Below are 141,541 nucleotides of genomic sequence, written 5' to 3'. Positions count from 1 at the left end.
GCCAAGTACGACTGTTTGACAAATATATATGGATCTACTATTATTTGTGAAACTCAAGTTTGTGAAACTCAAGATTGTAGTGTAACTTGAGTTTTACAAACTCGAGTTCCATAGAAAATTTTTGATGTAACTCAAGTTCCATAAAAAATAGCACGGCAAATTTGAAGGCTATTTTTTCAAAAAACTCGAGTTTTTAGAACTCGAGTTACATGGCAAACTTGAGTTTCAAAAAGATAGTAAATTGCTAAATATTTCACAAATAGTGATAAATTAGTAAATATTTTGTCAAACAGTAGTATATGGTGATTTTGGCCAAAGAGCCTTTTTTATTTTAGTCTACTACCAGAGCCCTTTGGCATCGCATAATCTCTAAGTTCAATCATTGTAGTTGATGTACAATGGATGTCTTGTCGTGGCTCTCTTTTTTTTCTATTACCTTATTCGTCACTTTATCTTTCACTGTAATGTGGTTTTTCGGTTCTCAATTTGTTTCCTAATTTTGGCATCACAAACAAAGATGTTGTCGAGTGTTTTGGGCCTTTTGGCCTTCGGAAAAGGCAAGGTGCTTGGCCTTTAGAGGAGGCAACTTGTGGATAAGAAAATGAAAAAATAAAAAAAAAAACTTGTGATTTTAGCTTTGAAGATATGTATGGTTGTAATTACTTTTTAAATATGGTAAGATGATTGTGATTTGGGTGTGCACTAATTGCTTTAGATTTACACTATTGGAGATATGTTAATTGCTCAATTCTTCCTTTTTTTAATAAAAATGAAGAGATTTTAAAAAATCTTAAAAGTATTGAATGTGAATATTTCCATTGTTGTCCAATGTCAACCTAAATAAGAAAAATATATTCTATATATTCACTCTAAATTCTTTGATCAAACCAAAACGGTATCCATTACAACTTTGCCAACGTTGATCCCAGCCAATAACTCAACACTTATGCAAGGAACTTATGAATATTTTCCGAATTAAAGCATGCACCACACACACACACATTATTTATAGAAGAACGCTCCATGCCTTATAATTTGACCTCAATGTACAAATGATACTAAGGATCCTCTATACAAAACACCCACATGGGATGTGCCTTAGTCAAATACAAACACCAAGGCCTACAAAGTAAATACAATCACATTTAACACACAATTTTCTCATACATAACACTGTGGTATCCAATGCCTATGAGTCTATAACTAACTATGTTAAGCATCATATGCAAGGACCTACCAAGATTTTGGAATCAGCACACACCTTGATGATGCACAAAAATTGTTAGTAAACTGATTGTTCGGTAGGGTGCCAGCCAAAGACCCTTTTAAGGTTAAGTCAAAGAATGAAAAATCCCTAAGAACTTTATAGTGAGAGAGGTAGGGATTTTCTGTGTACCTTAGAGAAGAGGAGGTTTAGTGTTTATATAGTGGCATATAGCTTGACAAAGATCCCATCAATGTAGGAGCTTTCCTTGTAGAGAAGATCTTAGGTTTAAGGTCCTAAGATCTTAGGGTTTATCATCTCATATAGGGAAGATATGAATGTATAATTAGGTCCTTGGACATGCATGCAAGTTATTTCCATGTAAAGGCTCATGAGTGAGGGACAAGCAAAAACTGGTGGGACCCACCATGCTCATCCGTCGACATGGTCATCCATCCATCGACATGGATACTTGGTCCCTGGTATGTGATGCAAGGGTCTCATAGGTTCCAACGTTTCTCAGTCGGAATACTTAGTCCTCCATCGGACAATTATTACGTAAGAGCCAACCATTGGTTTAACCAGATGACGCTCGACAAACAGCTTAGGAGGCAAATGGCTGCTGGCCGAAAAGTCGTGGGTGAAGTTTCGACCATCTCAATGGATGAGGAAGCTCTTGTTGACAACCCATTTTGCAATCCACATTTAACCTCACATGGAGGGTAAAAGGGTTTCATCTTAGAAATATGCATCTTAATTCTAGTCATTAGATCCTTAATCTTATTTCACCAAAATGATCTTGTTGTTATAACGATCAAATAGACTAGTCATAACCCCTAATCAGACCATTAGATTGAAAGTTATCATCAAATCAAGTTTTAATGGCCAAGATGCACTATCACAAATTGAGTCCAACTATATACAATTATGAACAATTGATTCCAATTGGTTATGATTATAATTAATTTGAGATTAATGACGTGTCATAATTTGATTGGCTAGGACTACATTTTATGGTACGGTTGCACACACTTAATTAATTAGATAGTCAAACATTAATTATTCAATAAGTAATTTATGCAATTTTTTTTAATTATGGTAAATTTGGAACTAATTAAGTCTGAAATGGAAGTGATTGGAGCCTATTAATGTTAATTGGAAACTAATTTGGGACCTATTAATATTAATTGTGCTGAAATTATTTTCTATCAAATGACTTATTCTCACCATTTCGTTAATATCTCTTAAAATATTTTGAATCTGTGAATGAGGTTAATTTTTCCAGAAACTAGACACCTGGGGCTTCAATTTGAGCATAAGAACAAGACAATTACGATCAAAATTAAGTAAGATATGATTTTTTGAAGTTGGCTCTACAGGCTGTTATAGTAGATACAAGAAACCCAAATTTTGCTTACTCCTCACTCCCACTAATATCTATATTTAATGTACTAGATTTTCCCAAAGGCTAAAATAAGGTTTAGATTCATGTTTTTTTGTTAACCCTCATTAAATGACCTTCCATTCATATTTTCTCCATCACTACTTTATAAACCCCCATTTCCTCCGTTCCAAGACACACAAAAATCTCCTCTCTTCTCCTCTCTTAAGTTTTAGTGAAATAGAGTAGTCTTGTCATATCTTGAGACTTAAGGTATTGAGTGAGACTCACTCTCCCTCTCCTAACTCTTCTTTTCATCCACCCTTAGGACCTCTACCAAGAGTCTTCTCCTTCACCGTATGGATCTTGCATGAAAGTTTAATCATTTTCCTTAACTTGTTTTTTTGTGTTGTCATAATGAGAATTTAAGATTAAAGCATGATAGCAATTATTTAAATTTCCTTGAATGTGTTTGAATGTTCTTAAATGTTCTTATGTGTTATTCACATGTTCTTGGATGTTTATCACATGTTCATGCATAACACTAGTTTTGATCTTAAATCCACATCAAAAATATGAAAAAAATGTTTGTTTCATAATTCTTTCGAATTCTTGAATCTAGGATATTACCATCCACACACATTCACTAGAATTTATTTTTCAATCCAAGTGCAATACTTAATAAATTGAATTAGGGTTTATCACATGCACACACATTAAATTCAACATGCAAATTGATTGACATATTAGATGACGTGACCTGAATATTAACCACCATAGTCTAGAAGACTAGTTTCACCAAGCAAGGTAGGTGCCTAACACCTTTCCATCTTGTAACATAGCCTCCTAGCTTAGATCAAGGGTTGATAGGATCAATGTTTATCTTTGTAATTTTTAATTTCTAGATTATAACTAGGAAATAAAGTCATGTACTTTATCTTAGATTGTATTTAGGACCAAAACCATGTAATTTCCTGTGATCAATGTAAATTCAATTACAAATCAATAAAATGATGAATTTTTCAATTATGATTTTTTTTTAATTCCAACAATTAAATAAGCGGTGACTCCATTGTAAAATCCTTAATCTAAAGAGGAAAATATAATTAGTCAAACCTCTATTTTGAGAGGTAATAACACGACTCCACCCATTCACGTGGATTTGGCCCAACACCATAAAAAAGGGGTCGAGGGTGCGATCTTTCACAGCTCTGTTTTCTTACTAGACGAAAATGCCCTCATCACACCTTATTAAGGATTACCAGCAAGTTACAACAAGCACAAGAAAACTCTTTAAATGAGCCCAAAATATGACTAATAATAAAAACAAAAGGTTAAAAGATGTGTTTTCCTAATTGACAGCGAAACACAAAGCTAAGAGATAACTTTTTCACAACTTTGTGTTTGGTTAGTTTATGAGGCAACCCTCTTGATATGAAAGGCTCAGGCTCCCAAGAACGACCGGTCCGGTTTTTTTTTTTTTTTTGGTATTCTTTCCTGAGATAAATATTGTTATTATTTCTCTGGTGTGAAAACAAAAAAGTTTGTGACATTGCAATAGGGATTGTTCAAAAGCCAACAACAAGTGAGGAAGTCACACAGGCTAAGGTTGTTGGCGGTAGTCTGGAGAAAAAAAAAAAAAAAAAAAACGATACACCACCATAATATAACTCCCCATGATCTTCCTTGATGCACTGGTAGTTGAATAGTTTGTTTTTATCTTTCTCTTTTGCCCAGTGTGAAATCCTGCTCCAAGCTGAGGTTAGCTTCAAAGTTTGGCATTCGTGAGGGAGTGTGGTTCTAGGCATTTTACTTTACGACTCATGTCGAGGCACCTATGGCAGGATCCGTCGTCTTGGCAGGAATTCCTTTAAAATTGAGAACCTACGGGTTTTTAAGATTTTCAATACCTTGGAGGATTTCCTTTCATGTTTGGACTTACATTGCAATTGTTTTTACTATCAATAAATATGTTTATATCTTATATTTAAAACAATTAAAAAATAACTAGTTATGCATCATTTTGTTTAATATTTACATTCATATTTGGGCGATATTAATGTTAAACTTATCACAAATGTTGATCTATGTACTTAGTTTTATCATTTTTGCATTATTCTAGAGAAACTTCTACGACTTTTTTTTTTTGAGTAACAACACTAAGCTATTTTATTAAGCTAATGTAAAATCAGAAACAAAAAACTCATAAATATTCGGAGGAACATGCTTCATCTAGACTAACAATGGTAAGAAAACTCTCACTCTTTTGGCTAAGGCATGAGCTACACAATTGCCCTGCCACCTAGTATGAGAGAAAGAAAAAGTTATAAGCGAACTCGCAATGACAAAAATTCAAGTTCTACAACTTGAATTTTAAGAAGATCATCTATAATAAAGACAAAAATGAATCTCTACAACTAATGAATGCATAAAATAGTGACACGTGTCTTTTTAACAATACAAATCACAATGACATGCGTCATTTTTTAGAATGATGTAAACTTATAACTCCATGTGGCAAACAACAATTTGTACAAATTATACATATTTAACACATTTTCAAATTGTTAATTTATATTCATTTAATTATAGAATAAATATTTCTAAATAAATGAGTGTCTAAATATGTGATTAAATGCATTACAGCCCAGAAAGAAGCCCAAACGTCTCAAAAAAAATTTCCCTCTCTTATAACCAATATAATTATATCTAAATATATATTTTTTTTTGCTTTAAAGCATATTTTTACATATAATTGTCAAATTTTAAACATAAAACCCTTAAAAATGAGAAATATATCATTTTTTCTGTTGTTACTTCATGTTTTGAACTAAGAAAATATAAAATAAAACAATTAATTTCAATTCCATAATTAAGTGTATCACGATTAGGAAAGAAGCAAAAGTTTATTTTATTTTACTTTTTTTCTTCACTTTTTATTGCTGTTACTTGCTTTTGAAATTATACACATACACATATATATAAAACAAGAAAATATATATGGCATATTCCTTTTTGAATATTTTTTAAAATTTATTTGGACCCACAATTAAATGTATCACACTTAGTAAATCCGGATTTTATTTCTTCACTTTTTTGTCACAATGGTATCAATATGATCTATAGGGATGAAGGGCCCAGATAAGGAGATTGGGTTGTGGGCTGCGCTTAAGGACAGACAAGTACAAACGAAGGCAAATAGATATTGGGCTGAGGAAGAAGTCAGGTCATGATGAGCAGGTGACGTTATCCGAGGAGCAATACCACCTCGGCCAACTGTGTAGAGCCTAAAGTCCAACCACCCATCAGGTACTGTGCAACAGGCAATTGTGCTTGGAAGGATAAGCATTAAAAAGAGATGAGACAACAGAGAATTGAGAAATATCTGAGAAGAAAGCTGCTACCACCGCATTGAATGCTCTGCATCTAACCCCCTGGCTGCATTAATGTGGAAGTGATGCCTGAACAATAACTTTCAACCTTACAGCTACCCACAAAGACTTCAAGAAGGTGCTGATGGGATAAGTATCAAGAAGATTAGCAATTTGACCTACACGTGGAGGGTTGAGATGAAAGAAGGTAAGGGAATATAAAAGGGAAGAACTCCATTACAGGAGAGGGGCATGAGAAAAACCAAAGAAAATGTCACTGTGTAACAAAGAACTATAATTTTTGTATAAATCTAAGAGAAATATTTAAGAACATACCTTCCTCAAACTTGACCGAGGAGAACTTTTCTTGTTCAAATTGTTTGTCTTGTTCATTCCAATAACTAGCCTATTGTGATCAGCATCATCTTAACTCATTGAACGTTCAGTATCAAGTCCACTCTCTAACAAATTCATTGTTTTGGGCTATTTGGGTCATTGTCCAAACCATTTGGGTTGTGGAGCAAAATGCGCCCTTGCATGATCTATTATTATTATATCACATCATTATTTTTACGTTACAAACATATTTATTTTATTTTCCTAAAAGTGTATGCTTCTTTCCCCCCAACTTTTCACCCTCCTCACCCATTCTTTATAGGTGAATACGTTTTCTTTCCCCATTCCTCTCCATATTTTCATATTTAAATATGCTCTCTATTTTCGCTTCAAAATTGCATTATATTTTTTTTTCTACACCACCAAAGGTACAATTCTCTCTCATTTTCAATTTCTTTCTAATCTCATTTTTAATGTCTTTTTTTCATAGATTGCTTTCTTCATATATAGATTTTACGATTTAGTGGCCATTGATTAATTTATGTTATTGTTTAAGAATGATTGATATTGTAAGGACGCGTTTGGATCTTGGGCCCAAGGTATGATTGGATCCAAGCCCAATAAGTCCAATACAGTGAATTTATAGAGAATGAGTTGGAAAACTAGGTTCTAATGAATAGAGCAACAATTAGAATGGGGTTTAAAGGATAATCAAACAGAAATGAGTTGGATTTCTGTAAGTAAACTGGTCCTCTGCACAATCCGAGGAGGTATGTTCTAGTATATATTGATTGGAAATAGTTACAAATATGGTTCAAGTTGCTACAGTGCTTTCTCCTCCAAATTTTCGATCCTTTCTCCATTGAGGGTTTCTTACATTATATAGTTCCCTTTTGATGATCTTGACCCTACACTTGTTGATCATTTAAACCACTACTTGAGTGCTTGTCTCATCGGACACTCCCTCAGGCCTTCTGTGAGTTGAGGTAGCCAAGGCAGCATTGTTTCAGGGGTCTTCTCCACATTAATGCAGCCAGAAAGTTAGCTGCAAAGCATTCAATGCGGTAGTAGCAGCTTTCCCTTAGATATTTCTAAGTTCCTATCCCTTTTATACGTTCGTGATGAACGCCCCTATCACTGAAACTCCCTGGAAGTTCACCTTAAACATTATGATATACATTTGACCTATGCTTGGCTTATTTGAGGAGACAATCCTCCTTGGACCACCTTTCCCAACCTTTCCACTTGCACGTTACTTATGGGACTCTGAACTTAATACCCTCACTATTGCTTATTCGTCCTTGGACCAATCAACGTCCTTGGCCAAAGCCCAAGGCCCAATATACAATCTTGGGCCCTTATCTCTACAAATATTATTTTGAGATCAATGCCAATGTTCTCTAATTTTGATGTTTAGATTGGTGTACTCTAGACTAATTTATAGTAGGTTTAAATGCGTAAAATTTTGATTAGTGGGTGATTTTAATTTTGTTATTCCATTTTTACATGTTCAAGTGCAACCTCCCAAATAATGAATAAATATTATTTTATATGTTTGTGTTTAGAATCACAATATGATTTAAGATATATGTTGTTTCATTTTTTTGGTTTTTCACATTTTATCTTTCTATTTGATTTATAATTTTTCTTAGCACTTTATTTACTCTGATATTTGTTCTAAATAATAATCAACATACAATAGTCATATTGTTATTGTAATATTTTAAAGTTTCTAAGGTGAAGCTCTTGGTATAATCAATAGCATTCAAAGATTGTTAATGACAATTTCTTGTAATGGAAACTATAATTTACGACCACCTACACATTTTAGATTGACTTCAAAGTTATAATTGGGTTGTTGATTTTTTTTCTCTTTTTTATTATTATTTATTTTATGAAATATGTTTGATAAACCAAAACATATCATTGAGTTCTTTTTTTTCAAATCAAATTCTACCAAAAATATTTTTAAAGTGTTATTTTATTTAAAGCAAATATATATGCAACAATATATCAAATGAAGGTTATAAGCATATATATATATATATATATATACACACACCAAGATTTATGAGTAATTATAAGTATTATTTAAATAGTACAGACGTTTATGAAAATTTCTAGGATTTTTTGGTTAATTTACCTATATAATCGGTCTCAAAAAATTTTATAGGTGTCCAAAATGGCATTGTTATTAGTATTACTAGTCGCTAACCCGTGCGATGCACGGGAAAACTATTAGAAAATAATAAAGCATGCATATATTAAAAGACAATTTAAGTTCATGTGTGCTTGCAAGGGATACATACCTAAATAGTTCTTGCGGTAGAAATAAAAGTCTTATTTTTGAGATAAATAACTGATGTAAACAAACTAACCTTACATAAAACAAATTAAAAAAACAAAACAAAAAACAAAAAACTGATGTCACGGGAAATTCAGCCACATAGTAGTAATATATAAATCTCTTAAAACCTAAACCTAAATGTAAGGACTAAATATTTATGCGCCTTCTCTTGCTTTCCTGATGTATTTGGTTAAAAACATAAAACTGATGTCACGGGAAATTTAGCCACATAGTAGTAATATATAAATCTCTTAAAACCTAAACCTAAACCTAAACCTAAACATAAGGACTAAATATATAAACTAACTAACCTTACAAAAGCTGAACTTTATAAGCTAAAATCTATATGAGTCGTAGATCTTGAATGCTATACCGTGCGTTTAGGGCTTCCTACATCTGGAGAGAGAGAGAGTTTGCAAAAACCAAAGAAAATCTCTCTATAGCTTAAGAAACACAATATAATAAAATCAAAGAGATAAAATTTTCAGAGGACAAAATATTATAGATAATTTAAAAGAATTTTGGTTTAATTCTTGAACACCGTAACTCGATAAAATTCATACTAATAATAATATTTTATGATAGCGCAGTTAGAATTTTGGTTTAATTCTTGAACACTGAATTGGAAATTGATTATATGAGTATTCAATGATGAACAAAGTACTATGTATTAATTAATATATAAACAAAACTAACCTTACAAAAGCTGAACTTTATAAGCTAAAATCTATACCGTGCATAGTAGATCTTGAATGCTTTAGGGCTTCCTACATCTGGAGAGAGAGAGAGTTTGCAGAAACCGTGACTTTATATTTCTTAACTTGAGAGAGGGGTAAGGTTACTAGGGTTTTGAGAAGTTATAATTTTTATTTTTTAAATATTGTGCTGACGTGGAAAATTATGGTGCCAGCAAAGGCTTCGGTTTTATATATATATATAGATTATTATTATTACTACACACTTTCTCTTTAGCTTTTTTTGTTCATATTTAACTTTATCTCTCTTCTTGATTTTTTTTTTCATTTCAATTAATTGGAAAAATAGATTTTAATCATGGAAAAAAAAGGTTTTGGATTTAAAAAAATATTGTTGTGGATATCGATGAGGTTAGGGAGTTTTATAACTAAAATGGTTCACCCATTTGCTAATCATAAGTATTAGATTTAAATAATGTGCATATATATATATATATATTTGTTTGATGATTTATATATAAATTGCATAAAACTAAAATTGTTCGTGTGTTTAAAAGTGTTCACAAACTATTTGGGTAAATAACTATAGAAAATGAGCTTTTAATTGAAGGTAGACTCAATAAGGCTTTGTTTGGGAGTTCATAAGAGAATGAAATGAAGTGATCATAAAGGAATGAAATATATTTAAGTTAGGGAAATGAATGCAAAAGAAATTAATGAAATAGAATTAAGTAACCTTATTTGGATGTTTTAAAATAAAAAAATGAAAAACCTTATTTAAGAGTAGCATAGAGGGAAATTAATAAAATTATTTTATGACAATATTACTATTAGACTTCTATTTTAAAATAAATGACTAAATATATAGGGATATTTTGGAAGTTTTAGTAAAAAATTCATTAAATTTTATTTCATTCCCTCCAATTCCTCCAAATTTCAGGGAGAATGAGAATTTGAGGTTTTGAGAAAATACAGAGGAATGAGTATTCCCTATTACCCATTTCATTCCCTCTCACTTAAACTCTTAAATAATAGAATGAACTTTTCATTCCCTCTATTAAAACTCTCAAATAAGGGAATTTAAGAATAATCTAAATTATTATTTTCATTCCATTCATTACCCTCCTCCCAAACAAGCTATAAAGAAGGAGAACGTTAACTTACACTTTGTTTGTTTCTAAGTAAAATATTTTTAGGAAAATATTTTCATCATTTTACTATGCTTGTTTTGTAGTAAAATATTGGTCAACTATAAAACATTTTCTGTCTACTGAAAAACTAAAGGAAACCTATGGCCCAAAGAGGTAAAATGTTTTCCCAAAAAAAAAAAAAAACTGTAAAACATTTTACAAAATCTGAAGCGCAGCCGTTTCCCCATTCTTTCTCGTCTCTCTCTCTCAAACAACAAACATTGGTGATAATAGCTTAAAAGTGCAACATTATCTTAGTTTTGGTAAGCATTATCACATTTATTTTTGTTTCATTCACACACTTACACGTAAATATGAGAGTTTGCAAGTTTTCTCTAAAATATACTCATTACTTACTTTTCTATAATAGGAGATTAAAACTAATGTGCTAAGCATGCAGACATGAAGCCAAGAGAAGGTGAAGATCAATTGAGAAGTGGCTTTTGGAGAATTTAATAAGTTGAAGATGTGTGGAAACATAAAAGGAAAAAGAGAAATTTATTTAAGCCAAAGATGGAAAAAAATCTTGACATGAAAATATACTAACCAGTTTTGATACTTTAGCCATATGTTTTTACTCCGATGTTGGATTAAATTGATTCTTACAGCTACGGAAACAGAACTTGTAGATCTAAAACTTTGTAGTTTAAAAAAACTTCAAAATCTACTGTTTTCAAGGCCAAAACCAACTTGAAAAAGTTGACCTATTGTTGAAAAACGGGAATTGACATTTTTTTTTTTTCCTTTTTGGGGAGCATGTGTTTTAGGGTTTTGATTCTTTTGAATGTTATACATATCAAAAGGTGACAAGTGCAGCCATGTTTTTGGCAATTGAAAAAAAAAAACCTTATTTTTCATCAATTTTTGAGTGTTTTTATTTTTTATGGAAGCTTAAGAACCTAAGTTAGGGTTAGGGGTAAATTCCCAATGTTGTAAGTTGTCCACTTATCAATCCAAGCATGTTTTTCATGTTTTAATTATTAAAATAAATTGTTCACTTTTTATAATTGTTTTGTTAGATTGATGTTTAATTGCTAATTCTTTCATAAGTCTATTCTTAAATTTTCTTATTGTTAGAATAAGGTTTTATAATCTCTTTAGCAAAATGTGGTAATCTTGTTAGGTATTACTTTTGCCATAGTATTGCCTTTATTATTATTATTTTTTTTTTTGAGAAAGTCATAGTATTGCCTTTAGGGTATGCAATGTTCTTGAGTTTTTTAGCAAAATTATTATCTTCAAGACTAAATTGTTAGAAGAATTGATGAATATAATCAATCAAAGAGAGTTTTATTCATAAAACTTATTTCTAAATCTTCCAATCGAATAGTTTATGTTTTTACTTACCCGATTGTGTTCTAAATTGAATTAGTAGTGGATACTTAACAATATTGGTGGGCAAACCCTAACGCTCTAATGATTTTAATCATTGAATTTTACCAAACTTTCTTTATCCTAGTTTTAATCATATATATTGTTTATATATTATTGGTGCTTTTGACGCGTTCTTATCTTCCTTTTCTAGGTGGAATGATAGCCTTAGCTTCACTACAAATTCTGCTACAAAATTGGACGACATTAGTTAGTCATTGGTTGGCATCGTTGTTGTAAGGTTGAATTTAATTAACCATCTTGTTGGCTTTATTCCGTGCCAAATTTGCTTGTATTTCAGCAATTAGTAACCCTGTATTTAGGTGGGTTTGTTGTAAGGGTAGTGAGTGAGATAGAGTGTTTGAATGCTCAAGAGTGTGCAAGAAAACAGAGTCTCGTGGATGGATCTCGCGGGTGACTCGCGGCTGCAAGCCGCCAGAAGTAGCATACATGCCAAGCATGCCAGAAGTTAAAGCATTATGCTAGCTGGAGCACTACAGGACAAAATAGGACAACTGGCCGTTCTGTTATCGCGCGGTTGGATCTCGCGACTCAGTCAAGTCACGAGCCACCCCTGTTTTGAAAAACCTGACGTTTCACATTCTTTTCTCACCCCAGTGTAAATACCCCTTATACCCACAAAAGAAAGAGAGCTTCCAGAGAGAATTTTGAGAGAGAAACCCTAGAGTAAAACAAGATTGATTCAACTACAATCTTTACATAAGAGTCTCTTCAAATTCCTCAACTCTATTCCTCTCCATTGTTAAACTCTTGAGAGGCATTTTACCAAAACATTTTCTCACCATATCCATTACTGTGAGAAGGCTGTTTGGTGTTCTGGGAAGCAGTTAGGAAGGAACCAATTTACATTGGTTGATGCTATGATCAAGTAGCGGAATCCGAGAAGCTAGAAAAGAAATAGGTTCGATGCAACCTCGTTGGAGTAAGAAGCTTGGAGGGCTTAGGTGTACTGGGTAGATTAGGCCTGGAGGGTTTATTGCTGTCCATGTATCCCAACTACATTTTCTAGTGGATTGTTTACCGTTTGGAGGGTGGCGGAGAGGTTTTACGTCGAGGGCTTCAGTTTCCTCTTCGATAACACATCGCGTGTTGTCCTTGTGTTTGCATCTTCCTTCCCTTTTATCTTTACCTTTTATTATCTACTGTGGGTTGTGATTTTAAATTGGCTTAGATTGTTTACCAATTCTGTTTTATAGTTTTTGTTCATTTTCCGCACACTTGTTGTTTGACATAAAGTTTGAATTGGTTAATTTGTAAATTGGGAGTCTAAACGTTTAAGGGTGTTTTTACACTTTTTGAACTTTTAGTTGTCACCACTGGCGCCATCATTACTTGTTGCTTCACCAATTTGCCCTCGATCTTGCCACCATCGTTGCTTCGATCTTTGTCGATCTTGACAATCTCATTGCATGCTTTACTGCTCCAATCTTGCTAATCTCGTGAGTTGAAAGCTTCCTCTTTTCACGATTTCATTTTTTTTTTTTTTAAATCGTTATTTGAGTTTATGGGTGGTGGCTCATGGCAGCATTGGTTTTAGTGGTGTTGTGGGGGTGTTGATAGTTCAATGAGCTTAACTGTGGTGTTGGATTTGCTGGGATGGTGGAGTTTTTTGCCCTTTTTTTTTAATTGCTGATCTTAGTTTTTTTAGCCAATTTAAGTTTGGGTTTGACTCATGGTTGTGTTTTGGATTAAAATTTGAGAATTTTAGTTTAGGTTGTTTCTAACTAAAGGATTTTTTTTTTTTTTTAATTTTTAATTTTACAACAAACCAAACACATGAAAATGATTTTCACAGCATTTTCATGTATGCCACCAAACATGATAAAATATTTACAGTGAATACATTTTACTGAAAATATTTTAAGTGTAAAATATTGTACATTCGAAAACATTTTTTTATTTTGAAATAAATTGAGCGATAGTCATTATCGAATTTTGCTTAAATGTAAACTTCTATTAAGCAAAGAAATTTTTCCCTTTGATATTACCATATTTCTTATGAAATTTATGTAAAGAAAAAAACACTATAGCTATTTAAAGACCAATATTTACACATTTACAAATAACAAAATCCGTGCGGAGCTCAGGCAAACCACTAGTCTAAGTAATTGTGGAAACATTTGGATTATGTGAAAAGAAATTGAGTCTTATTACAAGATTGTTTGTTGATTTTATATATATAAAAAATTATAATTAGTGGACTACATGGGTAATTTTCTTTTCCAAAAGCACTTGTCGCCTGCTTCATAACATGAGTCACCTATTTCATAACGTGAGTACTCCAAAAGCATAAAACACAAAAGTCATTATTCCTTTGCTCTTTGTTTGATACCTCACCCTTACACACCTCATACTCTCATGGCTAGCCACTCTCACACTCATTTTCTATATTGTACACTTATTCTCTTGCTCATTCTCTTACTTTTTCACTATTTCTCAATAACAAAACACACAAACTATAGATTTGAAGAGGTAAGATACAAAAATTTGAATGTGATGCTAAGTAATTGAACAAAGCAATTATGGACAAGGAAAGAATGGCTGAGAACTGATGGAGATCTAACCATGTGATTGGTGGCTCTACTTTTCTCAGATCCAGTATGAATTGTCAATGAAAATCATAATTGAAAGGTTGGAGTTTGTGAGGTTGCTACATACCTAACTGCCAAGGTGATTTGTTGAGCACTAAGTTTGGAGTTTAGTTTAACATTTTAGGAGTTAGGCGAGGCAAGTACCCATGAAGCACGTAACATTGTTCCATAATATGCCTTTCATAACTCACAATTATTGTAGTTAGGTGATTCTTTCTTGCAAGTAGGAGGCTTCATGCTTTGTTGAGAAATGTGTCATATGGTTGCCAACACTAGTAAAATATGGCCATGTATGCAAGCATATGTTTCTCCAATATCATAAAAAAACTTCATCGTGCACAATGCTCCATAAAAACAAGCAGGAATAGGTTGTAGAGCATAGAGTTTTGTCCCATAAGCCCTTAAGTTTAGTGAAGTATTTAGCAAAGAACATTGTATCTTGAATATAATATGGATATTTTTCTCTAGTTATAACATACACGGACGGTTTACTTGTGAGAAGTCCTTCGTGAAATACATCCAATTCTTGTAAGCCAAATCGCACTAGATGATAATATAGAGTGGTTGAGAAATAAGCACCACCTCTAGATGATCATAATTTTAGAGAAAGAAATGGTGACTTTCATCAAAGCTTATTTTGTCACCCATGGGAAAGAACTGGCTTGAGAAATATAGAAATTAACTAAAATTGTATTGATTCAGTTTACAAAGATATATAATCAATTAAAAAGTGGTATGAACCAGTCCAAAATCAACTGAAGTGGCCAAGAAATTGAGAAAATCGATCTAAAACGGTGAAAATACCAAACAATTGGTAATGAATCAATTGAATGTAGATAACCAATTTCACAACCATAGGAAAAATCTAAATTTTGAGTGAAATGACCCAAAGGGGAAAATTTGGTTATTTATACATCCGATGGTGAAATTGTCATTTTATATTTGTCCCATGATAAAAATTCACATCATAATGATTCATTACGAACTTCAATGTCAAATTGGTCATCTTCAAGGTGAAATTTGAGATCTTGCAAGTTATGTGAATTAATCATTGTTATTAATTAAAAAGTAATTCCAAAGTGAGCATAAATGCATTGAGTAAAAATTAATTGATTTTTATTGGTCCTTGAGAGGAGTAATGATGTTAATTAAGATCTTCATTTTTATTGATTGAATTGAAAGGTTATCATGGTCATGCATGAATTAGAAGACCCTACAAGAAATTGTGGAATTTATAATTATCAAAATTAATTTCTACGCTAATTTATTCGATCTCTAGTAGAGCTTTCTATCCCTGTCCCAATACAGGTTTCCACGTTCCCTACTGTGCTGCTAGCACCATAGGGCTTTCATCTCCTACAATCCCTTTGGTTGTCCCAATGGATTCTTTAGAAAGTTTATGGCAGAACCTATACCTTTCAGATTTGGTTGTCCCTTTCAGATTCCGTTTTCTCTTGACTGTAAAGTTCATTACAAAACAAGTGGTTAACATCGATTCGGTTGCACGAACTTTTAAGCCTCTTTAGAGAACACATAAGAGCATCACAGCAGCTGTGGCATAATTTATGCTATTTTATCACACTAAAGACCTATTTTATTATCTTACCACATCATTTTACAACATCACATTTATTAGATGTTTTATCATTCAATTCTATACATTAAAATAATATATTATCTCTTCCCTATCATCACAATCATCAACAACAACCCACACCCGCAGATCAACCACCACAGCTCACAACCACCAGCCACCCACACAGAACAAAAACCAACCACCAATATCAACCACTGCTACCACCTAAAAAAAAAAAACTCAAATAAACACTACACAACCACAAATCTCACACCCACAACCCAATCTCACTCCTACAACCCACAACCCAATCTGAGACCATCCCAAATCTCACACCCACAACCCGATCAACCTACCACCATCAACCAAAATCAGCCAACCAACAACAATCAAAACAAACTGATCTTAAATTAAAGAAGAAAAAAATCTCACCAAATGTGAAGAGAAAAGAGGGAATCGGTGAGAGAGAAGAGAAAAGAATAAAGTGAAGAGAGAGGAGAGAGAAAAGAGAATAAAAAATTATTAACCCATATACCATTCTTCATCCGTACCGTTGCAAATTTGCAACAGTACTGTTCACATGTGGCAAATTTTATGAGATTTGGCACATTTGATAAAAGGGGTTTTTGGTGTTTGGTGTGCTAAATGTGCCAAATATTTGGCATTTGGCACATTTAGCATATCTGATGGTGATGCTCTAATGATTTCAAGATTAAGGAAATGGGTGATAACACACTCTTCTTTGATTTTGAGGATGAATATGATCTCCAACGGGTTGTAGAACATGAGCCGTGGACCTACGACAAACATCTGGTCATCTTTGAAAGGGTTCAAAAGAATGTCCCTATTTCGGATCTTCACTTTCAGTTTACATCTTTTTGGATTCAGATACATGATCTACCGATCCATTGCTTAACACCAGCAGTTAGGGAATCTTTTGGAAGATCGCTAGGGAAACTCCTCCATATGAATGATTCTGAGGAGGAAGGTGGTAAGGGCAACTACCTTCGAGTCAGGGTGCGAATTGATGTTACAAAACCTCTTAGCTGAGTACGAAAATTTTGGTCAGAGGGAGAGGTCATTAGATGGGCGGCGCTTAGGTATGAACGTCTCCCTAACTTCTATTATTAGTGTGGTCATGTGTCTCATGACAATCGGGATTGCAAGCGGTGGTTACAAAGCAAAGGTACTTTGACAAAATTTGACCAAAATTATGGGGAATGGCTAAAGGCAAAGGTGGATGTCAACTCGCAACCACGTATACCGACGCCTCCCATAAAGGAACATGATGACCCCAAGACTCAATAGTTGGGAACATTAGCAACAAAGGACAACGGCACTGCCCATTCAGACCCAGCAACCCACGACGACCCAACTCTGGCCAAACAACAATAGCCAAAATCGATCGATGAAAATGTTACTCATCATTTATTACACTCGGATTTTTAGGAACCCGTAGCGGTTATTGACAATAAATCTGACACTAACTCCAACATCAATCCAGGTACATTTACTACCCCCAAGAATGTATCGGCCATTTATGATTTTGAAAGTGGCATAGCGCAGGACTCGGGTGTAACTAATCCTGTGATTAAAGTGGAACCCACACACCAAACAGAACCCAAACCTCACCATGGCCCATCAGCTAAGCTACCCACACTCCCGAAGCCCACACACAATACCCCTACTCCCAAACACACAAAACCAAATGGCCCAAAATCTACTTAGATTCGCCTCGTCAGGGAAACAAAAACCCAACCAGGTGAGATTATTATGCATGATCTTGAATCATGAAGAGAACCCATTTACCCCAAAAACCTTCGTGCACCTAAGAGACAAACTCTCCAAAATTATGCTGAAAACTCTCCGAAATTATGCTAAACTTCAATCCCCAATGGCAGCGGCTGCTCAACAACCTCGCTGAGCCCAATGAATTACATAAGTTGGAACTGTCGAGACTTAGGGCAGCCACGGTCAGTTCCTGACTCACTGAATTGGTGAGAAAGCACTCCCCATCCATCCTTTTTCTCATGGAAACCAGAGCCAAAGAACCCTTCATCAAAAACCTTAGAAATAAATTACATCTTGAAAATGTATTCATTGTCCCAAGGATTAACTCTGGTGGTGATCTTGCTTTGTTTTGGAAAAATGGAGTTGATCTTCATGTGTTGGATTCCTCCCAACTTATATTGATGTTGTAGTGAACCTAGGAGTGGATGACGCCTGACAGTTTATGGGTTTTTATAGAAACCTGGTGACGGCCAACCGGGAACATTCCTAGGCACTACTAAAACACTTATGCCTCAAAATGGACTTACCGTGGCTTTGCGTGAAAGATTTTAATGAGATAGTGAGGTTTGAAGAAAAAATGGGTGGGGCAAATCGAAGAAAGTGACAAATGGTGGATTTTAGAGGTGTATTGGATTTTTGTGGCTTCCATGATTTGGGTTTTGTTGGTCCACCATTCACTTGGTGTAACAACCAATTTGATGGAGAAATTACTTGGATCCGGCTAGACAGAGGGGTGGCAACGCCATCTTGGTCCCAATTGTTTCCAACAATTTGGGTCCATCATTTACCTGGATCATTATCGGATCATTGCCCCCTTTGAATTAGCTCGGACAATGAAAATGTCAAATTTTATAAACAAAATTGCCCTTTTGGCTTTGAATCGGTATGGTTGAAGGATGAGTGCTATGAAGGTGTTATAAAAAATACATGGGAGAGTATTGCTTTTGGTAGTCCAATGGATTAATTAACTCGCAAAGTTGATGCCTGTAGAACTCTCTTACAAACTTGGAACCGAGTTTCCTTTGGTAACATTCGCAGCTTGCTAAGCCAAAAAAGAAAACTTTTGGCACATGCTGAAGCATGGTCCATGGCTAGGGGTAACCATGAATTGGTTAAAATTTTAAAAGGTGAGGTGTATGAATTTATGGTGAAAGAAGACATCTTATGGCAGCAACGTTCACATGTTGAATGGCTTAAATCAGGGGATTTTAACACGAGCTACTTCCATAGCCGTGCAACTCAACGCAATAGAAGAAACTTTATTTCCAAACTTGTTTTGGATGATGGTTCGTCAGTTGAAGGGGACCAGAAAAATGGGGAAGCTGTTGTTAATTACTTTAGAAACATTTTCACCTCTACTGCTTCATCAAATTTCAACCAAATTCTACAAGGAATTGAAACAAAGGTCCCGCCCCAAATGAACTCAGCTTTAACTTGAGAATACACAACAGCAGAAGTTGAACACGCACTGAAACAAATGATGCCTTTGTCAACCCCGCCTCGATGGTATGTCTCCAACCTTTTATCTTTTTGGAACACAGTAGGACTAGATGTTGTTGAAGCCTCACTTTCTGTCCTTAATACAGGTACCATGTCAGCATATCTTTAACCACACCTTCATCTCCCTCATCCCCAAAATAAAAAACCCAGAAAAAGCAAAAGACTTCCGCCCTATAAGCCTTTGTAACGTGCTTTATAAGATTATAGCAAAAACCATTGCCAACCGATTCAAAAAACTCTTGCCAAAACTAGTCTTTGAAACACAAAGTGCATACATGTCGAACCGCCTCATTTCAAATAACATCCTAGTAGCCTTTGCAACACTACATCGCCTCAAATCCAAAAGGAGGGGAAAATCCGGGTTCATGGCATTAAAACTTGATATGAGCAAGGCGTATGACAGGGCTGAATGGATTTTTCTAGAAAAAATCATTGAAAAATTGGGGTTTGATGGAAAATGGATCTCTCTCATAAGCTCTTGTATTCGTTCGGTTTCTTTCTCTATCATGATTAATGGAGAACCACACGGTCACTTTCACCCTCAAAGAGGTCTCTGCCAAGGAGACCCTTTATCACCTTACTTGTTTCTTTTATGTGCAGAAGGTCTCCACTCTTTGATACAACAAGCTGAAAACTCAGGTGCGCTCAATGGAGTTTCTCTACGTAGTTCTGGCCCCAAGGTGTCACACCTGTTCTTCGCGGAAGATAGTTTGCTTTTTGCAAAAGCAAACCTTACTGATTGCAGCACTATTATGGATATCTTAGCCATATACAAACTTGCTACGGGTCAACAAATCAACTGAGATAAAACGTAACTGTCTTTTAGTTCCAACACACCTCGGTCTATGTAGGAAAATATCAAAGCTTTGCTTGGTGTCTCAGCCACTTCCCATTATGAAAGATACTTGAGTCTCCCATCATTTATTGGAAGAGCAAAAAAACAAAGCTTCATCTATATTCGCGAACGAATATGGCACAAAATTCAGGGTTGGAATGAGAAATTATTGTCGCAAGTGAGGCAAGAAGTCTTGATTAAGGCTATTTTGCAAGCTATTCCCACTTTCACCATAGGGTGCTTTAAACTACCAAAGAGTTTATGTAAGGACATTGAATCTTTTATTCGGAATTTTTAGTGGGGATACAAGGGAGATAACAAAAAAAATTCATTGAGTTGGGTGGAATAAACTTTGCCATCCTAAATTCCAAGGTGGTTTAGGATTTAAGGACATTGAAAACTTCAATTTGGCTCTCTTGGGAAAACAAGTGTGGCACCTATTACACAACACGGACTCACTCTTCTACAAGGTATTTAAAGCAAAATACTTTCCAAACTGCTCTGTGTTGGATGACAGTGTAAGGCAAAAGGTTCCTATGCATGGCAGAGTATCTTGAAAGTAAGAGAAGTGGTCCGGCTAGGTTCTGCTTGGAGGATTGGTGATGGGAAAAAGGTTCGAATTATGGGTGATAAATGGCTTCCGGGTCAGCAAGCAGGTCGAGTTTTGTCTCCCCAGAAAGACTTCCCAAGCAACTCTTGGGTTTGTGCCCTCATTGATGAGGATAACCTAGGCTAGATTATTAATCGGGTATAGGATGAATTTCTCCCCTTTGAAGCTGAAGCCATCCTAAGCATCCCCTTAAGCATCCGATCCATTGAGGACACTCTCATATGGCGAGGAACAAATAACAGTACCTAATATACAAAGAGTGCCTATCGTTTACTCATAGAAATTTCAGCTGCTACAAACCCAGGTTCATCAAATCCTTAGGCCCACAAGGCCTTTTGGCAAAAACTTTGGAACCCTGATGTCCCAAACAAGGTTAGACATTTCATGTGGAGAGCTTGCAATAAGTCTCTGCCAACAAAAATGAACTTATTCAAAAGGAAAGTCACTGCTAATCCCACTTGTGACCGGTGCCATTGTGAGAATGAAGATACGATACATGCTTTGTGGGGCTGCATTAGTCTCAAGGAAGTTCGGTGGGAAGAATAAACCTGCAAAATCCACATGCATGAAAAGTTTGCAAATTTTAGGGACCTATTCCAAGGTTTTGTCCTTTACAAAAGACCAATGCTAGCTGAGACTTTTGCGGATCTAGCTTGGAGTATCTAGTTTAACCGAAATGCTAAAAGAATGGGCAAGAGCTTCCTGCCAAACCACAAGATTTATGCAGATGTAATCGAGCGTCTACGTGAGTTCCAAATGGCCTAGGTGCAGCCCTTGACTTTCCATCATTCCCCGAGCAGTCACCCTTCTCACTAGCTCCCCCCCACAGGTCTCAAATACAAAGTGAACTTCGATGGGGCCATTTTTCAGGATGTTCGAATGGTAGGTACTGGGATTGTGATTTGCGACTCTAAGGGCGAAGTGATAGCTGCTCTCTCTGAAAAAATCCCACCACCCCCTACTGTAGAAGATATAGAAGCTTTGGCTTGCTGAAGAGCCACGTCCTTTGCACTTGAGATAGGTTTGCGAGACGTGGTGTTCCAAGGGGACTCTGAAACTATCATCAAACACCTTAACTTTGAATCTGATTGTCTGGCATCTTTTGGCAATATTGTGGAGGACTCAAAGTGTGCGGCTCTAAATTTCCGTTCCTATTCTTTTTCTCATGTAAAACGCAATGGCAATGCCGTTGTGATAAGTTAGCCAAATTGGCAAAATATTCTATTGCCCCTCAAATCTGGCTAGAAGACATCCATAGTGATGCTACCTACCTTGTTTGTGTTGACAGTAGTTTCTGTTGAAGTAATAATATTCCTTTCTGATTTCTCAAAAAAAAAAAAAAAAAATTAACTAATTGTTTGAGTTGGATTATTTAGTCTCGACATCGCATTACAACGAATAGAGAGAAGACCCATGGCTAGTTAGTTGATGGACATTAGCTATTGAGGGATATGTTGTACACTAGCTTTTCAGAAGTGCAGGTGGCCATTTTAGTATACCAAGCCTCATGTGAAGGCCTATCTTGCAATAGGGCCACTAAACACACTACTTGACCTTTCAAACCAAATATCCTATATTTCCCCCATGAAAGCTCATGAGCTTGAATCATAGGTGAAATTTAGTGATTTTTTTTTTTTTTTGGAATAGTCATAGGTAGACAAAAAGTTATAGATTCTTTAAGGAAAATGCTAGGATCACAAATTACACAAATTTTGCCACAACTTACCACGTGGCCAATTGTAAGTGGTGAATAAAAAATGGTGGGTTCACGCCACCACCACTTACAACTTGCCAAGTGATGAATTGTGGCAAAAGTTATGTATTTATTTGTGGTCCCTACTGATTTCCTAATTTTCTTCAAAGTTTTAGCAATGACTTTGTGATACTTGGCAGCAACTTTGAAGGCAAGGAGTTTTTCTCTAAAAAGTGAAAGTGTGTTAACTAGTGAAAGATATGGAAGTAGTCTTGTCCTTTGGCAGCATGGGTGTGTTTTGTGAAAGTTGATTTTGACTTCATTTGTCTGATAATAATAAAGTCTCTTAGCTAATTTTGGCATTTTCTTGTTGGTATCCCACATGACCAAATTTGGGCGAAAATGGGTAATTACCCATAAAAATCTAACTATTTAGTTAGTTGACGCTGTTTGGAAACATATTGGAATTCTAGCAACTCGAGTTTTAAAGGCTCGATTTTGGGCCTGTAAATCGACTCTTTGAGGCTCGATTTGCATGTTTTACTCGGGTCTGAGTTGGCATAATTTCCACGTGGCACCTACTTGTAAATCGAGTCTTAGAGACTCAATTTACATTTATAGTACAAAAAAAAATTTTTGCCTTTATACCTTCTCACCTCAACAACCACAAAACCACACCTTCTCACCTCACCTCAATATCCATTCTTCCTTCTCTGGGTTCTTCTCTCACCAGCACGGCCTGGGGTCGCGCCCAGAAACAGGTTGCCTGCGACCCAGGCGCGCAACCCAGGTCGCAGGCGACCCGTCGCGAGACCCGGGTCGCGCGCGACCCAGGGCCAGGCGAGGTCGCGCGCGCACAGGCCCACGCGCGACCCAGGTCGCGCGCGACCCAGGGCGCAGGCGACCCAGGTCGCAGGTCGACCCAGGTCGCAGGTCGCAGGCGACCCAGGTCGCAGGCGACCCAGGCCGCGCGACCCCAGGCGCGCGACCCAGGCCTGGGGTCGCGCGGCCTGGGTTGCAGGCGACCTGTTTCTGGGTTTTTTTTTTTTTAACTTCTCTTTCTTCTCTTGGTGGTTTTGTTAGGATTGCTGTTGTTGCTGTGGTTTTGTGGTCGTTGAGGTGAGAAGGTGTAAAGGCAAAATTTTTTTTTTTTACTGTAAATGTAAATCGAGTCTCTAAGACTCGATTTACAAGTAGATGCCACGTGAAAATAATGCCAACTCAGACCCGAGTAAAACATGCAAATCGAGCCTCAAAGAGTCGATTTACATGCCCAAAATCGAGCCTTTGAAACTCGAGTTGCTAGAATTCCAATATGTTTCCAAACAGCGTCAACTAACTAAATAGTTAGATTTTTATGGGTAATTACCCATTTTCGCCCCAAATTTGTTCATTTTTCAAGCTCTTCGTTTTTCCTAATAATGTGGAGGAACTGGCTTTAGCAAATCTAGTTCCCTTTAGTATTGGTGGTGCTAAAAAGTTATATTGTTATTTTTAACACCACCAATCACAAAAATGGGACTGCAATGATAGAGTTATAGCTAAAAAATTTAGCTTCTCAGTTATAGTGCACAGCCAAAGATGGCTGTGCACTGTAGTTCAAAACTAAGCCCATATATTAATATTTTATTTTCCTTCCTATATTTTAATTAAAAACTATGTTTTCTCTCTTGCTTTTTTGTCTTTCATCACCTCACCGTGACCTTCTTCCTTTCCTCACTTTTTTCTCTTTCTTCTCCTCACCATGTCATCTCCCTCTCCTTTGGTTGATCTAGCAAAACCCATAAAGCTCTATACCACCAAAGAAAAAAAAACCCCATTTTTGAGTTTTGACCCAAAAGACAAAGATATAGAAGATTAATTGAGAAAATGAGAGAGAGAGAAAAAAGCCCAGGAAAGTTGATACGAATGTGGACTCAATCTCTATCTCTGTGCTGTTCTATTTGGTTGGATTTGATTGTGGCAATAGTGGGTGAGATTTTGGTGTTTGTAGCAGCGATGGTGGGTTGCAAAGGTGGTGGGTTGCTTGGTTTTGTCACTTTTGTGGTTGTTTGTGGTGGTTTTTGAGGTGGGTTTGCGGTGGTGGTGGTGGTGGGTTTTTTTTTTTTTTTTTTCCTTAAATCAGAGTTCTGGTGGTTTGGTTGTGGTTATGGCAGTGGGTGGTTGTGGCTGGGTTGGTGGTTGTGATGTGGGGGTTGTGGCTTTGTGGTTTGGTTTTGTTTAAAGTTCTAATTTGTGGGGGTTATGGGTGGCAATGGTGGTCATAGGTTTGGCTATGGTTGGTGGTGGTTATTGGTTTGCTAGGTTTGTGGGTTTGTTCATGATTGTTCTTCCTTCAAACAAAAAGAGAGAGACGGGGAAAGAGAGAGATGGAAGAAAGGAGAAAGAATAAAAAAATAACAAAGAAATAATATTTAAATGAAGTGGTAAAAAAAAAAAAATAGAACCACCAATATTGAATGTTTTGTAAAGTAAAAAGGTAAAATAGATAAAATGATTTTTTGTAGTGTTAAATAGCTAAAAAAATAGCTCCACCAACGTGAATGCTCTCTAAAGAAACATATTGGTTGCATTTTGGCCATTTTCAATGGGATCGACGGGCTTTATATGCGGTATGCCCACCCCCTTTGTGTCTTGTGTCTTCTAGTGAATTTTGACAAGATGGGCTATTTTTTGGACCAAATGAAATATTTCACCTGCTGGAGCTTGTTTCTCTAAAATATGTATATGAATTTTTCCGTTTTGTGGTTTAGTAGCCCAAATAATTTAATTAGCCTATAGTTTGATGATTTAATTAGCTTGTAGGAGCAGATTTTGCAGCACCAGATGCTGAATTTAATGAAATTATTTTGGAGGGTGACACTAGTGGTGGTTAATTCATTACTGGTTAATACACATTCTCCCACCTCCATTGTAGCAGTTTGTTGTGGCACTATCAGTTCTCTGGAACTATATGTCTGCTGTGGTTTCACATGTTGGCCGCCATGGCAACTGTCCTGCTCACTTGTTAGCGAAACACTAACACTCTGTCTTCTATAGACGACGATGCTACTTGAGAGGCCATGCTTCTTACGGCATGCGTTATATCGTGATGTACCTTCTCTTTCAATAATTGAATAAAGTCAGTGAATTTCCTATAATAACAAAAAATAGTTCTTATGTAACTCATATTAAAAAATAAACTAAAATTCTGTCATCAATTTCCTCACCAAATTTTTAGTCTAAACTCTCATCCACTAAGAAACAAGAACCCAAGGAGACGAAAGGAAAACAGGAAGGAGAACGTTTGTAGTAGTGAGTGCAAGCACAGCACTTGAGACTTTGTCGTGTTTTATGTAAATGCCCATTACTATACCAACATAGAAAAGAAAACACATTCTCTTTCATGAAAACGGTATATATTTGCATTAAAACAAAACACTCCAGCTTTAAGAAGCATTATTTGGTAAAGGACCCTCTGTGCATGAAAGACCACAGAACAAATTAGACCCAATACTTACAAGAAATATTTCTTGAAACTACAACTATTCTACACTGCCCCCCTCTGGACACCAAAACAAGACTGATCAATGATCATCTGATGAGCATGCTTAAAAACTCAAACGCATGAATTTGGGTCCAAAAGCAAACCAGCTTCTCAAATAAAACATGTAATAATTGAAATAACCACACATTTGATTAAATCATTAATACACAGCTCAAATCAGACTAAAATCATATATCATATTAAGAGTACCACACATATGAAACACAATTAGAGAAAATAATGTTCAAAACAACCATGAAAACTCAAACAGAGAATAAAAGGGTCTATTATCTCAAAACATCAAAATGCAAAGCATACAGAATATAAAGCAGTTATTATTTAAATCTTCCCATAGTAAAACCCAACTTGATTGTACTAGTGCCAATTTTGAAACCGCTAAACACAACCACCACTAAACACAACCACCACGGAGGCGGAGAACAAGATGCAGAGTGCTCTCCTTCTGGATATTGTAGTCTGCAAGTGTGCGACCATCCTCCAGCTGCTTTCCTGCAAAGATGAGCCTCTGCTGATCAGGTGGGATCCCCTCCTTGTCCTGAATCTTTGCCTTCACATTGTCAATGGTATCAGAGCTCTCCACCTCGAGTGTGATTGTCTTGCCTGTTAACGTCTTCACAAAAATCTGCATACCACCTCGAAGGCGAAGAACAAGATGCAGTGTGCTCTCCTTTTGAATGTTGTAATCAGCCAGGGTGCGGCCATCTTCAAGCTGCTTTCCAGCAAAGATGAGCCTCTGCTGATCTGGTGGGATACCCTCCTTGTCCTGAATCTTAGCTTTCACGTTATCGATGGTATCGGAGCTCTCCACCTCAAGAGTGATTGTCTTCCCAGTCAGAGTTTTCACAAAAATCTGCATACCACCACGAAGGCGGAGGACAAGATGGAGAGTTGATTCCTTCTGAATATTGTAATCAGCAAGAGTGCGGCCATCCTCGAGTTGCTTCCCTGCAAAGATAAGCCTCTGCTGATCTGGAGGAATCCCTTCCTTGTCTTGAATCTTTGCTTTAACATTATCAATGGTATCAGAACTCTCCACCTCAAGGGTGATGGTCTTTCCTGTCAGAGTCTTCACAAAAATCTGCATCCCTCCACGAAGCCTTAGAACCAAATGAAGAGTAGACTCTTTCTGGATATTATAGTCAGCCAAAGTCCTGCCCTCCTCCAGCTGTTTTCCAGCGAATATAAGCCTCTGTTGGTCCGGTGGAATACCTTCCTTATCCTGAATTTTTGCTTTGACGTTGTCAATTGTATCAGAGCTCTCAACCTCGAGAGTAATAGTCTTGCCAGTGAGGGTCTTTACAAAGATTTGCATTCCACCACGAAGGCGGAGGACCAAATGCAAGGTGGACTCTTTCTGTATGTTGTAGTCAGCCAATGTTCGACCATCCTCAAGCTGCTTTCCAGCAAAGATCAGCCTCTGCTGATCTGGAGGAATACCTTCCTTGTCTTGTATTTTCGCTTTGACATTGTCAATTGTGTCGGAGCTTTCAACTTCCAAAGTAATTGTCTTTCCTGTAAGAGTTTTAACAAATATCTGCATACCACCCCTGAGGCGGAGAACAAGGTGGAGTGTAGACTCCTTCTGAATGTTATAATCGGCCAAAGTTCGGCCATCCTCGAGTTGCTTTCCAGCAAAAATCAACCTCTGCTGATCTGGGGGAATGCCTTCTTTGTCCTGAATTTTCGCCTTCACATTATCTATGGTATCAGAACTCTCAACTTCAAGAGTTATGGTCTTCCCAGTGAGTGTCTTGACGAAAATCTGCATCCCACCTCTCAAACGAAGAACCAAGTGGAGGGTTGATTCTTTCTGGATGTTGTAATCAGCAAGAGTACGACCGTCCTCCAACTGTTTTCCAGCAAAGATCAGCCTCTGCTGGTCTGGTGGGATTCCTTCCTTGTCCTGTATTTTTGCTTTGACATTATCGATTGTATCAGAGCTCTCAACCTCGAGAGTTATGGTCTTTCCAGTAAGAGTTTTGACAAAGATCTGCATCTGCAGATAGATACATATACAAGAACCATCAGAATCATGTAGAAAATAAAACAAAATAAACCAACACAGAATATATTAACAGGAACCCAAGAAAACTGAAATCCTATTAATTTACACACACTATCAAACTTAGCATGAAAAAAACGCAAGAAATCAGACAAGATACTAACATGGTTGGAAGATAGTGCGTAATTTAAAGTAATCAAATCAACGCCCATGTTCTTTTTTTGAAAAATCAATAATTACAACAATGGGTGGGAGGGTGTCTCCATTGGAAACATCAGAGTTGGGCTCTTGGCCAAATCAATGTCCACATCCAGTAATAAATGAATCCATTGTACAAATCTTATTAAGATTTTATCAATTGATTTGGAGTCTTTAAAAGAGAAAAGTTTGAAATTAAAATCAAAGAACTAAACAACATATAACTAAATTAAATTCAAATTTCTCAATAATTAAATTGTAAATATCAATCAACACACAGCTAGTTCTGGGGTCCAAAGAATTTTATTAAACCCACAAGAAAAGCTAACTTGTCCATATCCCATATTTTTACTCTTGTTTTCATTCCCTTAAATAATTGTTAATTAAGAGGAAGTACTTTATACATTATTTTGTTTGTTGGACCCATTTGGAACTTTATTTAAGATACAAAAAAAATCAGAGAAATCGACCAGTATTTGTTTAATCCATACAAAGAAACCAATTAAAAATATTATATGCATGTAAAAAATATTTTCAAATAATAAAAACACGATCTAGACCTTAAAATCACACAGAATTACAGAAACCCTATTGTGTCTTAAATCACCAAATTCATACAATAAATATCATCAAATTCATACACAAAAATATCACCAAACCATTTCGTGGTGACCGAAACCCTAAAATCACATAGAAAATACACGAATCCAATCCACAATCAAATCTACTAGACATTAAACCACCAGATTCATATATAATGAAATCACAGAAACGAAACGAAAAGATTGTCAAGAACAAAACAAAAGCGTCAAACAAACCCTAAAATCAAATAGAAATACGCAAGTCTGATACAAAATCAAAGCAATCAAACAATAAAAAATCGTCAATTTCATACCCAAAAAAAAAAAAAAAACCACATAAAATCGAACCACCAAAAACCCTAAAATCATGCAAAATTTTCTGATCGAGAATCAGATAAATCAAAGCGCAAAGACAGCTAAACAAGGAATTGAATTTTGGCAGAGAAGAGAAGCTCACCTTGATGAAGAGAAGAACCGAATTCAAAAGGCTGAGAGAAAGAGAAAATCAGAAAAACCTAATAGCTTTGATCGAGAGAGAGAGAGAGAGATGCGCGATTGTGAGGAATAGAGAGAGTATTTATAGGTAATAAAAGAAAGAAAGGAGATGTATACCTGTCCGTATGCGTGTAAATAAAGGGTCCTTCTTTGCGTGCACGTTGAATTTATTTTTTACGTATAACAACAGCAAAGAAACACAATTCTTCTTTCTTTTCCGTACAAGATAAGTAGTTATATACATTATTTTTTTTTTTTTTTTAAGTTTCACAATTCTTCTTTCTTTTCCGTACAAGATAAGTAGTTATATATATAATTTTTTTTAAGTTTTAAATTAATTTTTTTTTTAAATGTATATAAAACTTTGAAAAGCTGCCTTCAAAAAAAAAAAAACTTTGAAAAACTAAAAATTGAGGTTATAAGTTCATGTTATATAACCCTTTTTTATCAACTTTTTATTAATTCTTTTTAAATTTTCTAAACAGTTTTTATTACCAAATGGGTGGCAAATTCCTAAAAGAGAATAGATTAGCTCTAAAGCCATCTCCAACCTACTATATAATGATTAAATATACCATTTGTGTATAGTTTAGTTACATGATTTTTAATGAGTCGTGTGATTTGTTTAGATAACTCACATAGATGGTTTTATAAATATGTAGTGGGTTGGAGGAAATGACGCCAAACTAGTTTGAAGCTCAACTTTGTTCTTTCGAAAGAGCATTTCTGTTTGGTACAACTTATATTTTGAGTTTTGGAAAATTGATTATTTAAAAGGCTGTAAAATTGAAAAATGTGATATTTAATAAAGCTATGCTTTGAAAAGATGCGGTTTCAAAATGGGATACCAAATAGTCACCTAAAATGCACTTAAGGTATGCCTAATGTAATGGCCGATAGACCCTTTCTCATGTGGAAAAATTGGTCTTGGAAACTCACTGTACCAAACCTATCCCTCTATGAATGATTTTGTTTATTGTGACATTGGACTATTGGAGAAATGCCGTTGCTATTGATCTGTTTTGGACAGCATGGTATGAAGTTATAAGTTAAACTTACAAATTAATCCTACACAAATTTGGGTTTACAATTCTTTTAATCTTCTTTGCTAAATTCGATTTTATTGACATTGATTGCTAAAAATGATCACCCTCCATCTCAAAATACCACAAGGAACTGCATCCTTAAGCTTTGATAGAAATAATTCCATGCATAAAATGTTCACAAATTAACAAAAAGCACACATTTATCTTAGAACTAAACCAACAAATATTAAGGTAAACAAAGAAACTTATTCATGAGATCAATATTTTTGGATGGTGACTTAAAAGAACCAAGCAATTTTCAATTCACATCACGATGCATTTTGGCTCATAATCACCACATGACATGTCCACGTAGTGGGCATTCTGTGGGGGTGGTGGTGGTGCATGGTAATCATAGTAGTTCTGCTGTGGATACACATCCATTTGAAGCATATGGGAATTCAACATAGATAGTGTGGGTTTGGGGCTTGTTTTTCACCACATGACCATTCCCACCATCACGAAAGGCACAAGAACAATGGTTCTTTTTCTCACATCCACCATGACTTGGTCCAGCACCATTGTTATTTGCAGGCTTTGGATTGGAGGGACCATTGTTATTTTTCTCACCATTTTGAGCATTATTATTGCCATCTTTGTAGTCATTGAATGTCAGTTTCCAGTTTCTAGATTGAACAATCTCTGCATTTTTCAACCTCTCAAGTTTACTTAATTGTTGGAGCTCTCCTACTTGCATAACATGGTTGTGGTTTTCCACCCTTGCTTCATATGGAAGCTCCCTTTTCTGCCATTGATCAAGAAGCTGCATGAACTCTTGGGGTTGTATAGTAGTTTGAATTCTCACAGCTCCTTGTGCATCAATGAAAACTTTATGTTCTCCTACCAAAATTACAAACAAAAAGGATATGAAAGTAAGTATAAATCTGTATGACTATATAAACTTATAAAGCGCAAAATCACAATTAGTTTTATTAAAAAATGGACTTACCATGCATTTTTGACAGCAAATTGTTCAGATTCGATTTTGGACTGGATAATTTGACAATGTAAGTTTGTAACTGAAATCATTCAGGGAATAAAAGGAGTCATTGAAGTGAAATATATGCTTATGATATAGATTTTTGCTTGCTAGTGAACTAAAGGTATAACAAGTAACAACTCATGTGCCTTGCACACACATGGGTTTAAAACCTTAACCATTTTTTGAGTGCTAATGGGAACTAATGAGAAAATTCATGAGTCAGATCACTGAGTACACAGACAAGAACTCCAAAATTCCTTTACAATTTTAAATAAATACAAGAGAAACCACTTGAGATGAATAAAAGATTAATCAACCTGAGGTTGAGGACAGACGTGGTAGTAGTCCATTGAAGTGGGTTCAAAACCTTCACAGCCAAACACAGAAAGTTCTTGTTTTGTTTTCCCTTTGTCAAATACTTGTGTATTTTGGTTAGTGAAGAATTCTTACAAGAAGGCTGGTAGAGATGCCTTGTGGTCTGAAGGGAATAAAAAGATTGATATTTATAGCAGAGATTTAGAATGATCTTTGCCTTAATTTAATTAAATTCTTGAATGCTTTCAAACCTCACATGCATCTTCTTTATATTTGAAATTAAATGCCAGCCATGTGCATTATCCTAATTTCTTTTTAGGAAATCTGAAAGCATGTTAAGATAGTTTAGGTACTGAGATAAATCGTGATTTCCTAGTTAAAAGGAAATTTGGGAGAATAAACATAGGAGATTTCCAAAGATAAGTACATTTTGTGTCACAGTAATTAAAAGACTAGTTTGATCCTTTATTTTACCATCATAATAAAAATTATATAAGATAAAAAGTAGACCTTGTAAAAAAAAAAAGAAAAAAGAAAAAAAAAGTATTATGAGGGACCAAAACAAACATTACACTAAACCTTGAAAACTCATTACTAATTTTTCACACGAGTATGGATTTTTTTTTCTACACATTTGTAGTATCTGTAACCCATTGCACATTGACCCAATGAAATTGTCATTGTTGGCAGTGTGCAAGCCAGTAGAAGCTTGTTTGAAAATGAAATGGATGTAGAAATCCCCAATGTTGGCTGATGAAGAAATTAGCAATTGATGATACTAAGTATTAAGTTTAATTGACCTCTCAGTCTCAAGGTGTTTGTACTGGGCTCGATTGGATGTGCTCCCCAGTTCAAGTCCTGCTACCTGCACTTTGAAAAGAATTTTTTAGGCTAGTGCTTTACTCCTTCGTGGGCCCATCCAGTGTGAACAATGATTAGTCTTTGGTTGAAAGCCTTGAGGATATACTATGCGAGAGCAAAAAAAAGTTTAATTGACCTCGTTCACTTAGAGGAATTTGTCACTATGCATTGTGCAAAACTGTCTCATAAAAGAAACAATTTGGTCATTTGTGTATATTTGTATGTATTGCATTGTGCAATTTGCACCCATCAACTTATAGTTGTGATGCATATTGCTTGCAGTCCAGTGCAGGATGTGGCAGATTCTTGGAGAACTGGTGTTGCAACAAATGTGATTTTTAATTTGGCTCTGGGGAAAATATCTGTCATCATCCCCTATTTGCCATTAATGTGAACTTCAAGCTGCCATGTACGGAATTCCTGTGGCTGCTTTGGGAAGGCTCTGCATTATTGCAACTGGTCTTACCATAAAATGTATCGTCCGTATTAACTTAATCGATTTCAGTCTTCTTTGGCATCCTTCCCAATTTAACACTCACACTAAATACACGTGTATCAGAGGCACAATCTTAACAAAGGTAGACCATCGCTTGTTGGGGCTAGTTTTTTGATCTAGCAGGGAGTAAACTTGAAAAGTTTGGTCACATGCATTGGATGAAGAAAGGTGTTCTATCAATTACAGGATGCCTTAAATCTGGAAAATCTATTCCCCCCCTTAAAAGCATATTAGTCTCACATTTTAAATTATAGATGTGCAATATTATATCATTTCTGCATCAGCTTACCAAGTGATCGAAGTCTAACTAACTCTGAATGCATCCATTGGTCAGCCATGGTTGGACTTTAGAAAAGGGGCAGGTGGTCGTGGCCATAGCCACCCCCTGTAGTATTGAAGCAATGGACCAAGGGGACGAGAAATTTTGTCACATTCTTTCTAATACATTATCAAGAAAAGATACTTGATAGAAATATAGAAGCTAAGTACTCAGACAGGATGCATAATAGTATTGAGCTGCTACCTTAGCAAAATTTGATTCACAACCTACTATTCTTCTATCAACATATTTCTACCATAAATTAAGAAAAGATCCCCTTAATGCTCTGATATCCTAGAAATAGTTGTCAACTTCCAGCTGCTACAACTTTCTTTATAAAGATCCAGCAAAATATGTTGATTATCTATCAAGGCATTCACCCTCTGCACACATTAGAGCCTCCTGAGAGCTTAAAAAGTGGCATTATTTCCTGGTTGTCACTGCTTGACTATAACATACAAGCAGCATACTTCTCCCCAACCTGTCCTTGCACTCGAAAACAAAGGCAGTCGATTTTATTTCTTTTAGAAGAACACCTGCACTTTAGCATTAACATCTGAACAACTAACCATCCACCCCCTTCCATATTTTACCATCACATTAGGTGAAATAGACCAGCCTTCAAAAGCAACGTTGTTCTTGAAAAACCACACAGACCACAGAACTCCCAACCACCACAGCCATAAACAAGGAGTTAACAGAGCCATCCTCATAAAAAGCATTGATACAATGTTCTACTCAAAATCCAATTGACTATGGTTGCAACAGATCAAGTCTGACACCACATACACGAGCAAACCAAACTGCTCTAGCAATAGAACAAGATAAAAACAAGTGGCAATCACTTCATTGTCACCACAAAGTACACATGCAGAAGATATAATTTGTCTTTTAACCAACTTTTCTTTAACAAGTAAAGCATTGTGTACTAACTTCCAAAAGAAAAGACCAAGTATTCGAAAGGCAATTTCAGCTTCCATAACCTGGTCCTAAGTTTCTGACTGACAGAAGAAGCAGAACTCAATTGATCATCTAAGCTTTTGTGCTTTATATGGATGATACTCTTTCTTCACAAAATAATTCCCAGACTGTGAGTGCGGTTAAATGACCTTATTCTTAAGATTTCCCTTGGACAGAGGCAATCTTAAAATCTCATCTGCCACTGAAGGATGGTAAAGGGTCTTAATGAAAAAGGTCTTCCAACAAAATCCATCTTGAGGGCATATTTTGCCAAACAGCATAATTTTTGGAAATATTTAGGAAAAAAGTACCGAGTTAAACTTATTTAATTATATAGCATTTTTTTGGAACTGGAGTTTGTCAAACTCGAGTTCCAAGTGAAACTTGAGTTTACCAAATTCGAGTTTCACTTGGAACTCGCGTTTGACAAATTTGAGTTCCAAAAAGTGCTACATAACTAAATAAGTTTGGATAGGTGCTATTTAGCAAATTTTCTTCCATCTTGATTAATCAGATCTGCCACAGAATGCACGGAAGAACTAAGACCATTATCCACCCCCTCTTTCATGATAAATGCAGAGTGATTAACTGGGATAGATTTACCATCCCCTACGCACCACTTAGCCTTAGTCAAAACTGAATTTCTACAAGAGAGTATACCTCCAACCCCAAAAATCAAAACATTTCATCCTAACACTGAATATATTATTTCGTTCACAATATTTGGCCTGCAACACCTTAAATAACAAAAAAATTTGGTTCAAAGCAACTCTCCAAAATTGTTTAGCTAACAACTCTTTGTTCAAGGGTCCCATTTTCCTACAACCCAGCCCCCATTCTCTTTTTTGAAAAACAAATTGTGATCAAATTCATAGAATGAACTTTCCAACACCTTCTAAATGGTCCCAAAAAATAAATAAGCTTTTTATCAGTTTCCTTACAAATTTCTGTAGGAGCTTTAAAGCAAGAAAAGTGATAGAGAGGCAGTGAAGTAAGCACAGGTTTGAGCAAAGTCAATCTTCCAGCCAGAGACAACAGTTTTGCCTTCAACCAGACTTCTAAACAGGTCAGATTTCTTCTGGCCAAAATCTCAATTAAGATCCAGGTGTTACCAAGTCTATCAGCTTCTTTAACCTTAAAAAGAGCTAAAGCAGATTCTTTACACTGCTCAGGAAAAACACATCAGATTTGTTAAAATTTATAATCTGACTAGAAAGATTGCAAAACCACACCAAAATTTTTAGGCAAAAATGCATAACACTCTATGTTTGGGATCGCTTCTAAATTGGTCTATTGACTATTATACTTGCAATTTAAATCCCTCATGCATTGCACCCACATCACTGAGCCCCTTCTGTCAACATCCGTTAGAATCTTTAAAATTGTCAGAAACTCAACTGAAGTTAGGTTGACACTGTCTTTGTTTCATTTTATTATATCAGATCTCAAACTTGATTCATTGTTATTAAATAAAATAAAAAATATAAAAAAAAAAAGATTAAAATGACCAATTTAAATATTAAAAAAAAAAATCCTTTTGATGTTGTTACCACAAAAATATTTTTACCAATCAGTCATTAGATTGGTCCTTATCAGAAGATCAATATTAGCAACTAAAATTTTTCTTAGTAGTATCCTTAGTAAAACAAATCTCTTCAAACAAAATTATTTTTAAAACTAAAAATTTGATCTTGATGGCCAAAAATTTACCTAATCCAACTTTTTCTAGTGGGCTAATCACAATTAAATATATTTAGCCAGTTAGGCAAATCTTTTGTAGGCTTAGTTTAATAAATAAATACAAAAAAAAAAAAAAAAGAGATTCATCTAGATATTTGTTCCTTACTTCATAACAAAACGCTATCCAGTTGATTCCACAAAATTCTCATTGATCAACCAATTTCATGATCAACAAAACACTATTAAAACCTACAAACTCAACGCTAGCGATATGCAAGAATCCAACAGACGAGAGATGTAAATCTATAACAGGACAAGGAAAAAAATTATTTGAATTAAAAGATTACATATCATGTCTAAAAGAAATTTCATCTAGCATATGACATGCAACAATAATGAATAATCATAATACATACAAAAAGAACAGTGCAAAAACTTTCCAAATGACTGTCTTACCATGAACTGACTAAGTCAAATTTTGAAAAAAATATTAATGAAATTGCCAAACTTTATGAAAACAAGAATTAACATAAACTTCATATCTGCCAAATTTTTATAATAGGTTCATGAAAATAGGTTCAAAGCAGCAACATTAACACGCAAAGAAATTGCAAAGAAATATTAATGAAACTGCCAAACTTTATGAAAACAAGAATTAACATAAACTTCATATCTGCCAAATTTTTATAATAGGTTCATGAAAATAGGTTCAAAGCAGCAACATTAACACGCAAAGAAATTGCAAAGAAAAACCAAACAATTAAAGCAACTAACAATATTGTGCTTAAAATTTAAAAGACATATCATCTTGTACAAAGTATAAAATTTACTCAAAGCATATATACATCAACAGCCAAAACCTTTCCACATAATAGCAAATAAATCTCCAATGGCTGCATTATATAGACTTCTGAAGCAATTCTTGAATGTTTTTATCAGCTTGATTAGTTGACAACAAGTCAATAAGCATGGTTGCATGAGTCTGTACATGAATTTGGACAAACACTTTATGAGACCTGAAGTTCAGCATAATTCCCTTCTTCTTTTTTGTTTTTTTGAGCAGGCAACAATAGTGTATTTAGCAGGTGTCTGTATATGGAAAATTTCTAGCATCCTAGGATAATTATACCATTAATACCTACCACGTGGGTCAACCAATAAATTAACACCCTAGGATAGATGTAGAAAACAAAGGACAGTAGCATCCAAAATTTCACGTTGAAATTCTAACCAATAATGAATAGCAATTATCTTTTTCGTAGCTGGGCCAGGAGTTTGGAAGCGTCATCAGGCATTCATGCATAGCAAAGACTCCTGATATTACAACTTCTACTGCCTCCATGATTGCAGCAGTTGCTAAAGCAGCTAAGCCATAATCTGCAGATTTAAATATTGCATCATTAAGCTCAAATAAACAGCTCAAACTTATATTCAATGTTTGTGATAAAGAAGCAAAAACTCACAATTTATGAACAATTCAACTAGAAATGCTTAGCTGTTGAAAGTCTATAAAAACAAATGGCATGAGAAGTTATTTACAAGTGACAAATAAGTCCATAACTGCATTAAGTTTTTAAAAGTATTTAATTTCGTATAGTGAAACTATCCAATTTCGCCAAATTTTGCACATTGCTTTGGCTTAATAGTGTTTCAAATATTCCAAATTCACTTTCACTGGAGAAAATCTTTTTTTTTTTTTTTTTTTGGTTTTAATGTGAGCTACCTCATATGGCTTTTCCTAAGAAATTGAAAGAACAAAATGCTTGAACATGACCCACCCCCCCACCCCCCCCCCCCCCCCCCCAAAAAAAAAAAATTCACAAAAAGCCTTTGCACTTCTATTCAAGGGGGTTAAATATGTAAAGCTCATCCTCATTCAGTGAAATTCCCACTCTATTTTCAACACCAATGTGCTTCCTATTAATGTCCTACCACATTTATACAACTTCAAAAGGCTCAATGACCATTGTCTAATATTCAATGTTTAGACTCTGGTTGTGAAGGAGCTAATTATTTTTGTACAAAATAGCAAAAGATCCCCTATTCCCCTGCCTTTCTTTTTTATACCAATTTGACACTCATAAATAAGGACCACAGGGAAGATATAATTATATAGATATTAATCCTTGAGGAAGCAATTGCACATTTACAAAAGTAATTATGCAGCAGTAGCGCACATATACAGAAGTAGACATTGAGCCAAATGCAGAAAAACCAGATGCAGAAAACTCAAATTAAGATCCAAAACATTGAACCAGATGTACAAATCAGTGCTCTAGAGCGATAAAACCAAAACCTAGAACCCAGATAGTAGCAAATGTAAGGAACAATAGGAAATCATTCAAAACCACCAAATCATCAACTTGTAGAAAATACCAATAAATTTAAACATTGGTGGCTAAGAGATGAAATCTACTTCATACGATGAAAAAACCATGCAATCAAAATTTTGGGTACCGATTTTCTTGGTTGAGCCAATGTTCTCAGATCTCTGCTCTTCCTCACAAGTGGTTGAGCCGAACTTCAACTGAAGGTCACCGTTTGGTCATTTTGTGGGAGAGAGAGAGCTTCTACTTCCTTTGTTCTGAGAAGACAGAGAGAGCGAGACAAAGAAAATGAGAGCAAAGAGAAAGAAATGTTTTTAATTCGGTTGTTAGAATTTTTTAAGGAGAGAAAATCGTTTGGAGCATCTACAGCTGCTTGGTTGGTCAAGAGAGGTACTGTAGATTAGGAAAAAAACTTTTTGTTTTTTAGAGAGACCATTGGAGCAGCATTTTGTGGTTATACTCTCTAAGATAGAGAGTATTTTGTGTTTGCCGATGCTATTGGAGATGCTCTAAGAAACATGTGAGCTATACTACAACAAAAATTGGCAAATATAGAAAAAAGGCTGCCTGACCCTAGAATATATTTTAATGAGGATATGTGTGGCTTCAAATCTAAGCATGGAAGCATTTGATGCCATCATCTTCCTCTTCCTTGGTTCAGTTAAAGGTAAAAGGCTTCAATACCAAAAGCAAATCTTGCACTTACAACACATGGAATAACTGTAGACCAGCCTTGGCTAAAGCCTTCTTAGTACCATCAATTTATTTAAACTATATTATGGGGATAACTGGGAAGGCTTCACGAATCAATCACTGGTTCTAGACTTGTAGGTTCTACAATGTCACTTTTGAAAGAGTTTGTGAAGGTATTCATACAAAGGCAGCTGGTGTTGGTGCTTACCTTGTTGGAAAAGTTGAAACGAATATCCCTGAAGATGATCATCCTGTATAGCACTCTTTGTTGCATCAATATGATCTTTTGGTATCAATCATGACTACTTAGGCATGTCCTGTCATTTAATTATAAGCTCAATGAGGATTGCATTTGTGTAATAACACCACCTTTTGCAACTGATCTCTTTGAGATTAAGCATGAGTGAGATTGAACCATCCTTGAAGAGACAACTTCTTATCTCAACTGATTTGATGGCTTCTTCACGTTAATATAATTAACTGCATTCTGCAAGCCAAATATCTGTATCCAATCCTTCTATTCTCTCTCCAACTAGAAAAGCATGCACCTGGTCGCCGATATGTACCCAACTACAACCAGGATTCTTCTTCACTCCCCTTGACTTCATCAAGTCCCTAACCATGTTTGCCTCATCCCATCTTCCTGCTTCTGCATACATGTTTGAAAGAAGAATGTAGTACCCACAGTGCTGGGGCTTCAACTTGAACAGATGCTCTGCTGCCCAACACCCCAACTCTACATTCCCATAAATTCGGCATGCCCCAAGCAAAGCTCCCCAGACATTGGCATCTGGCACAATAGGCAGACCTTTAATAAGCTCAACTGCTGCTTCCATTAGGCCAGCTCGGCCTAGAAGATCAACCATACAAGCATAGTGCATGTGTGTTGGCTTAATATTCCGAGCCTGCATCTCCTCAAAATACTTCTTCCCCTTCTCAATGAGCCCTCCATGACTACAAGCTGATAAAACTGCAATGTATGAAACTGAATCATATTCTACACCATCTTCCCTCATTGTCTCAAAAAGATTGATTGCAGTGTTCAATTCACCTAACATTCCATAGCCCAAAATCATAGTATTCCAAGAGGCAACATCCTTTATTTGGATCTGGTCAAAGACCTTACTAGCGATTTCAATTTGTCCACATTTGGTATAGAAGTCCAATAGTGAGTTTGCAATGAATAGATGAGTGTGAAAAAGCTTTCTCACTAATAATCCATGGATCTCTCTGCCTTGCTTGATTGCAGCTAGATTTGCACAAGCTGATACAACACCCACAAAAGAAACAATATCATGCGTCATACCTGTAAGCCTCATCTCCAGAAACAAACTCAGAGATTTTGAAGAATCACTAGTTTGAGAGTATCCTACAATTAGTATATTGTATGATACTTCATCTCTAAGGGAGATATTAAAGACATTTTGGGCAAGATTTAGGCAGCCACATTTTGCATACATGTCTGTCAGAGCATTAGAAACAAATAAATCATTGCCAGATCCTGTGCGAATTGTCCTTGCATGGATTTCTTTTCCAGGATGAAGAAGACCCTGTCGTGCACAAGCTGGCAGAACATTTGTGAAGGTGACAGAGTTGGGAGTTTCACCATGAGCTTGCATTTCTCTTACTAGTTGTACTGCAGCCAACTCAAGCCTGTTTTGAGCAAAATTAGCAACCATGGCATTCCAAGAGACAACATTCTTTTCACTTGTTTTATAAAACACATTGGATGCCTCAGTTGTACGGCCTGATTTTGCATACATATCAATCAATGAGTTTGCGATAAAAACATCATCCTCGATACCCATCCTTATACTGAACCCGTGAATCTCCTTGCCTGCTTTAAAGTGTTCTAGCTCGACCAGCACTGGCAGCATACTAGAAATGGTAACAGAGTTCGGTTTAAACCCTGAATCAATCATCAAACCAAATCTCTCCAAGGCATCCAAATTACGATTCATAAAAGCAAGACTGGTGATAATTGCATTCCAAGAAACCTCATTCCTCTCAACCATTTCATCAAAAACTTGCTTTGTAGCCTTCACATTCCTACACTTCCCATATGCATCAACCATCGCATTGCCAATATTCACGTGAATATCCAAACCAATCTTCACAACATAACAATGAATACGTCTCACCATGACCCCATCTTCAAGACCAGCACAAACCGGCAACACACTAACAACAGTTACCAAATTCGGCCTAAACCCAGATTCCAAATTCATCTCTTTAAAAAGATCACGCGCCTCACCATAACACCCATTAACCGACAACACCCCAATTATAGTATTCCACGACACAGCATCCCTTTCAGGCATTTCATCAAACACCTTCCTTGCATCACTCAAACTCCCACAATTCCCATAAAACATCAAAAGGGTATTCCCAACATAGACATCCAAGTCAAAACCCAGCTTAAACACAACCCCATGAACCTCCATTCCCTTCCGGACCTCCGTATAGTCCGAACACGCCTTGAGAACGAAAGGGAAAGTATGATCATCGGGTCGAACACCGGTCCTAACCATCCTATTATAAGTCTCAAACCCATCAAATACTTTGGCAATGGAGTTGGCACGAATAAGGGTGTTCCACAAGAAGGCATTGCGGCAATGGCGAAAGGTTTGCTGGAAGAGAAAGCGAGAGGCAGCGGGGTCTCCGAAGGTGGAGTAGCTGAGCATTAAGGAGGCGCAGAGAGAGACACTGTGAGGGAGCAGAGCGTTGAGAAGTGCAGAGGCGTGGGCTTGCTTGGTTTGGTGAAGAGAGTGGGCGTTGGAGATGAGAGTGAGGAGATTGGAGTGTGAGTGAGAGTGAGTGCATGGTGTGTGTGTGGTTGTGGAGAGAGAGAGAATTTGGGTTGGTTTGGATTGGCATGGGATTGGGATAAGGAGCGTAGTAGAGAGGAAAGGGAGAGTTTTGCGTGCATGGTGGTGGAAGTGGAACAAGAACATAGAATGGAGTCCAGACCCAATGCTATAGCATATGGTGTGGAGGAGAGAGAGAGCATCAGAGAATATATATCATACCCGATCACTATTTAGGTTAAACGGCTATCTCTCCTTGTCGAGCTGGGACCTGGAATTAAGGATCCATATAAATGAACTAAGTAAAAAAATAAAAATATAAAAATCATATACTACTATATAGAAGGTCAATCCAATATAGTTTGGGTTTTAAAGAGATAAGTTTAAGAGAGATCTTTCTCTCATTCTCAAAAAAAAAAAAAAAAAAAAAAAGAGAGAGATCTTTCTCAAAAAACAAAAAAAAAAGTTTTAAGAGAGATTTTTTTTAAAAAAAATATTTGGTTTGATTACCACTATTCTTCAATATTTTCAAAATGCAAAATTACTAATTAAATTTTTGTATTTAGATTTTGCTAACATCTCATTTTTAATTGATAATAGTTAATCTACTTTTCTTGCTTTTTTTGATATGCAAAATCATTGATCTTTTTTTTTTTGTGAGTAAACAGTAATACTTATTAGAACATACACGAAAATAGTAATATTAGTGTTTTAAACCGGATTTATAATATATTATTTAACTAGAGTATAATTACAAAATGGCTTAACCTTTATAATTGTAGACTGGGGTCACTGGTCATCTTGATTGATGATGATTTGACACGCTTAAGTTATAACTGGCCGAGGGGGGAAGGTTTCAATTTGGCTTTAGTAGGTTATCTAATATGAGTATGAATTCTAAATATAAAACTGCATAATTTTAAAATAATTTTAATGGTTATATTGATAAACTTTTCATTGAAACTATAAAATACATAACCTTTGTATCTAAAATAAAGAGAGAGAGAGAGAGAGAGAGAGAGAATTTTTTTTCATTTTTCTTTATAGTTAAAGGTTTCAACTTTTTGTGGGGGGGGGGGGGTGAAGGTTTCAATTTGGTTTTCGTAGGTTATCTAATATGAGTATGAACTCTAAATATAAAACTACGTAATTTTAAAATAATTTTAATGGTTATATTGATAAACTTTTCATTGAAACTATAAAATCCATAACCTATGTATCTAAGAGAGAGAGAGAGAGAGAGAGAGAATTTATTTTCATTTTTCTTTTCATATATTGTGTATTTCTCAATTTGGGTGGAACTTTGTTGGGTTGAAATTATAATATATATTTTTATAGTTTTATAGTTTTTTTTTTTTTTTGAAGCTTAATTTTATAGTATTAGTACTTTAATTGTTGTCATTATGAAATATAATTTTTGTAGAATTTATTTGTTTGTAATTATTATAATTTATGTGGCTAACAATAACTAATATATTGAGAATCCATAGCTAATCCAAAAATATTGTTATTAAGGCTTCTTGTTGTTACTATTGTTTTATAATTATTATATATTTTTTTGGGAGGAATAATTATTATAATTTTATGTAACTATAAAAGATAAAAATGTCTTAATCTTTTTGGGTCACTTTTTAAATATGTTGAAATGAACAAGACCTTGTTTTTTTTTTTTTTTTTGTGGGGGTGGGGGGAGAAGCAACATGAATACAACCTACTAACATGAATTGTCAATACCTCGGGGGTTTTTTATTTTATTTTGGAGGTGAGGGACAAGGGTACACCAATCAATTAATACTTTTAAAAAATAAAATTATTGAAACCAATTATTATATTAAGATTTTGAAGCCTTTTTGTAATGGGGTCTTAGGCTCTGCCTTATTGATGGTCTTCACTATATAATAAAAGTTAGGTTCTATAAACCATGGTTATACTAAGTAGTTATCTTCTAGAGGTTTTGAGTGTAACACAAAATACCTTTGTGGTTAATGTGGTATGGTTTTTGATATAAATATAAAAATAATATAGACACATGTCATCACATTAGCAATTCACGTGCTCTTTTTCATGAATTAATCTTGCACGAGGAACGATTGCCACCACTCATATGACTTGCACATGTTTTTACTTAGTCACATTCGTGCATGCTGCTTCTTATGGTTCGAGAAAACTATCCTAACTTAGTTTCCAATAAGATGACACCACTTGTCTTTTTCTAAGGCTTCGTTTGGGAGTTCATAAGGGAGTGGAATGAAATAATCATAAGAAAATGGAATGGAATGCATTTAAGTAAGGGAAAATAATAGAAAAGAATGAAATGGAATGGAATTAAATAACCTTGATTGGATGTTTTAAAATAAAGGAATGGAAATGAATGAAATGTAAGTAATCTTATTTGTGAGTAACATAGAGAGAATTGAATGGAATCATTTTATGAAAAAAATTACTACTAGACCCCTATTTTTAAAATAAAAGGTTGAATATATAGGGGTATTTTGAGAGTTTTAGTTAAAAATTCATTTAATCTAATTTCATTCCTTCTCATTCCTCCCAATTTCAGGGGGAATGTAAATTTGAGGTTTTAAGGGAATAGAGAGGAATGTGTGTTCCCTCCTACCCATTTCATTCCCTCTCATTTAAACTCCTAAACAAGAAAATAGACTTTCCATTCATTCTATTAAAACTCCCAAAAAAAGGGAAGAAAATAATATTCTTAAATTATTTTTTTCATTCATTTCCATTCTATTTTATTCCCTCATTCCAAATGAGGGCTAAGTGCTTTCACTTGACTAACTGTTATTGTGCTAGTGACATAAAATATTAAAATAACTATTAAAATATAGCTAAATAAATAGTGGCTATTATATTCTTTACCTATGGTAACTATAATACATATGTAAATTAAATATTTGGCCTAATAGGCAGGCTTGATTTTTGTTGAAGAAGCTATTGAGGCACTTCTCAAGTGTTGTGGGTGAGGAAAGGGTCGGACTAATTGAAAGGAAATTCTAATTATATATTTCTATTACACACTCTCCTTTATTGTTATTTTGAAAAATAACAAATAATAGTTTCATGATATATTTGATATGGTAATACAACTAGATAATATTTATTTCATTTCATTAAAAAAAAAATTAAAACACATTAGACTTATCATATTAAAAAATAAAATAAAATTAGTCTTGTATTTTTGTTATCCTTTTTTGAGAATCAATTTTCAGCTTTCAAAATCATCTCCATAGTCGAAGTCAATGAAGTTATCGTCTTCATCATCTTGCAAAATCATTTCATCATTGACATCTCCTTGTACATCTTCTTCTTTATCTCCAACATTCACTATCTCTTCTGGTTCTTCAACTTCAATAACTTTTTCTCTACTTTTCTTTTTGGCATTCAAATTTCTTGGACCTATAAAAATAATAACAAAAAAAAAATATTGTCAAAATTAACATTTTATTCATAATATAGAAAAGAAATTTTCAATTTAATATAAATCTATACCTCTCTTTCTTTTTCTACTACATCATTCCTCATTAACTTCAAAACATTCATGAATGTCCATCCATGAAATATCTTCTGGCAAGCAAGGTTTTTCCTTTTCGGTAATCCATTCATCATCAGATTCCATACCCGATAGACAAATTGGATCATATGAGTCACCATTCTCTTCTCACTTTGTTTGTCTCAACTCCAAATTAATATTATAGTTTACAAACACCAAAGCATTCACTCTTTGTTGCTCAAGATGATTTTTTTTTTTTTTTTTTTGTTGTGTACATGATCAAAAGTACTCAAATTTATTTCACATCTTGTTGCACTACAAGTTAGGATTAAGACACGTATAATTAGGTTTTGAAGCTCTTTGCAATGTACTCCATAACTTTCCCACCACAATGCTATATTGCCAACAAAAGAAATTGTAAAGGGCTACAATATAATTATGATAACAACAAATAAAAAGCTACATTAAGATGATGATGACAATCGATAATAATAATAACAATAGCAATTACTTGGTTGCTTCTTTGTTCTTGTAAGTATAGCCATTTCTTTTCCAAACAAACCCTCAGCTTTATCAAATTTCTACTATTGTAGATCAATCCTACACCTCTCCAAAGTTGTAGGACACATCCTTAATTTCAATCACTTCATAAAGTCCAAGTCTCACTTTTTCACTTGCAACAAAGTTGGAATCAGAATGAAACCTATCACAATTTTATATCTTATAAATAAATATGAACACAAAATATAATGATTAAGATTAAAATATATAACAATGCAAATAATAAACTTACTTAGGATTGAAAAAATAAGCTGCTGCATATAGAGGCCTATCAAGTTAAAGCTCCCATCTAATTTCAAGAATTCTCAATATAGATCCATATCTCCTTTGCACATCATTTCCGGATTCGCTCTTTTGCTCTATCCATATCTTCATATATCATATATGTAGCCTATTGCTAGTTTTGCATCACCATTTACAAGCCTTAAAACTTTTATTAAAGGGATCACACATTTCAAGCAAAATTTATGTTAGGAACCCGGTGGTTCCTAATGGAGATTGATGGGAATTATAGGGGAATAGATGGGGATTGTAGGGAAATTGACTTAATTCGAGGTAGTCACCCTCCATAGAGAAAGAGAGAGATTAAGAGAGAGAAATGCACTAACAAATTGGTTTATTCTTTATTGATTTCTCATATTGGATTACAATCATGTATTTATAGGAGACTAGCTCTAATCTCATTGGTCCACATGGCCTCATCCTAATGGTTCTATTATTCCCCATGTGCATTAGTAATTCCAACATGTGCTAAATGTGATTAACATGCTTGGAATTGTAACTAACTAACTAACTAACTAGGTTCTATTATTCCCCATGTGTATTAATAATTCCAACATGTGCTAAATGTGATTAACATGTTTGGAATTGTAACTAACTAACTAACTAAATCTCAATACAACAATTATTATCCATATGCTTATAGCATTCCTAACATTTCCCTCCCCTTGAAAACACCTTGCCCACAAGGTGTTGTTGTGAAATACATCTTCATCAAAGGAGATCTTCCAATGGACCAATGTTAGGAATGCTATAAGCATATGGATAATAATTGTTGTATTGAGATTTAGTTAGTTAGTTAGTTACAATTCCAAACATGTTAATCACATTTAGCACATGTTGGAATTATTAATACACATGGGGAATAATAGAACCTAGTTAGTTAGTTAGTTAGTTACAATTCCAAGCATGTTAATCACATTTAGCACATGTTGGAATTACTAATGCACATGGGGAATAATAGAACCATTAGGATGAGGCCATGTGGACCAATGAGATTAGAGCTAGTCTCCTATAAATACATGATTGTAATCCAATATGAGGGATGAGTGAAGAATAAACCAATTGTTAGTGCATTAGTGCATCTCTCTCTCTTAATCTCTCTCTTTCTCTATGGAGGGTGACTACCTCGAATTAAGTCAATTTCCCTACAATCCCCATCCATTCCCCTATAATTCTCATCAATCTTCATTAGGAACCACCGGGTTCCTAACAAATGGTATCAGAGCCGTTGATCCAGAGACGGGCAATTTTGATGAAAGAAAACTTTTGAAAAAAATACAAGGATTGTTGAACAAAGCTTTAGAAGAATCTAAGGATATTTCAAAGAAGATGAAGGCCTTGGATGAATCTAACATGGCCATGAAGGAGGAGCTCTCAAGATTGCAAGAGGGTCTCGAGAACATGACAGAAGAGGAGTTACAATCTCTTGATTCAATGAAACCCGAAGAACAAATCAAGTTCCAAGAATCTACTACTGTTGTTGCAAGCCTAGATGTTGATTTTTGTGTCAAAGTGGATGATGATATACATGTACATGCTGCCCTTGAAGTTCAGTCGAAAGAATCAACAAAGAAGGTGATGACATGACAGAAGAGGAGTTACAATCTCTTGATTCAATGAAACCCGAAGAACAAATCAAGTTCCAAGAATCTACTACTGTTGTTGCAAGCCTAGATGTTGATTTTTGTGTCAAAGTGGATGATGATATACATGTACATGCTGCCCTTGAAGTTCAGTCGAAAGAATCAACAAAGAAGGTGATGATGATCTTCCAAGAACCCATTCTTGATGCACCAATGGAGGCTTCCATTCAAGAGTCTATGATTCAAGAATTGGCAATCCAAGTGTCGGTGATCCAAGAATCCAAGATACAAGCTCCAAGAACTCTAATGGTTCTAGAATCAAATGAGGTCTTGAGGATACTAGAACATTTCAAGGTTCAAAGAACCAATGAGACCTTGAAGATTGAAGAACCATTGAAGGCTCAAGACTTTGAGCAAAGTTTGAAGATCTACGAAGAAGAAACCTTCATGTGCACCGGGCCGCTTGTCAAAGAGAAATGCATGAATATGGTGACCAAAATGTCACTACGGTATTGGTCCATTGGAAGATCTCCTTTGATGAAGATGTTATTTCACAACAACACCTTGTGGGCAAGGTGTTTTCAAGGGGAGGGAAATGTTAGGAATGCTATAAGCATATGGATAATAATTGTTGTATTGAGATTTAGTTAGTTAGTTAGTTACAATTCCAAGCATGTTAATCACATTTAGCACATGTTGGAATTATTAATACACATGGGGAATAATAGAACCTAGTTAGTTAGTTAGTTAGTTACAATTCCAAGCATGTTAATCACATTTAGCACATGTTGGAATTACTAATGCACATGGGGAATAATAGAACCATTAGGATGAGGCCATGTGGACCAATGAGATTAGAGCTAGTCTCCTATAAATAAATGATTGTAATCCAATATGAGGAATCAATGAAGAATAAACCAATTTGTTAGTGCATTTCTCTCTCTTAATCTCTCTCTTTCTCTGTCTTAATCTCTCTCTTTCTCTATGGAGGGTGACTACCTCGAATTAAGTCAATTTCCCTACAATCCCCATCCATTCCCCTATAATTTCCATCAATCTCCATTAGGAACCACCGGGTTCCTAACAATTTAATAATAGGCCAAAACTTTGGATCACTCAAGATAATTAATTGGACATTAATGCCATCACTTTTCTTTGCATAGGGACCCTTAGCCCATTCCTTAGATGCAAATATAGACCTTAGTCCAATTTTTTTGTTGATATATACTCTTCAAAGTTAAGTAAGCAATGGCAAATCTTGTGACACATTGTCTTGCCAATTCCCTCCCTTAGGTATATTTTCTCATCAAATCAAGCACCCAAATATGACAATAAATAAAAACAGTGATCTTCTTTGCTTTTTTTTTTTTTTTTTTTTTTTTTTTTAGTATTTGCATGCACAGGCAAATCACCAATGTCATAAAGTATCAAAACAATACAATGGGCAGCATAAGGATTCCAAAAGATCTTACGTCTTTTTTCCATCAATTTTTCACTAGATGAAACATAAGCAGAAGTGCTATCTGTCACTACTTGTACCACATTCTCCTCTCCAATTTCTTGCACCAAAGAATCAAGCAATTGAAATAAGTTTTCAGTATTCTTGGAAATATCAGAGGTGTCAATAGATTTAAGAAAAATTGTTCCCTTTGGACTATTGACAAGGAAGTTTGTGATAGACCTCTCTCTGTTATCCGTCCATCCATCTGACATCAAAGTGCAACCTATTTTTTTCAATTCATTTTTATACTTATCTAATGTAAAGTGCATATTTTCTACCATTTTTTCAAGAAAGTTACCCTTATTTCATGATAAGTAGGGAGTTTCAATCCCTTGCCATAATTAGCAACTGAGTCCATCATTTTTTTAAACAAAGGGCTCTTAACTAAATGAAAAGGTATAGCATGAGCATAATAAAATCTACAAATAGCCAAACAAGTTGTAGTACAATCTTTCACCAAGGAAAGTAAAGTCACTTGTTTAGGATTTGATTTTCCTTTTAAATACGTATCCATGGTTCCCGTTTTTGTATTATCACTACCAATCTTTTGTAATTCATCTTCTTGAAGACATTCAACATCAAAACTCATCATCAAGTTGCTCATTTTTTTTAATGTTTTTCAAAATAATTTTTAACTTCTTTGAGCACCTTCAAGCATGGTTTAACATCCTTACGAGTATGTGCCAGATGGTTTTTCATTCTTATGACTCCACCCCAATATTCATTTGAGCAATAATTACATTTAAGCTTAAGCCTACTTGTCTTAACATCATTAATACATACACAATGATCCTAAGTGGGATATTTTTCCTTATTTCTTTCCCTCCTATCACCCATTTTTTTATATACCTAAAAACAAATAAGAACACATGAATTTATAATCAATTAACAACTTTTATGTACACAAATTAAGCATCACAGTCACACTATCATAGATTCAGAGTATCAATATTAATAATACAAAATACATATATAAATATAAAACATTTATATATAAACACTCATATGCATACATTGACACATATTCAGTTATACTAAACTAATTTTTTATAAACTACATGCTATATTAAACTAAATTAACTAATATAATAGGTTAATAACAATAAATAATTACAATAATTTTTTAGTATAAACTATAAATAATTAATCAAAAAATTTTATTAAGAAAAAAGAAAAACTAACCTTACAAGTTACAATGGATTGAAGGTAAGGCAGCACTTGTCATTGTTGTTGTCTTGCTCTAGTAGCATGTGGGAGTGTGGGACTTTTGGGTTAGGAAAAGGAATAGAAGGAAAAGACAAGGTTGTGATCCTTGTGGAGCTTGTGTTCCCTTGATGAGAGATCTCTTGAAAGTTGATGATCTAAAAGCTAAAAGATGAAAACAAAGAGAGAGGAAGCCGAAGAGTTTTGGGAAAGTTGAGAACTTGAGATTCAGAGGAAAATATCTTAATAAAAAACGTGTGGGTATGGCCATGTGGTGTGGGTTAATCAACTTAATTGTGGTTCAAATTTTTTAGGGCTAAAGAAAATAAATAAAAAATTTAATAAGGCTTTTGTATTAGGCCAAACAGCCAAAATAGCCCAATTTGTTTTTTTTTTAAAAATGGAAAAATGTTTTGGGCTAAACTTGAAAAACGTTTGGACTGAAATTTTAGTTAAAAAAGCCTATTAAGTTAACTATTTATGTATCGTCTAATACAACTAATACGTATGATACATACAATTGTATTGTTTGATTCATAAGCACCTACGATACGTATCAACGATACAATACTTTATTCACATGATGTGATACGTATTGCATAGCGTACAATATTGACAACTTTGCATGTAGAACCTTCGTAATCCACCCAAGTATAGTTGGGGTAGTGCAACCCTATCATGGTTGTACAGACAACTATGCAAGGCAACCAAAAAGACAGCAAAGCAAATTGGTGGAGCATTGATTTTGGTCTAATTGTGGATATATGCCAGCACCCACATGTCCCCACAGAAGGTGCCCCTACCAGAGGGTATTTATGGTCCACCACCACTACCAATTCCTCTTGCCATGAAGTAAGTATATAAGCTTGTTTGGATAAGCTGTTTCATAATGTGCGTTTAGTTTTTAAAACGTGCATTTTGAAAACTCCATTTTAAAAACCATAGATAAGCATTTGGTAAAAATGTGAAAATATGCATTTTCTATTTTTAAAGCCAAATTAAGCGTTTAAATAAACTGTTTTAAAAATAGTTATTTTGAGTGTAAATTCCAAAAAAGGACTTAACTATATTGTTAAGGCTATCTTAATTTTTCTGTAATCAGAATAAGTCCTTTTGCTAAAGACCAAACTCAAATTACAAACTAGTTTCTAGAAATTATAACTGGACAACAAAAAACATTTTGCTTCTCCTCTAGGATCAAGATAACCCCCAATTATTACACAAAATTCTATTAAGAATTGAATTACAAATAGATCTCTTTGTAGCCATCCTAGCTTTTGCATATCTACAAATATCTCTTACCAACTGCTCCTCTGTTTAAACTACCCCATTATGTACCCTATTATTCCTTTGGATCCAGATGTTATACACCATTCCACATCAAGCCATCTAGAATTCACAAACACTAGAAACTAGAAACAAGTCAAAACTTAATCACATAAGCTCATAATCCGAACAAAGAAAAGTTCCTTCCCAAAGATACCCATTGCCAAGAACTAAAAACCAAACCCAAAATTTATATTGAAGTAAATTGTTAAACCCACCATGCAAAAGCTCAAATCTATAGTAAAAATTCAAGAATAATGAAAGAAGAATATGGTTACTTGCAATGTTCTGAATACGGTCTCGGAACCCATTTCGGTTTGTCAATTGGAATGGAATATTTCGATACCTATCTATTTCGGTATGCCATTTCGGGTTATAGCTATTTTTTTTATATATTGTTGGTTATTCATCAAAATCCATATAAATTTTTAAGAATTTTATAATTATAAGTTCATATTTCAACTAATATGTTAAACTTATTAAGCCCAAATCCCAAATATCACCAAGGGAGTCAATCTCGTATCGGAGGTTGTACCTGTTTGGCTAGCGGAACAATATATTTCGGTACTGGTCAATACCGGTGTACTGTTTCAGGTTTACCGCTATTTTTAAAAATATATATTATTTGTATATATTTTAAAAATAAATAAATATTATTTACATATTTATAATTTTAATTATTTGGTAAAAGTTAATTTCTTAAGCAATTAAACTTGTTAAGCTTATAAGTTTATTAAAAAAAAATTGATCAAAGATAAAAGTATAAGACCAAAAAAAGATAATAAAAAAGAAGAGGTAGTAGGTGAGAAATGATATATTACGTGAGAGGGGCTTGGTAGAAAAATATTAAGACCTACAAGTACAACTTACATGTCATTACAATTTCCAAGAAGCTTTCATCTTCACACGTTTAAACTTATCACTTCACTATCAAACATTTCTTTATTTTCCTTGACGCTTTCAGCTCCATCACAGCTCTCTCTCTGTCTTTCACCTTAGATTCTTTCTTTCTCTTAAAGCTTCAGACCTTCAGCCCCTCCTCAAGGAAGCTTGCTGGATATTTATTAGTGCTGCCGGTCTCCACCAAATGGCATGACTTCATCGTTAGTGTAAAGAGGAGTTAGAAATGAAGGGAGGTAGAAAGTATGACTGGCGTGAGGGGAGGGAAAGAAGCATTTTGTGTGTAATTTTGTACCGGTCCGGAAAGAAGCAAAAATCATTTAAAATGTAAAAAGGTATGGTCTTTTCAGTACCGCCCAGAAATGATATATCGGCCAAAATTCAATTAAGTAGAGGTTATTGAGGGAAATTGGTGAAGAGTGACTATTGGAAGAGAAAAAAAGGGGATAATATAGCCAGCTATTTGGGGGTATTTTTGGTTTTTTGAACGAAAAAAATAGCAGTGCGAAAACGTTCTATTTGCTCGATATTGAAAATGCAATTAGATATTGCTTCTTTGAAACCGCGGATTTGTGCGATTTGTAAACATGATTTAGCTGAAACAGCTTCTCCAAACGATTGTGTATATTGTGTTTTGTATCAAACCATGCATTTTTGTCTAGGAAAATGCCTATCCAAACGGGCTCTATATTGCATAATTAGTGTGCTATCATTAGATGTATTATGCCACAATCGTTTTATCGTTCGAGTTTTACATAAACGACTAATAACCATGCTATGTTACATGTTTATAGTTGGGCAGGGACTAAGTGTACAAAGAACACTCCTACACACATGCTTTTCGCATATTGCAATCAAATTGCCACGACATGGCTTGGCAAAGTATAATACTTGTTTTTATACAATGTTTATATTAATGGTGGAAATGCACTTTTCGTCACTGTGTTTTGCCCTAATTCCTATTTTGGTTCCTACATTTTATTTTTACCACATTTACTCCCTATTTGGAAAAACGACATCCGTTTTAGTCCTTTCCGTTAGTGCCTTAATGGCAAAATCTTGGGTGGCAGACGAAACTATTAAAATAATAATAAAAAATGTTATTTTGACATTAAAAAATGTCACATCAACATCTAAACTAAAAAAAAAAAAATTTATTAATTTTAACTAAATAAAAAAGAATTAAAAACCAAAAATCACATTAATTGAGATCTAGTAGTGTCTTGAACAAGAACATCAAGAACACAAACCTAGATTTAAGAACACAAACCCATAAAAAAAAATTTAAAAAAAAAAAAAAAAACCCAAAAAAATAGCCATTCAACATTGAATTCTCCAGGAAATCACTAATTCACATGATTTTCACAAAGCCCATAACTGAATAACTAATCAGCCATACAACACTGAATTCTCCAGCAAATCAAACCCATAAACCTAGTAAACAAACCCATAAACCTATAAATTTTTTTGGGACACATACACACAAAAAAAAAAAAACCCCAAAAAATTTAACTCAATACAAATCTATAAATCCCAAAGCCCTCATTTTCTCAAACACAACAAAAGCATCGAAGACCCATAACAGGCCACACCCAAAATCTCCATTCCTTTTCTTGTTCTTCTTCCCTAAGAAAACTTAAATGACTTCATCAATTCATCTTGAGTTGGTTTGCCACTTTGTGTCATTTTCTTTGTCTTTTTATCTCTCCTTCTCAACCCCACATTTGAAATTGCAATCCCAAAACACACTAAATTAGTAGATCCACATAAAATGAAATGAAAAACACAAACCTTTTCTGCTTTTCTTCTTCTTCCTCCTTCCTTTTTTTCCGTTTTGCTCCTTTCTTCTTCTATCACCAGTCACTAGTACCCAAAAGCTAGGTTTTTTTCCTTTTTCAATGAGTTGTCTATCATTATGGCATTGACAGGAGTCAGGCACTACCCTTTCCCCATGTGAAAAGTTGGACATGTGGCTATCTCTCCACCTTTCATTGGGTTTGTATTTCTTTTTTAAATTATTTGATTTGATCGCTTCATTTATTGAAATGTGATTCGGTCTTTTTTGGAGAATTCGATGTTGAATGGCTATTTGTTGGTTTTTTTTTTTTTTTTTTTTAAATCTTTGGGTTTGTGTTCTTAAATTTAGGTTTGTATTCTTGTTGTTCTTGTTCAAGACACAGTTAGATCTCAATTCATATGATTTTCGGTTTTTAATTTTGTTTTTAATTTTTTTATTTAGTTAAGATTAAAAAATTAATTTTTTTAAATTTATATGTTGATGTGGCATTTTTAATGCCAAAATAAAATTTATTATTATTATTTTAATAGTTCCGTCTGCCACCTAGGATTTTGCCGCTAGGGCACTGATAGAAATGACAAATGGATGGTGTTTTTCTAAATGTGGACTAAATATGGTAAAAATAAAATATAGGGACCAAAATGGGAATCGGGGCAAAACATAGGGACGAAAAATGCATTTCTGCCTATATTAATTTATGTCTTTGAAATTACACTCATCATAATCATAATCATAAAAAAACATTTCATTGCTCACTATTGTACTACTTGTTAATGTGGTTGCTTTTATTGGTGGCTACGGTAGGTTAAGTGGGAGCCATATACGAATGAATTAAGTCGCCTTCCTCCTAATTATAGCATTGAGGGAAGTAATGTCTGGAGGTTGAAAATTCCACTTATATGTTTTTGGCTTGTAGAGTTCCACCTTCCTAATCTTGTCCTTCGACAATTTGGGCTAAAGCAGGAACAATCCAAAGATGTTAATACCAATTGCAAATTGCGTAAAATAGATGTGAAAGGCAAGTTAGAAGAAAATTGGTAGATGGAACAGCAGTCCATATTTAGAAATGGAATGATCGTTCCAAGTACGTCTGTGACAAGATATAGGAGGTGATGTCACGTCATCATCCATATATGGTGTGATATCATAGGATCACTCGATTGTATATCGACCGCGATAGCGCTAAAATGGAAATATTGATAATGTGCACAAATTTATTTTGTTTTACAAGTTTTGTTTGATGTCATGTTTGTGTCCTACTTAATAATGCCGATGATTTCATTACACACTCCACATTTCGACTTGGGTTGACTCTCCTTCAAATCCATCTCATTCCTCTTGTTGTCATAGGTCAACCTTTGTCTCGCAACATATCGTGGTCAAGGTACAACTTTAGGCCAGCAACCTCCCGCCAAAATGACTTGTCCTTGGGGCACAGGGGCGTAGTCAGGAATTTGTACATGGGGGGGCCAATTCGAAGTATTGATATAAAAAACATAAATCATAAGTCTATTGAATATGAAATTTCAATTTTGATATATTTTAAACATTAATGAACATACAAAAACTGTCTAGTTCACTATAGACATGTACAAAAATATCCACACAAAAAAAAAAAACATTTCACATCAAATCATGTCTGGCGACGATTTTTCATGGAATAGAATTCATCCATGATCATTTCCATTGTGAAATTCCTAGCAATTTCCTTTTCTATATAAACTATCATATTATATGCCAAAAGTTGATCCTTCATTCTATTGCGAAGTTTTGTTTTTAATAGTTTCATAGTTGAAAAAACTCATTCTGTAGTTGCTGTAGAAACTGGAAGAGTCAACACAAGACGAATTGTCTATCAATTAAATGATAAAATTTAAACTTCCCTGAAATTTCTAATCCCCTACATAGCTCAGATATTGTACCCATATTCTGAAAATGTGGATGCTTTGTCACATCAAGTTCATAATGTTGCAATTGATGCTTCAAAAGACAAATTTCCTACTTAGTGAAATCTTGAGGATAATAATTTTCAGCCAAATTGCAAATATCACCAATTTTGAATGATCTAAAAGCATCCTTAGGATTTAATGCTGAACTAAGAGTGAGAATATCTGCTGTTAGCTCACAAAATCTACTATTCAATTCTTGCAATTGAAAATCTATTACAACTGTAAATATGTCAATTCTTAAATGATGTTCTATTGTTGTCAAAGCTTTATCTTGATGACGGTATCTACCTCGAGTTTTAGTGTAACGAGCATTTAAAGCAAGAATATCAATTTCATGTTGTCCACAAAATGATGTAACACTATCAAGTAAAGACTCCTATCCATCATCTCTCAACTTTTGAATAAGTGATTTTGTAGTTAAAATTAAATGCATAACATTTAAAAGATCCTGAGAATGTTGTTGCAAAACTTGGCAAAAAATATTAGTAATTATCATAATCTCTTTCATCATATGCAAAATTAAAACAAATTCAAATGATGTTAATACCTAATAAGGTCCCTCAGCATTACCACGTTGTTTATAATTAGCTATTTCCTCAGAGATAGTATTGATAACTTTGCAAGTTGCATCAAACATTTTTATCAAACTACAAATATATTGAAAATGAGATCCCCAACGTATATCTCCAGCCCGTTACAAAGTACCAATCTGGTTTGCTCCTATTCCAGTCTCAATTTCATTAGAAGTGATCATATTCTTAATTTGTTCTCTTTGACCATATTGCAATTCATCATTACGCTTACTAGAACCAACGATAATAGATAATATTAGTCAAATGATCAAAAAATTGATGAACAACTTTTACTTCTTTAAATGTTGTAACTAAAGCCAATTGCAACCTATGAGCCATGCAATGTACATAATAAGCATATGGACATTTTTTAAGAAATAGAGCTTGTAATCCATTCCATTCACCACGCATATTACTAGCTCCATCATACCCTTGACCTTGAATATTCTCAATGTGAAGGTTGTAACGAGAAATGACAACACATATCTCCTTCTTTAAGGCAACGCAGTAGTATCTTTAGCATGCACAACATGAAAGAAATATTCTTTAATGAAACCATTTTTATCAACAATCCTCAAAATAATGACCATTTGCTCTCTCTTCAACTCATCCCGGGCTTCATCAACAAGAATGCAAAATTTTGCATCCCCAATTTCTTCATGAATAGCATTTCGCACATTACTAGTAAGAATCTGTAAAATCTCCTTTTGAATTGTGGGTGATATATATTTGGCATTTCCTGAAGCATTTTTCAAGACAACACTAGCTACTTTGTCATTGAAAGTTGATATGAATTTTATCAATTCAATAAAATTACCTCTATTTTTTGAATCAAAACTTTCATCATGACCTCTAAAAGCACAAGCTTGGAATGCTAGCTATCGAGCACTCTCTATTGAGGTTTTGAACCGCAACCGATTATTCTCTAATTCTTTTGACGTTTGTTTCTTAATTAGCTTGTCAATATGTCGTGAATAATTTTTTAAATCCTTGCAACATTTCATAGCAATTTTATGTGGGGAGTTTGGATCTTTCCCTACATGACGAATTTCATTCCATCTTTCACATTTTTCTAATTATTAAAACCTGTTGAAATGAATGCATCTGATTCGGGACAATCTATTGGTTTCTTACTAAAAAGATAGTAAGGTAGACAATATATCGCATCCATTGAAGGTAAGTATTACAACCAATCCTTATGTGATTCAAACCATGAAGATTGAAATCGACGACGATGAGTATCATCGTTGTATGGATAGTCTATATTTTTAGGTTGATATGGACCTTATATGCTCGTCAGGATTTCATCTTATTTGTTGATAGGGAATTCACATATTTGTTTATGTGATCCTAGATCACGATCTATCTCTTCAGATTGAATTCTTGAACATTTGGAGGGGCGTTCATCAGGCATTGAAGTATCAACATTTGTTTCTACAGACACAAGTGTCCTAATTTCGGAATTGCTAACATCTTTTTTCTTAAAGAATGTATCAATTATTTTTCGTTTGCTCATAATTCTTTTAGTTTTAAGAATATGACTCAAAAATTAACCTGAAAAGAACTTAAAAAAATAAAATTTTAATTAGAAATTTTTACTTAGTTATATGGATGTTATTCATACTTAAGAAAAAACAAAATTTTCACTATAATTTAAACAGTCAACCCATTTTAATACGACTTTAATTAATAATAACCCCTCAAATAAAAACAAAAATTAAACACACAAGTATTGGTACACAACATAAACCAAACAATTTAACAACACCCACAGTCATATCCACAGCAACATGATATCTAACTAATCAAAAATAGGTAATAAATCAAAATAATTTTACCTTAGAAACTTTGTCTTCAAAAAGTGCAAAGATGGGTCACTTGTGTGGCAAAGCCTATTGCCTTTGCCTCCAACTTTAGATCTTTCCTTCAAGACTCATTACAAACAATCTCCCCATGCCTTCAATCACGTATTTCTCTAAAAATCTATGAAAATATAAAGAGCATGTGAATATTTAGGTGTAGATAGTTGAGAAAATAAAAAAAGACACTAAAAAGAGATGAATCATGAATGTCTAATGCTTAAGAAAGAGAAAAAAACTCACCAGCCAGTCACTAAGTTCCAAAACTAAAGTTGAATCAGCTAATGAAGAAAGAAAAAATTGGTCAAATTTTTTTTTTCTTGGACTGTGAGGACAGAGGACTGGAGTTTTTGGGGTTGGTAGGCAACGGTACCAGTGCTGAAAGTGTATCAAAGAAGACAAAACAAAAAAATAAGAAGTAAAAAGGGAATAAGGGATTCTGTGGGTCAGTGGGTGTGTTTTTTGAGATTAAGAGAAAGTGAAATTTTGTTCTTATTTGGACTTGAGTATTTAAATGAAGTGGGCCAGCTTTTTTGTTTTATTTGGAGTATATATGGCCTAAAACTAAAGCTGGGCTGGGAGAATAGTTGAGAAATGGGTAGGGGGGCGACTGTCCAATATTGGAAGGGGCCCAAAATTTTTTTTTTCTGCATAGTCTAATGGAATTTTTTTTTTCAGGGGCCGCGGCCCCCCCAAGCCACTACGTGGCTTCGCCCCTGCTTGGGCACACAAAAATCATGTGAATAAGTGACAAGTTGTTGCTGTAAACTATAACATAGATCAATATACACCATTGCATTGATACTTTCCCTGATACAAAACTGCAATTACATGTGAGTAAGGGATTTTATAGATTTCCCATTTGCCACAAGTACACGTGTTATCCTGTAACTTTACTTCATGACTATGGTCTCCCCCTTCAGAGCTGTGTGGATTATAGGTTGTGCAAACTTGATATACACCATTTTGCTGGTGAAATGACCTCACATAATGTCTTTTCCCTTTTTTGTAATTCGCTTCATAGGTCTCCATGGCATAAATACTGAACTCTTGACCATGTGTGAGATCACTCAATATTTTAATGCGCCGATTATTGGAATAGGCGACAAGTTTGCACCAAATGTAGTCAACCTATGCAGATATTTATAGTCCATGTGCACTTTTTAGAACTCCATTGAAACACTCCAACATATTGGTAGCCATTTTTCCCATAACGGCATCCATGATCATGTGATAGTGTCCATGTCTCCAAATGCTCATTCATTATATATGAATACGGCTTCTTTTTCTCTGTATTAGGATTCTTATTGAATTTGAGTTTAGCTTCCTTAAGGCAGTCCAATATTTTATCAAGTTTGCGAGCTTGAGTAGTGTATCCTGCTTTCAAGGCCAAAGACTTTAAGAATGGGTCCTTAAATTGAGTGTTGAAGTTGCTAGCCATGTTTCTAATGCAATATCAATGATATACCGGTACATAATCATGGGGCCATTGTGTAATGGATGATACGATAACTCTATGTCAGTCAGATATTATGCAAATGCTAGACTCAGGTACCATATCCTGTGTCGCGGTCCTTAGGCAAGATCAAGACCATCCCTAACAGACCCCTATCTCATCATCCATAGCTGCAAAGGCAAGCGGAAAAATCTCATTGTTTGCATCAATAGCCATTGCAATTAACAACTTTCCTTTATATTTTCCATAAAGATGAGTTCCATCAATACTAATTACTGGCCTACAATATGCAAATCTGACAATGGAAGGAGCGAAATCTCAGAATACATACTTGAATATAATAGTACCTGGTGTGTCCTCGTTGATCAACCGGTAAGACACTTGTGTACCTAAATCGCTATCCTTATATGCCAACAACAATTTCTACAACTTTTGGTATGACTCTTTCCAATTCCTATGTATGTTTGCAATGGCCTTTTGTTTTGCACCCCATATCTTGTAGTATGATATTTTGTGCTAAATCATTTCCTTCATCAGGTTTTGGAGATCCTTTATTTTGTAAGTGTGATTTTCAAGTACATATTTATGAAGTTCTTTGGAAAGAAGATCCGAATCCATCATTCTACCATCTTTGTTCACCCCAACTGATGGATAAGTGTGAGGACTGTTGTATACTGTGATGACTCATAGTCCGTTAAGTTTCCGTTATGAGAATGCTTAAATTTTCCATGCACATGACTCATCCACACACTTCACACACAATTTTTGCTGGTTGCAACGCTCAGTTATATAACTCTTCTTATTATCCATAGAGTAAACTATTAATGTCTGCCTCACTGCCTCACTGCCTCTTTATTAGGGAAAATCAACCCTTTGCTAAAATTCATTCCTTACACCTAACTTGATGAAAATGGTATCTCAACATTTGAAGGATCAACTATATTATCTCAAGTGTTTGCATGGAATGATAGGCCATAAGCTTTGTAGGTAGGGACTGTATTCGTAACATGTTGCACACCTATATCATTGCCTACATCATTGTCATCATGAAACTCCATAGCATGATCATCGTCATCATCCACAACATTATTATGAACATTGTCAACATTTTCATAGTGATTAACATAATTGTGGAAGTCATCTCTTCCAATCATCTCTTTGTACTCATTTCTACCATGATCAACATCGACTTCATCTTCCACTTTTAGAGATTTAATATATTCATGTTGATAACTAAATCCAAAAACCTCCATTGGAGTTGGTGTCTCATGACATGATAGTATATAACCCCTAATTGTGGTGCATGGGGTAAGAGTCGGATGACCATTTGTATGTAATGATTGTAATTCTTCCCCTCCACCACCCTCCAAAATTGTTTGTTGCACATCTTCACCGCCAACTTTGGTACGAGACTCCACACTTATATACAACTCAGAGCTTTTAACTGAGGCATAAAGTTTATCCTGTCAAACATAATCTTAACATGCTTTTCTCCTTTTATTTCAATAAGCGTGAAGACAATGCGGTCACTGAAAACTACATGAGGAGTACGATATATAATTTTTATGTCATGAAACCGATGGTCCAAATCCAGCTCTTTCATAATTTTATTCTTCAACTTCTTCAAATTGATCTCTTGTCGTTTTTTTTAACTGAATAATCTCTAACTTTTTACCAGACCCTTCATACGTCACTCCATGAGTCACATCACTGTAGGGCTCCTTGCCATAATATAAATATAAATCAATTAAACTCATTAAAAGCCTATTCATAGTCAAATAAGTTTACTAAAAGTTAGTGACAAATATAACACTTTTATCCTATATGAACTATAAAATATTGTCTCCAAGTTTTCTCCAAAAAAAAAAAAATTGTCACGAAGTAAATGTAAAGCTAACATTGTACGGTCCATCGAACAATTATAAACAATTGAAATTTTATTATCTCCAAGCAAATATAAAATATAACATTGTATGGTCCACCAAATATAACATTGGAGATAATATTTTTGAAATTTCCTAGCAAATTTTTATTAAAGATAATATTGTATGAGTAACTAAGCAAATATAAAATACTGTCTCCAAGTAGATATATATTCTAATTTTTATACTCAAACAAATTTTTATGTGGTCACTAGCCTTTAAAAATTAAAAATTGTTACATCTTACAAATAATAACCCATTACAAATAACAACACATTGCAAATAATAACAACATGTTACCCATATACATTACAAATAACAACCCATTACAAAGAAAAACCCATTACACATTGCAAAGAACAACCCATTACAAAGAACAAATAACACATTACTTATAAACACTATAAAAGTGGTATGTGTATATACATCTATCAAATGAAAACTTATATTAACTAGGTCTAACAAAAAAAAAAAAAATTTGAAAAAGGTTTAGATATTTACCTAAAAATTGAAGAAGAATGAAGCTTTTAGTTTTGTAGAATGATCAATGAAAGTTGCTGGGTGTGAAGTAAACAAAGAGAGTTTGGGTGTGGGAGAGAGTTGGGACAGGTGAGAGCTGTGATCTGTGAGTTGTGTGTATGTAATCTATGAGTTATGAAAGCTGAGACAGCTGGGTAGTTGCTGAAATTAATTGGAACTTGAGTTTGCTAAACTTGAGTTCCACTTAAAAAAAAACTTACCCACTAGGAAGTCGAGTTTGCTAAACCCAAATTCCATGTGGTTTTTGTTTTTGTTTTTTTTTTTTTAAATTCCACATCAAACTATACTAGTTGGACCTTGTGTTGGGTAAACTCGATTTTGGGTTGGAACTCGAGTTTGTTAAACTTAAGTTCCAGAAACAGTTTACTTAATAAGTTCAACCGCATGTTATTCGCCTAAAATTTTCCTAAAAAGTTACTATTTTGCAAATTTTGCCATGGGTTTTGGGTTTGGGTTTGAGAGAGGAAAAGAGGTTCAAGATAGAGTTAGTCAGAGAAAGACAAAAGAGAAGAGAAAGAAGAGAGTAATAAAAGAATTTGTAATGTCCCTAATGCTGTTTAGGATCAAATTGTTGTTGTTGTTGTTGTTGTTGTTGTTTTTTTTTTTTTTTTTTTTTTTTGAGAATGGATCAAATCGTGCTTAAAGGTGAGTGTTTGAATTGAAAAACCCACTAAGATATTCCACCCAAACAACCCACCAAGCAGAGTTATAAGAATTGGGGTATTTTTAAGTGATGAGTGACGAATTTAAAAAAAAAAAAAAGTGATAAGTGACGAAAATTAAGTGAGTAGTGATGAGTGATTAAAAAAAAAAAAACCAAACAGGGCCTAAAAGACCTGGTATTATCCTAAATCTTAGGGATAGTTACTATATTTAATGAGAAATGCTATGTCTACAATATTTTTACAACAAATTACAAGTGGTTAGTCACTTAGTTGTTATTGGTTCAAATTTGAACCTAACATTAAGATTACTTTTTTACTCTAATAATAACAACTAATAACAACCTGCCACTTAAGATTTGTTATAAAAATATAGTGAAAATATTGTGAACATATAATTTCTCGTATTTAATTTTACCCGAAAAAAGAGAAGAAAAGCGAAATCGTGGGTTTAAATTGCGATTTCAGGTTTGGAACCACTAGATTGGAAGTTGGGTCACCATCTATCTATATCTCTCTGTTGTTTTCAAAACCTCACCTCAGTCCTCACACTCTCTCACTGTTCTTTCTTAAACCCTTCTCTAAATCTCTCTCTCTCTGATCAAAACCTTGAAATGGATACTACTCTTATACGCATTAACTTCCCATAGTCTCTCTCTCTCTCTCTCTCTCTCTCTCATGGAAGCCATTCTCTTCTCACTTCCCCCAACCAATCCTTTCACCTCCCATTGCCCACCTCCATGTGGAACCCCTTCTTTTTCTTCACTCACCAGTAAACGCCGCATTAGAATCCAAAGACCTCCCACCAAATCCTTCACAAAACCCACAACTTTCTTACCCTTTGCCACCCATTTCAGTTCCATTACCTTCCCAGAAGCTTCCAGGGGCTCTAAATTCAAAAACCCAGCTGCAAATTCAGCTACAGAAGCCTCTAGCAGCTCAAATTCCCAGTGCCCAGAATATGAATCAGTGCTAGAAGTTTGTAGCAGCTCAAATTTCCAATACCCAGATAAGAAAAATGTGAATTTGATTGTGAATTATGTGAATTTTGATAAAAGTGTACTACAATGCATTGCAAAGCCTATAGTGTACTCGTTGTTTTGTATTTTGATTGGTTTCTTTCCAATTCGGGGATTAAGAGTGTGCGCAATTGCTGCTCCGGTGGCTACTGAAGTTAGGATAGATAGAAAACAGAATGTGAAAGAGGGATTGAGTTCAGTGAGTTCAAAGGGGCACGAGTACTCAGAGTACACTCGGAGGTTGCTAGAGACTGTGTCAGTGCTATTGAGGAGTATAGAGGAGGTTAGGAGGGGGAATGGGGAGATAAAGGAAGTGGAGGCGGCATGGGAGGCAGTGAAGTTGAAGAAAGAGGAGTTGCAAAAGGGGATAATGAGTGAGCTATATGCGGAGTTGAGGGAGTTGAGAAGAGAGAAACAGGGGTTCGAAAAGCGGGGGGATCAGATTGTGGATGAGGTGGTGAAGGCCAAGAATGAGCATGAGAGATTGGTGAGGAAGGCGGAGAAGGAGAAGAAGAAGGAGAGGGTGGGGGTGGAGAGGTTGGAAGAGAGTTTGAGGGGATTGGAAGAAGAGTATAATGTGGTTTGGGAGAGGATTGGGGATATTGAGGATCAAATGGCGAGGAAGGAGACAGTGGCTATGAGTTTTGGGGTGAGAGAGCTTTGTTTTATTGAGAGGGAATGTGAGCAGTTGGTGGGGAGGTTTACCCGGGAAATGAGGCAAAAGGGTACTGACAGGTAAAACTAGAAGACAATTTTTAGTATGAATGTAATTCGGTCTGAGTATTCAAGAATGTAAAGTAGATTTTCTTAAAAAGGTTCAAGAAAGTATTTTTTAGTATACTTGCTAATCTTATGAAGTAAACTGGCTGTGGGATTATAATGTGTTGTCTCTTGTAATGGTGTGTTTTCAAGCTCTAGTTTATATGACAAAATATGAATGCACTGTCCAGGATAAGATTGTGGGAATTGCATTTTAACTGTGGCCAGAATCAAGGCTAATTAGTGAAAACTTCTGTAATGTAATTTTTGGCATATAATCTCTCATTGGTGCTGTAAAATTTCATTGGTAATGTAGAGTTAGATTATTAGATTTGCAAATGGAAGCCAGTATGAGTACTTACAAAAAATAAAAAAGGAGAAGCTGGTCAGTATTTGCTTTGATTATTCTCTTTTGGGCTTTGATATTTTTTATGGTACATCTGTAAGTTTTTGTCATCCAATTGTTTTTCTAAGCTATGGTATAGACCACAAATTGGTTGTTGAAATTTTGTCAAAAAGGAGAAACCGGACGATTGGCTGATGGTATTTAGTAGTTCTCTACTTACTATTTTTAATTTTTTACCTTTTCTTTGGAGAGGGCATCTCTTCTGGGGGAACTTAATTATGCGCATTAGTTTTTGTTAATTTAGGAGGGATGAAAATATTTATTGGTGTGATATGATGTTGAAAGTAACTATTCTTTATCACAATTGAGTCAGTAGTTTTGCATTCGACTTACTATGATTAGCTCCTGCCTGATGCTTCTCAAATTTTTATTATTTAGTTGATGTTGGTAGTGTTGATGAAATTTATCTTCAAAATTTGGGATTCATCTCTTTATTTTAGCGTTGGGTGCTATATGGTTGCAGTTTGCCAAAAAGGCCACTTTCCAAACTTTCAAAGTCTGATATTCAGAGAGATTTAGAAAGCGCACGGAGAAAACATTTGGAGCAAATGATTCTGCCTAGTATCTTGGAGCGCGAAGATCTTGGGCCTTTCATTGATCAAGAGTCAGTGGAATTTGCGCAACGTATAAAACAAGGTCTTGCAGATTCAAGGAAGCTACAAAGAAGTCTGGAAGCTCGTATAAGAAAAAATATGAAGAAGTTTGGTGATGAAAAGCGTTTTGTTGTAAACACACCCGAAGAGGAAGTGGTGAAGGGTTTTCCAGAAGTTGAGTTGAAGTGGATGTTTGGAGATAAGGAAGTTGTGGTTCCCAAGGCTATGGGCCTCCATTTATACCATGGTTGGAAGAAGTGGCGTGAAGAGGCGAAGGCAGACTTAAAAAGAAATTTGTTAGAAAATGTTGACTTTGGTAAACAGTATGTGGCGCAAAGACAGGTATCTTTTCACATGGAATTTGCTGTAGTCAATCAGGAGGAAGCACATGCTCTTGTTTATAATGATTTTGTTATTTCATCCTTTATTCAGAAATGGGAGGTTGTTGATGTTATGGATAGTAGTGGATCTTCTTATTTCATATCATATTCTCTTTCCTGAGTGATTGTCTAACAAGTATTTTGGAACAAGAAATTAAGTTAACATTTGCTCACATAACTCACACCTCTAATCAAAAGCCTCACTTAGATTTTATAAATTTAAGCATTCAACCTCATTGGATTGCTTTAATTTGTCAATAATGGATTTTGTTCTCATATCTGCTATTAAGTTCTTTCTATTACTTTAAGATGCTCCCTTTCATTAAATTTTCTTTTTGGTATTTGCCATATCACCCTGATATCAAAACGAAACCTTGTATAGTTTTATGTTTTTTTATTTATTTTTATTGGGGTTCTAAAACATAGGGGGTGTGTTTGATCAAATATTTGATTGTCTATTAGTCTTGAGGATCTCTGTTGAGCATTTAAAATTGATGTGAACTAGACTTAACCTTTTAACTATTTTCTTGGCATTTAATAAAACCCCTATATATATATATATTATATTGTCAGATACGTTTGAACATTTGATGGGAAGTAATGTTCTTTCAAGCCATATTTTTGTGATATGTGAGTTCTTGCAATTATTTTGAAGTATTTTTTGTTATTCACCAATTTTGCAAATGTTCATTAGGAACGTATTCTGCTGGACCGAGATAGAGTGGTGTCAAAGACCTGGTATGATGAAGAGAAAAATAGGTGGGAAATGGATCCGGTAGCTGTTCCATATGCTGTGTCCAAGAAACTAGTGGAACATGCCCGGATTAGGCATGATTGGGCTGCTATGTATATTGCACTAAAAGGAGATGACAAGGAATATTACCTTGACATTAAGGTTTAACATGTGTATTCTCTGTTTTATTTTTCTCTGAGTTATATCTGTATGCTTTTAATATTTGCATCCTCATTCCAGGAGTTTGAAGTGCTATTCGAGGAATTTGGAGGGTTTGATGGGCTATATATGAAAATGCTTGCCTGTGGTATTCCAACTACTGTTCACCTGATGTGGATACCTTTTTCAGAGCTGGACTTCCGTCAACAGTTTCTCTTGACTCTAAGGCTGTCTCATCAATGCTTGAATGGGTTGTGGAAGACTAGAATTGTATTGTATGCAAGGGACCGGGTTTTTGAGGAAATTAGAAATTTAAATGATGACATAATGATGATGGTTGTGTTTCCTGTTGTGGATTTTATAATCCCTTACCCGGTATTAATTCTTTTGACTGACGACACTTTAGACACTTAGTTCTAGTCTTATTGTTCTTGTTGTTATTGCTATTGTTATTATTATGTCCCTTAATTCTTGTTCTATTTCAGGTAAGGATGCAGTTGGGGATGGCATGGCCAGAGGAAATAGATCAAGCCGTTGGCTCAACATGGTACTTGAAATGGCAGTCTGAGGCAGAAAGGAATTTCAAATCCCGAAAAAGAGATGACACCCAATGGTTTCTATGGTTTTTGATTAGAAGCTTTATATATGGATATGTTTTGTTTCATATCATCCAGTTTATGAATAGAAAAATTCCACCACTCCTTGGTTATGGGCCTTGGCGTGAAAATCCAAATTTGCGGAAGCTGCAGAGAGTGGTATTGTCTTTGTCCTTTTCAATTATTAACCTTATATCTAATTCTTATTTTAGAATTATAGTGTTGCCTGAGCTGTAAGTATGTTGTGATAGCTGTAGGATTGATACCAATTTGCTGTAATTTGGTGCTAGTGGGAACGTATTCAGAAACAAGAAATTAAAAAATCCACACAAGACACAAGGGTCAATGTTGTTCAACCAACTTGATGCGGTGACGAGAACTAGGTCTAGTCTTGAAAAGGGCTAAGGAGAGATAAATAGAATTCAAATTGTAACAATCAAATACTCCCTTTGTCCCAAATTGTTAGTCCTTTATTCCATTTTGGGATGTAAGTACTCTTGAAAAGTCAATAAATAAATTTCCTAACTTACCCTTTACTTTATTGAAAGAGTCAATCATCCTCTTTCACAAGAGTTTAAATTGAGGAGGATAATTTTGGAAAATTGTTCATTTTTATTTGAAAGAGAATGCATTAAATGATGTTCCCTTAAAAAGTTGAATTTTCTACATAGGACCAACAATGTAGGACGGAGGAAGTATCATTTTCTAGGGAGGCTCAAAACTCAAGAATTGTTCAAATATGAAATTCCATGAAATAGATAAGAAAATATTGCCTACTTGAACTCAAAGAGGCTATTTTTTATAATTGCTGTTAGTAACTCTAAAATCCTAGCCCAAACTAAGCATTTGAGTTAATCTTCTTCAACACCTTACGTGGCCCAAACTTCCTTGACTTGAGCTTGTGTCAAGTCCTTTTAGGAAACCATTCACAACTCAAATGCACTAGTACCATACCACTGATGCAACAGTCTAATGCAATGCATTGAAGATGTTGACATGGCATGGTGATGTGGCATGTGGGAGTGACATGGCACAAGGTAAGCCAAGCCTAAGGGCTACATTTCACATGTCCCTTGTGGTTGTTGTGGCTAGATCCACATCTGCTATGCTTGTTGAAGTATTTGAAAAAGGGAGGAAAAATTAGTTAGAGACACATGCACATTCTAGGGCTCGTGGTCGCCTTTTAGAGTCTTCAAATGGGCTCCCGTTGGTTACTGTCTTTGGAGAACTTGTACAGCTCCTGACAATTTTTCAATAATATGCCTCATCTCATCCATCTCTATCTAATGACCTCGATCGCCCCTAGGCCCCCTCCTCCCACGACCCCTACAATGGCCAACCATAGCTTAAAGTTGCAGCCTTTGACTCAAATCTAAATTTTGTTGCTTAGATCTAGGATCTTATATTATGATACCACTTGATGCGGTGAAGAGAACTTAGGTCTAGTCTAGAAGAGGGGTTGAGAAGAAATTCTAGCAACAAACAAGATTAAAGAAAATAAAAAGATAAGGGTAAAAGTAAAACTTAATTATGGTTTCTTAGGTGCAGTACATTAAGTTCCGCAATTAAATTCAAACACGTAGTTGTATAAAATTTAATTGTCCTTGGAAAAGATAATACTGTTTGTGCTTTATTAGTCCATGCAAACACGTGTTTGAATTTTTAATTGAAGAACCTAATGCATTGTACTAAAGGAATTGTACCTAAGTTCTTCCTCTCCATTTGGCTTTTCCGGTCTTGTACAATTTTGCTACAAATAGAGAAACTTCCGTAGAATCATCATTGATATGTCAAGGAGTGGGGGATAAGGAGAACTTGGGATGTTCATTTCATTCGGGGTCCTAATGATTGGGAGGCAGATGTGGTGGATGATTTCTTTCTATTCTTAACATCCAATTTACCTTTAGTGACTGATGGTAATTGTATGAGATGGAAGTTGACAAAGAACGGGGATTTTACTATCCGCTCGTATTATCATAAGTTACATGGTTCTTCCTCTGTCGCTTTTCCATGGAAAGTAATTTGGAAGGTTAAGGCACCCCGGCGTGTCTCTTTTTTTGTTTGGACAGCTGCATGGGATAGGATTCTCACGGGAGATAACTTGCGGCTTAGGGGCTTTGACTTCGTTGACTGGTGCATTATGTGTCATTGTTGTGGGGAGATAGTGGATCATTTGTTGTTACATTGTGGAAAGGGCAAAAGGCTTATCGGCTGTGGTGCTTTGTCTTTAGAATTTTTGGGATTTCATGGGTCTCCTCATGTACAGTGTCAAATTTTCTATTTGGTTGGTGGAATTGGTTTGAGAAGCATTCATCTCACATATGAAATTTAGTTCCGTCTTATTTGATGTGGTGTATTTGGAGGGAACGCAATTGACGGACATTTAAGGATTTGGATAGATTCGATAACCAACTACTTGCTCTCTATTCTGGTTCCCTTTTTGATTGTGCTAGGGCTTGGGGACTCACATTTAGTGATTCTCTTCCTTTATTCCTTAGCTCTCTTCTTCTTTGTAATCAGTGCTTTTTTATGTTTTTGCTTTTCCATCTTTTTTTGTACTTTGGATATGCTGGTGCTACTTTGCATTTAGCAGTTTTTAGAATATACATCTTTCTTACCTATCAAAAAAAAGAAAGAAAGATAATAGGATTGAGATTGGAACAATCAAATATCAAATTAGAGGCTCATATAGCTCAAGACTAGTCTTATAATAACTACGGGCTAGATGAAATAATTTATTGGACCTTCTTGGCTTTGGGCTTAGATGCTCTTGCCTCACAACTTCATGCCTATCCACGGACAACGCCAACTAAAATCCATTATTAGCTATACAAATTCTAACTACATGACCAACTCTCACAAACTATACTCACATACTCTCAAATAAAACTAACAAACATAAACTAACATAAATCCCATTACTCTTATGATGGACTCTCAATACCAACTTACTGAATTGCCTCTCAAAAACTTGATAGAGCCAATATATTTAGTGGTGCTCTCTTTGTCAAACAATGGACAAACTTTCAACTCACATATGTGGCTATCTTTAAAACCCAAAAGAATGATCAAACTACTCTTCAAATGAACCTGCTCCTTGTTCTTCTAAGAGTCTTATCATCTCCTTGTATGGGAGGAACTCTTGGGCCAAAGCACCTTACGCATAAGAATAATGCCTATATCTAAGACTTTAACTATTTTTGTTTGATGGATGAGGAATATCTTATTCGACAATGAATAGATTTCCTCCCACAACAAGAACACTCAAACAGGTAACCGACTTAAGTTTTCCACATGTAGGATCCTATCTCTCCTTGTCAATATTGTCTTCATGATACTTACTATGTTTAGGGAGGGTTTTTTGTGGCTATGATATTTGCATTTCTCTTGGGCTGACTTTTCTCATGAAAGTTCTGTGCTGTGGTTTTGCAACATGTTGCCCCATGTTGAAGTCCATAATTAAACTTTAACCCCAATAAATATCAATTTTTTATTTTGGTAAAATGACTCATGTAATGCCTCACCTTATAATCCCATTTTGAATTGTCTCACATTGTTCACCTTAATGGTCAACTGCAAACTCAATATTTCTTTTTGTCAAATTTGCTTTTACAATTTTTTTTATATCATACCATAGGAATGTCATGTTGCTAGACTTTCTTAAAATCCCAAAGATAATTTTTGTTAAGTTAATATCATCCCAAGTGCTCTATGTGATATATAATGTGTATCGGGCACAATTTTGATTGGAGCCTTGAAGAAATCTTTTCTATCACAGAATGAGATAGCTTGGTAGCTGCTATCTTAGTTTGACTTAAGTTTGCCTGCTGAAAGGATATTTTTTGGATATGGTTGACACTTGGATGGCCATCGAAGGATTAATTTTTCCAGGACAGCTGACTATTTACTGAGCTAAAAGTAATAATATGTACTTTGTGGTTTGATATTCTGCACTGTAGTGCATCTTCCCTTTTCAGGACCTTTAGGTGCAGTTGACTAAATTAAGTCATCATTTCTGTTTTATCTTGCAGAAAACCTATCTAAAGTATAGGGTGAAGGGAATCAAAGATAAGAAAAAAGCTGGCTTTGATCCCATAAGGACTGCTTTTGATGGAATGAAGGTTCACACTTTACACTAAAAAGCTTCTGTTAAGATCAGAAGAATTTTTAAAGCAGAAATCTTCTGATCCATAGATTGTTTGCAGAGGGTGAAGAATCCGCCAATAGCATTGAAGGACTTTGCTAGTGTTGAGTCCATGAGAGAGGAAATCAATGAAGTTGTAGCATTTCTACAAAATCCTAGAGCATTCCAAGAAATGGGTGCCTGTGCTCCTCGGGTATGTTATTATGCAAATAATGTGTGTGTGAGCATGAGCGTGTGTGTGTTTTGTATGTTCTTCATTATAATGCTTTTTTATTAAAATAAAAAAAAGGTTTACTAAGATGGGTTTGAACTTGTGAACTTACTTATAGGGGAGGGACACCATTTGGTATGTATCAGCTATCCTTTTATCATTATCCTTGTTTAAATTTTTTTTTCTTATAAAAAAAAAACATTTCTTTAACTTCTATGTATAAATAAACCATAGTTATATTTTTTAATAGACATTTCTGTTAAGTTCTAAATACCAAATATATAACCACCCGAGTTTGTTCTAATAATTGCACACTGTGCTCACAGTTGACTAGGTATCATGCAGCCATTATTATTATTATTTTTCAAATTTTTCGTTGTATGCTATGAAGTTTTCAAGGGATATTTTTCTCTGCTTTTCAAATGGTCCTTTGTTCCTCTAATTACTAATTTTTTACCTATCAAAAAAAAAAAAGGTTCCAATGTTCCTCAAAGTTCCATAGAACCCAAAACTTTTTCTTTTTCCTATAGATACAATGGGGAGGTAGAATTTGAATGGAAGTCTTTGTTGGAGGTTTCTAGTTGATCTACAAGGCTCTTGGCATCCATAGCACCAAAAACTGTTTAACAGAAAGGTTTGAACACCTTGATTCTATGGCAAGGTTGAGATTGTGGGGGTCATTTGGAGATCCCTTAGCTACTTAGTTGTGTCAGAGTTTGTAAATGTTTTTCTCTAGATCTTTTATTTTTTGAAATTTTAAACTATTGTTTCTTTTTGGTTCTGAAATGCTTTTGTTTTGCATTTAACTTAAGCCATATGCCCTAAATGATGTGAGCATGTTTGTTGGTGCTGTAAGCTAAGATTTAGTTTTGGACAAGTTTCAAAGGCATCTATACATGTGAGATGTGGGATGATCAGCTTCTCAGGCAGTTCATGCTTATGTTGCAGGGAGTTCTTATTGTAGGTGAGAGGGGAACAGGAAAGACATCTCTAGCATTGGCTATAGCTGCAGAAGCTAAGGTGCCTGTCGTTAAAGTTGAAGCCCAACAGTTGGAGGCTGGACTCTGGGTTGGCCAAAGTGCATCGAATGTTAGGGAACTGTTTCAAACAGCACGGGATTTGGTTGTCTTTCTTAAACTTTCATGTTAACTTCATTCTTTCCTTTTAGATTATACAAGTAGGAATTAAACTTCATATGACACGCATGCATTTTGCTGGCTTTTCTTTTCTCCCTCCCTGCCTCTCTCGAGAATAAGTTATTATAAAATATCTGCACGATCATGTGTGAGTTAAGGCAACAATCTGGGCTCAAAACTGTTGTGTAGTTTGTAGATATAGTGTTTGGGTCTATTCATGATAGATAAATTTTCAGATGCTTTAGTTAAGTCCCCCCCCCTCCCCCCCCTTCAAAGGTGTGGGATCAATTTCTGTGAAGCATAACTTTGAATATGCATGTCAAATTTTTTTAATTTTACTTTTGTTAAATATACAGCTTTCCAATTTTCTATATTTCTAGAAATGTAAAAGTTACAAGAAGCTGAAAGTAATGTGAATCATAATTTTCTGTCTTAAGACAAGATCTAAATTTGCATTTTTTTTTTGATAAGTAAGAATGATATATATACGAAAGGCTACTCTATGCATGAAGAACATAAAGCAAACCTAGAAAATACAAGAAAAGGAAAACAGAGAAAAACAAAAAAGAAAACCAAACAATAGAAAAATTACAAAAGAGAAAGGGAGCAAAGAAAAGAAGGGAGAGAATCACTAGATGAGTCCCCACGCCCGAGACCAATCAAAAAGAGTTCCACTAAAAGAAGCAAGTATCTGATCATTGGAGCTATCCAAATCCTCAAAAGTCCTCTGATTCCGTTCCTTCCAAATACACCATAGGATGCACAATGGGACTAAGTTCCAAATCTGGGACGAATGCTTCCCCAGCCAATTCCACCAGCCAAAGAGCAAGTCTGGAATCGATCTAGGTATAACCCAAGATAAGCCAATAGTTATAAAGACAAAGCTCCATAACTGATAAGCCATCTCACAATGAAGAAGTAAGTGGACAACCGTCTCTCCACAATGACAACACATAATGCACCAATCCACAAAAACTAATCTCCTTAATCTCAAGTTATCTCCCGTTAGGATCTTATTCCAAGCTACATACCAAACAAAAAAAGAAACTCGCCTAGGGGCCTTTGCTCTCCAAATAGCTTTCCAAGGAAAGACAATTGCGGGAGAATCCCTTAATTTGTTATAAAACGACCGGATGTCAAAAACCCCATTAGGCTTCAATTTCCATCTCATCCGGTCTCCAACATCCATAGGAGGAGTATTGGCTCCCAATATATGAAGAAAATGCAGCCCTTCCTCCATCTCCCAATCATTAAAATCTCTAATAAAACGAACATCCCAAATTCTTCTCTCCTCCGCCCCCTGCCTTAGCAAAGAAGTTTCAACAGAAATCTCCTTATCAGTGGCAATACCATACAGCTTTGGAAAAGCCAATTAAAAGGGTTGATCCCCATACCACCCATCTTGCCAAAACCTCACTCTATTCCCTAATCCAACAACAAACTGACAATTTTTGCTGAAATTTTCCCATCCCATGTGATTACCTCTCCACAAACCACACCCATGAACTCCTCTCCCCAGCTTTGAGGTCCAACCCCCCCAATCTTCCCCATATTTTGAAACTACCACCCTCCTCTATAACCGATCCTCTTCCTTCCTAAACTGCCACAACCATTTTCCCAATAAGGCCTTATTAAAGGTAGTAAGTTCCCTTATCCCTAAGCCACCATTGGCTATAGGCGCACAAACTTTATCCCATCCTACCAAATGAATCTTGCTATCGCCCTATAGAAAATCCCTTTGTAACTTTTCAATTTTATTAGCCACATGAGTAGGAATTGTGAATATTGAAAGAAAGTAAGTCGGAAGACTGGATAGCGTACTCTTGGGTAACATCAAACGACCCCCTTTAGACAAGTACAACTTCTTCCACCTAGCTAATTTCTGCTCATTTTTTTCCAAGATTGGATTCCAAATAGAAGGGGAATTATGTGAAGCCCCCAACGGCATGCCAAGATATGACATAGGCAAAGTTCCAACTCTGTAGCCCAAAATTTCAGCCAGGGCATGCACATCAACAACCTCCCCTATTGGAACCATTTCACTCTTATGCACATTTTCCTTCAAACCTGTTACCGCCTAAAAACTGAGTAACAACAACCGAATATGAAGAATTTGCTCCACATTTGCATCACAAAATAGGATAGTATCATCTGCAAACAAAAGATGTGAAACACGTTCCCCACCATCCCTTCTACCCTCAAGATTAAAACCACGGATCAAGCCAGCTTCCTCCACTCTTTTCAACATCCTACTAAACACCTCTATCATGATTAGAAACAGCAAAGGAGATAGCGAATCTTCTTGTCTTAAACCCCTTGAACTACCAAAGAAATTAGCTGGAGACCAATTAATCAAAACAGAGAACTGAATTGTGGATATGCAAGTACGGATCCACTTACACTACTTCCCTCCAAAACCCATCCTATTCAACAAATACAGCAAAGCCTCCCAATTCACATGATCGTAGGCTTTCTCCATATTGAGCTTACAAATGACTCTAGGAACCCTACTCTTCCTTCGGCTATCCACACACTCATTCGCAATAAGAACTGAGTCAAGGATTTGTCTCCACCCACAAAGCTATTCTGATTCTTAGAGATCAACTGATCTAAAACCACTCTCAAACGGTTTGCTAAGACCTTAGCCAAGATTTTATACACACTCCCCACCAAGCTAATAGGACAGCAATCTCTAATATTAGAGGCATTATTCTTTTTAGGAATTAATGCAATGAAGGTAGCATTAAGGGAAATCTCTAAATTTGCATTTTGTGATGGTAAGTTTTCTAATTAAGGGGGTTTCATTTTATTTATAAGATGTATCATTATTATCAAATGATTTTTAGATATCATTTTTGTTTTGGATCTTTTTTGAAATTATTTTTTCTATGAGTAGGTTTTTTGTTAAACTTTTTTTTTTTTTTTTTTTTTTCAATTCATGAAACATGAAGTTGAAATGAAGAACCTTGGCCCACATAGGATGCATAATTTTGGAATGAAGCCTTTGTTTATTTTTATTTTTATTATTATTTTTTGATCGGTAAGTTACACATGCACCTAGTGGGTCTTGAACCCACAACCTCACCCTCCTCCTAGTAATTACAAGGGGAGGAGGTGCCAATTGAGCTAAAGCTCATTGGCAAGCCTTTGTTTATTTTAAAAAAATGGAGAATGAATCTCTTAAGCAACTTTGATGTTACTATTGTTATTTTTTGTAGGCAGATATTTTGCACATATTCGAATGAGATTGAACACATGACTTCACCCTTTTTGGTCCGAAGACTATTAGCTTATTAATAGTTGTGTTATTATGTGGTCATGTAATTTGCTCTTATTTCATTGATAACAATTAAGTAAATATGTTATATTATTATTTTGGCCTTATCAATACATTAAGGCAATTGGCCTTTATCATCTTGCACTTAATGACGTTGAAGAAAGAATCAGAAATTGTTCAGATTTAGGGTTGGTTGTGGGTTTTATGTACATGTTGGGTCTGTCCACTTACTAACTTAAGCTTTTGGGTTGAATTCTGTAACATGTAGTAGAGCATGGTTTTTTCGGTCTCTTCATGCTTGGCCCATTCGCATCTGTTGCTGGCTTTGTTGTTGGTTGTGAGATTGGTTATAGTTTTATGTACTAGTTGGGCCTTTCTGCCTACTAGCTTAAGCTTTTGGGTTCCCTTAGAGAATATTTTCTAAGTACACTAAATGATGTTGAAATCATAGTTTTCCTTCTTCTTCTTGCTTGCTTGTTTGTTATTTATTTATTTGTTTATTTATATTTATTTTTAGTTTGGGAGCTTAATTTGAATTCTTAGATTCTTTTATCCTTGAATGAAACAGACCAGTTTTCCATTTCTTATTATCTAACTTTTTCTAGTTGCATAATCTCACTTCTAGGCACCTGTTATCATATTTGTGGAGGATTTCGACCTCTTTGCTGGTGTACGTGGGCAGTTCATTCACACTAAAAATCAGGATCATGAGTCTTTCATTAATCAACTTCTTGTGGAACTCGATGGGTATTGTCTCCTTTTTCTGTTCACTGGTAACAATCCTCCTACCAAACCCCCCCCCCCACCCCCCCCAAAACAAAAAAAATAATGGTATGTCTTACTGTATGATTTCTAAAATGGCCTATCTGTTTTCCCTGTTTTGCTTTTTTGGTTCCAGGATTTATTCTAAACCTTATTTATAAGGACTTCCTATCTGCTTCTTGTTAAAACCTATGTTTAAAATTTCAGTGTATGCTATAATTGCTTCATACATCTTCATGTTGAGGAAAATTTCATGTTGCTGTATGTCATTGTCATATTAGTTACTATTCAAGAATGAACTAAATGAGTATTTGGAAGTAAGAATTTCATTTAGCCATATGATTTGTGTTCCCTTGCCTCTAAAAGTGAACATTAAATCTTTTGGCCTTGAACATAGTTCATTTTTTTGCAATATAGTTTGATAATAAACTTGAAACTTTTGTATCAGTAGTAATGGAGCAGTCTGCATCTTGTACATTCCCAATTTATATCATGAAATGTTGCAGGTTTGAGAAACAAGATGGGGTTGTTTTGATGGCTACTACGAGAAATCTCAAGCAAATTGATGCGGCCTTACAGCGACCTGGTAGGATGGATAGAGTATTTCATCTTCAAAGGCCAACTCAAGCAGAGAGGGAAAAGATATTACACAATGCTGCAAAAGAAACCATGGATAATGACCTAATTGATTTTGTAGACTGGATTAAGGTGATTGCCTAATCAGTTTCATGGGTTATTTACATTAGCATTGTCATTGAGATCAGTGAAATTGTGTCAATTGATCCTAGACAAGTTGGTTAAGATGGTAGCGTCTGTTTCCTTGCTTCAACTCTGCTGCATATTGTCATAACATATATCTGCAAAGTTATTTGGCTGTCAACTGTTATCGTCTATATGTTGTTCCTTTTATGTTTTGGTACATTAAATGAATAACTATTTAGACGCTGTACTTTATGAATCCTTGGTTTAATCCTGGGAATTATTCTTTTAGATACTGTAATTTATCAACCCTTAGTTAATCATGAGAATTTTTTGTTACCTCTATGAGTTTATTTATTACAAGAGGTGTTTGTAATTCATTTGCAAAGTGTCACATAGTTTTCTTTTGCCATCCATGGTCAATAACTATTCCTCTTGGATAGCAGATCATTACAATCTTGATTTGCAGTGTCTACTATACTATTCCTCCTTATTTATTTATATATTTATTTTTTTGATTGAAAAGTTCTCTAGTTATTTTCTCTTGATACATCAAGATTCTCTGCCTTCAGGTTGCTGAGAAGACTGCACTTTTGCGGCCCATAGAACTAAAACTTGTTCCTGTGGCCTTGGAAGGTAGTGCTTTTAGGAGCAAATTTCTTGATACGGATGAGCTAATGAGCTACTGTAGTTGGTTTGCGGTAAGAAATTGCTGATGCTTTTATCTGTTGCCATGTATGCATGTTAATCATTTGGATGAATCTAGGGGTTTTGAGGTTTCACATGATTAATGGAGTGTTTAGTTCTTCTTTTATCTTGTTTAATGCTACTCAAATGATGCTTTTATCTGTTGCCAGGCATGCATGTTAATCATTTGGATGATTCTAGGGGTTTTGAGGTTTCACATGATTAATGGACTGTTTAGTTCTTCTCTTATGTTGTTTAATGCTACTCAAATGAGGCTTGGGAAATGGATTACGGATTAAAATCTGTTTTTTCACAATTGAATTATACTTCTTGTAAACATTGTATTTTTCCTTTCAAAACTAAAATTATTTATTTTGTATGTTGTGTGGAATAATTTTCTTGATTTGTAGCTCCTTTGTTTGGACTGTAGCCCCTTTATGCTATTGTGACTGATATGGAGGTACAGGAATAATTGCACCTTTGATGGATGGATGATGTAGGACAACTTAGGCTTCCCACCTATATTAGTCCCACTGTAGACCTTAGGCTTCCCACCTAAGGTGTTTGGATTCACCACCAAACAAAAACAATGCAATCTCTGTAAATAATCTCAATAATAATAATCATTGTCTGTCCATACAAAAGAAATCATCCGGAGCTTTATATGCAGCTTCCAGGAATCACAAAGATAAGGATAAACTCTCCTAAACAAATCCTAAACAATTTCAAATACTAATATGATAATCCTAAACAAAGGATAATGATGAACAACTAATCCTTACCAACTCAGATACCAATCCAAACTAAACAAATAACTATGTTACAATTTGAAATTATCCACGGAAAATATAAAATAAAATATTGAAATAACTTTTGGTTATGCTCCTACATTATACTCCCCTGGTTTAAGAAAACTCAACCTCGAGTTTTGTAGTGATGAAGAATTAGGACTTTGGTGCTTAATACTTCCTTCAGATCAGAAATCACCCTAGGAAGTACTGAGAGTAGAATAACCTTCAATTCCACGACACCATAGAACTCCTTTGGAAACACAAAATCAATGTGTTGAACAGGCACAATTTTATCTTGAACCATAGTATTAACCTTTGGGACTTCAACAATCTGTAGATGTTCATCAACCTCATGGATCATGAAGGGCTTAGTAGCACTTTCATTAGAATCAACCTCTACATCAAGTGCACCCTCTAAATCTTCGCTCACTTGTTGAGATTTCTCTTCTTGTGTAGACTCTATAATAGGTTCTTCTTGCTGCATGAATGTTGAAACATCATCTATTGGCACTTGTACCTCTATTTCAACATTTGTCTTTGGTGGGACCTGAGCATCCTTTTTCTGAGTAGAAGAGTCTAGCAAAACCTTTATTATTTTTCTTAAGTCTTGAGCTATGGCGGTGAGTTCTTGACGGAAGGATGAGGTGTTTTCTTGATGAATACTGTCTTTGTGGTGTAGAAAATTCCCATGAGAGGTTTGAGGTTGATAATTCTCTTAATAGCATTGGGGAACATATTTCTCTCTGAGTATTTGTTTCATTTCATTCCAATCAGTTATGGCAGGCTTGCTCCTTCCTTTGCGATGATTCTCGATACTATGCCAAAAGTCTCTAGCTCTACTTCTCAATTTCAACCTGGCAAACCTAACTTTATTAGCATCTGGTAGACATATTTGATCAAAGAATTGATCCATCTCATCTAGCCAATTGATGAGGGTCCATGGATCTGGACATCCATAAAATATTGGCACTTATAAGACTACCATGATTCACAGGAATAGATTTTCAACAATTTGAAATGAACATTTAGTGGACATGATTTCCACGGCTGGAGCAATAAGTGTTGGACCTTGATTGGGCTGGATTAGTGACCTGGTGCTGCCCTAGACATGGGTCACTTGGCTGAAGCAAAAGAGGTGGACTATGGACTCCTCACGTATCGGCTGGAACGTTCTACTTTTGACTTTTTTTTTTTAATTTAAAAAAATAACAATATTCAAGAACAACTACAACTTAAAACACTAGAGATGGAAAATTAAGCTAAAAGAAACTAAGGCTTCAGAGGGAACCAAACAAGTAACACAGAGAAAAAATGTCATGGAGGGCGGTGCTGGATTCGTCGAAGAAGAGGCGGCATGGACTCATGGGTGATGGCTGTCATCAGCGCTCAAAGGTGGAGATTGGTGCTTGCGAGTAGCGGCATGGAGAGATCAGTGATGGCTTCTTGTATTTCAGACCTGGCAGTGTGGGTTTTGCATTTCTGAATCTGTGGTTTTGTATGGGTTGGATTGAAAATGGGTTTGGGGTGTGAGAGTTGCTGTGACAGGTTATTGATTTTGTTTTGAAGGGAATAGGGTTCTAAGTTTCAGAGCCTTGCATTGGGAAGAATGGTGGGATTACAGGTTTTGTGGGTTTTGTGGTGGAATTTGGGTTCTTTGTTTTTGAGTAGAGATGGCTTGATTGGTGGTAATTGCAAAGATTTTGTGAGACATGCTTAGAGTGTTGATGATCGTGGGTTGTACTGCTGGTTGGTGTGGGTTTGGGTTGGTCAGACGTGGTTTTGGGTTGCTGAAAGGGGGTGATCGGGTTGAACTCTGATACCAAGTTGATGTAGGACAACCTAGGCTTCCCACCTAGATTAGTCCCACCATAGAACCTTAGAACATCCACAATAGTGGTGCTATTTTTTTAGCTATTTGGCACCACAAAAAGTCACTGTACCTATTTTACCTTCTCACTTTACAAAACATCCAACATTAGTGGTTCTATTTTTTTTACGTCTTCATTTAAATATTATTTCTTTGTTATTTTTTTATTCTCCATCTCTCTCTTTCCTCGTCTCTCTCTCTCTTTCTTTGAAGGAAGAACAACCATGAACAAACCCACAAACCCAGCAAACCAATAGCCAACAACAGCCACCGCCAAACCTATAACCACCATTGCCACCCATAAATTGGAACTTTCGGCCAAAACCAAGCCACCAACCCACAACCACCACATCACAACCACCAACCCAACCCAACCACAACCACTCATTGCCATAACCACAACCAACCCACCAGAACTCTGATTAAAAAAAAAAAAAAAAAAAACCACCACCATCACCACAAAAACCAACCTCAAAAACCACCACAAACCCATCTCAAAAACCACCACAAATAGCCACAAAACCAAGCAACCCATTCTCAATTAATCTTCTATATCTCTGTCTTTTGGGTCAAAACTCAAAAATGGGTTTTTTCTTTTTTATTTGGTGGTATAGAGCTTTGTGGGTTTTGCTAGATCAACCAAAGCAGAGGGAGAAGACATGGTGAGGTGAAGAAAGAGAAGAAAAAAAAAAGTGAGAAGAGGAAGAAGGACTGAAGGACACGGTGAGGTGAGGTGATGAAACTCATGAAAGAGAAAAAAAGTAAGAGAGAGAAAACATAGTTTTTAATTAAAATATAGGAAGGAGAATAAAATATTATTATATGAGTTTACCTTTGAGCTACAGTGCACAGCCAAAAATAGCTATGCACTGTAGCTGAGAAGCTAAATTTTTTAGCTATAGTTACACTATTGCAGTCCCATTTTTGTGATTGATGGTGCTAAAAATAGCAATATAGTTTTTTAGTACCATTGATGCTAATGCTCTTAGGCTTGATACCAAGTTGATGTAGGACAACCTAGACTTCCCACCTAGATTAGTCCCACCGTAGATCTTAGGCTTCCCACCTAAGGTGTTTGGATTCACCACTAAACAAGCACAATGCAATCTCTGCAAATAATTTCAATAATAATAATCATAGTTTGTCCATACAAAAGAAATCATCCAGAGCTTTATATGCAGCTTCCAGGAATCACAAAGATAAGGATAAACTCTCCTAAACAAATCCTAAACAATTTCAAATACTAATCTGATAATCCTAAACAATTTCAAATACTAATCCGATAATCCTAAACAAATGATAATGATGAACAACTAATCCTAACCAACTCAGATACCAATTCAAACTAAACAAATAACTACGTTACAATTTGAAATTATCCATGGAAAATCTAAAATGAAATATTGAAATAACTTTTGGTTATGCTCCTGCATTAATGGAGGTATCAATTTTTGACATCAAGACAAAGCTCTGCTACAAAACTACAAGAATGAAAAATTACAATTGGAAAGATAATGAAAAATTACAATTGGAAAGAATAGATGTGTACATAAATAATAAATTGACAACCCATTGCTAACAAGATGTTTACAAAAAGCTCTGCCACAGAATTACAAGAATGAAGAATTACAATCAGAAAGAATAGGAATCAATGAAATCTACAACAGAACTCTATATAATTTCTGCTAATCAAATGGGACCACTGGAAACACTGATTTCAGCTAAAAAAAATGCTGGGGTTGATCTTGACAGCAGCCACTTCATGTCAAAGTTCCAAAGGTTAGGACTTTATCCAATCTTCCTTCCTAGGACCCTGCTTTAGTGGGACCAAAACTTGGTAATGGACTTTCTGGCTGAGGGAGGACAATGTGGGTGTGTTGACATGGTGGGATACTTCCTCAACAAGGGGAGACTAGGATATTTGAGGGGTTTGCTCACAATTGGTATTGCCAACATGGCAATTGGACTCTTGGACAAGTTGATTTTGAGTGTAGACTTAGTTATAGAAACATGGATAACAGTTCTCAAGCCAAGGATTTTGCTTTCACTGGATCAAGAACAGTATCATCTGCTAGCTGGCAGGGAAATCCTTTTATGTTTGTTTTCTGATAAAAAGAGAGAGGAAAGATTACATCTCGCTTGCTGTTACTGAGTACATTGACCAAAAGGCTTAGCAACAAGGGAGGCAAAGGGTCCCATTACGTAAACCCATCAATGCCCTTTGTCACTATATGTAGACTTATAGCTTTGGGTCAATAAGTTATGCAATTTCTGATGCAGGAGACGCAAGAAGATTATTATTTAGTATTATTTATGTTTGCAAGTCAATTTTATTTTTATGTTTTAGGTCTTAGTAGTTTATTAAGCTATTAGTATTTTAATTTGGAAGCAATGTTATTTTTGTAATAAGGCAATTAGGGTTTCCTAGCCAATTAGAACTAGGGTTTAATAATCCTTTATAAGCAACCTATTGTACTCCTTTAGAGATAGTTGATATTTTGATGAATGAAAAAAAAATGGCCGTTTGGTCTTTTTTTGGTCTGATGCTGACTCCAGGTCTACTCTAGGTGCGGACTCCAAACAAGGCCTAGGTGCTGACTCCTAGGTCATATCCTTTATTTTATTGTTGTTTAAATTTTGTTCTGGTTGTCCTGCGATAGTTTTGGTATCAGAGCAAACATCGATCTGTTGAACCATCACTGCAGGAAAGAACAAGAAAATATCACCAAAAAAAAAAAAAAAAAAAATTTATTGCCGTGTTTCTCATCCCATCAAACCACAATACCCACACAAAAGCCAACCACCATAAAAGGAAACTTGATCCAGAAAACCCATAACCCACTCCACCAGAACAGTACCGCCAGAATTCGTTAATACCGATCTCACCCCGTTGTTCCAAAGCCGCTGCCCATAGCCATCACAAGCTACCAGAAGGGCTAGCCACCACAACCACAACACCATCGGAAGCCTCAGCCTCACACACCGCTGGTTTTGCAATGCCAAACCTGCATCTATCCAATCTCAAAGGTAATGCCTAACCCGGTCCTTTTTCTTTTCAACTCAAGTACCCTTTAGTCTTTGAAAACCCTCATCCGAGCCATTTGTTAATCAAGTTCTCCCTCTTGTTTTAACCCACCCAATTAGGAAGCCTTTTGGATTTTAATATTCCCTGACCTAGTCCAATTAAACTACACAAACCAACAAACCAACCCAAGTTAGATTTTAAACCCAAGCCTTTAAGTGAGTGCTCACCCACTATCCTATCCAAAAAAAAAGAAAAAAAAAAAAAGAAAGAAAAAAAAGAAGGAAAGAAGAGCATGAAATCCAAACCTGGCAACAAGCCCAATCCTAGCAACTATTTGGGAGAACAGTATTAGAAGCCCATTCCAACGATTTGTCCAGAGAAAATCACAGCAACTATTTGTTGAAGCACTATTTTAGAGAATCATGGTAATATTAGAAGCACCTTATTTTGATGGTTGTAATACTTATCCACGAGATTTTGTCAACTGGATGAATGGGATGGAGCAAATATTTGAGCAAGCAAATTTTGTAGATAACAAAAAGGTTAGGTATGTCAAGTTGAAGTTAAGAGGTAAAGCGCACAGGTTTTGGGAGAATCTTGAATATTCCCGCTATATGAAGTATGAACCTGCCATTAGCGTGTGGGAAGATATGAAAGAAAAGTTTTGTGATGAGTATTTGTCACCATACTATCAAGCTAAGTATCTACCCTAATCTCAGTGTGGTACTTTTCAAGTTGAAGCAAATACGATGAATCCTCATCCTCATCCCATTTCATGTCTTTAGTGCACTTTTGAACAATCTATCAAGGAATTATCTACCAAAAAATTAAAGGAATTATCTATAAAGCTCATGAAAAATGTTCAAGACAGGATTGCTCAGATGAAGCAAATGAGGACTCAAATCGATTCAATTGGGCAACCTAGGATAATTGATCACAATGAACTTATTGCTACCCCCATAGAAGACAACATTGATGATGATATCTTGGTTGTGGAGAATCCTCAAGCAACACCAAAGCCTAATGTCGACACAGACATACATGCCTCGACAAGTGTTGCTTTAAAATGCGTGCAAGGAAATGAATCTATTGAAGAGCAACAAGGTGGAGATGGTTTCAAAGGAGAGTATTATGTTAGAGGGTGCACATGATGTGATATTGGAAGCTAATGGATCTGCTTTTGATCAGCCTTCCATGGTGCATGAAGACAAACAGTTTGCTAAAGTGGAGAACGTGGATAACATAGTACTTCCAATGGTTCAAGACAAGATTATGTTGATTCCACACATTGATTTTGTTATTTTAGAAGAGTTTGCCATGATGGAATTCAAGATTTTTCTTTTCTCTATGCTCCCTAAGGTGACTCTAGACTTGAAGCAAGTGTTACTTGTCAGTATCCTAATCCTTCAACGCTTTAGAACTCGAGGTCGAGTTTTCTCCAACCAGAGGAGAATGATGCGGGAGATGTAAGAAGATTATTATTTAGTGTTATTTATGTTTGCAAGTCAATTGTATTTTTATGTTTTAGGTCCTAGTAGTTTATTAGGTTATTAGTATTTTAATTTGAAAGCAAGGTTATTTTTGTAATAAGGCAATTAGGGTTTCCTAGCCAATTAGAATTAGGGTTTAGCAATCCTTTATAAACAACCTATTATACTCTTTGAGGGATAGTTGATATTTTGATGAATGAAAAAAAAAATGGCTGTTTGGTCTTTCTTTGGCCTGGTGCTGACTCTAGGTTTACCTTAGGTGTTGACTCCTAGTGGTTTCTCCGCTTGGTGCTGACTCCAAGCAAAGTTTAGGTGCTGACTCCTAGGTCATATCCTTTATTTTATTGTTGTTTCAGTTTTGTTCTGGTTGTCCTGCGTCAATTTCCTAATGTTGTCACTGGCAAATACTCCCTCTGTCCCACTTTTTTTGTCCTGTTTGAAAAGTCAAACTTTTTAAAGGAACATCATTTATTGTCTTGTTTACCTTTTAAAAATATATAAGTTTCCAAAACTACCCTTAAAAAAATTTATCAAAAAATTGAATTAGTAAATTAATAGGGGTATAATAGGAACATTAGTAAATTAATGACTTTTATTTTTAGAAACAGAACAATATTTTGGGACATCTCAAAATGGAATAAAGGACAAAAAAAGTGGGACAGAGGGAGTATTACATAAGTGAAGCTAGCAAATTTGAATTAATCCAGCCTAAATAAATGAGCTTGGCTAACTGAAAGTAAATCTATATATAATTGAAATGAAATAAACTTGGGCTTTGGAGCTGGCCAGTTTTCAGTAAGAAGTCGTGCAAGCTAAAAGCTTTGCCTGCTTTAGCACAATGATGGGGCTTTATGAAAATTATGTCTCACCTTAGTTACAATTTGTATATATGCTTCTTTAACGCTGGAAATGTACTACAGTGGCAAAAATCAAGAACCCAGATATTTTTAATTTAATTTGAGCTTGCAATATGAAATATGTTATTTAGTCAACATGAGCTAAGCTGCCTTTAAATTGTGATAGCTGTATGATTAATGTCATTGACAATATTATCTGATGGTCCGTACAACTAATCGGATCCTCTTTGTTATCAGCTGCTCTGTTAGCTATGGTTGTTTACATTGATCTGGCCTGACTTAATATCAAATACAAATGTAACTTTATCATGTCAATTGTTGCATGCTTCGGCTCTTTCTTATAATTTTTTTGCATCCACACATTTAATTTAGGTATATGTCATATATTGTTTAATTTCCTTTTTCTCTTTCTTTGGGGAAGTTTGTTTAAACTTGCTTAATGCATGTGTCTAATGCATATTCAGATATTCTTCTTCTTCTTCAATTAATTTTTTCTAAATGAAGCATAACTTTTATTGTTTTGCAGACTTTTAGTGATAATGTCCCTAAGTGGGTGCGGGAAACCAAAATAGTGAAGAAACTAAGCAAATTGCTGGTGAATCATCTTGGACTGACATTGACTAAAGAAGATCTGCAGAATGTGGTTGATCTGATGGAACCATATGGTCAGATAACCAATGGGATTGAACTTCTAAACCCTCCTATTGATGTAAGGGACCATCTGGTACATCAATTCTAAATAACTGCATTGCTCATGTCATCTTAATCTGTGACGGTTAGAGTTTCTTCTTCTATTTCTGAATTTAACTATTATGCCAGTCTGAATTCCTCTTAGGTAAAATTTCCTAAATCTTATTGCTATTACTTTTTTTTTCTTTCACATTATTACTGAGATAGTTGTCTTGTTTTTATAATCAGCTTCTTATTCTATTCCTGATATTTACAATTATGCTAGCCTGAATTTCTCTTATGTAAATTTTTGAATCTTTTTTCATATTATTACTGAGATAGTTCTTTTGTTTTTCACCAGTTCATTGCAAATTATGTGGTTTAAGTTATTGTAATCATCCTTCTGCCTGTTTCCATTGCATTTATCTATTTATTAAGTTATTGTCCTCTCTCTCTCTCTCTCTCTAAGTTATGGTTTGTTCAGCCCTTGATTGTATATTTGGTATGACCTGTTTTTGGGCAAGGAAGGTGGCTTGGTTTCCACAAATTAACAAAGACAAAAAGTTTGACTAAAATGGAGTACATGAAATGTAAGTTTAGTAAAAGTAGAAACAAAGACGAAGGGGAGGTAAGATTTGATGGCCAAGAGATACTAAAGAGAGAACTTTCTATATCTTGGATCAATAATTCATAAAGATGGTAAGATAGAGGAGGATGTGAATCATAGGATAAAAGGAAGGTGGATGAAGTGGAGAAGCACATCAGAAGTGTTGTGTGACCGTAGAATACCTATCAAGTTAAAAGGGAAAATTTTACAAGACTGCTATACGACTAGCTATGCTCTATGGTACCAAATGTTAGGTAATTAAGAAGCAACATATCCATAAAATGAGTGTAGCAGAAATGAGAATGTTAAGATGGATAAGTGGAAATGCAAGGAAAGATATGATTCGAAATGAGGAAATTCGTTAATACATAGGGGTAGCCCTAATTGATGAAAAGACGAGGAAGAGTCACTTGAGATGGTTTGGTCAAGTTTAGAGGAGACAAGTAATGAACCAGTAAGAAAGAGTGACTTGATCCAAGTTGAGGTAACGAAAAAGGTGAGGAAGACTAAAAATAACATTAGTAGAGGTAATAAAAAAAGACTTTAGATAGGATAAAATGCAGAAAAAGAATTCATATGGTGACCCAATCTAATCTGTTGAGGATCTATAGTTGATCCCCAAATTCTGGGACTAAGGCTTTGTTGTTGTTGAACAAAGACAAAAAGTGGTAAAGGCTGTGTAATTGCTAAACCCGAACTGATTGAAGAATAATGCTGAGTGTGGGAACCTTTTAATTAATTATTATTATTATTTTTTGATAAGTGAGAATGATATATATATGAAAGGCTACTCTATGCATGAAAAGCACAGAGCAAACCAGAAAATTACAAGAAGAAAAAAACAGAGAAAATACATAGAAAAAAACAGAGAAAGTACATAGAAAAAAACCAAACAACAAATTAATTACAAAAGAGAAAGACAGCTAAGAAAAGAAGGAAGAGAATCACTATTCGTGAGTCCCAAACCCAAGACCATAAAAAAGAGTTCTACTAAAAGAAGCAAGCATTTGATCACCGGAACTATCCAAATTCTCAAAAGTTTACCGATTCCGTTCCTTCCAAAGATACCATAGTATGCACAATGGAACTAAATTCCAGATCTGAGACGAATGCATCTCCAACCAATTCCACCAGCCAAAAAGCAAATTTGGAATTGATCTAGGTATGACCCACGACACTCCAAAAGTTATAAAAACAAAGCTCCACAATCGATAAGCCATTTCGCAATGAAGAAGTAAGTGGTCCACCGTCTCCCCACAGTGTCGACACATAATGCACCAGTCCACAAAATCCAAGCCCCTCAATCTCAAGTAATCACCCGTTAGGATCTTATTCCAAGTTACACACCAAATGAAGAAAGAAACACGCCTAGGGACCTTATCTCTCCATATACCTTTCCAAGGAAAGACAACTGAGGGAGAATCCTGCAACTTGTTATAATACAATCGGATGTCAAAATTCCCATTAGGCTTCAACTTTTAATTAATTAATTATTGCTTAATCTATTGATAATCAATTTTATTGAATTGATAGTGTTTGCACTTGCAAACCATGTTCCATCAGTAGCGAATATCTCTCAAAGATTGACAAACTTTATTGTTTCTTGGATTCCCTAATAAATTCAAGAGCAAATGTTTTTGTGATCCCATTTGTGGACTTTAAAAATGATAGTAAAATTGAGATTGTCGTTTTCAACATCCTAAAGTGGAAAACAATAATTTGGATTTGGAATGCCTAATCAAGTATTTTATGTTTCAGTAATATATTGGTTACCTCATGTCGAATATAAATGTTGAATTATTTTTATGCACTATGAAGTTTTTAAAATGATCCTTCTTCAGAGATAGTATGTCCTTCCAATATGTGCATGCTCTCAATGATAGAGGAGATAGGTTCCTCCTGTTGCTTTAGAAGTGTGCACTGTACTCATTGTTATTTAATGATTGGCCAGTGGACAAGGGAGACCAAGTTCCCACATGCTGTTTGGGCTGCTGGTCGTGGTCTTATTGCTCTTCTCTTACCAAACTTTGATGTTGTAGATAATCTATGGCTTGAGCCATTGTCTTGGCAGGTTAGTCATTTTCTTATCTTCTTGTGATTTTGTGTCTACAACATATTCAATATATAATAATTCTCCAATTTCTATGCCTATGGACACTTTCTAGGGATTTTATCCCTCTTCTAATGGCCTGATATCCAGGCATGGCAGTTATGTGTGGTGTTTAGATGTCTGCTAGTTATTTTTTATATGCTGTTTTCCCTTATTTTACTTCTCCATCTGTCTCTAGTTGTGTGATGCGTTTGAAAAGGAACAAAATTTAAGAATACTCACTAGTGCATTGGGATATTATATATTTAGTACTGATTTCCAAAAGTTCCCTTATATAAGTTAAATTGTTTTCTTGATCCAAAATTATTTATTTATTTATTTATTTTTTTATAGGTAAGAATAATTTTATTGAAAAAGGAATACTTAATGTATAAAAAACACAAAGAAGTCCAATGAATTACAATATAAAAGGAATTATCTACAAGAAGGTAGTGACTATGAATAATTCAATGGAATCACTGTGTCAAACACCATGCATGTGAATGCTTATATAATGAACTAGTAAAAGTTGCTAGCAATTGACTGCCCATGCCTTCCTAATCTTTGAAAGTGTGTCGATTTCTTTTCCTTCATAAGGTCCACATCAAACATAAAGGAACAAGATTCCAAATATTTGATGAATGCTTGCCAATCCAATTCCTCCATCCATACAAAACATTAAGGACCATTTTGGTAAGACCCACTGAATCACAAAGGATCTGACATACAAAACTGGTCACACTAAAATTTATCAAAAGTTGGTCCATTGTTTCCCCACTACGTCAACACATACAACACTAACTCACAATAGAATATCCTCTCTTGATAAGGTTCTCAAAAGTGAGTATCCTCCCCAAGCCACTGTCCAAACAAAAAAAGAGACCCTCTATGTAGCCTTAACAACCACTCTCCCAACATGGCTTTCCAAGGGAAAAGAACAGGAGATGATCCCCCGAATACATTATAAAAATGTCAAAGTTTAGCTACAAAATTAACCTTAATATTTTTTTATTGGAGGTGAATTTTGACAAATTCACCGTTGGAGGAAATCTTTTTCTTACATTTTCCATACTTGCAAAATTTCTAGAAAATTAAAGATCAATAGCTATGTCATCAATAAATTGTTTAAATTGCAAGTTTTTGTATTTTAAAATTATGCATAAAATATAAGCTTATAGATCATATGGTAAATAATATCTGATTGACACAAAATTTGATATGTGTATTAAGAGCATATAGAACATGAAATTCAACAGTTAGATTTTCAAAATATATAGTAATATTTATTTTATTGAGTAAGGTTGTAACCTTAGGTTATAACCAATTTTGTAGCTAAACTTTGTCCTTATAAAAATATTGAACATTGAAACTTCAATCCCTATAAACTTCCATCTCCTCTGATTTTCCCCCCTCTAATAGGAATATGGGAGTCTATCAGGTTGAGAAATGCAGCCACCACTTGTAACTCCCAATCATTAAAATTCCGCAAGAAACTCACATCCTAGTTCCTCCTCTCCCCCTCTGCCGGTCTATCTAACAATGACTCCACCAATGCTTCCCTATCTGTGGCATTTTCAAACAATACAGGAACATCATCCTAAAAGGCTGATCTCCACACCAACAGTCATGCCAGAAATGAATTCTATTGCCAGAGCCAATATCAAAATGGATGTATCGTAAAAACACTATCCCCTCTCATTCTAATCTCCTTCCATAAAGCACAACCATGGGCACCTTGCAAAGGTTTCATAAACCATTAACCTCACTCCTCCCCAAACTGTGACTCAATTTGTATCTTTTTGAATTAAGAATGATGCAGGAAAGTGAAAACTGTAAAGCTTTGACATTTTAAAAATTGACACTCTTTTCCATACAGACTAAAGTAGAAAGTGTGTACCACCAAAGGAAGGAAACAAATGGGAACTGCAACTCAATTTGGGACAGAGGAAGTATCGTTTTTGCTATTTTCTGTTATATTTCTCTAGACAACTTAAATGATACATTTCTTGTTAAATAATTTTGAATTTTTGCTAATACGATTATGATATCAGATTGTTAAGGTATTATTCCATCCCTCCCAAATTGTTAGTACTTTATTCCACTCTATTCCACTTCAGGATGTTCCAAAATGTCTTCTTTGAAAAGAGTCAGTCAATAAAAGACGTGTGTGTGCATTAGATGGGGACTGACCCGCACTTATAACTTGCTTATGTACAATAAAAACATGCGATTGGAACACAAAATGTCATCCCATTGGAAGTAAATAGAGCCCAACAAGGAAGGTATAATCTTATTAACTTTTATATCCTGGAAGAAATTTTACATGATGTGTCAAAAATGGATCCTTAACAAGTGAACTGCACCCAAGAATATGTATGAGCATGCAGTATACTAAGATATGTCTATAAAAATTGTCATATTTGCTTTGAAGTCCAAATAATCCCCTTATCTGAACTGAGGCTCACCAGTAATATGTCTTTGTCTGTGGTTATTTGCCCAATTTTTTTCTCCCAACTTCATTTTGATATTTAGGATAGTTGCAGCCATTTGTCTCTGGAAACGGTGAAAAAATGTTATCATTTTGTTTGGGTCATATGCCATTGATCAAATTGTTTGGGGAACTCCATTGAGTGGAGCACTGATTAACTCTTACGCTTCTTACAGGGAATTGGATGCACAAAAATCACTAAGGCGAGAAATGAAGGCTCTATGAATGCGAATTCAGAATCAAGATCATACCTTGAAAAGAAGCTTGTATTTTGCTTTGGTTCATATATTGCAGCCCAAATGATACTTCCTTTTGGGGAAGAAAATTTTCTTTCTTCTGAAGAATTAAAGCAGGCACAAGAGGTTGTTTCATGAAATGCATTATGCTTGTGTGATATTTCAAAGTTGAATTTATTATGAATGAGAAAAACCTATAGAACTTAATTTTGAGCATCATAGGGATTATTTGTTTATTTTTTTCTATCTTTGGGGTGCAACAGATAGCCACACGTATGGTGATTCAATATGGATGGGGTCCTGATGATAGCCCTGCAATTTACCATCATAGTAATGCGGTATTCTCCTTTCTTCAAATCCAAAAGTAAATTATTACAAAATAACTGGTTCCATTGCTCTTGGAGCATTTTGAAAGTGAAATGCATATTAGTAGAGCACCTCCAAGAGTGAGTAATGGATTACACAAAGACAAATATCTTGTTGGAATTTTTTAATTTATATGATACTCTCTTCTTATGATTTGTACCATACACGTTTTAAGAGAACTTGCATGTTCCTATTTCATTTTATTTGCTTTTAAACAGACTGCTCAAACTAATGATAGATAATAATTTGTTAACTACATGGACCTTCCTCATTTAGGATTGCTTTGTGCAGAAAACAAATACTATTCTCAAATAAAATTGGTAAATTGTGGATAATGACCACACAATATTGAAATTAATTTAGTTAATAGGGAATGAGCTACATTTTGGACCAACCGAGGAAGGAAGGACAAATTGAGATGAATAAGCCTAATGTTGTCACAAATTAACTTATTTACCAAATACCGTCTCAATTCATCTATCTCATTAGATCTGGGATGTGATATGGTTCCTAAGGATGAACCTGTTGATTTAGGAGGCTCGGAAAGTTGGAATTAAATAATTAGAAAAAAGAGTGTACAGAATGAAGGGAAAAATTTGTTAAATTTCTATCTCCTGGTTTCATTCTTTTGTCTGGGAAGAATGAAAATTATAATCCCTAAAATTCTTGTTTTTATTTGTTTCAAGATGAAGTTCCACATGGGGAAATTTTCTTTGATAGGCTATCCGAAATATTATTGCCATGTGGGGGCATTTTGGTGGGGTTTAGGAGTGTGTATTTCCTTTTCTTTTGCATGTGATGATGATGATGATAATTATAGCACTTGAAGACACAGGCAACTGTAAATGGGATTTTCTCTTGGTTGTGTTCCTTCTGTGTGTGTACACATGCTCATGCGAGTGTTTAGCGACAACTTTGAGAAGTGATCCTTCCATTAATGGCTGTATAACAGTATTAGGTAATGACTTGAGGTTGATGGATGTTGATTTTGGTGGTCTGTTGTGGTCTACACGCCTTGATGGTGATGATGGTTGCGCTAGCAACATATAAAAAAATGGTAGATGCTGTGTTGTAGAAATGGCCAAAATTGGTTATAATTATGATGGACCTGGATGTGACTTCTAATGGAGAATGTGTTGAGGAGCAGTGGCAATGACTGGTGGTGACACTTGTCATAGATGTTGATAGTGGGTAATATAGCCATTTTCATAATAAACATCATAGTGCTCACTCATTAGGCAATTCTATGTTATTGATATATTTTAGAGCAATGTGACAATGATACTAGTCTGGACTTGCAAGGGATAATGCTCTCTTGTTACTCTTGACTCTTTTGAAAAACTCATTTTCAATTATCTTTATTCTTTTTCAAGGGGCTTATGAGCTTGTTGTTATAGTGATTGAATGTTCATATTTTACTGGCATAGGTTACAGCTTTAAGCATGGGGAACAACCATGAGTATGAGATAGCAGCCAAAGTTGAAAAGGCAAGTATATGTTATGATTGTGCATATTTACTTCATCTTCTACGATGCAACTCTTAGGCTCCTACTCATAATCCATAATGAGCACCTTTCTTCCTTTTTATTTGTTGCCCCACAATGTGTGTCCTATATTGAAAATTTTAATTAAAAATTTTCAGTTTCCCTTTTTATCCCTCAATTTAAAATGTATTTCCTTAATAGAAATGTCAAAAACTCACAGTTTGAGGTTAATTTTGAGAGTATTGGGAAATATATGTGTAAAGTATTAAATGCTTCTCCCTAGAATGTGTTTTGCTTTTTCAATGAAGATATTCATTATGGGACAGAGGGAGTACATGATACACCAAACACCAATAAAGGGGCTATTTGGAATAAGATTGATTGATAACCTTCGGTAAATGTTTGTTATGTTGTAGATGTATGATCTAGCATATTGTAAAGCAAAAGAAATGCTTCAAAGAAATCGTCAAGTTCTTGAAAAGATTGTTGAGGAATTGCTTCAGTTTGAAATCTTGACTAGAAAGGTAAAGAGCCATTATTTGAATTGTTTAAATTTTGCACGCATATTCTAACATGTCCCTTAATATAACTGTTGTGCTTGTTGAATTTCCAGAAGTAAATTATTTTCAGTCTCTGTTTAAATATTTCTGAAGGACTTTGAGACGTAAATTTGGAGATCGTAATATGTTGGTGCATGTGTGTGTGCATGACTGCATGTCACTTCCAGAAGTAGTAGAAAATAAAAAAAGTCAGCATGTCAGATGGAGCTGACTTGGAGTCTACCTTGACTATTTTCATATTGGATTCATAAGGGTCTTCTGATAAAAGAATGATGAACAATCTATATAGTTCAAGAGTTTCTTACAATGCACTGTATAGGTTTTGTTTTGGGACTTAAATAGGGTCAACTTCAGAGTGAATTCAAGAATATCAGAGTTTGAATTCAAGTTCTATATATCCCAAAAAATGCTTCCATTTAAGACCGAATACAATTATTATATTTGATTTCCAGATATGACAATGAGCTTGGGCTCAAATAGTACTTCCTCCTCCCACAAGAATGTGTTGTGGGTTAGGTCATGGGCTCAAAACTCATTGGGTGTATAACTTGCCAGTAAATTTTTTTTTTTTTTTTTTTTTTTTGAATTCAAGTCTTAATACCAACTATGTTGGATGTGTGTATGGTATAGTTATACGGAAGTGCTATGTATAAATCCCATTGCTTCTTCCACTCTCTTCTATTTTAAAAATTGGCAATTTTCCCCTGCAACTAGCATCACTGGACATATAAATCTAGTGCATAATGTATTTAATTGTTCTTGGTTAGGTCAAATCTGAGGGTTTTTTTTTTTATAAATTTTTTAAAAATTCATTTCAATACAATCAATTTTCATTGATTTCAAATCTGGATCTGATTGGCCTTCAATTTGGTATATCCCGCGCCCCCCTAAAAAAGGAAAGTAGAATTAGAATCATGATATAATCTTATGAAAACCTGGTTATTGTTGGTTTAATTCCGGAATTATCGATGATATTTTAGTGTTGTCGATATAATGATTTACTCTCCATTTATCAGGATTTGGAAAGAATGGTTGAAGACTATGGTGGGATACGAGAGAAAGAGCCATTTTTTCTTTCAAAATCTTATGATATTGAGGTACGTTTGAACCAATAGTTCATTATTATTTTTTTTTGGTGACTACCAATAATTCATTATGATCTCATATAATACAATTTTTTACTCATTAGGATTTATTATTAAAGCATTTAGTCGTTTAAGGTTAAAATGCATTGGTTGTCCTAGTGGGTCGCCCTTTTGATAGTGTTCTTGATGGAGTGCATTCATATTATGCCCTTGCTTTGAGCAGAAAATAGTAAAAGAAGAAAAAGTAAATAGAGTTCATAGACTGTCCCCTTATATAAGCATATCTCAGAAATCCATGGACTTGAATCAGGTTCTCTGTGGTGCTCAGCTCTAGAGTCAACAAACCAAGTAGTGAATTTTACAACTATATTAACAGGCTTGCACCCCGGTATTGACATTGTGACCCCTTTAAAATTATGGGATAATTTGGCTGAGAATAATCACTAATTTCCAAGTCAGTTAAAAGGGAATTGGAAAACCAATCAATATAATATCTAAAAGTTGAAGCGTAATATTTATTAACATTTTGGTTCACTTTGTTTGGACCATTCAGTCCACTTGCCTCCATTTATTTTAGTTCACTATGGTCCATTCAGTCCACTTCAGTCTAATGCGGTCCTGTTTGGTCCATTTTGGGCCTTAAATTGATTCTTTTTGTAGGTTGCCTTTTCATTTTTGTGCTTAAAATTCATTTTTTTCCTTAATTTTTGGGTTGAAAAGTATGAAATTTTATTCTATTTGGGCCTAACTTTTTAGTTTTTGGTTAAAAAATACAAACAAAATAGACCTTAGAAATTAGAGATATGAGCCCTCAAAAAGCAATAAAAATGATAAATATTCACAAGATGACCTTAAAATTCAAGTTTCAATAATATAGGCATTATACTTTTATTTTCGGATATGTTCAAATTAGTCAACCGATTATGGTATATTTAAAAAAAGTCCTTATAATAACATCTTCTCCATTTATATAAAACAATATTATAATTTTCATTCATATATATATAAAATGTAAAATACACTATATGTTCGATTACATAAAACTTATAAAAATAGAAAAGAACTTTTAAATAACACACTATTTAACCTACAAATTTTACATTATATTCTTATAAAATAATTATATTACATTTTCCCACTCATCATGTGGGTTTGTGATTAGTTTTGATAAAATATAAGATGATTTATATTTTGGACAAGTGATGCATCGTTGTTTAGAAAAAAGCAATGTCATCTTTCTATAATCATCATTAAAAATGATTTTGTTTTCTTCATGACTTATGTGTCAATTACTTTTAAGTCTCTGAACAATAGATGAAAAATTTATCCTGCATGACAAATGGCAGCCCTTGCCTTAACTATGAACCCTTACCCTGATTAAAGTCAGAGTTGATCCTAGGTCCTTGGCCCAAACCTATAGAGACTTAACGAGCAAGCTGAGTATAATCCTATTGTCTATGTATACTTTATGTAAAAGTTGATATAAATTGGGAACTGTATTACAGGTTACTTGTTTTTTTTTTTTTGTGTTTCATGCATAAGGGTTTTGCATTTAAGTTGATCAGTATTTTTTTTTTTTGGGTCAAATTATATACTTGTCATATGGATCTTTAATCTTTGAATGGGCCTTTCTCTCTCTCTCTCTCTCATGCACACTTTTCGCCTCCACTTCTTTCCAGCCATTGTCTGTCAGCTTTCTTGATGGTGGGAATACAACCGGGACTGCTCTTTTAAGTGCACCAACATCAGACTAAGTTCAATAAAATATATGGTTCTGAAGCTGACATCTACTATAGATTCAAATTTGATTCCTAGTTTTTGCTTATACAGCATTGATGGATTTTTTTAATGGTGCAGTATATCCCTTTTTAGCATGGGAGATAATGATGTAAACTAGTTGTACATAAAGTAATTTTGGGTTGAGAAGAGGTGCCATTTTTCCTTCTTAACCATTGTTTATTGTTTTAATAATGGGTTGAAAGTCCTTCCTGCTCTCTTTTCTCAACAGTGTAATTTAGATTCATAGCATTAACCATTTTAAAAGCATATCTTGTTCTGCTTGTAATGATTTTTAGGAGTACCTAAATATACACACAACACACGGATGTTGATTGGTAATTTTCACACCCACCATCTAGTGGGTTTGAAATCTATGAATCACTTTCAACCTGTCTGTTTATGCACTTGGAACTATAAATTGTCTAGTCCTTGAGGATCATGTCGTAGATACTGTAATAAAATAATAATTTAGGCAATTAAATAGAATTTTTATTGTCATGAAAAGAGTTGTGACCTGTTATGTACAGTTGTCATGTTTGGATTGGTTAATTATTAATTTTTTCTTCCTAAAACTATCTATTTTGCACAATACAATCAGCACTTTGCCAAGAAAGAGAAGGGAATGCTAATATGATAAAGGACAGCAAAGCTGGGAAAAATGAAATTATGAAAGCACAGGGAAAAGCTCAGTAACATCAATTTGATTTCTGGTTTCAAATATATGGGTATGTGTAAAACATATCATGGTTGATTTCTAATAGCTAAAGCCTCCAAAAAATTAAGGGTAACAATAAAAAGGAACTGTAAATAATTTGCTTACTATGATATCAGCAATTAACATGATATTGGATTGACTCGACATGGATACACTTTTTGTGAAATAGAGGAATTATAAAGGCAATATCTCAATTTCTCAAGCAATTGATATCATAAATGAAATAAAATTAACATTATTGATTTGACATTAAATAATTATACATGAACATTCACCTTCTTGGCTCCTGTAATTGAACACATGATATTGAATTTAGCCGGGCTGGAAAAGGAGTTAAAAAAGAGAGGAAAGAATAAAAACTCGAGAAGACTATTTACTCAATAACAGCCTGCAGAAATCGTTCCTACAAAAGGCCTATTATAGGTGAGGTACTAAAGATTGGCTTCTCTTTTCTACCATTGTTTACCCCATTATGGCAAATGCTTTTCCTTCTTGGTTTTGCCTCCCCAAGCATTGTTATGATGTCCCTCATAGATGGTCTATCCCTGGGGAGCTTTGCTGTGCAAAGAAGTGCTATTTGAAGGACAAGAAGCATTTCTTCTTGTACATGTTTGCATTCTCCAGCTATGCTTGGGTCCAATGCTTCATCTAAGGGCCTGTTTTTTCTAATCTTCCTACGAAACCATTCGACAATATCGATTGATTCCCCAAATGAAGGATCTAATGGCATTTTCCCAGTCAGAAGCTCCAAAAGTACTACACCAAAACTATATATGTCAGTCTTCTCACTGACCTTCAGAGTGTATCCATATTCTGTCATTAAAGAAAAGAAAGAACAATATTATTCACGACGTTATTAGCAGATTTTCAAATGCATTTCAAATTTCTACTAGTTTACTTTTGGAATGTTATTCTGGCATTGTGAAATTTAATGTGCACAAAGGTGTTGATTTTCTTGTTCTACCAACAGAATTCCCAGAAAGGGAAAAATGTCATCAAACTTTAGTTGATCTAATAATTCCTATCTTCCTAAACTAACTAGTTTAACAAAGTAGTGGTCAGTGCAACTGAAACTAGTCATTAGTGTAAGAGTCATAGTTTGGTTACTAACCAGGTGCAATATATCCATATGATCCAGCCACCATAGAAACTGTCTCATTCTTATGAACCATCATCCTCGCCAACCCGAAATCTGCTATCCGAGCATCAAGATTGGCATCAAGCAGTATGTTGTTGGACTTAATATCCCGGTGGATTATAGGTGGGTGGCAGTCGTGGTGGAGGTAATGCAACCCGTGTGCCACACCGATAGCTATATTGTACCGTGAAACCCAGTCCACCAACAACTTTCCAGCATGTTCACCGTGGAGTGCTGTCCCCAGGTTCCCATTTGGCATGTACTCATATGCCATCATTATGTCAGTTTCATTGTGAATATACCCTAAAACCCTGACAATGTTCCGATGCCGAAGCCTTCCCAAGAGATTCACCTCTCCCAATAGATCATCACCATTTTCAATGTCTGATCCTGATCTCCATAGCTTCTTAACAGCCACAACTACATGTGGCCGATGGATTTCTGCCTTGTAGACCACACCAGTTCCCCCCATGCCGATAATATTTGATTCCTTGATGCAAGCTAGTATGTCACTGCTGGTGAAACTGACCCTTTGGAATGCTACTAGTCTCCAGGGCCAGAGCTCGTTGCTCTGCTTGAACAGATCTTCAAAGAAGCTGTTACATAAGTACCATCGTCTATATAGCCATCTTCCAATGAAGAATGCAATGCCAAGAAAGAAAATTGTTGAAATTCCAATAATAAATCCAATAATGATGTGCTTGATATGCATTTTCTGCAGCTGGCCTTTTGGTGCAGCATAATTTTGAGAACATGGTGGAAGTATGCCACCACAAAGACCAGCATTGCCCATAAGATCATTGGGATTTATGGTCATTAACATACCATTTGAGGGGACTGGACCCTCAAGCTTATTGAAAGACAGGTTGACCATTTCCAGGGTTGGTGAGCTTCCAAAATTTTCTGGTATCTGACCAATAAGAGAATTGTTGGACAGATCAAGAATGGCTAATGTGGGCATTGTTGAAATTGCTTTTGGAATTTCTCCAGTGAGCTGGTTGTTTCTGAGGTTTAGATTCACCAGTTTTTCACATGAGGCAATACTCTCTGGAATTTTTCCAGAAATATGGTTCTTTGAAAGATCAAGCAAAGAAAGCGATGAACAATCTTGGAACTGGTCTGGGATGTTCCCATCCAGATTGTTGTTGGAAGCGATGAAACTTTGTAGATTAGGAATGGAAAGAATGGTGTAAGGAAGAGATGACTCAAGATGGTTTGAAGAAACATCAATGAAAGAAAGTGATGTAGACAAGGCAATATCTTCTGGGATTTGGCCAGTGAGATTGTTGTTTGCCAGCTCCAGTCGTTGAAGTATTGGGATATATCCTAAACCAACTGGAATGGTCCCGGAAATGTGGTTATTTTGCATCCGGACACGGACTAGTGACTTGCATGTGGAGAGACCAATAGGGATGGGACCCGAAAAGGAATTGTTGAAGAGGATGAGTTTAGTGAGATTGCCTGAATCACATAAACCTGGTGGAATCTCACCCGATAATGAATTTGACGACACATCTAGCCATTGCAAGGGGGACTTTCGTCCAAGATTTATTGGCAAAGGTCCTGTCAAAAAATTCTTCCATAGCTCAAGTACCTCTAATGTAGTCAACTCACCGAGCTTGCTTGGAATTGTACCAGTCAGTTTATTGCACATTAGATTCAAGAGCTGCAAGTTCTTCAATTCTGCTAGCTCAGCTGGAATCTCTCCTGAAATCTGATTATCAGAGAGATCCAGAAACACCAGCGATGTAATGTTACCAAATTCTGGTGGAATCTTTCCTGTGAAGTTGTTTTTGTACAAATAAACTGTAGTAAGTTGTTTAAGCTTACCCAATTCAGGTGGAATCCGGCCACTGAGACTGCCAACTGCCAAGTCAAGATACTGGAGTTTGGTAAGGTTGCCTAGCTCTGCTGGGATTTCGCCTTCAAAATCGTTGTACCCAAGAATTATGGTCTCCAAGGAAGAAAGTTTCCCAAGTTCAAGCGGAATCTTTCCAGTGAAGTTATTCCCTGAAAGGCCAAGGAACTTCAGTTTTTGCAAATTCATGAAAGATGCAGGGATTGACCCTTCCAAGAAGCTCCCTCTCAAATCGAGTATCTCAAGTGATGTTGCATTTCCAAGATCCTCTGGAAGGAGACCTGAGAAATTATTGCTTGATGCATTTACTAAAGTAAGTCCTGAGGCACTTCCAAGACCTGTAGGGAAGCTGCCAATGAAATTATTCTGACTTACATCAATGCTCTTCAATGAAGTAAGATTGGATAGTGATTTTGGCAATGATGAGGCAAATCCATTACTGCAAATGTTGAGAGAAGAAAGACTATGGAGTCCTTGAATGTTGTCTGATACACTGCCACTGAGATTCATGTTGGAGAGATCAAGCTTCTCCAAAAGGCCTCTGGAGTTGCACCAGACACCAGTCCAGTTACAATGGGATGAACCATTCTCTACAGCTTTGCTTGGCATCTGCCAATCCTTCAGGTAATCTAAAGGATCAATAAGACTAGATTTTATTGATATCAATGTTGACAATTCATCATTTAGCAAAGTTTGAGCACCCTCAGAAAAAACAAGCGAGAGGCCAATGTAACAGTAGAAGAACAGCAAGTGGGTTTGCATTTTGTTCTGTTGGTTCCTCTTAGTTGTATTGCATTTTCTGACTTTGTGGAACAAAGGAGCTAGAAGGTGGCAAGAGGGAGTTATATGAATTTGAGAGAGAGAAAAAGAGAGTTTAGGTATTGATAATTAATGACAAATGAGGATTAGATTATTGTGAATACGTGGGTTCTTGGGATCTGTACCAGCTAATGATCTGCACTTAATGACTGTAAAGCTTTGGACTTACTGGATATCTCTTAGACATTAAAACATGGAGAGAATGTGTTTACACTGACTACTGATAATTGTACTTATGTTCTTCCTATAATTTGATCTTGGTCAACCCAAATGGGTGATAAACTAATAATATTACCTGTGTCTCATTTTTTTATTACTTTGATTCCTTAATTTTTAAGGGAAAATGAACTTGCATCCCTGCATTTACCATCTTTTTTTTACTGGAAATTCATTATCAAGATTGAATTGTGAAACTTTCCTACCTTATTTCTATTTAAAAAGGTACTGTAAGTTTGGAACTATAGGCCGCAGCACAATGGCTTGCTTCCTTTTTTCACCTAACTTGTCTCTTAAAACTTTCATTCTACATAAATCATAGTACAACAAACCATATAGTCCACCATAAAATAAATCCTCTGACATCCTTTTCTTCTAGATTTGGCTGCCTCTCAGTTCACTTTCTTCTAGACTTGTAGTTAAAGCATCATTAGATGCTGTCATTATATTCCGCCATTCCTATCGTTGCCAGTTGCCACTTAATACTAACAAGGACATGAATACCGAGGCATTTTTTTTTTTTTTGATCCTTTTTATTTTTTTATATATATACACGATAGGATTTGAAATTTATGATGAGCATTTCATGATGATTGCTATTTACTATTAAATCAAGATACTAATAAGTTTCTTTTTTATGCAGGTGAAATTCGAATTTAGGTATTTTATTCGATAACAAATTTTTTATTTTTTATCAATAGAACTAATTGGAACTCACATTTTTTTTTATTATCGGTAGAGCTAATTGAAATATATATATATATATATATTTTTTTTTATCATTAAAGCTAATTGAAACCTATCACCTACGTTTTATTTCTTTATTAGTAGAGTTAATTAAAACCCACGTTGAGCGTTTTTTTATTATTATTAATAATCACTTTTGCCATGCCTCATGCCTCTAAATGCATATACTGGGGGTCATTCAATTTTGAGTTTATGTTTATCAAGTTAATTGTTTCCTCAAACCTCAAAAATAATTAAGTGGACATTAGAGAATCTCATCATGTTACAAGGTGGAAAAAGATTATATAAATAACAGACAAGTTGGAGCTTTCTTCATGAAATAGAGAAACAGATAATGGGTCCCATGGGGTGAAAATGTTTTGAGACAATCATTGTCTGGCCACCAACCGCCATTCCCTGACTCCAATAAAACAATTGAAGCCCGTTCCTAAGTCTGCACATGCACAACTCTGGCTCTATGCAATTATTTAAAATTTAAAAATGCAAAGAATATTAATATATGATATGAAAGCTAGTATTACAAAACTTTTGCAATTAAAGGGTAATAATTCTACCCATTTAACATGGTGAAGAGCTGGAAGCCATGTGGAAGGGCAGCTTCCTAGGGAAAGAACTCAAAATCCTCATCATTGGTCATATTGCCTTAAGGAAAGTGGTGTTACATACATATTTTCTCTTATATTTTTTTTGTACCCATTTGAGAATCCACAAGCAATAACAAGATTAGGTGCCCCACATGGCTTTATGCCAAAGCCTCCACAACCAATGACTATTTCATCATTATAGAGTGCTTGGGGAATCAAATGGTGGGTAGCATATGAATTCAATAGTGGTGCTGGTGGTTTGGCTCCTCCTGCATTATCTTCGATTGAGATATACTGAATTACCCATATAAGCATTTGCCAAGCATAAAGGATAAAGAAATGGAAAAGAGTACATGTCACTAAATTTGAGCGGTGCTATTGTTAAATAATGTATAAATCATGCCATTGTGTTTTGGGACAATTATGTGATCTCTTTCCTTTGATTTTAGCAATATAGTAAAGTGAAGTGCACAACTTTACAACTTTTCTTTCACAAAATATTATGGGTTGAGCCGGCCCAAATATAATTTGAGGTATAAGACAATAAATTTAGGTGAGATATTTTATTTTCATATATTAATTAAATAAATTGATTTAATGTTAACTAACCCAAGGTTAATTTGATGAATTGAATACAAAACTTGATACATTATCTAACCAAACCAAGGTTAATTTCATATAGAGAATCAAATATTATAGTTTGAGCATAAAATCTAATAAAAATAATTGAATATTTATTTTATTTTTAAAAAGTTTACTTTATCTTGCATATATTGTAATGCATGGTTAAGTAAAATTGTAATTTAATTTACAATTTTTATTTTGGTGTTAAGAGAGAGATAAAAATTGTTTGGTGTGTGACTATAAGAGAAATTGAGCAACTAATGTTTGACAATCTACTATATAGGATATTGATTTACAAAAATTAAAGCCTCAAGCTATTTTGACACATTTACAACATTTTTTTTCCAAACAATTTAAGGTTTCAATTGGGTTGGGAAACATTTTTACTTATATAAAAAAATATGATGGAAACCTTGTCAAGAGTTAAAAAAAAATAGTGTATAACAATTTAAAAAAAAAAAAACAATTAGTATGATAAAATTTGGGTCTTTTTATAATGTGGGGTGGGGCCTTTTTAGGGCATTTTGTAATGGGGTCTTAGGCGTAGTCTTGGGCTGACCTTGATTAGGGGTGTGTATAGGTGAGGTTGAGTTGGTTTGGAGTATTTTTTTCAGACCCCAACATAACTTTCTTGGATTGAGAAATCTCTAATTCTAGACTCTGGAGTACTAAAATACCTATTGGCTTAATATTCTGATTTCATCAAAACTAATTCTAGACTCTGGAGTACTAAAATACCTAACACCTGATCAATTCATGTCTGGAAAATCTCTGTTACTTATCGGGTATCAGAGTGATTTATCAAGTGAGGCAGGTTCATAACTTCAATCAAAGAGGAGTTTAGCCATGTTGAATGTAAACTAGCCAATGCAAGCAAATAAAAGTAAATGAAAATCAAGAACTTGTGTCATTCGAAAGATAGAATGATTACAAGGGACTCTAGAGTAGTCTCGAGTGTTTATCCATTGCAAATAGTTAAGAGAAAAGTTGCTTGATAATTGAGCAGTGGATCCTTTTTCGATTCATGCATGCCTAATCCCAAAATGTGGGAATGATTGCTTCACTCAGGCCTAGACATTTGGTGTAAAATATTATACTTCTTTAGTCCTCAGACCTAGCTAGATAGTTTACTGAGTATTGACAAACTCTCTAAACCATGATGTGGGGCTCTCCCTTCTCAAAAAAAGAAAAAAAAAAAAATGATGTGGGGCTCTCCCATTCTTTCTCTGAAGTTTTATGTTTTATGGATAAAGAGTGTTTGAAATAATTTTGGGTAAGTGGGGAAACGTTTTTTACATCTAAATTTCATGGATTTTGGTTAGCTATTCAGAAAATTTGAGTTGGAGGTCACACTACTACTGGTTGCAGCCCTGGTACTCTCTTTAGCTCTCTCTGAGTTCTTGTTTTTGTTGTTGTATAATGATGATGCCAAAAAACTACCAGTAAGCTACACGGTCCTCATGTACTCGAAACAACACCTGCACAACACAAAAAGAGAAGACCTTGCAGAGAGCACCGGTGTGGTGCTGGCCAAATACCCTTCGAAAGTCAAGTTAGAATTTCTCACAACTCTAGAGTGCCAGAGCGCGTAAATTATACGTACCTTAGTTAGTGAGGGTATTGGGGTTTTTATAGTAGTAGAGGGTTGACATCTTTTCCTTGGTTTAGAAGTCTTTTCCTTATAGGAATCCTCATGACCATATTTTACGGAACCCTTTCCTTGTAGGAGTCATTTTGAGTAGCACTAAACGTGAAACACAAAATATTTCCGTATATATGCTAACGTGGGGACCAAGCTAAGCTATGTCAGGGTCGTCAGCTCTATATAATCCCTTCAGCTTTCTTGTTGTCGGCTACCCATACTCTTTACCTAAGGCCACCCCGTCAGCTCTGAAGCGCGCTACGTGGACTTCTCTAACATCGTTGTTTTCCAATGGATCCTGACAGATTTAATTGGAGTATCATTTTATACCTTTTCAAGGGTAAGTACTGTTATTGTAATTTTTCCCTTATCATATAAGAACTGAGAACTCTTCCATTTTAGAGCCATTTCAAATTATATTTCAACCAAGGTGATAATATAAGAGTGCATATCAGAAAAAATTGGGTTAAATGTTGAATTTAAGCTAGAAAGGCAGAAACATGTGGAAGACAGGAAGAGTACTGAGTGTCAACTCTCTAACCTTTGGGCCTCCTTTTCTATTTTTGTTTGACTTTTTGAATAATTTTGGGATTATGAGCTTTAAACTTGATTTTTAGTCTTTAATGATCAGATTATTTTTTAAGGGATAATTATTAATTAAGGTTTTTAAATTTTAATTAATTATATATATGTAGAAGATAATTAACTAATATGCAAAAAAAGAAAAGAAAAATCCTATGTGTAGGGATAAGGCTTAGGATCATATATTAGGCCTTGGACTTATTCTGAGGACATTGAATGGATTGAGGAGGAACAAATAGTTATTAGGGGTTTCAATTTAAAGTCTCATAAATAAGGAACGAATGGAAGGTGGTCTGAGGAGGAACTCCTCCTCGGATATGATGAATACAGCTCAAATATTTATTTCAGCAATTAGAATGACTCTCCAGAAATCTCCAATGATAGGGACGTGCTTCATGAATATACAGGAAGGTAGGAAACCCAAAAATATCTAAAGAAAAGCTGCTACTATCGCATTATATGCACTGCAGCTACTTTTCTGGCCACATTTATGTGGAGAAGACCTCAGAACAGTGCTGCCTTGGCTACCATAACTCATAGAAAGTCAAAGAGGGTGTCTGATAGGACAGGTACTCAAGTAAGGGCTCAGACGATCAACAAGTGTAAGATCAAGATGATCCAAAAGTAGCTATATAATGTGAGAGACCCTCCATGAGAAAAGGATAGGAAGAATAGAGAGAGAACACTGTAGCAATCTAAATTGTCTTTGTATCCAATTGTGATCAATTTATGCAAGTGTGACCTCCTCGGACTGAAAGTCCATTGATATCAGAACCTCTTATTTGTGTTTGATTGTCATTTAATTCAGTACTAGCCGTTGTTTAACTCATTAGAGCCTAATTCTTTGACCCATTCTCTACAAATTTATTGTACTGGGCTCATTGGACCAAAATCCCATACACTTGGGCTTGGGCCGTAATTTGGGTCCTTACACTATGTATTCTTACACATTTTTGTTTATAAAAACTTAAACTAATAAGATTTTGACAGATAGTTAATTAAAATTGATTAGTTTTAAAAATCAATCATAATTAAACAGTCATAATCACATGTGGTTATCCTAATTTCAAGAATGCTTTATGTCCATTAAAACTAAACTTGATTTCTTGATCCGGTGGTTTGAATTTTACACTCATGGTATCGTTTTGATTGTTGGGAATTTTGATTTTGTTTGGAATTATGTTTTGCTCATCTGATGCTTCAAATGACATTTTTTATCCTTATGTTGTGAAATTATTCTTATACCCTTAGTTTTAGTTTAAATGACGGTTGCAAAATCGGGTGTCCACAAATCCATCATTTGATGATATTTGGATATAATTTATTTGAAAAAAAAAATGCAAGCGTCTCTCTTATGTTCATGCATGTTCATCAATACATAAATTTTGAATAAAACAATTAGATTGTTACCACAATAGAACCGATTGATTGCATTTTAAGCTGGGCTTGACAGTGACTGTAATATCAACTGGACTGGCCCATATGCGAGGTAACAAAAATCAGTGCAAAATCCACCAATTGGAACGTTAATCTGCATGTGTGGGTAGAACTGTGGAAATGGCCCATATGTCTTTTTTTTTGGGTTAAAAAATTGGTTAGAGGAGGCTACTCGTGAGCGTGACCATCGTAGCATTCTAACTACTCTTGAGCTAATGCCCCACAACATTGTCAATTATAGGGAAGATGACTTCATTAAGACAACTGACGATGTCACTTCTGAAGATGAAGAGAGGAAACAATCACACAAAGGTATAAAGACTAAAGTTGGGAAATATTTTATTGCTGAAACTTACGGAGTTGAAGTCAATGCCTTTGGTGGTACTTTTAAACATGCAAGTTTCAAATTTAAAGTAAATAATTTTAAATTGGTAAGACACAAAATTATAGTAGATTTGAAATATGATTTGAGATTCTTGACATAAAATTAGAGTGGATGACTTTAATCCTATGTTGAGTTTTCATTTTGGCTATATTTTATAGATAAGAGATCATCCATGCATGGATTAGGGTACAATATAGAGTTTTTAGGATAACTGTACTGTCAAGTTCTTAAAATTCTGTTTTAATATTTCAAAACGCGTAGGTTAGATTTAAAAATATCATCTTTATCATTAATATTTAAACAGACATTAGCCATTAACATTTTAATATTTATGTAAATTGATTAAATGATAAAAAACAAACATTTCATTCTAAAATGGACTAATAAAATTCTATTTATACTACTAATAATAGGATTTTCAGTTTGGGTTTTTATCATTTTTTGTACTAAAATATTCTCACACAAATTCTTAAATTCTCTAAAATACCCCTATATTTTAGTTAAATAATTTTAAATTTAAAAACATAAATCGGTTAAAAGAGTAATTTATTAGTTTTAAAAAATTCTTAAGTTTTAAGCTTTTTCTTTTCTCCAGTCTAAATTACCACCTTTTATTTTAAATTCAAACTTTTATCAACTTTCATGTAGAGAAAGATCCTAAAAATTAGGACACCATCTCTATTTCACTTTTAAACATTATTCTACATTACCTTATCTCTTTCTTAAAAAAAAAAAAAAATCATATAAAGAAAGATCCTAAAAATTAATTATCACACTATCTCTATGCAATTAAAAAAAAAAAAAAAAAAAAACTCACATAGAGAAAGATCTTAAGAATTATGACACTATTTCTATCTCATTTTTAAATATTATGATACTAAACCCAAAATGAAAAATAAAAAATGAGTCTCATTGCACATGCAAAACGCGTGTAATGAGGTTAATATATATATATATATGTGGGAATAATTTGAAAAAGTCTAAACAAAGCTGCCAACTCTACCTGACAAATCTTTCTTTTATAGTTGACCATTGGTTTAAAACTTTAAACCTCTATATTTGGGATTCACAACTCTTATCAGCTTGGATTTACATCCATTTTTTATAATACAAACCTTCTGTTCTATTTTTTTTTTGGTTTTCCCTCTATATACATTTTTTGAAAGATGAGTTACTAGGTTTATAAAAAATTTCATTGAAAAAATCGGACGCAGCAACCTTTGCTCTCATGTACAATATGGTTCCTCAAGCCTTTGTTCCCCCACACCCTATGCCTCCTCCTCTTCATCCTATTTTATCATTTATTGCTATTGTTTGCATCGCTATATTATTCTATGTAGTCATTATTGTTGTCTCCGTAGTAGTACCATTGTTCATTCTCCTTGTCATTGCCGATATTTGTGACCTCTTCTGCATGCCCTCGAATGAAAGCCCTGTTCGAGATCTGGAAGAAGGAGAAAGAATAGCCCATCAACCAGAGGACATTCCATATTCATCTTGTTTCATATTAAATATACGGATTTGGGCTTCATTGAAAATGCTTATAGAGGCGGTCATAGAGGTAAGCAAAAGGGAAAAGCAGCAAGCATTAGAAAAACTACCTCCATTGGTAAATTATGGAAGCAAGGAGATAGCATCAACTTGTACTGTATGTGTTATTTGTCTGGAGGATTTTAAGAATGGCCAATCATGTCAAGTTTTTCCATCATGCAACCATGTTTTCCATTCAAATTGTATTGGATATTGGTTGAAGAAGAGTCCAACTTGTCCAATTTGTCGTGTTCCTGTCATGTTCCAGTCATGCAGCTAAAGATACACGAGTTTGTCACAATAATTTTTTGGGCTATGTGGAGCCTAGTTTGTATTTGATCTGAATTATGACTTGACTCGATATAAAAATATTACGATTTTTAATGGAAGATTTTCTGAGATTTAGTCCATAAAGTAGAGGCTTGGGTTGATAGGGTTGGTTCTGTTGTTTCAGATTAGGGTTGGTTGTGTTGTTTAGAGAGAGAAAAACTGTATTGTTGCATCTTGTATTTTTCCCCTGAAAGTAGTAACATTACTGCAATTCCGTGGATGTAGGCAAATTGCCGAACCACGTAAATATTGTCTTATGTGGTTATATTTCTTTGGCACATATTTTTTTTCTTTATTTTTGCGTCTCATAGATCTAGGAATTGGGTTTAATTCCTAACATAGTTGAAATATCAAACTTTCTTAAATGATTTTGATTATAGGCGATTTTGATTGGGTTAGCTTCAATGATTCCAAATCTAACACTAGCTTAAATGATTTTAGATTTGTTTGTAGTAGTTTGTATTGCTTTTGTTTTTTGGGGTGAATAAGAGATATAGTATATTGAAGAAACTCACAGTACAAAAGAACACAACTGGAAAACCCACTTACACAGCACCAATTACTCCCCTGCTTTAACTAAAAACATAAAATTTCAAAACAAGACCCAGCAAATTACATAACCTTTGCATTATAGCCAACTACATAGAACTGAACAAACAAATCATCACAAGAATGACCATATAACCTCACTCAAGCCTTCTTTGTTAAAGATTAATATACTGGAACTTCCCAAACCCAGCAAAGAGTTCTTGAAACTGATTCTTGCTCCAACCCTTCTTCTTACATCCCATTTGATAGCTTGCAAATCCTACTAATCCTCATTCTTCACCGTTACTCCATGAATTTTGGGTTCCTCTAATTCTACAAGTGATCAACCATGCACTGCACCTGCAAGCTAGCCCACATAAGGAGCCTTCTAGGTTTTCCCTTTTGAGTCCTCAAGTCCTACTCTACCGTATTACCCCATTTAGTCTCAGGGTTAGACCATTTCATAGCTTGTTTCCATATCCTCTGTGAGAAGCTACATTAAAAAAAAAAAAATTGATGTACACTACTTTCTAGACAACTTCTACAAAATACACATAAAGCATCAACCTTATATCTTCATTGAAGAAATCTAATCTATATATATATATATATATATATATATATCCCAAAATGCATGGATCTTGCCTCTAAATTGTTGGTAGCATCATGTATTGTCCAATGTCTATGTCTAGAGACGTATTTACCCCATTTGGATGTAACCTATACAGCCACAAAAAAGAAAAAGAAATCCATCTCCCACATCAAACCTTAGGATTCAGGTCTAGCCAGCTTTTTGAGCTTCTTAGTAGCTTCCTCCATACCCAAGAACTATTTGAGGAAATTTTAACTATCCACAAACTCCTACCCCTGAGCAAGTTTGTGAAACTTGAGTACTGTGTTTCGCGTTTTGTACTTTTGATGAATAAAATTCTAGTTCATCTAAAACAATATTAAAAGTTTGCTAGCATGCGTTGGAAGCATATTTGTTAGTGCAACTCCTAACATCAATTAATAAAGATGCAGCAGAGTTGATATGATCAAAATCATGCTCATGCAGGCTGGATTACTGTTCTATTAAAGCCTGTTAATTGAAATATAAATGAAGAGAACCTTACTAGAGATATGGTTTCTTCTACATTATTGGAGAGGAAAGGATGACAAAAAGAAAGATCACTTTTGGATTTTAACATGCAACTTGTCTTGAACTTCCATATTTTTGTTTAACTTTTATCCATCTTCTTTGGTACCATATGAAGAGGGAAATCTAAAAACAGCAGGATAAAAGAGAGTCAAGGAGCAGACTTTCTTTGAGGTTGCATTCCTTCAACTCAACCCTTTGTTTTGTATTGGAACAAAGCAAACAAGGAACATAAGCTAAGGATCTGAGTTGCTAGGAGGTTGCATATCTTTAACCCAAAAAACATTATAAGTTTCAAAGAAGTAGAAGATGACTATGAGAATCGTGCAAATGTTGTCCTAATGGTAGTAAGGGAAGGAGATCACATGGATCGGAGAATATTAAGAAAAAAAATGATAAAACTACCATTAAATTTGCTGTAAAAGACTTAAAAATTAACATGGCAAGAACACTTCAATAACATAATAAAGGGCGAGACTTGGATTCAGTGCGCTTTGTGCATGGGATCTAATAAGATGTTGAATTTTATAATAAATGACTGTTAAAATTATTTTTTGTAATTACTAACATGTCACTGTAAGACATGAAATAAAATTTGTAATATTTTTAACATTATTTAAAAAATATGATAAAAGATGCCATATACTGGGCATATTTGATAATTCCATCTATTTGTTTAATTTAAGGAATTAATAAATAAAAGTGTGATTTGATGTTGATGAACCAACTCGAATCATGGGTCCAATGACAAACCTCCAAGGAAACAAACAAAATGTATAAGCTTTTCCTTTTGCAACTACCAAAATCTTTCTTGCAGGTCCTAAAAAATAATCAAGACCTCCTCTCAATGCAATACCGATCCACCACAAAGAAAGCAAAGAATACCCCTGACTTGACTGACACCAAGTGGATTAGGTAGACTAGCTAGCTAGGTTAGAAACACAAAACTTAGTTTAGTGGCTCTTGTTTACTGCAAATATTGTATCACAAGCGTGCGCGTCCAAAGCATAATTGTTTTTTGGATGAATATCCAATACTTCTAGTATTTCTTGCAGAGCCGTACTTAGATTTAGTATATTTTTTACAAATTAAAATAAATAAATGTTTTTGTGAATGAGGAAAAGGGGTTCCATTTACATTGAAAAATATTTAAAGATTATAAAATCCTGACCATAGGTTGAAAGCAGTACGTTTGACTTCTTTTAGAAATGGGTATAAAACCATTATTATACAAGGGCACCCGCAAAGTGCACCAGTTAATGGAGTCCATAATTAAATAAAATATACAAAAACACGAGCTGTTTAGAAGTGTGCCTATGTGTCAACTCCATCAAATGCACTAGTGGCTACATAATATAGGGAACACCCTTTCTCTTCTTTTCTAACATGATTGAAACTCCTCTTAATAGGTGTGATATTAAGGAGGTTTCTTTTTGTTTGTTTATTTATTTTATTTTTTAAAGAAAACACTTTTGATAGATATTTTAACACCTCTCTAAAATTGCCCTTCATTGGACAAATAGAAATTCTCAAGTTATAAAGAGAAATTTCAAAAGCCTTATAACTCAATTAATACTTTGTAGTGTTTTTAATAAAGTCGTTCATGATTCAAATCTCTCCCCCACTTGGTTATATTACCATCAAATTTATCCAAAAAAACAAAAAAAAGTTATAAAGAGAAATTCTCAAGTTACTAGAGAAAATTTTCTTGTATGACAACTAATCAATTAATCAAAGTGCCTACAATGACACCTAAACCCACATCCAATTTCACAACTTGTTTGGGTATCATTTTGTGATTGAATTTTAGTATTTACATACACGACTACCATAGGAACTCAATGAAAATAAAAATTTGGTACACGAATTACAATGTGACACTTGAGCATATTATGGGTTTTAGTGTGAAGTTGGGTGTGTCTCTAGACTTTTTCAATTAATTAAACAACACATATCACACTCGCCCACTTAAACAACAATTATACACTTTCCCACTACTACATGACTACCACACATTACACGTACGTAGACAATCACAACCTCTTCTCCTCCTTCCTTTACAACAATTAAAAAAAAAAAAAAAAATCAAAGTATCCTATTGAAATTAATCATACATAGCACTCCCTAGCAAGTTACAAGACAATTCTTTGACACATAATTTTTTTTATTTTTTTTATTTTTTTTTTTTTATACAAGATAGAAATTCTACTATAGCCTAATTTAAGTATATATGTGTGTAAAAATCTCTCCTGAAAACTTGAACCCGCACTCTCAAAAAAAAAAAAAAAACTTGAACCCTAACTCTTACCTCTTACACCCCATAAGTACTTATACTTGTGGAGTGACTATTGCATATAATTCTATATGTATTGTCGCATGTATAAAGTTAGGAAAAAAAGTTAAAAATATTACAAATTTTACATCATAACTTTTACAACTTAATATGATAATAAATTTGATTGGTGGATGTCAATAACATAATAAATGAATGTTAGTTTTTTTTTTTTTTTTTTTGCGTGATTGATGATATATTAAATTTATATAGGTTCATAATAAATAACATGTTCTCTATATCAAAGACAGATAACGGGGTTGTTTGAGACATGTACGCATCTTTCGATTCTTTCCAACAATATATTCCAACCCTTTAGCGTATTTGGCATGCAACATAGATACGAGTTGTTTAAGGATTGAAATACATATGGATTATGGAATTAATACTTGTTAATGATGTCAAATCTACACATGTTGCAGAGAATTATTAATTTGACCAAGGGAAATAGATAAGATGCAGATAAAAATCAGCTGAACTTTTTGACGAGAAAATCTTGATTAATGAGCCAAGTTTCTTGGACGATACTCTTTTTATATACACACAAGAAACTCTTTTCTTTGTTTGGGAACATATACACACAAGAATCTAAGTGGTCCATTACTCCATTTGTAGGATATGAGAAATAGTTAAGTCTTCTTTGGGGCATAATTGTAGGATAAAAATCTGAAAAAACCTTTTAAAGAGCAAAGAATCTTGATTAAGGTAAATTCACAAACATGAAAATGAGATTTAAAAAAATATATTGCGCTTCTTTAATTTTATACGAGACATGCCAGGAAAATTGAAGAGGAGGAATCTTGAGAGGAGGATAATTTTTGAAGTAGTTCCCCCGAAGATTTTAATATTGATATGTACTGAAAACTTGTGGTATCTTCTCAAAAACAATTGTGGTATAATTTTAGGAATTCGGGAGAATGTGAGAGGTAAAGAATAAAAGGGAGAGAGCTTAAAGAAATTGGCCTAAGTGGGATAGTAGAAGCAGGGACAGACCCAAGATTTTAAGTTAGAGGGGGCCGGAGTGTGAGCAAAAAAAAAAAAAAACTTAAGAAATAAGGGCATCCATATCGGTATTAACAAATTATAATTATACAAAATCATTGGTTTTCCGTTAATACATTAAGAAGCAATTATTTATCAACAAAGACACAAAAAAAAAAAAAAAAAAAACCAAATACTTTTTTATTTTTATAAAAATTCTGGGCTAGCTAGGATTTTTAATTTTTTTGAAGTTAGAGCATTCACAATAGTGGTGCTAAAATTTTTAGTTTTTAGCACCTCAAAAAGTTACTCTATCTATTTTTACTACCTTGTTTTATAATAAACCAACATCAAATGTTCTTTTTTTTTTTTTTTTAAATTTTTTTATCACTTCATTTAAAATAATATAAACAACTTATTAAAATAATAAGGAAGAGAGATAATTTGAGTTTTTTAATTGAAGGAAGAGAGATAATCTTAATAAATATTGTATTATTTTTAAATACTTCCTACTGTCAATTGGTATATTAACCATTTACTGTAATTGCCAAAAAAATTTAGTTTTAGCTCTCCAATAACACAAGTTTTTTGGTTCTTTTGGTGGACAAATAGTTTTTTTTTTTTTTTAGGGGGGGGGGGCTAAAAGACAATTACCATTGTGAATGCTTTTATTATTTTTGTTAAGTTTTTGGGTTGGATAGTTACTAGCATGGTTTTAAAAACCGAACTGGACCAGTCGGTTCAACCGGTTCAATCAAGAACTAGACCTTAATTCATTTCGGTTATTAGTTAAAACCGTAAAAGAAAGAAAAACCAGACAAACAATACAAATCGCCGGTTCAACCGGCATAATTGGAAACCGGTGCGGTTAAACCGGTTTTAGCACTTCTTCATAAATACTTTAGCTGTTGTGTTTTTTAAACCCCCCCCCCCCCCCCCCCCCCCCCCCAAAAAAAAATTAAAAGAGAGATCTTGTTTTTTAGATTTAAGAAGAGGAGGTTTTGATTTTGAAATTGCTCTCTCAAGTATGAAAGTGATAAAGCCTAAGACCACCATAGTGACCCAAAAATATTAGATTTACTTTTACTTACCCTTTGCTCTAAAGAAAAAAAAAAAAAAATCAGATTTACTATATTTGTGTTGAGGAGAACAAAGAAAGCCAAAGATAAGCAGATTTGTAATGATTTGCTGCTTCAGTTGAGGCTTTTTTTTTGCTGCTCTTGCCTCTTGCACATGCCCATATTCACGAGAGAGAGAGAGAGAGAGAGAGAGAGAGAGAGAGAGAGAAGAGAGAGAGAGAGAGAGAGAGAGAGAGAGAGAGAGAGATGGGAAAATGTAAAGAAGTATTGTTGAAACTTGAACCAAACGTGTGGCAGTAATTGTATGGATTTCAAAATGTGTGATAGTTGGGATATTAAGTATTAACTTGTAGAATGTGTGGAGGGAAAAAAATATCAAGTGGGTAATGATATTACTACCCATTGGTGCACTTACTTTTTGTTATTTGAAAGGTTAAAAAATAACAAAATATTTTATAGTGGGTTGTGGGTGCTTGTATATGTTTTTTTGTTTTTGTTTTGGTTAAATTGTGTTGAGTGGTGTCTAAAAGTTGGTAAGCTAAAGTTTAATGTTTACTATTATTTAATTTTTTTAGTTAAAATGACCAGGTATAAAATTATTTATTTATTTTTATAATTATTAATTAAATTATTTATGAAGTCACCCTTGGTTCAACCAGAAAATCGGTACCCAGTCCCTTTTTCGGTTCTTTTACTGTATCGGTTTTTAAAACCATGGTTACTAGTTGTGCTAGGTTGGCTAGGCTGATTGAGGAGGAGGGGGGCCTAAGGTTTTAGAAGAGGGGCCAATTACAAAAATGAAAAATATCATAAGTTAAAAAAAAAAAAAAAAAAAACTAGGCTAGGTGCTTGGGCCCTCTTGAGCCCCCACCTAGGTCTGTCCCTGGTTAGAAGCTGAAATTGGTAGCCAAATTAAAAGAAAAAGTTTCTTGTTTTAACTTTTAATTACAAAAATTAGCGGGTCTTATTTATTGTTAACTTGTTAAACTATTTTTACAAAACATTTTTTAGTTTTTGGTTTTTTATTTTTATTTATATTTATTTTTATTTTGTTGTTGTTGTTGATGATGTTTTCTAAAAACTGTGAAAACAGTTTTGAAGTTTAATAACTGTTTTCTAGTAAGAGTTCTATTAATTTTGTAGTGGTTACTAAATTTTCGATTTTTTTTTTAAAAGAATATAATTTTCTATTAGTTTTAATTTAAAATTGATGAAGTACTCTTTCAGCCTTTTATTTGTCTTTTCAGGGGGAAAAAAAATTAAAGTGAAAACTATGATTATTTCATAGAGTTAGTTTGTTAAGGTGGACAGCAGGCCTAAATCTAAATAATATATTGAGATACATACAAAAATCTAAAGTGCTCCCTTTGTAAAGTACTTTAATTATAAAATATAAATAAACAAGTTTTCATTGCTAGAAGTCGGTCCTTTGGAGCTTAAAAATCTGGTAGACCTTATAAAGAAAAAGAATCTAAGATCAATTATCGTTAAGCAGATCCACAAATCCGTTGACAGTTGTTTAGGAAAATATTGCCCTTCTATAAATTTATCTATACAGACAAGAAAAAAGTGGCGTCGTATTAAAAGAATATATTTAAGTGATCCTGTCTATTTCGAAGAATTCCTAAAACGTGGGGACTAAGAAAGGGAGTAATGTGCCAATTAACCTTTCAATTTTTTAACATATCTTTCTGATTAAGAAGGGCAAATATGAATGATCCATCTATTTTCCTATACTCTATATATAATATAATTACATTGAGTATAGATACACAATTAATATGTAATTCGTAATTGATATATAATAAAAGTAGGATTAATGATTGATTTAGGTGAAACTGTGAAAGTAATATTGTTCTAATCATAAGTTCCTATGTCAATAGTTGTGGCCAGAAGCTTAATTTGTAACTCAACTTGTACATTTTGCTGTTTCTGATAAAGATGTCTAGGGTTCAAATCTCTCCTCCCTTTATTGTAACTATTGAATTTATCCCAAAAAAAAAAAAAATGTCGATAGTTGTAAAAAATATTTTGGTCTTAGCATTATTACTCATATAATAATAATATAGTGGAAACATTTGACTTTTTGTTGACTCTTTCTTAGTAATTGTAAGGTTCTAAATATTTAGATATAAATGTTTAGATTCTAAATGATTTGTTTGTTGGCAAACTGTGTACATAAATTTGTCTAGGAGTAGATCTTAGTGTCTATGAAGCTCAAAGTGCTTCAAGTTAGAATTCAAGAACATACAAGTTACTGGTTCAGATATTAAAATTCAGGTTGGCTCGACTGGTCGAGAGAAGGTTTCGATTGATAGATCAATTGAGATCAACTCTGCAGAATTTTATTAAAGCCCAACAACCTATTAAATGTTTAGTGTTTCAGTCCAGATCTACTTGGTATATAAGGGAAACCCTAAAACACGTTTTCTAAGTCTTGGAGAGCTACTCTTTTGAGATCTGAGAGGTTTTGTATCTTCTACTCTTTCATGCATCTACCGAAGATCAATCTTATTCCTTAAGTACTGGTGGAACAAAGTTGTAGCCCAAGCTTCAGATATCAAGTGTACTGAAGATCAAAGGCATGAACTAGAGGTTCATGTTAGAGCAGATCCACATCAAAGAAGTCTGAGGGTTTCAGAGTTAGGTTTGGTAATCATAGTTAAGTTTACTATGAATTGAATATTCTTGATTGTAAACTTCTATTTGATATCATAGATTGTTCGTCTTGGGCTTGGTTCTCCCAGGTTTTGTTTTATAGGTTTTCCTGAATTATAATATTTGTGTTTATTTATTTTTCTGCTGTATAATATGATTGGTTTATGTTTAACATAATATCTATGTAATTGACTTAAGTAACAACTTGGCAATAAAATCAGCTTAAACATTGTGTGTTCAGGGGTATAAAAACCTAATAGTAATCAATTAAACTTTTGAAAGTAATGTGATAAAAATTAAAATAAAATGTTCATGTTTTTTTAGGGATATGGAAAAAGCTGGATATGTATTAGGTGTGTGTCAGTCTAGATGGAGAAAGTCAAATCATTTTGCAACCAGACCAAAATGCCCTTGAACCCAAAATTGAAAAAGCGTGTTTTTTATCTCTAAATTACCCTCAGCCTTATTATGAACTCCTAAATTTATCCCCATTGTATAACCACAAAATACACATAGAAAAGGCATATAGAGAAAATCGTAGCAACATCTAGGTATGGACAAGGACCTCCATCAGACCATCACTAATCTCACTCTAACATTAGATTTGAATCTTCTAACACCGTTGGGTCGAGATGACGAGGAGTAGCTCCAATGCATCCATCTAACTTCAATTCCAATTTGGTTTTGGGGCTACAGAGTGAGAGAGGAGTTGGTCTTGGGTTAAATTGAGAAAAATTAACTCTTAATACTTTTCAATTGGCAAGTAAGAGGATGGATGAGAAATTTGAGAGAGTGGGTTCTTTGAAGATGTGTGTGCGTGGAGGAAAATAGAGAAATGTAGAAGAAGAAAGAAGATAAAGGTATGGCGGAAAGCAGATAAATGAGATGAAGAAAGTGGATATTTGTGAAGAAATGGGTTGATGAGAAAAAAAGAGGAAAAACTAAAATTAAAAAAAGAAAAGAAAACAAAGGGTCATACGTGGGTGGGTGTTGGGTAAGGGTATAAAAAAACCTTTTATTTAATAAAAAATATAATTAAGTATGAAAGACCTGATATAAAAAAAAAAAACCAAAAAAAAAAAATTATGAAAGAAACTATAATCCCTTATATCATATTATATATAATAAAAGTTGGACTTAGACGTGGTGATTGAGCCAAGTGACTTCACCAAATTGTAGGTTTTTAAAATTTTTAGATTTTAAGCAAAAATATATATAATTTTTCTTCTCCAATAATTTCTAAATGGATAAAAATCTTAAAGAACTAAATAAAAGTTGCTTCACCAGATACAAATCTTAATTTAATTATAGTTGAATTACACTTGCTATGCTTAATATGTCTTTGTGCAGTTTCCTTTAAGGATTATGTATTCAAATTGAAATAAAATTATATTAACCTTAGACTTTTTTGTTTAAGGTTGCAACATACCAAACATTTGCATCTATGGATTGAGCTTTGAGATGTTTGTTTCCTAGAAAAACAATGCATATGGTCTTTGTAAGGGGCGTATTTTGGGGCCCAGGCCCGGTGAGCAGGCTACTCTGGCCCAAAAGACCCTCAACAATGAATTTGTAGAGAGTGGGTCGAAGAACTAGGTCAAGATAGAGTGCACGTAATTTTCAGCAAGCCATGCAACCATGTAAACGTGGGAACGTTTTATTTAGCTTCTTGGGATAGCAGTTCATGAAACAACAACTTGAACTTTTCTTGTAGAACTTCTCTCTTTTCCTCTCTCTTTTCCTTGCTTTTTGCTTTCTCGCCTCCGATCCCCTAATCATGGGGGTTTTCTTCTCTTATATAGTATCCTTCCAATGATAATGGCTCTACACTTGTTGATCATCTGGGCCTCTACTTGAGTGCCTGTTCCATAAGACATCATCCTCCTTTTCTGTGAGTTGCACTGGCCAAGATAGTACTGTTCTCCTGTCCTCTCCACATTAATGCGGCTGAAAAAGTAGCTTCCTTGCATTTAATGTGGCAGTTGTGGTTGCCCCCCTGGGCGCCCAGCAATCTCCTTCGATTTGGGACGATTTCCCACTATGTGAAGGGCTTGTGTTGGAGTCCCATTTGATGCGTCCGAGGAGACGTTCCTCCTCGGACGCCTCTTAAATGGGCCTGGCCCGGCCCAACAGGGTTGGGCTGGAAGCCCTTTGGCCATGTCCTCACTTCTTGTCATGATTGGGCCTTGCACGGGTGCCAAGGCCCACTGTTGACTGGTAAACTTAACCCCCACAATAGCCCCTCAAAATTCCAACTCTTTCTTCGTGATCCGAGGAGGAGAGGTGGGATTTTGATACCCACTGGATGGTTCGCTGGTGACCTCTGTTTTGCACGTGCGGAGGCGTACCCTCACGTGCCTTATTAATGCTGCAGGCATTTATTGACCCTGGGGGAAGTAACTGCAGCTTTTAAAGTATTACGTTCTCTTAATCCTACGGTTGGGGATCGGATCTACGGTGGACAACATTTCATTTACTCTAGGCGGGAGTGTGTCTGTCCAACTTCCTCTGAGTATATAAGGCTTTGGAAGACGTTCCTTCCTCGCTTTTGACGAACACTCCAGTATTCAGAACACTTTAGAACCTTCTCCTTCAGCGCATTCTCACCTTCGCCGCCGTTCTCTTGAAGATTCCGTCAAGCGCCTTTCCCGTAAGTGCACGCTTCTCCTTCGTTTTTCTTCATTAGGTAGACAGCCTTCACGTTGTCTAGGATTAGAGGGGATGGGTAGGCTTGAAAAAATGGTAAATACTCCGGCCGGTATGGCGGGCTTCAGGGCGAAGTATCATATCCCACCGGAGGTAGGTTTAGAGTATTGCCACCTGGAGGAAATTCTTATCAGGAGAAGGACGGGGGAAGTCGCAATTCCAATGATAGCCTTCGTGGAAGGAGGAATGACGATTCCAATGGGGAGAATAACTAGGGACTACCTACGTTGTCATAGGTTGGCCCCACACCAGTGCACCGCGAACCTGTTCCGGATCCTGGGGTGCGCCGTCACCTTAAACGACCAGATGAACCTCGGCCTTTCATGGCACGACGTGGTTCATCTTTATGAATGCCATAAGCTCGGAGACTCATATTACCTAAAGTCCAGGACTGACGAAGTGAGATTGATATCCTGTTTTCCCAAGTCCAGCAAAGGCTTGAAGGATGACCATCTGATCGTCTCCGGACCATGGCATGACGGCCTTCACTGTCCGACTAGGGCAGGAGAGCCAGGTGGGGTGTCATAGATTTAGATTCCATGGGGAGGACCTTAGTTTCGAGCTCTTCCCCCTTTTGCTTTTCGTTCTGTTCTTTTTTAAACTTGTTGGTTTGGTTGCATGTCTCCTCGGACTAACATAAACCCTTTAACTGCCTTTGCAGACAAGCAGCGAACTTCCCCTCGGCTGAGCTGTGTCAACGTCCCAGCTCTAAACTTCCTCCTGCGATCTGAGATTTTCGTGAGTGAGGACGGACAATTGCGGTCGGCTCCCTTGATTTTGGACTACGTTCCTCTCACTCGATCCTTGGTGGACCCCGGCCAAGCTATAAGGGCTGGCAGTCCTCTATTGGCACGTATTGACGTATCCATATCGGGGTTCCTCGCTTCATCAGACTTACCTCCTGTTCAGCTGCCTCTCCAACGAGCCTTTCCCCTAGTGATTATCCCGGAGGAGGAGGCTGGTTCTTCACATTCATCCTTGGAAGAACAAATAGACCAATTCCACTTTCCCGAGGAAGGAGAAGTATCGGCCAGGGTAGTAGAGCTCTCAGACTCTGACGCCGATCTTGACCGTGCTTTAGCGGCTCCTGACACTGGTCTAGTCATCGCACAGGTTGACACCAGTGAAGAAGTTGAAGAAGAGGGAATGGACTTGAAGCCGAGGGCAGGCCTCAGGGGCCTTATGTCAAATAGGAGCAAGGGGCAGTCCTCCAAGGATGCTCCAAAGGAACAAGCTGCCAAGAAGGCTCCTGCTCCTCCTCTCCTTCCCCCCTCGTCGGACACGCCGCTGCAGCCTATGCCTAACTTAAGGCGAAAAAGGCAGGTAGAGGAAACGGAGGAGGGAGAGATTGGCCGCGAGAAGGTCGGGCCCCAGAAGAAGGGTAAAGAAACGAGAGAGTCTCGTGATAAGAGGACTAGGTCCACTGATACTCGAGACGAGGCAGTCATTCGTAGGGAACAACGTACATGGTCACCTCGGATCGAATTGGAGGGTGCCTCGGTCCCTTGGGATGCTACCCTATGGGAGTCCCAACGAGAGCAGGCATCATACTTGGCTGAGGCCCTACAGCAACCCCTTCTCCTGCCTCGTGATATGGAGGGGCTCAGAAAGACCTGCCAGCCAGAACTTTTCATGTCACTGAAGAGGGACATGGCCATGGTAAGTGGAGTCTTCTATCTCGTGACTATATTGCGCATCCTATTTTCGTTACGTTTTAATAGGGTTTTTATTTACTTCCGAGCGCAGGTCACTCAGCAAATTTACGTTGCGGAGGAATGGGCCAAGAAGGCTCGCGAGGACTTGCATAAGGAGGCTCAGTCCCGCTATGCCGCCGAGAAAGCTACTGCTGACCTCAAACTGGATTTTGAGCGTCAGGATAAAGAAATGAAGGAGGTGAAGAAGGCTCATGCGAGCACGGAGGCCGGCGTTAAGAATGCCGAAAAGCAAGCCGAGGAGCTGCGCTTAAAGCTCCGTCAATCTGAGGAGAAACTTGCGGCGGAGCAGCAGGCGGTCTCCACGCTCAAGGCTGAGCTTGCAAGGACCAAGGAGGAGGCCCGTCTGGCCAGGGAGGCCGCTGAGAAGGCTGTAGCGGCCTCGTATGAGTGTGCAGTGCGTGATACCGAGGCTAGGATTGCCGAGGAGGTAGCCATTGTCTGCAGGGAATACATCACCACGTCCTGGAATGTAGCCCTGGATCGGGCAGATGTCCTAGCGGATTCTGATCTTAGGAAGGTTGAGAACATCTTCTTTCCAGAGGATGTACGTGAAATCCCTGACGAGGACGCCTCCAAAGAGCCTCATCCAGCTGACTCCTCTATTCTCGAGGCCGGGGGCAATGAGCAGACCGTGCAGGACAAGCCACCCGAGGACAGCCTCTCTATCAATGAGATCGTCGCACAAGCCAAGGGGGTTGCCCCGGGAACCCAAGTAGCTGAGGATCAGCCCAATCCTGCTCAGGGCCCTTAGGAGACTAGTGTAGGATTTGTTAGTCTTACCTTTTGTATCTCGTTTTGTTTTGCCTCATCAGGGTTTGTAAACAGAATTACTTTTGGGATTTTAATGATGAAGGTTATTTTCTTTCAAATATTATTGTTTACCTCCCTTTTTTTTTTTTTTGTTTTCATTATGAATGGATGTCTGTTCCGTCGCTAACTGTTGACAACTGAACGTAAGTGAATGAATACGTGGATGGAACGATAGTTAATAATTAGCTGTATTGGCTGCGAACCTTGTTTTCTCCAAGCCCCTGGTCCGAAGAGCCAGTCAGGATTTGGGCCCTATCTAACGCTTAGGGAAAACAATGCTGTGGTTATTTCCCCCAAGCCTGTGGTCCGAGGAGCCATGCAAGACTTGGGTTCTGTTTAACTCTTAGTGAGGACTGCTCGTGGTTAATTTCCCCCAAGTCTGTGGTCCGAAGAGCCAGGCAGGACTTGGGTTCTGTTTAACACTTAGTTGGAATCGCTTCGTGGTTAATTTCCCCCAAGTCTGTGTTCCGAGGAGCCAGGCAGGACTTGGGTTCTGTTTAACACTTAGTTGGAATCGCTTCGTGGTTAATTTCCCCCAAGTCTGTGGTCCGAGGAGTCAGGCAGGACTTGGGTTCTGTTTAACACTTAGTTGGAATCGCTTCGTGGTTAATTTCCCCCAAGTTTGTGGTCCGAGGAGCCAGGCAGGACTTGGGTTCTGTTTAACACTTAGTTGGAATCGCTTCGTGATTAATTTCCCCCAAGTCTGTGGTCCGAGTAGCCAGGCAGGACTTGGGTTCTGTTTAACACTTAGTGAGGACTGCTCGTGGTTAATTTCCCCCAAGTCTGTGGTCCGAAGAGCCAGGCAGGACTTGGGTTCTGTTTAACACTTAGTGAGGACTGCTCGTGGTTAATTTCCCCCAAGTCTGTGGTCCGAAGAGCCAGGTAGGGCTTGGGTTCTATTTAACACTTAGTTGGAATCGCTTCGTGGTTAATTTCCCCCAAGTCTGTGGTCCGAGGAGCCAGGCAGGACTTGGGTTCTGTTTAATACTTAGTTGGAATCGCTTCGTGGTTAATTTCCCCCAAGTCTGTGGTCCGAGGAGCCAGGCAGGACTTGGGTTCTGTTTAACACTTAGTGAGGACTGCTCGTGGTTAATTTCCCCCAAGTCTGTAGTCCGAAGAGCCAGGTAGGGCTTGGGTTCTATTTAACACTTAGTTGAAATCGCTTCGTGGTTAATTTCCCCCAAGTCTGTGGTCCGAAGAGCCAGGCAGGGCTTCGGTTCTGTTTAACACTTAGTTGGAATCGCTTCGTGGTTAATTTCCCCCAAGTCTGTGGTCCGAGGAGCCAGGCAGGACTTGGGTTCTGTTTAACACTTAGTTCAAGTAACTGCACAGCAATTCGGCATCATATTTTACATATTTCATTAATAACAGTACCTTTTCAGGTTGTTTACATTCCAAGGGCGTGGGACTACACGTTCATCCAAGTCTTCTAAATAGTAGGCTCCTACGCCCGCTACGGAAGTGATGCGGTACGGTCCCTCCCAATTTGGTCTGAGCTTCCCCCATGTGGGGTTCCTCGCATTGCCCAAGACTTTCCTCAGTACTAGATCTCCGGGCACCAAGGGCCTGGGCTTCACCTTGGCGTCATAGCCTTGCTTGAGCTTCTACTGATAGTTAGCTAGGTGGACCATCGCGCCTTCCCTTCTTTCGTCGATGAGGTCCAAGCTCTTTTCTAGAAGTTTGTCATTGGTGGCGGGACAAAAGGTGGAGGTCCTCTGGGTTGGGAAGTTCACCTCCAGCGGAATGACGGCCTCGGCCCCGTAGGTCAGTGAAAAAGGGGTCTCCCCTGTGGATCTACGAGGCGTGGTGCGGTATGTCCATAAGACATGGGCTAGCTCTTCTACCCATCTTCCTTTTGAGTCATCTAGTCTCTTTTTCAGTCCATTCAATATGGTCTTGTTGACGGCTTTTGCTTGGCCATTACTCTGGGGGTAAGCTGGCGTGGAATACCAGTTAACAATTCCCAGCTCGCTGCAGTACCTTCTGAAGGCTTTGCTATCAAACTGGAGCCCGTTGTCCGACACCAGGGTGTGCGGGGTGCCAAATCTGGTGACTATATTCTTCCAGAGAAACTTTTTGACATCGACGTCCCGAATATTTACCAGCGCCTCCGTCTCTACCCATTTGGTGAAGTAGTCAGTGCCGACGAGAAGAAATCTCCTGTTCCCTGTTGCCTTGGGGAATGGACCGAGTATATCTAGGCCCCATTGTGCAAACGGCCAGGGACTGGACATCGGGTTTAGCTCTCCACCAGGCCGGTGTATGCTCGGAGCAAATCTCTGGCATTGGTCACACCTCTTCACGTAACCCACGGCTTCCTTTTTCATGCTCGGCCACTAATAACCCTGCGTTAAGGCTCTGTGAGACAAAGACCTACCCCCCGTGTGACTTCCACAAATTCCTTCATGTAACTCCTCCAGGATGAGTTCCGCAGCCTCTGGGTGCACGCATAGCAAGTACGGTCCTGAAAATGAGCGTCTGTAAAGCTTGGAGTCCTCCGATAACCAGAATCGGGTAGCCTTTCTCCTGATTTTGCCAGCCTCAACCTTATCATCTGGCAAGGTGTCGTGCTTCAAGTATAGAATGATAGGGTCCATCCAGCTCGGTCCTACCCTAACGTTATGTATTCCAATCCCATTGGCCCTTTCTGTTGATGGACGGAGGACCTTTTCTACCAAAATGACTCGGGGTAGGGGTTGAGCCGAGGAGGTAGCCAATGTCGCAAGAGAGTCAGCATGAGTATTCCCACTTCTGGGTACGTGCGTCAGGCGGAAGTGATGAAATTGGGACTGTAGGTGCTTAACCCGAACTAGATATTCCTGCATTCTTTCGTCCTTTGCCTCCATGTCCCCATTTATCTGCCCCACAATAAGTCTTGAATCCGAGAACATGTCTACAGATTTTCCCCCCAACTTCCGGATCATTCCCATTCCTTCCAGTAGTGCTTTGTATTTGGCTTCGTTATTCGTGGCTGAAAAATCGAGTCTCAATGACTTCTTTATGGTTATCCCTTCAGGTGAGAGCAGGACAAGTCCTAACCCTGAGCCCCTCTGGTTTGCTGCGCCATCGACGTGCGCTTTCCACCAGGTGTTTTCATGCTGGGAGACCGTGTTGATCATCTTCTCATCAGCCCCCAGTAAGTTCGACACTTCCTTTCCCTCTGATGCGGGCTCCGCAAACTCTGCCACCAGGTCCGCGAGGACCTGGCCCTTTATAGCGGTGCGAGGCATGTATTTAATGTCAAAAGCGCCCAAAATAGTTCCCCATTTTGCAATTCTACTTATGTAATCGGCACTGCGTAGGATGGATTTTAAGGGGAGTTGAGTTAACACCACAACCGTGTGTGCTTGAAAATAGTGGGGCAGTTTTCTTGTGGCCTGCACGATGGCCAGGATAGCCTTTTCGAGGGGGAGGTAACGGGTTTCTGCCTCCTGTAGCGACTTGCTAACGTAATAGACTGGTCGCTGCGTGCCGTTGTCTTCTCGGATCAGCACCAAGCTTACTGCATGTGGAGCCACTGCTATGTAGGCAAACAAAACCTCGTCGGCCTCGGGACTGGACATAATTGGTGGCTGGGTGAGGTATTCCTTTAGCTGTTGGAAAGCAGTAGCGCATTCCTCATCCCACTCAAATCCTTTCCACTTGTGCAATAGGAGAAAAAATGGCCTGCATCTATCTGCTGAGCGCGAGATGAAACGGTTTAAAGCCGCTATCATACCAGTAAGCTTCTGGACCTCCTTTGGGTTCCGAGGAGGCTGCAAGTTATGGATGGCTCTTATTTGGTCAGGGTTAGCCTCGATACCCCTGTGAGTCACCATATAGCCCAAAAACTTCCCAGATCCCACTCCAAATGAGCATTTGGTTGCGTTCAGCTGTAGTTTATACTTTCTTAGTGTTTGAAAAACGTCCCCGAGGTCATCAATATGGTTGGGTACCAGCTTACTTTTAACCACCATGTCGTCTATGTACATTTCAATGTTTTTACCCATCTGATGTTCAAACATCTTGGTCATCATCCTCTGATAGGTTGACCCGGAATTTTTTAGGCCGAAGGGCATTACTTTATAATGATAATTCCCAACTGGGGTGATAAAAGCAGTCTTCTCCTGGTCCTCGGCGGCCAAGGGTATCTGGTGGTAACCCTGAAAAGCGTCTAGGAAACTCATTCTGGGATGTCCGACAGTCGCATCTACCAACCGGTCTATCCGGGGCATAGGGAAGGGATCCTTCGGGCATGCTTTGTTTAGGTCGGTGAAGTCTACGCAGACTCGCCATTTCCCACTCTTCTTCCTCACCACCACCGTGTTGGCTAACCACTCGGGATAGAAGACCTCTTTGATAGCCCCTGCTTTCTTCAATCTTGTGACCTCTTCTATCACGGCGTCAGTATGCTCCTTCGACGGTCGTCTAGGGGCTTGCCTCTTAGGGGTTATGGCCGGGTTCACATTTAGGCAGTGGTAGATGAAATCGGGGTCTACCCCGGGGGCCTCATAGGGGTCCCAGGCAAACACGTCTAAATTCTGTCAGAGGAAGGCAGTCAGTGCTGATTTCTCTTGGGGCGACAATTCCAAGCCAATTTGAAAAAACCTCTCAGGGTCAGATCCGACAAGTACTTTCTCCAACTCCTCACAGTTCACCTCCATGGCTGGTCCTCCACCGCCCGCAGTTGGGACCGTAGTCATTAATTGCTATAAGCCACTCTCGGTCAGCGGGGAAGTTATGCGATTTTGCTGCCGCAAGATTGCCGACACCATGCATTGCCTAGCAACTCCCTGGTCCCCTATTATCTCTTTGATCTGACCTCCTGACGGATATTTCACCCTTTGGTGCAAGGTCGACGACACATCCCCTAGAGTATGAAGCCATGGCCGGGCCACGATGGCTGTGTAAGGGGAGTAGGCATCTACGACAATGAAGTTTACTTCTACCACCTCCGAGTCTGTCTGCACAGGCAACCTAATCATGCCTTTCGGGATGACTACTTTTCCTTCAAAGCTAAGCAGGGGGGAATCGTATGGTAACAGGTCTGCCTGCTTCAAGTTCATTCCCTTATACAAATCAGGGTACATTATCTCCACTGCACTGCCCTGATCAACTAACACCCTTTTGAATTCATAACCTCCTATCCTGAGCGTCACGACCAAGGCATCGTCATGGGGTTGGATAGTCCCTTGTTTGTCTTCGTCCGTGAACCCAATCAATGGCGTGGCGCCCACTCTAACCCTCTTGGGTTCCCTTTCATCTGGCTTAGTCGGGAGATTGCTCACTGACATTACCCTGAAGGGGACAGGGCCTGTCCTTCCAGGTGCGGCGAGAATGACGTTAATTGTGCCAATGGGCGGCCTCAACGCACTTTGTCTGGTTTCGTTGTTTGATGGTTCTTGCCATCCTTCAGAGTGATGCAACAGATGTTTCAGCTTCCCTTCTCGGACGAGCCGGTCTAAATAATTCTTCAGGTTCCTGCAATCATCAGTAGTGTGACCGGGCTCCTGATGGTATGCGCAATACAGGTTCTGATTACGCTTCGAAGGGTCGCCGGACATCTTGTTTGGCCACTGAAAGAAAGGCTCATACTTCACCTTCTCTAGGATTTTGTGAGGAGGTTCTCGGAACACAGCATGGACTGCCTGAGCCCCAGTAGATCCGGACTGCTCTACATAGTCCCTTCTCGGCCTGTTACTGTTGTTAAACCGTTCCGACCTGAAGTCCCTCCTCTCCTGAGGGACAACCTTCGCTTTACCCTTCCCCATATTCTGGTCCTCCTCGACCCTTTTATACTTGTCAATTCGGTCCATGAGTTGGCGCACGCTGGTGACTGGCTTTCCAGTGAGGGACTTTCTTAAGCCGTGCTCGGTCGGCAAGCCCCTTTTGAACGTACTAATAGCGACGTCGTCATATTTCCCTTCGGTTTCGACCTCGTTATACATTTCCCAGTATCTATCCGAGTAGGCCTTCAACGTCTCTCCTTCCCGCATGGACAAGGATAGGAGGGAATCGAGGGGCCGAGGGACTCTAGTGCTGGTGATGAAACGGGAACCGAAAGCCTGCGTCAGCTGTTTAAAGGAATCTATGGAATTAGGCTGGAGGGAATCGAACCATCTCATCGCCATAGGCCCCAAGCTAGATGGGAATATCCTACACATTAACGCCTCATCCCTGGTGTGGACGGTCATCCTTTGATTGAATTGGCTCACATGCTCCACTGGGTCGGACCGACCATTGTATATAGCGAACGTTGGTTGGTGGAACCGCTGAGGTAGCGCTGCCCTCTCTATCCTGCGGGTAAACGGCGACTGGGAGATGCGATCCAGGGCCTTACTCATGGCATCGTTGGCCAGGCCTTGATAAGATGGGCTCTTGTGGCTGCGTTTACGGGGTCTCTCTTCCTCGTAGGAGAAGGTCTCGCTCGGGGGGGGGGGTGCTTGATCTTCGCTGATATTCATTATCCCCGTCACTGCTAGAGCCCGAGGAGGGTAAAGGACGTTTCCGCTGTGCTCGGCGCAACTTTTTCTTCAAGTCGTTAATCTCTTTTCGTAAAGCCTTTCGATCGTCTTTTTCAGGGGATGCATGACCCTTCCCTTTTGAACGGCTTTTACTCGCATAAGAGGTGTTCACGCTTCCCTCTCGTCGGTTATCTTGGTTGTTCCCTCGTTCGACATTTAGAAAATTGTCCTGCCGTTGAGAATCTGCATGTCCGGCTTGGCGCGGGCCTGATCCTTCCATTTCTTGCCGTTGACTTGTCGAGACACAAATTCTTCCCACAGACGGCGCCAATTGTAAAGGGCGTATTTTGGGGCCCAGGCCCGGTGAGCAGGCTACTCTGGCCCAAAAGACCCTCAACAATGAATTTGTAGAGAGTGGGTCGAAGAACTAGGTCAAGACAGAGTGCACGTAATTGTCAGCAAGCCATGCAACCATGTAAACGTGGGAACGTTTTATTTAGCTTCTTGGGATAGCAGTTCATGAAACAACAACTTGAACTTTTCTTGTAGAACTTCTCTCTTTTCCTCTCTCTTTTCCTTGCTTTTTGCTTTCTCGCCTCCGATCCCCTGATCATGGGGGTTTTCTTCTCTTATATAGTATCCTTCCAATGATAATGGCCCTACACTTGTTGATCATCTGGGCCTCTACTTGAGTGCCTGTCCCATAAGACATCATCCTCCTTTTCTGTGAGTTGCACTGGCCAAGATAGTACTGTTCTCCTATCCTCTCCACATTAATGCGACTGAAAAAGTAGCTTCCTTGCATTTAATGCGGCAGTTGTGGTTGCCCCCCTGGGCGCCCAGCAATCTCCTTCGATTTGGGATGATTTCCCACTATGTGAAGGGCTTGTGTTGGAGTCCCATTTGATGCGTCCAAGGAGACGTTCCTCCTCGAACGCCTCTTAAATGGGCCTGGCCCGGCCCAACAGGGTTGGGCTGGAAGCCCTTTGGCCATGTCCTCACTTCTTGTCATGATTGGGCCTTGCACGGGTGCCAAGGCCCACTGTTGACTGGTAAACTTAACCCCCACAGTCTCAATTTGCAATTAATGCTTCTCAAAAAAAAAAAAAATTGCAATTAATGCGGTGACAGATTATAATGCGGTGATATGGGGTACTGCAGCGAGGTGGCAATTTGTGTTCACGGGTTGGGTTTGTGTCGTGTTGAGCCATGAGAATTTGGCTATATAGGTTGACCCGAATCTGACTTGTTTAGTAAACGTGTCAGGAATCCTCAACCCGAACACAACCTATTTATTAAACAGTTCAACTTGACCTAACACAATTCGTTTAATTAACAAGCCATGTAAAGGTCAATACAAATGACCCATTTAATAATCTAATTGATTAATAGGTCATACCTAACATATATAATTTTTATTAATTCCCATATATCTAAAATTAAAACACAATTATAACTATAAACATATAAAAACAAACCATTAATGAAGCAATAATATCAAAATGAATAATAACTTTATAAGCTAAACAGGTCAAATGGGTCAGATAGGTTCGCATGTTGAACATGAACACAACCCGTTTATTAAACAGGTTAGCCATGTCAACCCAAATATGACCCGAACCCATTGAATCTTAACCCATGACCTGTTTATAAATGGGTTTTTTGTGTCAAGTTCGCGGGTCATGTCAGATTTTACCACCACTAGTACTGCTTAGTGCTTATATGCTCAGATGTAATAGGTTTTGTAACAATCAAATATACTTGACGTCTGTGTATTATAAAAAAAAAAAAAAGTCTGTTATAAAATTTCATTAGACTAATATTATATTAATATTAGGCTAATATATATATATATATATATATATCATATAATTCATAATTTGATTACAATCCAAATTCTTCTCCTATAATTTCTAAGTTGATACAAATCTTAATTTGATTACAATCCAAATTCTTCATCTAATCCATCTACTATAATTTCTAAGTTGATAAAAATCTTAATTTGATTACAATCCAAATTCTATCTAATCCATCTAATCCTTAATTTTTAAGTGTAGTGTATTATAGTCCAAATTCTTTATCTAATCCGTCTAATCCTTATTTTTACGTGTAGTGAATTCAAAAAGAGATTAAATTTAGTTGGTTTTCATCTTTGAGAAGTAAATTTAGTTTGTTGGTGCCATACAACTACAACTTCAATTGTATCTATCTAAATATTATCAACAAAGCCTAAAATATTAGGTAACATTAAAATGGCTATGGCTGGTAATTTATAGGTAAACTTTTACATTTACATTACAGTCTAGATACTTATATTTTTGTAATTTATAGAATTTTTTTTGGTTGTATACGCAAGAAATTTTTATGTGACACACACACACACACACACACACACACACACACATATATATATATAAACAAATTATAATTTTACTATTAAGAGCTTTTAGAAATTTAAAACTTGCCATAATTTTTAAAATAATTTTACTATTTTATTTGTTATTAAATTTAATTATATTATCAAAAAATATTTATTTTTACAAATTTATATATAATTTTGTTATTAAGTTGTGTATCGCATGGGCATAGTACTATAGTGTATAATAATAATAATAACAATGATGATGATGATGACGACCTTGAAGATAGTGACTTTATCAAACTTGCTTTCTTATTTATTTAAATTTCCTTGTTTCTATCATTGTTGTTGATTTGATATAAAATTTAAGGGTTAATGTGCAATTGTAGTCTTACAAATTTTTTTTTTTAATATAATTTTGCTGCTCATTTTTCAAGAATATTTAACCATAATTAGTATAATTTAAAATATCATGATCACAATTGCTCAAAATCAATAGGAGTACTTAGCTAACCAAAACATTTAAGTACAATGCCATAATATTCTCAAAATGAAAATATAACACCCAAAAAAGAAAAAAAAAAAAAAAAACAAGAAAAAAGACAAGAGAAGCATCAATTAACAATGGCATAATATTGTCATAGTGGGGGAAGAAGCAATGGCATAAGATTGTCAAAAATAACAAAATATTGGATTCAATTCCAATTCAAAAATAGAAGTTCAAGAGCTTCTACCTAACATTTCAAACAAAATATTGGATTCAATCCCATTTCACTTGAAGTACATTTTTTTTCATTTTTTTTTTGCGCCATTTGAGAAAGTACAAGTCTCTTTCTCCGTACATGTAGAGATGTTAAGACCAACATGCTTGCAAAGCCCACAAGTCTTCTTTTGTTTTTCTAATTCTCTTCTGTCTTTCATTTGTTTTTGCTTTGGACAACCTTTTGTCTTTGATAGTGGAGGACAATTAATGAAACAATCTCCATCAATCACACCATTAACATTGGCATCAACCACATTTTTCTTGCCTACTAAATTTTCACCATCCAACACTAGCAATTCTTTTTCACTTAATGAGGCTTCACAACACCAATGTGATGGTAAATACAATGGTGGAATATGGTAACAATCTTTTGTGAAGGAATACACTAAGAATGTGATGACAAAGTATACCCAAAAATTCAAAATGTTTGCAATTACAGTTAGTCACCTCACCATCCCATAAGACCTTGTGCTTTTGACTAGTTTCATCTTTATAATATTGTAGCACAAATTCAATACAGTTTTCTTGATGAACTGAATATTGTGTTGCTCTCTCAAACTCCTTTTGAAAATTTTTGATAGCATAAGGTATCAAAACATTGTGTGCTTATTCTTCTAATGGTGACAATGTTCTTAAAGAAGAACCTCTAAATGTCTCTACAATTGTATTCTACGATTGTGTTTGCTCAATATCTTCAATGGCAAGATCAACCTAAGATTATAAATAATAAAATAAATTAAAAACTTTTATATGACATATAAAGACTACAAATATTAACAAATAAAAAAATAAAACAAATTATACAACAAAAGAAATCAATGGTAAGTATTGACTTACTTGTTTAAAGAGTAGGATCAAGTTTATGTGAGAACTAACAAACTGTTTAATAAAGTCATTTATACTTTCCGATCTTCCGATTGTTGTCATTCCACCAAGAAAATGTCCATGAAGGTAACATGGTACCCAAAAGTGCTTGATTTGATATAAACCAATTACATGCTTGTTAGTAAGCATGTCATAGTTTTCCATAGCTTGAGTCCATTGACCCTCAAATTCTTCCCATGAGTCTAACTTGTATAACTTGTAGAACTTTATGCACCGATTTGAATATTGATTATGAAGAATGGATGTAAACCAACCACTAAACTTAGCGGTAATATGCCATATACAAAAGACATGTTTTGTGAGTAGTAATTCTTTTGATATTGTCTCCGTAATCCATGGATCGTGATCTGTCAAAATTGTCTTGGGTTGTTTCTTTATTAAACATGAAAAATTTTGCTAATAAAAAAAAATATTGGAATATGTAAACATTTCAAATGATATGTATTAATATTATTCTACTAATTAATTAAATAAAATGGAAAAAAAGTTGTACAAATTTATAAGATAAATAAAGTACCTTCATTAGCTATCAAAAAGCACTAGTTGTTTCATTTCGAAGAAGTACACAACCAAAGAGAATTGTCTTCCCATGATTATTGACACCAATAAAAATACCAAAAGGCATATCATAAGCATTTACCTTGTAAGTAGTATAAAAAATAACCACATTTCCATATTTTTAGTACCAATCAAAACTATGAGGGTGCAACCAAAAAATATGCTTTAACCTTTTCTCTTCATCGGTTGTGAATGCATATTGAAACTTAGAATTCCTTTCTTTAGCAACTTTACAAAATTGTAAGAGATCCATAGCATCATTCACAGTATGCATCTTTCTCATTTTCACATAAATATTACAAATATCCCGTTGAAAAAATGGAAGATCTCCGTGTTTCACATTTTTCTTAAGTGATAACTTGATTGGCTGGAAGAAATTGTACACTTGAAGGGGACAACAATTCATGATTGTGATCTACACAAAAATAGTGACATGCCATTCTTTTAGAAAAATGTCTATTGACTTTCGCAATACAATAGTTAGACGAGCTTTGCATCCACATTTTAAAGTCTTCCTATTTAATTGCTCCTTAGATGGATCCACCATTTTTAGTGGTTGCCTACCTTCCCGATGACAAAAGAAATTATGTCTTTCAATTTCTTCATTTTTTCTCTCTGAACGACCTTTTCGAAATGTAAAGCCATTTCGATTTGCATAATTTTTATAGAAAATGAAAGTTTCTTCTTCACTAAGAAAACATTGACCAACAAAAGGCTCAAATTCATTTTCTATTGAATTTATATCCTCATATTCTTCAATAACCCCGGTCTCATCTATTGGACATTCATTCCAATCAATTATTTCCCCTCCACACGTGTTATTATTTTTTCCATCATTCGGAAACTCATTTAACTCAACACAATTCTTTGAAACACTTCCATGAATCTCACTTGCAATTAAATTGTTAGGACATATGTGATTCAATGTTAGGAACACATGTCAATATTTTATGTAATTGACTAATCCTTTGACAAAACCCATTTTACTTGTAATTGGGTAGATCTAGGATGTGTTTAATGCTTCAAGAAATAAGGTTTCAAGTTCAAGTGTTAAAGCTATGCAAGTCTATCTAAGAATCAAGTAATGAAGTGCTGGATTTTAAAACTCGATAGCTAGCATTTATTGAGGTTTAAAAAGCTGTGAAGCCCGTGACTCGACAGCTAGCTCGATAGATGGCTATCTATTAAGGTTTTTGAAACTCAGTTTTTCAGAGCTGTTTTTCATCCAATTTGTGAGTATGTGTTTAGGTCTTCTTTTTTCACAACCCTAAACATATATAAGGATTATTATAAGGGCAGTCAAAGGTTGCATAGTTGCATGAGTGTGGAGCAAAGTCTTGTTTATGCAAATTGTGACCGGAGACAGAATTTGCCCTACTTCATCTTTCTCTTGAAAAAGCTGTTGTGCTTGTACACCTTAGGGTTTTGTGACCAAGGAGCTTTCTGATTTTCATCGTGCGATGAATTGAAGAACTTTGCAGCCAACATTCTTCTCAAGTTGGTGATTAAGTCACGTATTGGGATCCGCACAATTGGTTAGTCATGTACTGGGAGCTGTGCATTGAAAAGGAGAGATTGCCACTATTAAACAAGTCTAATTGGGTATTGCGGTAAGGGTTCAACTGTAAGTTGATATAAGATACTGGGATTCCTTTACTTCTAACCGCTTGTTTTGATAATAGTGGATTCTTGGGAGTGGTGACCTTAAAATCACCCGGTGGGGTTTTTGCCGTATAGGTTTTCCCAATTCGTAAACAAATCACCGTGTCAATTTAATTTCCACTGCATTCCTACTTTAATTGGTGATTTGTTTGTGTTGCCACATACATTGCATGTTAATTTGATTAATTAATAAACTTGACTAATTAATCAATTAATATATCACGAGGGGTCAATACATTCTTGGCCTATCATAAATCATCATCAATTTGTGCTATATTAAAACAAGAATTAAAAAAAAAAATCAATATCATATTATATGTTAAATATGGATTACATATAAAATAAAAAATAATAGTACCTTCTCGAATTAGTTCATTTAAGTCAAAGTAATTCATTGGAACAAGTTGATGAGTCGCACTTGCAACTAAATTGTCATCCATTTGTGCTACATTAAAATAAGATTAAAACAATTAATATTCAATATCATATTTTAGGATAAATGAAAAAAAAATGATACAAAAAAAAAAAATTCATTCTTGAAGTAATTCATTTAAGTTAAAACAATTCCTTTTAACAACTTGATGAGTCTCACTTATAACTAAATTCTCATCCATTAGTGCTATATTAAAACAAGATTAAAACAATCCACATCATATTTTAGGATAAATGAAAAAAAAACATGATACAAATAAAATAAGATTAACCTCATATTCAAATATATTTAGCAATAAATGTGAATTTAATAAAATAAAAATTATTGTACCTTGCAAAATAATTGCTTAATCGTTCATTGAACATTTGAACTTTTCTTCTTCATCATATATATATATATATTTGTTTTTTGTTTTTTTTGAAGTGGGTTTGATAATGGTAAAGTGAATGAAAGCGAGTTTGATATTGGTATAAAGTGAAAGGAGATGAAGAGTAAAATATTGATAAAGTGAAATTAGGTGGGAAATAAAAAGTGAAATAGAGAGAAATGTGTTAAAGGTGTGTCAAAGGGGCATTTTTGTCCTATAATTATTAGAGAAACCAAGGTACACATTTAACATAAACTAAAGTTGAAAAGTAATTTTTTACCCATTTCCTATGCAGGTGGGACCTAGAGGCTGGTTCATTAACCGGTGCTGGACGACACTTGTTAACAAAACCATATTTGTAATTTATATTTGTTTTACGTGATGAAATATCCAATGCATGCAAATTTTGAACCTAGGTATTCCAAGAAAGAAGAATTGGGCAGTACCCACTCACAAAACCCTCTATTTTTTTTTTTTAAGTGTAGCCAAGCAAAATAGATAAATAATTTTTAAATTAAAAAAAAAAAAAAGCACACGCGTATGTATATATAATGTTCTTGTACACATAAGAAAATTTCTTTAAATCAGTTATATATAATTCAATATAGATATTTCCAGACGTCAAATCATGTGTAATTATCCTTTAAATTACATTAATCACAATTAGTACAATTCAATCATTTTTTTTTTGAAATCTACAATTCAATCATTTTAAAGCATGGTTTCTGTTAAATTAATTAAAAATTATACGTTCGAGTATAGTAATAGTTTTAGAAATAAAAGGGACAACCACCGGGCCTTGTGCCTGAGTGGTACCCAGGCCCTAGTGCCTTGTCAAGCTCGGGGGTTCAATCCCCCTATAAACCAATTACCCGGCAAAAAAAAAAAGAAATAAAAGGGACACAAATCAATTAATTTAAGATAAATTAAAAAATTTATTCCATTTTTGTATACAATATAATATAAGAGATGAAAGCTCGAAAACGTGTTAAAACACAAGAGCTGTTTAGACCACCAAATTAAAGATTACGACTTGATTGATTTTACTTTAACTTATACAAAGTGTGGAAAAGAGTAAATGCGAGCGAATAAACAAACAAACTACTCTAACCCATAATCATTATAACACAACAGTAAAATGAAAGATAAAAGAGTAGGGAAGAAGAATGCAAACACAAGATAACACGCCAATGTGTTATCGAAGAGGAAACTGAAGTACTCGGCGTAAAACCTCTCCACCGCCCTCCAAGCGGTAATCGATCCACTAGACAATTAGTTAGGATACACGAATAGCAAAAGACCCTTCAAGCCTAGTCTATCCAATGCACCTAAAACCTCCAAGCTCCTACTTTAACAAGGCTTCTCGGAACTGTGTCTTGTCTAGCTCCCCGGATCCCGTAATACGCCTGATTGCATCCGCCAAAGCCTGGCTTCTTCCAATGCTTCCTAGCAATACCAAAACCTCACTTGACACTCTAAAAGGGTGTGGTAAGTGTTTGGGCTATCAACCTCTCAATAATATGGAAATGGAGAGGTAGGAGTTGAGGAAAATCCACAAGTAATTGTGTAGAGAATTGTGGGTATAACAATCTCTAACTCTCAATGTTTGTGGCTAGGGTTTTCTCTCAGAAGTACTCTTCAACATATGTGGGTAATGGGGGTATATATAGTGTGGGCAAGGATAGAGTGTATTAGAAATGACAATCTGGCAAAACAGAATGTTTCGCGGGTGTCTTGCGAGAAGGCCTTACCCGCAAAACACCCGCGAAAACCAGCTATCTCCATCTTGTCCTGACTTTTCACATTTCAGTTATGTACAGGACACATGCATCACTTCGCGGGAATCTTACTTGCGAGCTACCTGCGAAACAACTTTAGTCTTCAATTAGCCTTGAGTCTTCACACTCTCTTTCTCTCACACATAACCCTTACAAATAAAAACCCATATGAAATATAGGGTACACAAGATTGAACATAATTACAATCAAATTTGACATGGAATAAATGCCAACAAAAAAATAGTTGTAAATTACAACTTTACAATCTTCCCGTTTAGCTATTCCATGAAAAACCCTTAAAACAGACTCTAGACTTAAATATAAGTTTGGGAACAGTGTCAAAACTCACTCACACCTAATCTAGAAGCTGTGAAGTACTTGCATGTATATACCTGTAAGGGTGAATTTTATCAACCATCTTGTTGGCTTTATTCCGTACTAAATTTGCTTGTATTTTAGCAATTAGTAACCCTATATTTAGGTGGAAATCATGTAAGGGTAGTGTGTGAGAAAGTGTGAAAAAATGTTTAAGATTGTGCAAAGAAGCAGGGACTCGCGATTGGATCTTGCTGGTGGCTCGCAGCTTGTAAGCTGCCAGAAAGTTGCACACGTGCCAAACATGCCAGAAGTTGAAGAGTCGCGCCAACTGTTGCACTATAGGAAAAAAGTCCCAGGCTGGCTAGGCCGTTAGCTCACGGCTTGAACTCGAGACTCAACCCAGTCGCGAGGTCAAGTCGCCAGAACACCCTGTTTGGGAAAAACTGACTTTTCACATTCCTTCTCACCCTACTATATATATACCCTTATACCCACAATATTGAGAGAGCTTCCAGAGAGAATTTTGAGAGAGAAACCTTAGAGAAAAACAAGATTGATTCATCCACAATCTTCACATAGAGACTCTTCAAATTCCTCTACTCTCTTCCTCTCCATTGTCAAATCCTTGAGAGGTACATTACCAAAACCTTTTCTCACCATACCCATATCTATGAGAAAGCCATTTGGTATTTGGGAAGCAGTAAAGAAGGGACCAATTTCATATTGGTAGATGCTATGATCAATTAGTGGAATCCGGCAAGCTAAAGAAGAAATAGGTTCGGTGTAACCTCGGTGGAGTTGGAGCTTGGAGGGTTTAGGTACATTGGGTAGATTAGGCTTGGAGGGTCTTCTATTGTTCATGTATCCCAACTACATTCTTTAGTGGATTGTTTACCGCTTGGAGGGCGGCGGAGAGGTTTTACACCAAGGGCTTCAGTTTCCTCTTCGATAACACATCGTGTGTTGTCCTTGTGTTTGCATCTCTCTTCCC

General features: G+C 35.8%; 7 protein-coding genes across 9 annotated transcripts; 2 read left to right on the top strand and 5 right to left on the bottom strand.

Annotated features, from left to right (window-relative positions):
- Positions 1-26,215: 26,215 nt before the first annotated feature.
- LOC115980901 (polyubiquitin-like) lies at positions 26,216-29,417 on the bottom strand. The gene is made up of 2 exons (XM_031103100.1): positions 29,298-29,417; positions 26,216-28,055 (listed from the first exon to the last, which is right to left on the bottom strand). The coding sequence occupies exon 2, from the start codon at positions 28,053-28,055 to the stop codon at positions 26,451-26,453; it is 1,605 nt and encodes a 534-aa protein (XP_030958960.1). The 5' UTR covers positions 29,298-29,417; the 3' UTR covers positions 26,216-26,450.
- Positions 29,418-30,591: 1,174 nt separating this feature from the next.
- Positions 30,592-34,702, bottom strand: LOC115979688. Its single transcript, XM_031101753.1, has 3 exons — positions 31,720-34,702; positions 31,370-31,439; positions 30,592-31,260 (listed from the first exon to the last, which is right to left on the bottom strand). Exons 1-3 carry the CDS (start codon positions 31,750-31,752, stop codon positions 30,773-30,775), a joined length of 591 nt encoding a protein of 196 aa, XP_030957613.1. The 5' UTR covers positions 31,753-34,702; the 3' UTR covers positions 30,592-30,772.
- A 4,559-nt stretch (positions 34,703-39,261) lies between these two features.
- On the bottom strand, positions 39,262-42,102 carry LOC115982216 (putative pentatricopeptide repeat-containing protein At1g69350, mitochondrial). Its single transcript, XM_031104753.1, has one exon. The coding sequence runs from the start codon at positions 42,005-42,007 to the stop codon at positions 39,530-39,532; it is 2,478 nt and encodes an 825-aa protein (XP_030960613.1). The 5' UTR covers positions 42,008-42,102; the 3' UTR covers positions 39,262-39,529.
- Positions 42,103-47,279: 5,177 nt separating this feature from the next.
- Positions 47,280-48,480, top strand: LOC115982995. Its single transcript, XM_031105764.1, has 2 exons — positions 47,280-47,780; positions 47,963-48,480. Exons 1-2 carry the CDS (start codon positions 47,316-47,318, stop codon positions 48,437-48,439), a joined length of 942 nt encoding a protein of 313 aa, XP_030961624.1. The 5' UTR covers positions 47,280-47,315; the 3' UTR covers positions 48,440-48,480.
- Positions 48,481-63,966: 15,486 nt separating this feature from the next.
- LOC115980736 (probable inactive ATP-dependent zinc metalloprotease FTSHI 5, chloroplastic) lies at positions 63,967-98,719 on the top strand. 3 transcript variants are annotated; one of them, XM_031102955.1, is made up of 19 exons: positions 63,969-65,230; positions 66,124-66,595; positions 67,328-67,528; positions 67,607-67,900; positions 68,011-68,280; positions 72,153-72,242; positions 72,327-72,458; positions 73,425-73,598; positions 77,515-77,636; positions 78,158-78,359; positions 78,923-79,051; positions 87,594-87,776; positions 90,295-90,414; positions 93,097-93,282; positions 93,420-93,494; positions 94,950-95,009; positions 95,423-95,530; positions 96,583-96,663; positions 98,331-98,719. In XM_031102955.1, the coding sequence occupies exons 1-19, from the start codon at positions 64,155-64,157 to the stop codon at positions 98,403-98,405; spliced, it is 4,050 nt and encodes a 1,349-aa protein (XP_030958815.1). In that variant the 5' UTR covers positions 63,969-64,154; the 3' UTR covers positions 98,406-98,719. The 3 variants fall into 3 exon arrangements, with proteins under 3 accessions (XP_030958818.1, XP_030958817.1, XP_030958815.1); XM_031102958.1 differs by lacking the exons at positions 93,420-93,494; positions 94,950-95,009; positions 95,423-95,530; positions 96,583-96,663; positions 98,331-98,719 and adding an exon at positions 92,309-92,381 and having other exon boundaries at positions 63,967-65,230; positions 93,097-93,221; XM_031102957.1 differs by lacking the exons at positions 93,097-93,282; positions 93,420-93,494; positions 94,950-95,009; ... (1 more) ...; positions 96,583-96,663; positions 98,331-98,719 and adding exons at positions 92,309-92,381; positions 92,550-92,605 and having other exon boundaries at positions 63,967-65,230.
- A 710-nt stretch (positions 98,720-99,429) lies between these two features.
- LOC115982766 (leucine-rich repeat receptor-like protein kinase PXL1) lies at positions 99,430-102,903 on the bottom strand. The gene is made up of 2 exons (XM_031105478.1): positions 100,257-102,903; positions 99,430-99,958 (listed from the first exon to the last, which is right to left on the bottom strand). Exons 1-2 carry the CDS (start codon positions 102,901-102,903, stop codon positions 99,549-99,551), a joined length of 3,057 nt encoding a protein of 1,018 aa, XP_030961338.1. The 3' UTR covers positions 99,430-99,548.
- A 26,769-nt stretch (positions 102,904-129,672) lies between these two features.
- LOC115980697 lies at positions 129,673-130,734 on the bottom strand. The gene has a single exon (XM_031102922.1). The coding sequence runs from the start codon at positions 130,732-130,734 to the stop codon at positions 129,673-129,675; it is 1,062 nt and encodes a 353-aa protein (XP_030958782.1).
- Positions 130,735-141,541: the final 10,807 nt, after the last annotated feature.

The sequence above is a fragment of the Quercus lobata genome, chromosome 3 (assembly GCF_001633185.2).
Source record: "Quercus lobata isolate SW786 chromosome 3, ValleyOak3.0 Primary Assembly, whole genome shotgun sequence".
Taxonomy (NCBI): domain Eukaryota; kingdom Viridiplantae; phylum Streptophyta; class Magnoliopsida; order Fagales; family Fagaceae; genus Quercus; species Quercus lobata.
This window is presented reverse-complemented; position numbering and strand designations above follow the sequence as displayed.

Coding starts and splice junctions, on each gene's coding strand:
- LOC115980901 (XM_031103100.1), bottom strand. CDS start 28,055: ATGCAGATCTTTGTCAAAACTCTTACTGGAAAGACCATAACTCTCGAG.
- LOC115979688 (XM_031101753.1), bottom strand. CDS start 31,752: ATGGACTACTACCACGTCTGTCCTCAACCTCAG. Junction 31,440..31,719: donor ACGTCTGTCCTCAACCTCAG/GTTGATTAATCT, acceptor GAATGATTTCAG/TTACAAACTTACATTGTCAA. Junction 31,261..31,369: donor TTTGCTGTCAAAAATGCATG/GTAAGTCCATTT, acceptor TAATTTTGGTAG/GAGAACATAAAGTTTTCATT.
- LOC115982216 (XM_031104753.1), bottom strand. CDS start 42,007: ATGTTCTTGTTCCACTTCCACCACCATGCACGCAAAACTCTCCCTTTC.
- LOC115982995 (XM_031105764.1), top strand. CDS start 47,316: ATGGAGGGTGACTACCTCGAATTAAGTCAATTTCCCTACAATCCCCAT. Junction 47,781..47,962: donor CGAAAGAATCAACAAAGAAG/GTGATGACATGA, acceptor TCAACAAAGAAG/GTGATGATGATCTTCCAAGA.
- LOC115980736 (XM_031102955.1), top strand. CDS start 64,155: ATGGAAGCCATTCTCTTCTCACTTCCCCCAACCAATCCTTTCACCTCC. Junction 73,599..77,514: donor TTCAAACAGCACGGGATTTG/GTTGTCTTTCTT, acceptor TCTCACTTCTAG/GCACCTGTTATCATATTTGT. Junction 95,010..95,422: donor TAGCAGCCAAAGTTGAAAAG/GCAAGTATATGT, acceptor GTTATGTTGTAG/ATGTATGATCTAGCATATTG.
- LOC115982766 (XM_031105478.1), bottom strand. CDS start 102,903: ATGCAAACCCACTTGCTGTTCTTCTACTGTTACATTGGCCTCTCGCTT. Junction 99,959..100,256: donor ATATGGATATATTGCACCTG/GTTAGTAACCAA, acceptor CTTTAATGACAG/AATATGGATACACTCTGAAG.
- LOC115980697 (XM_031102922.1), bottom strand. CDS start 130,734: ATGGGGAAGGGTAAAGCGAAGGTTGTCCCTCAGGAGAGGAGGGACTTC.